General features: G+C 47.8%; 8 protein-coding genes across 16 annotated transcripts; 4 read left to right on the top strand and 4 right to left on the bottom strand.

Moving 5' to 3' along the window:
• Window positions 1-26297: 26297 nt before the first annotated feature.
• On the bottom strand, window positions 26298-31210 carry SLC35C2 (solute carrier family 35 member C2). 4 transcript variants are annotated; one of them, XM_065849551.2, is made up of 9 exons: window positions 31076-31206; window positions 30851-31001; window positions 29664-29727; window positions 29372-29444; window positions 29018-29186; window positions 28643-28726; window positions 28149-28324; window positions 27332-27461; window positions 26298-27187 (listed from the first exon to the last, which is right to left on the bottom strand). In XM_065849551.2, the coding sequence occupies exons 1-9, from the start codon at window positions 31169-31171 to the stop codon at window positions 27069-27071; spliced, it is 1062 nt and encodes a 353-aa protein (XP_065705623.1). In that variant the 5' UTR covers window positions 31172-31206; the 3' UTR covers window positions 26298-27068. The 4 variants fall into 4 exon arrangements, with proteins under 4 accessions (XP_065705623.1, XP_071671601.1, XP_065705625.1 ...); XM_071815500.1 differs by having other exon boundaries at window positions 28260-28324; XM_065849553.2 differs by lacking the exon at window positions 30851-31001 and having other exon boundaries at window positions 29605-29727; window positions 31076-31210.
• A 91-nt stretch (window positions 31211-31301) lies between these two features.
• Window positions 31302-49063, bottom strand: ELMO2 (engulfment and cell motility 2). Of its 5 annotated transcripts, none has more exons than XM_065849546.2 (22): window positions 48935-49063; window positions 43686-43811; window positions 43505-43545; window positions 42948-43020; window positions 42565-42615; window positions 41431-41612; window positions 40738-40837; window positions 40380-40531; window positions 39418-39496; window positions 38774-38812; window positions 36684-36734; window positions 36237-36359; window positions 35462-35596; window positions 34915-35019; window positions 34727-34835; window positions 34006-34142; window positions 33521-33684; window positions 33326-33438; window positions 32935-33042; window positions 32515-32597; window positions 32108-32185; window positions 31302-31561 (listed from the first exon to the last, which is right to left on the bottom strand). In XM_065849546.2, exons 2-22 carry the CDS (start codon window positions 43761-43763, stop codon window positions 31361-31363), a joined length of 2202 nt encoding a protein of 733 aa, XP_065705618.1. In that variant the 5' UTR covers window positions 43764-43811; window positions 48935-49063; the 3' UTR covers window positions 31302-31360. The 5 variants fall into 5 exon arrangements, with proteins under 5 accessions (XP_065705618.1, XP_065705621.1, XP_071671599.1 ...); XM_065849549.2 differs by having other exon boundaries at window positions 38774-38809; XM_071815498.1 differs by lacking the exon at window positions 48935-49063 and adding an exon at window positions 47047-47132.
• Window positions 49064-49511: 448 nt separating this feature from the next.
• On the top strand, window positions 49512-52063 carry SNRPB (small nuclear ribonucleoprotein polypeptides B and B1). Its single transcript, XM_065849818.2, has 7 exons — window positions 49512-49663; window positions 49732-49883; window positions 50311-50422; window positions 50669-50821; window positions 51222-51360; window positions 51539-51664; window positions 51879-52063. The coding sequence occupies exons 1-7, from the start codon at window positions 49661-49663 to the stop codon at window positions 51914-51916; spliced, it is 723 nt and encodes a 240-aa protein (XP_065705890.1). The 5' UTR covers window positions 49512-49660; the 3' UTR covers window positions 51917-52063.
• A 653-nt stretch (window positions 52064-52716) lies between these two features.
• Window positions 52717-60135, bottom strand: DDX27 (DEAD-box helicase 27). Its single transcript, XM_065850155.2, has 21 exons — window positions 59994-60135; window positions 59719-59853; window positions 59569-59628; window positions 58579-58738; window positions 58174-58220; window positions 57923-58009; window positions 56837-56942; window positions 56583-56756; window positions 56119-56269; window positions 55875-55974; window positions 55639-55780; window positions 55411-55564; window positions 55215-55296; window positions 54958-55135; window positions 54711-54817; window positions 54437-54542; window positions 54246-54340; window positions 54018-54144; window positions 53755-53839; window positions 53473-53547; window positions 52717-53139 (listed from the first exon to the last, which is right to left on the bottom strand). Exons 1-21 carry the CDS (start codon window positions 60081-60083, stop codon window positions 53124-53126), a joined length of 2277 nt encoding a protein of 758 aa, XP_065706227.1. The 5' UTR covers window positions 60084-60135; the 3' UTR covers window positions 52717-53123.
• Window positions 60136-60174: 39 nt separating this feature from the next.
• On the top strand, window positions 60175-72229 carry ZNFX1 (zinc finger NFX1-type containing 1). 2 transcript variants are annotated; one of them, XM_065849912.2, is made up of 14 exons: window positions 60175-60315; window positions 60755-60874; window positions 61571-63577; window positions 64371-64502; window positions 64764-64912; window positions 65129-65272; window positions 65595-65712; window positions 65921-66165; window positions 66285-66424; window positions 66736-66890; window positions 67574-67719; window positions 68088-68198; window positions 68877-68972; window positions 69729-72229. In XM_065849912.2, exons 2-14 carry the CDS (start codon window positions 60820-60822, stop codon window positions 72159-72161), a joined length of 5931 nt encoding a protein of 1976 aa, XP_065705984.1. In that variant the 5' UTR covers window positions 60175-60315; window positions 60755-60819; the 3' UTR covers window positions 72162-72229. The 2 variants fall into 2 exon arrangements, with proteins under 2 accessions (XP_065705984.1, XP_065705986.1); XM_065849914.2 differs by having other exon boundaries at window positions 60198-60215.
• Window positions 72230-72276: 47 nt separating this feature from the next.
• CCNDBP1 (cyclin D1 binding protein 1) lies at window positions 72277-80567 on the top strand. Its single transcript, XM_065849677.2, has 11 exons — window positions 72277-72426; window positions 72503-72562; window positions 73077-73156; window positions 73772-73853; window positions 74300-74396; window positions 75557-75630; window positions 75937-76013; window positions 76499-76752; window positions 77163-77223; window positions 78210-78256; window positions 78644-80567. Exons 1-11 carry the CDS (start codon window positions 72360-72362, stop codon window positions 78750-78752), a joined length of 1008 nt encoding a protein of 335 aa, XP_065705749.1. The 5' UTR covers window positions 72277-72359; the 3' UTR covers window positions 78753-80567.
• Window positions 79513-105204, bottom strand: LOC136108373 (uncharacterized). Its single transcript, XM_065850117.2, has 28 exons — window positions 104971-105204; window positions 104123-104167; window positions 103850-103964; window positions 101718-101891; window positions 101277-101516; window positions 99935-100053; window positions 99069-99197; window positions 98726-98906; window positions 98325-98460; window positions 96633-96736; window positions 96301-96543; window positions 94609-94926; window positions 93487-93650; window positions 92621-92745; window positions 91457-91601; window positions 88580-88604; window positions 87431-87616; window positions 86507-86737; window positions 85822-85940; window positions 84966-85088; window positions 84399-84576; window positions 83887-84025; window positions 83395-83498; window positions 82838-83080; window positions 81732-82049; window positions 81269-81426; window positions 80688-80821; window positions 79513-79781 (listed from the first exon to the last, which is right to left on the bottom strand). The coding sequence occupies exons 3-28, from the start codon at window positions 103854-103856 to the stop codon at window positions 79631-79633; spliced, it is 4194 nt and encodes a 1397-aa protein (XP_065706189.2). The 5' UTR covers window positions 103857-103964; window positions 104123-104167; window positions 104971-105204; the 3' UTR covers window positions 79513-79630.
• A 2124-nt stretch (window positions 105205-107328) lies between these two features.
• On the top strand, window positions 107329-113550 carry OCSTAMP (osteoclast stimulatory transmembrane protein). Its single transcript, XM_071815744.1, has 4 exons — window positions 107329-107367; window positions 107741-107811; window positions 111212-112256; window positions 113063-113550. Exons 1-4 carry the CDS (start codon window positions 107329-107331, stop codon window positions 113402-113404), a joined length of 1497 nt encoding a protein of 498 aa, XP_071671845.1. The 3' UTR covers window positions 113405-113550.
• Window positions 113551-116586: the final 3036 nt, after the last annotated feature.

The following is a 116586-nucleotide window of genomic DNA, read 5'->3' as shown; positions in this document are numbered from 1 at the left end:
GCGCTGGGAACACCAGCTGCCCCCTGGGACAGCCAAGGGGTCGCCTCTCACAGCGCAGCTGGAGCTGAGCCCACCTGGAAGAAAACATCCAATAAGTTGGTGTGATACTGGGTGAAGGTGGTTCCAGCACTTACCTGTAGTTGTGGTGCCCTTTGCCAAACTGTTTTTGATAAGAGCCCCTTATCCTGTAGCCAGGGAAGGTTTGTCTCTCCTGCCATCACCTCCTCCCCTGTGTCACACCTGCTCCATGCCTGATCTGGTTGAAGATGTCTCTGCTCATCGCAGAGGGGTTGGACTAGATGACCTTCAAAGGTCCCTTCCAACCCAAACTGTTCTATGATTCCATGATTCTATGATTTGATGTCCTCATCCTTCTGCCCTGCAGGTGCTGCTAAGGCAGCCAGGCCTGCCTGGCCCAGCACCCAGCAAGCCCCACGGAGCACTGTACTGAGGCACATTACAACAGTCCTTCCCCAGGACCTGAAACTGGCAGAGCATGCCAGGTCACACAGCAGCACAGGCCTGGAGCCACTCCATGCACAGTGGGACAGGGATGACAGAGGAATCAAAGCAGGAGAACAAGGACCACCTGTGACATGAGCACTCCCTTGGTGACCATGACTCCCCAGATGCTGAACCAGCCTCCGCAGCTTTGTCCCACAAACTCTCTCAAAAGTCAACGAGTCACTTTCATGTCGTGTCTTCTGTTCTCAGTGACAGAAGGATGGATGGGTTATTCTTTGACTTTGCTGCCATCCCCTTTATCTCCATGGGAATTTAGTCCTCATCTGGCTTCCCCTTTCCTCTTATTCTCATCATTGCTTTAGCCAAGCGTTCGAATAGCTCTTTTGTATTTCCTAGCTCTCCTCTACCTGCAGCACTCTTCCCTTATTCTGATATACTCTCCCCATCTCATTGAGCTCCAGGTCCCCTTGCTTTGTTCTCCCCCCTTTCTCTTTCTTTCTGCTAGTGACTTGTTCCTTTTCTTGTTGCGATTTGTCTTCTCTGCTCTGTCCCTTTCACTCATCTATTCTCCTTATCTCTTTATGCTCCTTCCTCTTCCTTTTCCCAGTCTTTGCACTCCCCCCTCCCCTTCCTCTGTGTGCCTTTGTCTGTAAGGAGTTGAAAGTTAAAAGCTTTTCCAACTTGATCCTGAGGAGCTTTTCCTGGTGCTTTCATCTCCACAACACATTTGTAAAACTGCTCAGACTGAAGAGCCATGACATGAACAACTAAAGAAATATCAGAAAGAAACAGGACTCCCAACATGGAATGGAAATTTGCCTTAAGAAAATCTCCCTGTTTCACTAGCACTGAGGCTCTCTCTCCACAGTTCCTGTAAACACATAAAAACTGTTTACCAAGATTTCCTCTTCCTGGCCTCATCCTGGCGAGTTTGGTGCGGGGAGGCGCAGACACGGGGTGCCCGAGAGCTCCCCATCACCTCCTGCCAAAAAGCAGCCATGACTGACCTGCTCTCCATCCCCTCTCACTCACAGCTGCCACCAGCTTTGTCACTCCTGCTGTTTCACAAACCGCTGGCCAGAGGGAAGAGCTGATCACACCAGGAAAGATGCTCTGGCTCTTGTCCAGTCCCGCTCCCTGCTCCTCCTTCATGCAAAGATGGCCAAGACCTGGCAAACTCTCCCAGCTGATGTGTCACCAACCCCTCTCAGCTGCCAAAAGCAATTCTTTCTTACCACTTTCTCATGTGTTCTGTGCAGGGTCCAGCACTGTTTGGGGTAGAGCAGCTGCAGACAATGACATCAGGAACATTCAGGGAAGAAGTGCTTTCGAGCCACTTTCTCGGTGTCTCCGTGCAGCCTGTGCTTCGCTGGGTTCATGAGTGAGCATGGGAGTACGGTCAATCTTACCTGCGATCAGTGGCAGGGAATTCCGGAGTTACCAGTACAGATCTGTGCTGTGTCACACAGAGCAAGTCATCGTGCTGTCTGCTTACTTGGAAATTTGTTGCCGAGAATCCCATGAATTCTGGCTATTCTCACAGCTCTATGAGAGATTAATCTCGCTAAATCCTCCTACTTCTTCCCTATTGGAGAAACAGATGCAGCACAGGACAAGCTCTGTGACTCACCTCTCTGTTGGCAGAGCCAGCTCCCATTAATCTAACTCCCTGTCTCATGTCCACGTTTGGCTGGCAGGCAATCCATCTCCAGTCCAGCTCCCTGTCCAGGACGCAGCTCCCCTGTCAGTCAGGGCCCACCTAAAGCTGGGTGCCCTGCAGAGCTTCTCCCTGGCAGGACGGGTCAATCTGCAGCTCATTGCCCAGGGTGACAACAGGGGACAGGGTCTGGGATGGATGGGTGCTTGCTGGGCAAAGCAATGTCTGGCTGCAGAGGCAGCTGGGCTCAACATCTGCCCAGCAGACCTGTTCTCGTTCTCTGACCTCACCCCACCTCATCTCAGCAGAGATCCACACAGCTCAGTCCCACCAATCTCGCTCTTCATGGGGTGTGGGATTCAGTCTGCTGCCCTTCAAGTTCACCCTGGAAGGAGCTGAACGCTGGGTGTTAGGACCGGCAGAGAGGGCTCTGCTCCCAGCGCTGCAGCTCAGGATGCCATGAAGGCTGTGTGGAAGCAAGTCCTGCTGCCAGGCTCCCTGCAGAGGGTCTCTGGAGGGCTCACATTTGCTCCTGCTGTGCTTAGGAGTCACCTCTTGCAAGCTGTACGTCCTTGCCTCGCAGTGCCGGTCTCCTGGGCGCTGCAGTGTGGGATGCCACGTTACCTGCCCCAGTTGCCTCCTGCCTTTTCCTGGACACTGCCTGGGGACAGCTCTGGAAGGATGGACCCCGCAGGCTGGTTGCACCACAGGAGTCTCTTCAAACCCCATGGCCAGGGAGATGCCTCTGCGCCCCTGAAAAGGCCGAGTGCTGCGATTCCTGCTGGAGACAGGGGCAACAGCTGCCAGCAGCAGTTCTGTGCTCACCCAGGTCCTGCAGTGCTGGGGACACTCCTTAACACACCACAGATGATGCCCACATGAAGCTGGAGCTGACACAACATGGCTGGGAGGGGCACAGCCCAGGCTGCCCTAAGTCTGCTGGGCACCCGTGGGCCAAAACCCCCAATCTCTTGCCCACAGCCATTTCTCATATGCCACCCCTCACTCTCGCCAGCCCAGTGGCCATGCCTTGCTGAGGCTCCTTGGCGCTGCCTTGAGTCTTTTCCTGGGAGCGTTCCTGCTGTCCCACATATTTAGGCACTGCCTGCCACCAGAGCTGGGCAGCTCCTCCCCATCTTTATTCTCCCTGAGTACCGTGTCATTTGCAGACTCCACGGTGTCAGCCTTGTGATTAGATTCCAATGCCTTTATGAATAATTTGTTGCGCAATTATAAAGCAAATATTTAATTGAACTTTATGTAAAATTGCTTCTGCCTCTGAGCACTGAACCACTGGTTTGGGATAGGGCATCGTGTGGCTTCACAGGAAGCCCCGGGAGCCCCATGAAGAGGCCAGCAGCAAACTGTCAGAGCCCTTCCCAGCAGGCTGCAAAGCGCATGCAGGCAGCTGTCCCCGGCCACCCCAGCTGAGCGACGGAGGGGAGCGCTGGAACGGCTCTGCCCCCTCAGAGGCTGCTGCAGATGCACCGGCTGCAAGATGGCAGCGCAGCTCCCTCCCCTGGGAGTGTGTCCTCAGGCATTAGCAGGAGAACGTGTCTTCCTCAGCTGAGCAGAAGCAGGAACTGGCTGGAGCATTCCTGCAGTGTGATCAGTGCTATGTTGGAAAAGCCCAGCATGAATACGACACTCTAGAAAACATCCTTGTGACGAGTTGTTGGCAGTCAGGTTTCAGCATAACGACCAGATGCAAAAACACTGGTTTCCATTCTTTCGAGTCCTTTTCCTTCCAGGACATGCCCAGAGCATGCAGAGGGGACCCCTGCACCGCAGCTGACTCTCTAGGAGAGGGAATGCCTTTGCTCACTGGCCATGTCTCAGCAACACAGGGCACCAGCCTGAACTGATAACAAGAGCTTTGGCACCAGGGTGCTGATCCCAGGAGCAGCTCCTCAGCACACGCTGGGGCCAGCGGTCTGTGCAGAAACGCTCCGTGGACCAAAACATCATCTGCGGACTCAGCGGGAAGAGTCCGGATGGAGGGGGTCTGGACACACCTCAGCTTGGCCACGGCATCGCTTCTGTAGGGAAAAACATCTATATCAGCAAAACCAACAGAACTGGACAAAATCCTAATTTACCATGGTCTGTAAAAGAGGCTGAAGTGCCTATTTCCAGTGAGGCGAATTTGAAATTGAAAGAGGAAAACGAGTGCATTGAAGAGATCAGAAGCTCCTTTCCAAGTGTGTATCTGGTGCAGGTAATTGCTAACTGACCTGGAGGGGCTCTTGAAATCGACCTAATGCAGCAGATTCTGCTGCTCAGCGTGACTCCAGGCTGGGGACAGGCATGTGCATGTGGCAGCCCCAGCTGAGAACCTGTGCAGCTGGGGGGCTGGCAAGGGAAAATGCAGAGCCTGAGGCCAGGGAGGTGTTGGGGAAGAAGGTAACAGTGGCCTGTGCACTGCTCAGCCCCACAGGTGTCCATGTACGGCTGGAAGAAAGGGACTGGTGAGCTTTTGGAAGCCCCTGTCTGTGCACGGGGCCGGCCTGTCTGCAGTGATGGGGAAGGAGGGCTTGGAGCCAGCCTGCGCGGCTGAGTCTGCTCAGGTGAGCTCAGCCGCTCAGGTACTGGACACGGACCGTGAGGTGGGAGCTGGAGTCCCTGCTGAAGGGTGCAGAAATAACAGCGCCTGCTGACAGGAGCACGGGCTCTTGAGTTTCTCTGTACAGACCATGGTAAAGAACAGCAGTTCCCCACGGCAACCTGGGGCTTTGCTCTTCCCAGCAGCACTTTCCTGCCTCTCAGCTCAGCTTGGGCAGCCCCGTTGCTCAGCTCACGCTTTTGCAGCTACAGATGAAGAAGCACAACTTACCCTTTGGCTCCTGGCCGCGCGCTCCCTGGTGCCAGCTCACCCCAGGACCAGGTCCATTAGCTGCTGCCTCTGGCAGCTCCTCTTGCTTCCCAGCCCTTGTTGCTTTTCACTCACAGGTGTTAAAGGTTCTTTTCAAGATGCACCTTTCTGCTTCCTCTGCAATCCATGTATTTCTTTAATAAATAGCATTTGTACTGGCTCTGTGATGTCTATTTGGCCTTGAGCTTTCATCTCAACTGCTGGTTGTGTCCAGCATGAAATGCTGCTATTCAGCCTATAAAAATTAATGGCTGGGGCAGTTACTTGTAGCAGTCATTCAGCATTTGCCTTGCTGGTCCAGTCCCAGACTCTGCTGGGCTCTGCTGGTAGGCTGGCAGACAGGGGGACCGAGAGGGGAGGGGGAAGGATGATGTCCTGCTGCGGGTCGTGTTCGCACAACGCCCTGCTGTCGGTGGCGCAGGCGGGCGCTCATGCCACATCGTGGGCTCCCAAGGCCTACAGTTAGATGCACAGCTCACCACCCAGGCATTGTGAGAGAGTGGGTAACTGAAGCCAAGCCCTAGATATGCAATATAACAAACCAGAGCAAAGAAAATGAAGGAAAAGCAGAGGTTCAGGCTATCAGGTCTGTGCTACATCCAAGGGTCCCAGATAGATGGAAAGCTTAGGACAGGGCTAATTGGCAGGAGCAGCATGATACAGCCTCCTTCTGTCATTCTTTCCCTAGTAAACACACAAGCATGCACACTCGCTCTCATACACACACAGGCACACTCACACACACACTTCTGTGGCTGTGGACGCACACACACCAGCTGAGAGCAGAGAGAAACAGGGCTCAAAGCAATTACCATCTTCCCATAACAATGGCGGAAGAACTGTGGTACAGTGAAAGCCACGATCTGGCTGCAAAAAGCTGTGGAGAGGATGTAAGCTGAAAAACAGTAGTTTATTTCTGATACTAGCATGGTCTTTGGACTAATACCCCAGAAAGGCAGAATAATATGACCGCTTCTGGAGTACCTGAGTGTTGATCCCAGGATGTGAGCTTGGCATTGGGAAGACCACACAATGTGGTTGGGAGCAACCACCCCAGCCCCCCTGCACTAGAGGGACATGAACCCCCATCCAGTGCTTCTCTGTGAGGTGCAGCTGCAGACCCAGCTCTGCCGATCTTTCACCATGCCCAGTCCCCTCTGACTCAAATCCTGCTCAGCCACCACCCCTATCACACCCACTGCTTTTAACAGACAACATCTGTGCATATCCAGTCAACCCCTGGCCTCCTCCATCCCCCTGGCAGCTCCTGGCATACTGAGTGCCATTTATCGTTCTGCACTTGCCAGTAGCAGGCTGCTCTGCGTATACAATAAGCTTCTCCAGCTTTTCCAAAGTGCAACGGCAGGAATCTGAACCTCCCAAAAGGCATGTTGTAAGTAAATCACATTGAGCTCCTTTGCTTACTCAGTTACCATTATCTAGAGGGTGATCCTAACTTTCTAAAAATGTTAGTATTTCCAAACTGTGCAATTGTGTCTTCCCTACTACTTTTCAAATGGCCCAGTATAGGTATTTTTAGAATAGATTCAAACATAGTCCATCACACCCTTTGTGCACGTAAGTATTCACCTGTTTAGCTGTTGTACACCTGCCTTTCCTTTGCCCAGCGATACCGTCCTATTAACCTACCCTGAAACTGTCTTTGTCCTGAAGTCAGCTGTGGCACAGTCATCGAATGGCATCTCTTGACTGTTTTCACCACTTCACAGGGTAAAGTGTCTGAGTTGCTCGTACTGGCTGAAAGTCCTCCAGAGCCACGGCTGTGGCTGCAGCGTTTATGAGCACACATGCTGAATCACGTTTTGCAGGCTTTTACAAGGATATGGTTTAGGGTCACACATGTTGTAACTTGGAGTCTTCTGGGAAATACTCCCAGTTTCTGTCGGTGCTCCATACCTGCTGCCAGTGATGGTTTCTCCAGTCATGGGTGGGCAGAGGAGTCCTCGTGTCCAGCAGACTTTGCTGTTGCAGCTTCTGGCTCTTGTACATGCACTTGCCTTTCCCTTTATGCTGTACACAGAATTCTGCAGATCAGTCTGTGTTCACGATTCTCACAGATCCTCAGCTCCAAGGTTTTACTGCAGGTCTTTAATTCTGTCACATATTGATCAACTGTTTCTACTTGCATGAAAAGGATTGGAAATGTTAAAATGATTCATTGTTTTGTGGGATACACAGTCACATTTTGTCATGTTTACATTTTCTCTTACACATCCCTCTCCTCCTCCCACCGGCGGCACAGAGACTGGGGCTTTTGCGTTAGTGCTTCTTTCATCTGCACTAATTGCTGTTAAGTGGATCTCAAACTGCTTGACAGTTTCCGTTCTCTGCTGCATCCCAGCAGGGAAGGATTTAGCGCTGGACCTTGTGATATGCTTGTTAGTTCTTGTTAGCTCCTGGAAACCACTAAAGTTATTCTTAAATTTTGTCAGAGCCACCTTGCGAGGAAAGTGCATGTGTGAGGAAAAGACTGGCTCCACTGGGGCTGCTGCCGAACCAGCCCTGACACCAGTGACATTATAGCTTCCTAAACTGTGAATCACAGGGGGTAAAAATAACTTCCCAGAGTATCTTTCTGCATCTTTCTAGCAACACTGGATATCATGCAAGCACAGAGCACAGAGCCCACTGATGGCAGCGCACACCCCCGGGACATGGGAAGCCTCATCTGCTGCTGGACTCTGGGGAGTTTGATGCATCCCAGGAGAGTCAAGCGGCATTGTGCTCTGCTCTGTGCTCAGCAAAGAGGAGCAAGCCAGCCAAGAGCTCTGCAGTGCCATTGCTCACACACCACAAGTCCCTCCTTCCTCTGCCAGTGTCTGGAGACAACCAGCTGGTGCCCCCAGAGACCCCTCCTTTGTCCCAGCAGCAGCGAGCCCCTTGGCCAGCTCTCCAGCGGGTCATGTTTGCCCAGCGCCTTCTTCACTATGCTCCAGAGCTGCCAGGACACACATGCTGGTTTGGTGTTGAACCCCTCCTGGCCCTAGGCTGGCGAGCAAGGCCCTGAGTCCTTCACCCAGGCGTGGTGCTGCGGCTCAGCCCACGGCACACACGGCAGAGCAGCAGCTGGGCGAACACCAGCCCATTGCCCCACGGTGCCCCAGGAGCCCTGGTCTCTGGATCTGCAAGGCCATGCCCAAGCGTGGCTCCTGGGGAACTCCTGCAATTGCCTTTGGAGAAATAGCAGCAGCCTGCGCCATGGCCCTGGGGCAGGGATGAGCAGCAGGCTGCACATGCCACTTCCTTCTCTTAAACTTCAAACGCACCATCAGACCTAAATTATTCACTTGTAATCCCTGGAGCTGGCAGCAGCTCACAGAGGATCCAGCTCAGGTGATAAGAAGGAAGAAAGAAAAAAAAGAACCCATTAAATTTAAAAACCTCTGAGAATCATAAAATGTAAAAATATATTCAGGACAGGAGCCAGGCCAGGATGGGGAGGCTGGGTGCAAGCAGGGTCTGACACTGGAACTCTGATAATGAGGGACGTGCCACCAAAGGTGAGGGAACCTGAGGCTGAGAAGGCTGGTGGGGCTCGGTGGTCCTGGGTGCTCCGCACTGTTACCTCTTCCAGCTCCTTGTGGGCCTTTGTCCCCTCCCTGCGGTGCAGACGCACCAGCCTGGCTCGGAGGGGCTGGCCGGGGCTGCTCCTCTCAGGGCTCCGCAGACGGAGCAGCTGCAGCTCCCGCCTCGGCTGCCGGCACCTGCGGGAGCACGGATCGCTCCTTGGAAGAGCAGCCAGATGGGAAGGTCTGCGTGAGGCTGATAACAGCTGCTGCTTGGCTGCTCTCCCTGGCATGGGGCACACGCGTGCCGGCGCCTGGGGCTCCAGGGAGCAGGGGGGCATGTGCCCTGAGGCCAGGCTGGCACAGCTGGAACCTCCCTGGGGAGGGCAGGGTGGTCGCTCAGCCCACGCCCGGGGCAGGCGGGAAGCGGTGCCCCCGTGTGCTCAGGCTCTGCAGATGCTGAGCCGCCTCCTCGAGCGCACAGCAAGCACAGAGCCACTGCTGCGGTGCAGTGAGAAGCCGGCACCTCTTCCCTAAGAGGGCTCAAGGACTTCCTCCCTGCCCTGGGTCAGACTGCGGGACACAGAGCAGCTGGCTCTGCACCACCGGGGCAGGGCGGGAGGTCAGACACATGCTTTGCTTGCACTGATGCCTGCAGAGAAGCTGTGGATGCGACCGGGACAGCCAGGTGAGAGAAAGGCCTGGCTGTTAGTGCCAGGGGTGCTGAAATTCACTGTTAGGCTACACTCTAAACTGATTTTTAGAGTTCTCTTTATACTGGAGATGGTGGAAACACAGTGCCAAGTAAGCTGCCTTCACTCTTCTGCACAGCAATCAATAATCCATCACCACATCAAACCAGACGGCCGTGGGCACCTTCACCCAGCACACGCCAATTCCAATTCACTCACTCTCCACCAAAGGCATCTCAACAAGCAAAGCAGCTCCACATTTCTTCACACGCAGAAAGTACCAGAGCAAAGCCAGGGTGCTGAGCAGGCTGGGGCAAGTACACAAGGACGGAGGATGTTTCCTGGGTGTGGAAAGGAGAGGAAGGCCTGGGGAAGGTCTCCTGATGCCCGGGAACCATTGAAGCCACAAGCAGCAGGACAAACAGGAGGGTCACTAGTTCAGCAAAAGTTTCTTCATCCTTCCACATCAGAACTTGCTGCCTCAATCCTGGCAGTCTTGGAATTTATCCTCTGTGATAGATGTGATGGCAAATACAAAACCTGGACTTTTAAACCCATTTTCACACTCAGTACCTGTGAGATGGGCTTTGCCTGGTAGATCAGTGAAGAGACCACAATGATTTTATTGGAAAGGGAAGCAGAAAACCAGGTGGAGAGAGTGAAGATTGTGATCAGTCACAAAACAATCAAAACAGAAACTAAAGCCCAAGGCCCAGCACTTTATTTTTCTCCTGCAAACCTCTCTGCACCCTCGTGCTCAGCTCCTGCCTGCAGCACCAGGCAAGGGCAGCACAGCAGCAAGGATGCAGAGATGGCTGCAGGTGCCACTTCTGCACCAGGCAGCGCAGGTTCTGCACTGCAGGCCCGTGACTGGGTTCTGCGGCAGCCCTGTGCCGACATCAGGCCCCAGCAGAGCTGCAAAGAGCATCCTTCCTGCTGGTGCTACACCCCAGTGACCCACCGTGCGGTTCCTGGTGCCCTGAGGGTTCGCGGGTCTCTGCACCCATCACAGCCCAGCTGCTCGCTGTGCAGAGCGGAGCCAGCAAACAGCTCGTCAGGAACAAAGCCCTGTCCCCAGCGGGCTGGGCTGCCTTGCCTGCGACTAAATATTCAGAGAAACTGTGCACTAGCCCTTTGATCAGCAATTTATCTCTCCATGCCACAAGTTTCCTGGAGCCTGGTGTTTCCGCCCCATGCTCAGCCCAGGTCCCAGAAGCCTGGGAGACAGGTGTGAGGAATTAGCTACAGGGAATAATGCTCTGAAAGGAACCAGCGCCAAAAGCAGGGGACAGAGTGTAATGTTTATTACATTTGAAGCAAAGCAAACATGTGGCCTACTTACGTATCTAGAGAGAATTAATTGGGGAGCTCCGCAAAGCAGCAGATTGTAAATTAGAATCATTTTCACCGACTTCAGCCCATTCATCTTATTTCTCAGCAGGTCTGTCAGCTCTGCCTGACATGGTCATGTGCAACCCCAGACCCACAGGCTGCTGTCTGGTGGCACAGGGGGACTGTCACCAGCCAGCCCCACAGGCACCACACGCCTAAACCCGTGGGACACGTGTGGCGTTGAGCTGAGGCACATGCCTTGGAAGGAAAGCAAACCCAGAGCCTTGGGGATGGCTCCAAAGGTGCTGAGTGCCACCAGCTCTCATCTGCAGGGTATTCAGAGTGCTCTGCTCCAGGGACTGGTACAGGATTTGTCCTGTACTCAGAGATCCCCAGGGGACAGCGTGCATATTGATGCTGGGATCATTTCTCTCCTAAGATCACCCACTGCCTTGCTGGAAGATGTGTTACAAGAGCCAGTGGAGATGTCTGGGCAACACCTGAAAAGGAGGATCTATTCCTGAAGATGCAGTTCAGGTTGGGCCACAACCATCCTGATCTCAACTCTCCTGCTCTTCCCAGTGATCAGAGGTGGGATCAGAGCCTCGCAGCACCCACCTGTCCAAACGAGAGCGCGCCCAGGAGGGCACCTGCAGAGCTCCAGACACAGTCAAGAGAGTTTCCACAAGGAGGAGGAAAAGTCTGGCCCAAGAGTCCTTCTAGCCCATGTTGTGCCTCCAGAGTGGCCAAGAGCAACTGCCTGGAGCAGAACAGGGACAGGAAGGCAGGTGAGATGCTCTTCCTCACACTCTCCCAGCCTCCAACAGTTTTCAGCTCGAAGAGACACACATTGATCTGTACTCGGTCTTTTCTGCTAAGCGATCCAGAGGCAGGATGCCCCAGGAGCTACTGTGCTGCAAGGGCTTCAGAGATGCACACAACAGCCTCGCCTCAGCTGGCAGGGCCGGAGGAGCTCTGTCCCACGGCAGGGACTCCTGGCAGCCTGTTTCCAGCAGCCGCAGTGACCTGAGCCGGCGCAAGAGCCGCTCCGCACCGGGCTGGCTGATAATTTGTGTCATAAAGAGAGAGTTTGTTCAAATGGTATCACTAATTAGTACAGAAATCCTATTAGCATTGTTAATGCATTTCAAACAGTTGTGCATCTTGGCACCATGTGAAAGCAGCACCGGGGCAGAGACCAAGGTGGCAAAGCCAGGCCAGGCCTGAGCGCAGCTCAGTTCTGCGATGCTGAGCAGTGAAACAGCATCATCTCTGCCACAGCACCACTCTCCCTGGTATGGCAATCAGTAAAAGGTGGACTTGGACAGATTAGTGACTCTGTGTGTGTACAAGCACACGTGTGTGTGGTAGGGAACCACAGTAATGGGAACTACCCAGCAAAGGAATTTCAGAACAAGAGAGGGAAACTGGTAGAAAGGAGCTGAGGAAGGGGCTTGGGGGTAGCAATAAACCCAAATGTAAAGTGGATGAATTATTTAGTGCAAGAAACAATTGCGAAGTCACTTACTTGGGCTCTATGCATCCTAGAAGGTGTCTGCAGCGTTTCTCACATCTCCCTAGTGTGCTGAGTGATTTTTTTACAATTGGAGGCATGAGGCTGGGGTAATCTTATAAGAGACTCCAAAAATCAGTTTAGTATTGATCATGTGCTGAATCCAAAGGCTTTCCACTTCCATCTGCTGCTGCTACTCAGTGGCAGCTCAGCTGGGACTGGGTGCTCGCTGGTGCCTGCATCCCAGCGCCGCCTCGCTCATCTGCAGCCGGTGCTGGGCGATGGCACCACATGGGGCCATGGGTCCCAAGAGCTCCCCCCGAGCTCTTCATGAAGACCCCACCAGATCAGCCTGCTGGGCTTCTCTCCGCACCAGGGCCAGCTGGCTGCGGATTGAAGTGGATCATATGCTCATCCAACAGGGGCAGCAACTGCCAGAGACCAACAGAAGAAGGAGGACAGGGTAGAGATGGCAGTTTGCACAAACCATCACCTAATGCCAACCACCCTGCACCGAGTGACAGCACTTGGCACCGTCCCCGAGCAGGTGGCAGCTGCCGCGGCAGGGCAGCCACAGCACCCAGACCTGCTCAGCACGGCCCCTCGCCAGCGCTCACACCGGTGCTGCCAGGAGCCATCGCGCCTCGTGGAGCAAAGCGTTGGCTCTGAGCACCTGGTGCTTCTCTGGATGCTGCAGGCAGGTCTATGAACTGAACAATCCCTCTGGAGCAGGCAAAGGCCCTGCAGCCCCTCACCTGGCTCCAACCTGCAGAGACAGGTGATAAGAAAAGGCACACAGAGAGACAGAGCACAGGGAGGAACCCACAGGGAGCGAATTCGGGCGTTATGGGACTGTTAAACATATTGCATCATGATGAGGTTTTGTTTTTTTCTAATATGCATTCTACAAGTTGTTATGAAGTCATGAAAGCCGTGAGCCATGCTGTCCAAAAGACAAACTACTTTACGATGCTAAAATACAAAGTGGTTTTTTTCAGAACAATACAAGTTAAATGTACGAGAAATCTACTGATTTACTGAGACAGGAGATGTGCAGGGTAGAAAAATATGACTCTTCCAGGTCTGTATTTAGTCAACAAAAGACCTGTATTCAAATAACTCTTAGAGTAGGTCACTGGCATTCTCACAGAGGTTGAGTGGCTGAAAGTAAGGCTACAACATACAGAGGCCCTCTTAATCAGCAGGGAGAGCAGAAATTATACGGACATGCTTTAAAACATCAGGCGCTTCTTCAAAATCCCTAGGCAAAATTTTGAGTCCACAAATCCATTTTGCACAGCTGTCAAGTGGGGTGAAGTGGGGCTGAGCTGCCGCGCATCCGCCCACAGGGGAAACGCACGGGGCTCTGTCCAGTGAGGACCTCAGTGCACGGCTCCTGCTGCGTGCATAGATGAGGATCTTAAATCCAGGCATTGATAAAGCATCCAGTTGTTCTTCTGCTGTTGTTGTTGTTGTTGTTGCTGGTGCTGTTGCTTTGTTTTCAATAGCTGCAGCTAAACATTTAACCTTTACATTGATGGAATGACCCAAACACGCTCTTGCAGGCTTGTCGGCAGCAAGGCTGTCTCACAGGGAGTACAGAAATACCTTTCCTTACAGCCTGGCAAATCAATACACTGTGTGTCTGGCAGACTTGCAGATGTCCCCTGCTCAGAACTCACGGGAGGCTCTCCGAGGTGGGATACAAGCATTTCTCCAGATAGCCAGGTCTAACAGAGAGATGGGCATGAACCTCCATCTCCTTGGCAAGGAGAAGAGCAGCTCACAATTTGGAAATGGTGTAGTTGTTCCAGCTGGGAGGCTGGATCTGGCTATTGCTGCCCCAGCAGCTCGGCCAGCAGCTGAGGCACTTCATCAGCATCCTAGGATTTCAAAAGGCACAGAAAGAGTTACAGGAAGGAGCAGCAGAGTAATCACGAGTTAATATGGTCCCATGTTTTTTATTACTCTCGGAGTATTAAATTGATAGCCTGGTACCAAAGGCCAGAAGTGTCACCTCTCAACAAGATGAAATCTATGTAGCCTGTGGACAGGGGAAAGCTGCAAGATTTATAGAGGCATCCATAAAATTAACACTTGGATGAGCATGTGGGAGAACAGAGCCCGTGAACCGCGGCAGCACTGGCAGGTACCGGCCACCCCGTGCTCGGAGCCCCCCGGCGCTGCCCACCGGGTGCTGCTCCGCAGCGACACGGGGCTGAGCTGCCCCCAGGGCCGCTCTGCTGCCAGAACCGGCTGCCGGGGACTTTCAGAAGGTGGTGGCATTTTGGTAATGCCCTGGGGAGTAGGTGGCAAGGGCAAGAACAGGCCACATGCCAGATCTCCTCAGGGATCACTCCCTGGCACCCGTGGTGGAAGCATCTCCCCTCGGTTTGGCTTTGACAAGACGGGAAGGCTCAGACCCTCTCTCCACCCACAGCTTTCTGCACAGCTCAGTCCGTGGTGTCTGAGCAAGCACCGAACCTGGCAAGGCAACAGGACCTGGGGAGCACACTTTTCCACAGACCACAGATCAGGGAGCCCAAGATACCTGCTGTCACACCAGGAGCCACGAAACGGTGACCCCAGGCACAACCCAATGCCCCAGAGAGGTCAAGAGGCCGTAAGAAGATCTTGCCTCTCTCTCGCTGCCCCAGGACACCATCTCACCACCCTGGTGCCCGAGGGCTGGCCCTCAGCCCAGCAGAGATGCTGAACACCCAGCGCCATGGCAGCTCTCGGGGTGCACAGCAAGTGCGGGCACAGGGACCGCTAACACATGGGCCCGTTCCATGTCCCGTTACCACAACTTGTAGAGACAGGTCTTGGCACCCTGGGCCTCTGCCCTTCCTTCTGCACAGTGAGGGCAACACTCCAGCCCTGCTACAGAACTGGGGGCACCACTGACCTGCTGGGATAGCACAGCGCTCAGGACCATGCACGCATCCGGGCTGGCTGATCCTGCACTGCACAGCACGCGTTTCCGCACGCAGACCCCACGTATGTCACAACTGTGTCCGCACTCAGCCACATGCCATGCGTGCTGTGGGTTCACACACCTGGCAACACCCAGTGCAAACAGAGCCACTACCACTGCTGCCTGCAGCATGACTGCTTTGCAATTAAAGGAGTGAAATGTTTATAGAGGAATAAATCTGTGTTAATGAGGTGAATCCTGCTCCCGCCCTGACAAGCACCAAAACAAGGCTAGGAACTGGGGAGAAGGTTCAAATGCACGCTGGGTCTGGGACAGGAAAGGGGGCAACTCAGGAGCGGGCTGGCTGTGCACAGGAGCCATCAGTTCTCTATTTCCCACATGGAGTCAGCAGGCGAGACCGGAACGTTGTCAGGCTTGCTCATGTGGTGGTTGAGCTGTTTCTTTCCCTGCACCTGGCTCAAAAATTTAGGAAAAGTACCAGTGATTCAGAGTGCAAATACATTGCTTTGGGCCCTTCCACCTCCACAGCCTGTCCAAGAAAGTCCTTTGCTGAAGCAAGCAGCAGGGTCTATGCAGGAGGAAATCCCTATACAGGTCATCCTTGCTCTCTTCTATTCCTCAGAAACTCTGCACTAATCCCTGTCTCCTGCCTACACGGGAAACCACGGAGACACAGAATCCAATTAGCTTGAAATCCTGCTCTGGCTCCTGCACAGCAGCTCCCTCTGACAGAGCTGTGGAGCTGCAGAGATAAATGGTGCATTAGGATTCCAGTGGGGTCTGGCAGGCAAGGATGGCGTTGGAGCTGCAGCACCAGCCCAGGGAACGAGCGAGGCACCCGTGCGCTGCTCCCAAGCCTCTCCACCTCTGCATCACACCAGCAACTCCTCCTTGCTTATCCTGCAGCACCAAGCGCCTCAGCTGAGCCCAGCTGTGCACGGTGGAAGCTGAAGACTGAGGCTCAAGCCACCAGGTCTCCAGGCTGCTTTGCATACCACAGCACCTCCACTGTGCAGCAGGAGGAAAACCCCTCAGGGACTGAAAGTCTCTTGGCTGCTGGGGGTGGCCAGGGTGGCATGAAGCCCATCTTCCCGCTACTGCAACCACCCACAGCATCTCTGTGCTCAGCTAGCAGTCCCTTCCACATCCCATGGTGCAGGTTTCCTCGGCTCCCTTGTCCCTCCTCCAGCAGGGTTGGGCCCTGCGCAGCTGGCTCTCTGGAATCATGTGGGGGGCAAATCAAGTCCCAACCCCAGACAGTGGAGAAAGAGACTGAAACAGGTAATCCTGCCCTGAACAAGCTCAGCACAGCCTCTAGCCGCAGCAAGCAGAGCATAAGGGGTAACTTGCTGACCGTGCTACACCCCAGCTGTGCTGTGGCAACAGGTCCCCTGTGCCTGATGCTGCCACAGCCATGCCTGCTGCACTCCCGCTCTTCCTGCACCCACAGTAAATTACCTGCTTTGCATTTTGCAGCAGCAACTTAACAGTATTAATTCATTGTGTTCTGTCTTTAACAAACACCATTATCATATCACCAGCCAGGATTATGCAAATCCTGCGAAAGGAATTATTGCTCTCCCCAAAGTCACCTTGATTTATCAGTTTTAACCCAAAATGAAACAGAAGTTGTTTTGGATAAACTGTTAAACACGTGACAAACCCAGGGGGCTGTGATGGCCCCATAGGGCACAATACACATCCAGTCCAGGCACAGCTGTGCCCAGCTGGGTGACACTTCCCATCCACAGGTGACACAGGGGCAGCTCTGTGTCCCAAGACCACTCCTGTGCCAGGTGAACCTGGACACTAAGGAACGGGGCCCTGGAGCAAAAGCTGGGGAAACAACCCCTTGCAAAATGCTCCTGGAATAATTCCATGGCTCCACTCCCCAGGCAGAGGAACGAGGGTCAGGTCCAAGGCTGTGCAAAGCATGTGTGGCTGGGAACGTGGAAACTTTCCAAAGTTGCATTAAGGATTGCTCTGTGGTGGCCACGGGTCTGCCCCCATCCCTGTCCCTGCTTTCCAGGCCACCGCTTCAGATTGAGCCTGTGTCACACGTAACAAAACGGCTTGTCCTCCCATGCAAATGTGGATGCTACTAGGGATCAGTGAGCAGGTCTGCATCCCACTTCAGGAATTAGCTCTTTAACAAGGTCCTCAAATAACACCATGCCTTTGTCCATCCCTTTGCTGCAGAAATAAAGGCTCCCACGCCTCTGATGCAGCCAGACCTGGCTACGGTTGCCCCTCAGCATGGAAGGAAGCACTTGTATGATTAAAAGTGACCTTTTTCTCATTATTTGTCAGCAATTTGAGTCAGTCCTTCAGCAGAGGGCAAGAACAACACCCTAGTAAGAAGGGAAGACTTATACTCTTTCGCAGGGTAGACAGCAAGCCTCTGCAAGCTGAGCACAGCCTGTTCTTGAACAGGAACCAGACCCTTGGCTAGGGCTTTGCCCTGATGGCCAGCAATTACTTCATGCTTTCCAGCTCATTGCAGAGGGACTATTCTGAAAGAGAGTTCTGCTTCAGATTCCATCAACCATGGATGGTAGCTCTGTAAGAGCAGCAAAAAACTCCCCCATTAGATCTAAATACTTTTTAAACTTGATGTGTTCTGGCAGATGAAGAATCAAGGGCAGCAGCCATGCATTGGAGCAGCACCATGACTGTGCTGGGGCACTGACAGGTGTACACTCAGCACCTCTTGTGCTTACTGCTCACAGGTAATAACAGAGATGGGAAATTCCTCAGAAAAAAACATACTGTGACAGACACAAGGATGAAATCAGGCACTGGCAACCTATGGTAAAATACAGCTCAGTAAAACAGAATTATTCCCAAACCAAACAATGGAAATAAAAATCTTAAAAGCAATCCCTGGCTCTTTGCTTGGACACCCACACTCCGGCCATGTTCAACCTGCGTTCAGCCTTCCTGCTCCAGGCCTGGGGAGCTGTGAACCCCCATGCTCACCAGGGACACCTGGGCTGATGCTTGTGCTGGGGGATGCTTCAAACCACAGAGACTGTGCAGAGGGGCTGTAAGAGCCACCTTGGCCACCCCAGGACAAAGCCTGGGCGCTGACGGGAGCAAGATGCCTCCACCCAGCATAGCAAAGCCCTGGGGTTCAGGCTGCTCCTAGTTTTGCAGAGTCATCCTAATTCCTGCTCTGATGTGTCCAACCTGGTCTCTCCTTGATCTGTTCCAGCTACTCTCACCTTCCCCTCTGCCCCACACCCAGCTCCTCATCACCCGCTTTCACTTCCAGTCGTGCCCGATGGCTTCGATCATCTCACACCTTCCCTCGTGCTGCCCCAAACCAGGCTGTCCCAGGCCACCACTGTCTTTGCAAGGTCAGAGGGAAGCTTGGAAAGAAAGACTACATCCTTTCAGCCTAAGAATCCCAAGGATGAATCTTCCCAGATGTCACCAGTCCTGCCCACCTTCCCGCTGGGACAGTCCCTCTCCACAGACGTGCCCTCTCGGAGGCAGCCCCTGCTCTGCTGAGGATGGGGACAAGCGAGGCCAGAGGCTGGGGAGGCAGGTGCAAAGCTTGGGCACAGGAAGGATGCAATGGCAGGGACAGAAACGGGGAAGGTAATTCAATTTTCAGAGGCTGTCCCACCAATTCAGCTCAGAGTGATAAGAAACCCATTTCCAGTGATAGGCACCCTAATCCTCAGCCATCCTGCATTTCCATTTCCGAGAGGCGCTATTTCCAACAGGGAGGCATTTTCCCATCTAGGTTTGCTAGAAGGGACAGCAATGGATTAAACACCAATTTTTCCAGCGCTGTTTAACTCCTTCTGCGCCTACTCCTGCTACTTATGCAAGCGCTGGAGGCATGGGGCAGTGGAATGGCTGCTGTACTGTGCCTCAGAGCAGCAGAACAGAGCTGGGGGCCTCTCACAGGCTCTTCCCAGCCTGAAGAGACATGGAAGAGGGGAAAAACTGAAATGCATCGCTAGTGCAGGCCGGGCAGCTTAGATCAGGAATGTATTATTGCTCAAGGCAGGACTCTGAGACTCAATTGTGGGACAAGAGTCACGCAGCGAAGCTTACATCCAGTGTTAAAACCATTAGACAGGTCCAAAGTGCTGCAAGCCTGACTTAAAACTACACTTGCAAGAACACAGGCAACGTAGAGAAAGGAGGAAGCAAACCCTACAGTGATGGCCATGCCCCCCACATGTCCACATCTCCATGGTTTAAGCACCGTGGTGCAGCCTTTGCCTCTAGGTTACTGGACAGAAGAAAGGTAAAAGCAGCACTGATGCAGCAGAGAGCACACCGGCTGAAGAGGGACTGACTGGCACAGAAACACATACAGATCAGCAGTAAACAACCTTCCAAGGGCCATTCCCAGCACTGGGCAAGAGCCGCCATCTCGAACACGTCGTGTCTTCCCCATCGCTGGTGCTGGGGGTGCTCAGGGTCCACCTGCCCAAGGACGGTCAGCGCCTGTTCCCAGCAGCCCTGGACCTCGCTCTGAGCAATGGCTGTCTCACAAGAGCCACCTAACTTCAGCATCAAGCTGACCTCCTGCTGCTGGGAAGCCATTAAGCTCCAGCGTTCCTTGGATGCCAGCACAGTCCTTCCCCAGGCGCCTACAGCCAGACCTCAGCACTGCGTCACCCACCCCAGCCCTCTGCCTCGTTCCGCTGCCCTCGCTGCACTGAGAATCTCCGTTCATGCCCACTCCCTGATGTTAGGGCTCCCATCGGCTGTCTGAATCAGTCCTTCAGGCAGCTGAAGGGCAGAGACTCCCAGCCCTGCTCCTGTAACACAACCAATCGCCCCGGCATCCCACACAGCAGCTCCCTTCTCCCTCCCAGATATCAGACATCGAACTCCCCACAGCAGAGAAATAAAGCACAAACATTCCGACTTAGCCCTCCAAACCCGTTATGAACTGAACCAGGAGTGTTGTTGGAAAGCCCCAGGCAGCTGCTGCCTCACAAACCTGTAAGAGCCCTGGTGCAAAGCTTGAGGAGCAAGAGTCCCAGCCCTCCACCTGGCTCCAGCACCAACCACAACTGTGCCTTCATCATCCACTGAACAAATGGAAACTTAAAGGCTCAGGGCTCTAAAACACAGAAAACAATTCCCTGTGCATTTTAACAGTGCTGTATTTTATTGGATCAGTAATGATGAATGGCAGCAGAGGTGAGTGCTGATGCAGTGGAAGCCAGAGAGACACACGGCTGAGGGGAGGGTCTGGGAAAGCTCCAAGGAATGTGGTTGCCGGGGGCTGGGGGAGCACCACCATCTACCAAAAACAATTCCCTTCCATACCTCGCCACCCCACTATTCAGCGTAGGATTTTTAGTAGGGGCTTCTACAAGAAACATCTATGTGAGGAATAACATGGAGCACTGTGCCAGTTCTCTGTGCTCTGGAGAGGCACCCCGTTCTGCTCCCATGCAGCCCTCGCTGGTGGTTTTGCAGATTCAAGGCACAAGCAAGAAATGCAAAAACTGCTTCATCCCTGGGGGAAGAGGAGCACCTGGTGGAAAGACAAAGAGTAAACATGAGCATTACCGCTCCGCCTCCATGTCATCTACCAGCTCTGGAGTTCAAGCTGCATTCAGCAGTAATTGAAACCAGGCTCTTTAACACAGGTGCCAATTACTGCCTGTTAATGAAAGGAGCTGTGATAGATACAGCAATTACACAGCTCTGCTAGGCTGGAAAGCACAAGATAAGATGGCAGGGCTACTTAGACTAACGTGGGTCTTGCAGGACAGCTCTGCCCCAGCAACCCTCCTGCAGCGCCAGACAGGGCGAGCTCTTGCACTCCTGCCCTGTGGTTGTGTACCCCCTGCCTCTTCACGTGAGCTACTGATGTGCTCTTGCCACAAAAAGGGTAATGCCACCCTGGGGCCAGCAGGTAAAGTGCTGGCAGTGGGCAGAGGAAGGTGATTCCCCTTCATCCAGCACTGGTGAGGCCGTATCTGGAGCAGCATCCAGTACTGGGCTCATCAGTACAAGAGACACGGATGTCCTGCAGAGTCCAGCAAAGGGCCACAAAGATGATGAAGGGACTGGAGCATCTCACGTATGAGGAAAGGCTGACACAGCTGGCACTGTGCAGCCTGAAGGATTTGCCAATGTGCATAAACACCTGAAGGAGGGTGAAAAGAAGGCAGAGCTGGGCTCTGTTCAGTGGTGCCCAGCAACAGGACCAGAGGCAACAGGAACAACCTGAAACACAGGAGGTTCCCTCTGAACACCCGGAAACACTTTTTCACCATGAGGGTGACTGAGCACTGGCACAGGTTGCCCTGAGAGGCTGCAGAGCCTCCAGCCTTGCAGATCTTCAAAAGAGTCCTTCACCTCCTGTACAGCCTCGGCAGGGATGTGCTGGCAGCTCAGAGACGTGGATGGGAGCAGCGAGTGGGAGCAGGCTGGCAGCGCTCCCCTGCATGGTGCTGCGAGTCAGATATGGTCCCCACATTTCTAAAAGGATTCTGAAAAAATGGAGGAGGTGCAGAATAATTACAAATGTGATTTGGAGGCTGGAGAAAACATTTGCCAGGGACAGAATTAAAGAATTCAGTCTGTTATCTTGCCAAAAAGGGAGCCTGAGAGGTGATTTGATTATAAGCACTTCACAGAGAAAAAAATACTTGGTGTGAACGAGGTCTTTAATTTTGTTAATACAGGAGGCTGGAGCATGTAGACAAGTAAACTGTAAATAGGAAACAATGGCACTGGGCCGTGCTAACCTGAGAAGTGCCATCTGCTCTGCCTCCTCACATCCTCCACCCTGCCGTGGAAGATACATCAGCTGAGACGCTCTGGGTTCATAACAGGCAAAACAGAATAACGATATTTCTTACTGGGAATTACACAGGGGCCCTATATAAATGAATGGTCACTTCAGGCCTTAAAACATCTATGAAACTGCAGGCACAAGCTACAAGTACTGTGTAAGGGGGTATCCTTGACACCTGCAAGAAACAGAGAGCTTCTGTGCTTGATGCCCCTCGTGACTGGACTGCAGCAGGAACAACCCAGGGCATCCTGAGTCTACAAGCAGCCTCTGCTCTCACCTGGGGACAGGCCCAGGAACATCAGTGCTTCCCAGTCTGGACCTGCTTCTGCCCAAACCCAACGGGCAGCACTGCCACATGGGGTGGCTGCCGGGTTAGCCAGGGTCACCCCTCCCGGCAGCAACGCCTCCCTTCCTGGGAGGCTGGCGCAAGGAGCGGTATCAAGAATATTCCTCCAAGCCCTCTCTTCACCTGTGCTCTTCTCTCATTGGTGTGGGCAGTCGGGACAAGGCAAAGTCCATCAGACTGCCAGTGCATAATTGCACTGCCAGATGGGAGCACAGCTGCAGCCTCCGACCCAAGGATGGCTGAAAGAGTGAGGCTGCTGAATGAATCCAAGAGAACAGATGCAGAGGAGTATCAGAGCTACAAGGGGAATCCAACCCCACCCTGCAGATGTGTGGGGTCAGATGCTGTGATCACTGAGCAAGCCACTGGCAGGTTAAGGACAAGTGCCTGGGGAGAACTTCAGCAGCATCAGAAGGAAGCCAAAGATCCACATCCCAAGGCAGAAGACACAGAACCTCGCAAGTTAGCACAACTCCAGCAAAGCGAGACATTTCCAAGCACAGGGTGCAGACACTTCCTTCAACTTCCTTGGAGTGCAGAGACCCAGGGCTGTGAACATCAAAACCTCCATACCCCAATGATGAAAATAAAAAGAGCCTCAGTGCAGGAACAGGGTTACAGAGTTAAGGGCAATTGTTTGCCCCTGCAAAGACTGGAGAGGAATCTGAGCCCTTTACAGCCCCAGGCTGAGGGGTGACCAGCCTTCCAGCCATCTTCAACACAGGCTCCACTTTCCCTACCTCACTAGGCACCAAACACAAACCACGTCATAAAAACCAGAGAGATATCCAGCTGAAACCAGAAACGAAGCCCAGCTTGAGGCGGGACTACTGCTGAGCACCAGGCGCTGCGCTGGGCTTTGTGCTCCTGTGTGTTTGGAGCCCGGCGGCTGTACCACCGTCAGCGTGCTGATGTCCCTTGTTTGCTAGGCAGAGACCGGAGCAGCGCAGCAGGCTTTGCAGGGACGCTTTCTCCTTGCCCTCGGGTTGTTCACTGCCTTGAAACTTCAGCAGGAAGCCAAGCGTCTGTTCTTCAAATAATGAGGTGTCCCAGGGGAGCTGTTAAAGGGGTCAAAATCAGCACACACGTAAACACCTGGTCTTACAGGCAGGAACAGTTCGCGGAAGGAGCGCGGCACCTCTGAGATTCATTCAGCTTTCCTTCCGCTGGTTAATTTGTTCAAACACCATCAATATTCAGCCACAGCCCTGTTTCCTGCTGCACGTCAGTGTGTGCGTTGGCAGGGGATGGCACGCACAGTATGAACACACGTGTGTGCTCTCTGCAGCAAAGGGGCTCTCCATACAGCCAGAGCTTTCACTTAGTTTCTAAAACATTTCTTGCTGAGAGTGAGTACCAAAGCAGCCTAGAACAGCAGCTCTGCCCCGCACCACAGGGCTCTCTGCTGGAAGCCCCCACAGCCTGGTGAAGATCCAGAGCACAGAGACTTGCCAACCCAACAGCCAGGGAAGAAAAAGTAGAGCGTAACAAGCAGCAGGAAAGGTCAAAAAGTGATAGGAAAGCACTCATCACAGACACCCTGTCCCTAACTTGTTGCTTTTCCAAATGCAGGGAACAGAACTGTTTCTGGAAGGCTCAGAGGTGCAATGGATGGGAGAAGAGAGCTGAGAAAGACAGTTCTGGCCAACAGGACGGCTGCGCCTCACTGCTTTAACGCCAACCTTCATCGAGCTCCCCAAAGCACCAACACTGCTGCCGCATTTTGTCATCTCTGTGCTTCACCTCCGCATGTTCTTAAATCAGAGCCTCGACATTTGTGAGGGAGAACTGGTCTCAGATCACTGAGTGGTGAGTTCCACTCAGCACCGATCGCAGGATTTGCCCATCCTCCATCACGTTCTCCTGCCAGCACTGAAGAAGTGATGCAGACAGACATTATGGATGTGGGTGAACAAAAGCAGAGCAAGCGGATTTTGGACCAGGAACAGCCGGCGGCACAGGGGCTATAGGGAGCGGGGAACATACACACTGTGCTCACCCCTGCAAAGTTTAGGCTCTCACCAGAAGCTGTTACAAAAGCAAGACAAATCCACAAACAATAGGATCCTTTCATTTTCCTTTTACGTTTCCCAGGCAACACCAAGCACTCAACAACAGTTTAGAGTACAAAAGCCCTCTCTGTATGGTCAGTTAATGGCAGGAAGATGAAGAGACTTAAGCAGAGCTGCTCACTGCTTATTGTTTGGTAGCTTCAGCCAGGCACCTGCAGCAATGATTTTTATGCCCAACACTACACTTTTAAATGCAAACTCCTCTGCTGGAGCTCTGAATCTCCAGTGAAAAAGGTGCATTTCCATTCTTAAATTACAGATCTACAGCTACCCCTGCATACATGGCTGGGAGTGCACGACGGCACCGTGAACACCGGTGCACACAGATCTCAGCAGGAAGGCTCCAGGCTAGGGAAAACAATTTAGATCCAGGACTCCTGCTCAGGCAAACATGCTGATGCACAGATGCTAAATCCCAGCTGCAGTAGAGAGGCTTCAGCAGACCCTCAAAACTGGTTAAGCTGCACAGATCTCAGTAGGACTCCAAGATCCTCTCTTCAATCAAAGGGCAGGACCATGTCTTTAATGCATAGCTGGGCACATACATTTAGCATCCCTGCTAGGCACATGGTTTTGTTCGCATTCCTGCTTGGGTCACTTGTGGAATGAGGTGCTGGAGGGTGAACTTTGTTCTCGCCTCCTTGTAGCATGCTGGGGCTGGCTGATGAGATCTGACTCACGGCTGGTGCACAGATGGACCTCTGCACAACTCTCGATCTAGCTGTTCAAGCAGAAGCTGAAGGAACAAGAGATTCAGTGACTAAATCTAGCAAGGTGACTTGAAAACTTAGCACTAGAAGACTCCCAAAGCTATCAGTGTTCAAGAAGAAACTGCATTTTCCAGTTATGCCCACCCAGGGGCTTGTGTCTTCTCCGTCTGATGACTTATCGTGCAACGAGTCTTGAAGATGCTGTGAAACAGCTGCCCCTTCCCACCTTATTCTAGGAAGCCTGACTGAATCTAGACCTTGTGATTCTAACATCATGGAGCTTTGGCCAGAAGGGAACATCCTATCCCAAATGATGTTATTAAATCCCGGCAACTGGAACACCCAGCTAGGGATGCCCAGGCCATTCTCAGCTCCAGGCATCCAAATGGATGCACAAGATCCCTTGTTTGCCAGCCTGGCCAGGAATGCTGGTTACGCGAGGCAGCTGCACCACCTGCTGTCTGCTCTGGAGCAAGTTACCAGCGTCTATTAGAACATCACTAAACATGATTTATGAACAAAAGTTTTCTTCTTCAGAACCACTTAGAATAATCTCTCCAGGCAAGTGGTGGATTCCCCAACATTGGACATTTTTAAGATTCAGCTGGACAGGGTGCTGGGCCAGCTTGTCCAGACTGTGCTTCTGCCACAAAAGGTTGGACCAGATGGTTCTTGAGGTCCCTTCCAACGTGGTATTCTATGATTCAGCGTTTTGTAGTATATGCTCTTGATTAAAATCATCAAGACAGACTTAATTTCTGAAAGCTATGAAGCAAGATCAGAGGGACAATCTAGTCAGAATGGTTCAGGCTCTCAAATAGAACATGGTAATTTCACTTTAATACGCAGCTCCTCTCAGGAGAAAAATCACACTGTTAGCCCTTTGGGAAGCGTTCTTGAGTTACTTCCACACCAAGAACTCCAAAAGCCAGCACCAAATACAACTTTCAGAGAGGCAAAAATTCTGCCATGTAAGAAACCAGCCAGCTGCCCAACAGCACTTGTGGCTCAGCACAAATGAAAAAGACACATCTGAAACCCTGCATCATTCCCCCTTCCCGGACAAGGCTGCAGCACTAACTCATCCATTCCAGTGAGGCAAAGAGGTAAGATTCCTACAAAACCTCACAACACTAAAAGCCTCCTTAGGATACAGTGTCTTGTTCACGCATGAAGGCAGATGAGTCAGTATGCTCTCTCGGCTAGCACAGAACAGCAGGTTACAGGAAGGTCTCCCTGGTCCTAAAGATCAAGGATCCTGCTCTCACAGGTCACAAAAATCATCGGGCATTCAGCAGCAAGGTCAGTGTGGGTATAAACGGAAAGGAGTTCAGAAGACAAATAACCTCTGTTTGATGAAACACAGGTGCATAATGTGCAGACAAAAGGGAATCAGAAAAACAGTTTATTAAAAAACCAAACAAAACACACCAAAAAAATCCCCCCAATACCCACATACTTTTTGATAAGCTTATTGCTCAAGCTAAGCCTCCTGTGACACTGCTCTCTCTCACCTTGGCCTGCACAGCCATGAGTACTCATCCATCCCTGCTCCTCCAACCAACGTCGCTTGGCTATGCTCGATTGGTCCCAAATACAAGCATTTAATTCTCTCCTTACTATGCACACAGAGCACAGAGGTCACCAGGCACAAAGGCTCCTCTCACTGGGACAAGTCTACAGATCTACACAGAGTCACCTGCTCCCACCAAAATGGAAGCTTCTACTTAGCAGAATCATAAAGAAAGCATGGGAAGGTATATCTACCTTCTCTTTTGAAGCCAAAACAATGCTAAAATCATTCTTTAACCACTCAGCCTACAGTCCAGACATGTCTACAAGCATTCTACAGCTCATGGTCTACAGTCTCAATACACAGATTCAGGATTCCTTAATACGCTTTCTACAGCATTTCCCACTCTCACCATGCTGTTCTACTTTTCCTGAACCAGAGCTTGTCTGCCAGGTTCACTCTCTGTGAAAGGAATGTTGCCTGTTTCTTGTGCAGCATCTACAGACCCACAGGGTATGTGAGCAGCAGGACTCTCTCCCCAGGCCCTGGCTCTGCTTTGGGTGGTCACAGAGTCTCTTGGACATTCTCCCAGATAGCTGTCAGGCAGGCTTGGTGAGAACAGAGCAGGGGACTTCGTGCTTGCGTTGTCATTGCTCTTGTGGGGTTTTGACATCCTCTTCCTCCTCACCATGCTCAGCGTGGTGCAGCAGCAGCTCCAGGTCAGGGTCAGAACTGGCCTCTTTGTGTAGCTTCTGTGCTTTTTCACCTGCATGCAGACAGCCCGTTTAGTGACACTCACTAGAGTACCCACCAAACCTGGTGTAGGCAAGGAGCTGGAACTGAACACAGCTCCCAGTGAAGCTACGAGAACGCCTAGAGAGAAACAGAAAGGGATTTAAAACAGAATCACCTTTGGAATTCATGGCTTTGAGAATGACATGAAGGGAGATTCCTGACAGACAGACAGCAAAGCCCAGCCAGTTCAAGAGACTAAGGTGGTCTCCCAGCAAATGTGTGGCGAGGAATAAAATGCAGATTTCCTGTGAAAACAAAAAACATGACATGTGGCAGGGCAGGACCTGACGAGAAATGCATGAGATGTTTTACAGCTCAAGCCTAGATCAAGATGCCAGGCTGCTAATTTCCCTCAGCACATTGTTCCATGTGCAGAAAGTTCTAAATACACTTTCCAGAAACAGAATGACCTGTTAAACTGGGATGTGAAGTCCTCTGACTGCATGGCTTGGCTACGTGGGAATCTTAGAACTTCCAGATCAAATTTCACATGTCACCATTCAACTTTAAAGTATGAGTGCCAGATTCCTCAAAGGAGGAGAGAATGTGCCAAACCAGGTTAAAGAGATGACTCAAACAGCGGTTTGTTCATATTCGGGTCTGATCCGAAAGCATGCCTTTCTCATCCCTCCTCCCTCCTGCACCATCCATTGCTCGTGAGGCTCACGCGTTTTAGTCTATCCCAGATCTCACCAAACTTTGGGCCATAATAGTATTTTTTATACAACAGCCACTAGTCTCTGCCCCTTGCTGTCAGCGACCAAGGGACTTCACTGCAGCGACTGCAAGGCAAAGCATTAAGCTCTGGTGCAAGTAGAACAAAAACAACAGGAGATTATTTCTAAGGCTCCAAGGAAGTTTGCACCACATGAGGCCCATTAGGGATAACTCAGTACTTGCCTTTTAGTATCAGCACAGGAACCATGCCTTACCTTAAAAATGCCAGCAATGGAAAGGGTGAGGCTAGATGTTCTGGAAACCAAGAGGAGCTCAGAAAAGCCTAGACCAAAGGCAAGAATTCCACCCAAGAACAGCTTCCCTACCAGAGAGAACAGCATTCCTGCTTCATGGAAACCGAAGAGCTTCTCTGATATGGACAAAGGTAGGCCTAGGAACAAGACAGTGAGTAGCAGAGTACCATTCCTATCTCCCAGGACTCCTCACAGCCAAATATCAGAAGCATGTGGAGCCAGTTCTTCATAGCCCTTACTTTCACAAGTGCAGCAGGCTACTATTCCCATGCACTCTTTAATGTTCTGCCAGCATAAAGTATATCTGGGTCCTTGTAATTCCAGGTCTCTACCTACTTGATAAATTTCATAGCTGTTCACTTATCTAAATGGATCATCTCAAACAAACAAATGCTAAGCAATCTCCCCAACCACACTATGAAGCTATCCCTGCTTTCTCTAATTAACTCACGCACCCTCAAATACCGCAAAGAGTGGAAAGAGCCCCAGGAACATGAGCGGTTGCAGGTGAAACATGATATCAATGGGGTTCTGGAGCCCTGAAAGAAGAGAATCAATAACAGACCAGGTAGCAACAAGCCACAGAATAACAAAGCTCCTAGACCCTTTATTAGTACCATTCCTAGACATAAACCTTAGTTGTAATGCCCAGGCCTGTGCTGCTGCAGAGGCCAAGCCACCTTCATTACCCACCAACAGACAACCCCTGTCCCAGGTTTCAAACACTTGTCCCTTACACAAGATGCTTTGTTTCTGCAGCAAGGGCTATGACCTCCTTATTCCCCTCCCCATTACCAGCACTGCCACCCACCTCATGACACCCTACGTACCCAGCTCAGCCTTCTGCGTAAGTATCTGTGTGAGAGTCCAGCGAATACCCCCAAGGAAAGAGGCACACAGCACCAGCACAAACCCCTGTGCGTTGAACTGTGTGGACTTGTAGGTGAACATGAAGAGCCCCCCAGCAATAAGCAGAACGACCAGCAGCAATGTCACCCTCTGGATGAGAGCAAACACAAAGTTACTACAGACTCCCAGAAACGAACAGAGACAGGCACCTCTCCTCTTTCAGATTAACCCACATAATCGTCTTCTTCATGTATTTAGATGTTCCTTGTACATGTGCTGCCTGTTTCCCTAGGCCTGACCTTCTCCCTCCCTGGAGCATTGTGCAGGACCCTTACCACTTCCTCCAGCTTGAAGAGCAGTGAAAAAAGCAGGATGAAGAGAATGGCAGAGGATTTGGTCATCGTGTAGCTGTAAGGACCAAAATACACTGTCAGTCTCCTCCAGTGTTGTCTTTCCCAGCAAAGTACTGTTAGGAACCAGAGCATGCACTTCTACATTGCTACCAGCAAGCTGTCACAGACCCTGCACGCCAACCCCACCAAGCCATACACCCATCCAACATACTGACCCCGAAACAGCACTTTCTGAACGCAGCGGACTCCCAGGGAAGATGGTGTTTGTACTCACAGGGAAACAGTGACATATAGGAAGCTCCAGTTACTCAGCCCAATATCCAAGGAAGTTGACAGAGCTAAAGAATCAAAGAAAAACATCTTGAAGTTAACTATCTTCCACTACATAAAAAACCAAACCAAACCAAACCCTGCTACTTCACTACAAACACAGAGAGCAGGGCAGACCATTAAAAACCCAAATGTTTTCCTCAGGTAACTCCTCAGTACCAACATAGCTCAGACATCCTCAACTGTTCATGTTTCTGTCTGTTCTCTGTGATTTAAGCTGGGCTCAGCACTGCACAAACACTACACAAGCACAGAAATAACCCTTTCCCCCCGTGACCAAAAGCCACCACAGATTCACACAGTCTTTTTCGAATGTATCAGAGCACGATTACTGGTAAGTAAAGGCGCTACTGCAAGAAGCCTGAAGAAGCAAGTCTGGCAACATCCTCAGCACATACCCTTGACCCTGGTGCAGCTCATTACAGTCTATTGAACAGTTCTGGGGATCCAGTAGCATGCTACGCTGAAAAGCAGCATTGCTACATATGTGAAGAAAGCATTTTTCAAGAAACCATGGGGCATGTTAGGTAAGGTATTGCAAGTCTCGCCAGAGATCTTAGACCAGACGCTGTTCTGTGGGAGACAGTATGACAACGTCTGAACCAACATAATCTATGGCCAGAGAACTGCCGAAGTAGCTGGAGTTCTGTGCTCTGTGCAGGAGCCTCACTCCTTGGTCCCAGCTACAGCAATTTTGTGTCATGTATGATGAACTTCTGCAGCTTAAAGACCAAGTTCCAAACAGAGAAAGCTCCTGAAATAACATAAATGCATGGACCGATACCAACCTTAGAGAATAACTCACAGAGAAAACTTACGGAGGCACTGTACAAGATCCTCACTGTAAGTTCTCATGTGCCAGGGGTTCCTTCAGAAAAGTACGTTCAGTGGCCTCTACACATTCTAAACAGTTTTGTACATGACCAATAAAGGCACCAGGTCCGAAGCTAAAGCTTTAAGCAGCACCGACTGCTACCCTGCCCCGGGAGGGAAACGCTGGGCACCGGGGGACGGTACAGCCCCCTCGCTGCGGCCGCTCCGGCCCCGGAGGCCCCGCGGGAGCCCGGCCCGAGAGCCGCGGTCAAACGCCCCCGGCCCGCTGCCCTCCGCCACCCCCCGGCCCGCCCGTACCTGCGGGGGCCGCCCGGCGCAGGCAGTCGGCCCAGGAGAGCGCGGCCCGGGGCCGCCCGGAGCGGCATTGCGCCAGGGCGCGGGCGAGCGCCGAGAGGCCGAAGATGAGCAGGAGGTGCAGCAGCGAGACGAGCAGCGGGAAGGGGAAGCTCTGCGGGACCGACAGCCGCCGTCACCGCCGCCCGCCCGCCCGCCGCCGCGCCGCGCAGCCGCGCCGCCCCGCACCTTCATGAGCCACTTGTTGTAGAAGGTGATGCCGATGGAGAAGCCGTAGTAGAGCAGCACCAGCGGCGCCGCCAGCGCCGCGCCGCCCGCCGCCATGCGCCCCGGCTGCCCCGCGCGGGGCCGGGAAGGGAGCGCGGCCCGGGAGCTGCGGCCCGGCGGGGGACACGGCGGTGACGTCGCGAGGGGCAGAGGGCGGGACCGGTGACGAGCGGAAAGAGGCGGCGGCAGCGGAGCAAGGACTGGTTATTATTGGCTGTTACACGCGCGCGCGGCCCCGCCCCGCCCTCAGCCGTAGTGATAGACGAAGTCGTAGCTGCTCGGCTCCTTGGGGATGGGCGGCGGCGCCTCGGGGATCTGGATGTTCTCCAAGTCCAGCAGCCTCAGCTTCATTTCCATGCTCAGCAACGTGTCCAGGTCGCTTTTGGTCAGCTCGCTGGACATGTCCTTCCCCAAGAGGGCGTTAAGCCCATCAATCCAGATACAGTACTGCGGAGAAAAAGGATAATGCACAACTCCAGGTATAAACGACAGGTTATGTTGAATCTTTCCATCCGTTCAACAATTACAGATACTCCTATACCACTCCAAAATAGGAAACATGGGAGGGGAGTTAACCTATGGCAGGGGGGGAAAAAAGCAGCAAACCACCCCAAAACAGTGCCCACAGATTTCCAAGGGAAGTTAGCCTAGAGGCCCTAGGAAAGGATGGAGAGTTTCTATTGTGGCGTAACAACAGAAAAAGCAAAGCTATTCTAGGCATCGGTGTTTTATAGAATGGGCAAAAGGGAACAAGTGACTGCACAGGAGGAAAGAAAGTGGCAGCCCAGATTATGGGAAATTAGTGTAGATTTTTCTAAAGAGAAACATAACTGGGGAAAAAAAAAAGATTCAGACTAAGCATCAGCAACATTTTCTAAGAATGCACCCGGTGGGAGAGAGCCTGTTCAAGCCTTTAATGAGAAGCAACTGATCCTTCTTAACCTCTGAAGTTAATTGCTGTATGTTCCACCGCTTAACCGCTATGTTTCTTACCTCATATTTATTAGGCGCAATGAAGTTCAAAGTCTCATCAGGATCATATAATATTGAGAAGGCCAGTTCTAACACTTCCTGAATGGAAAAGAATCTTTCACTCATTGACTCAACAGAACATCACAGCACCTCTGCTTGCTAATCCCCGCAGAGGAGCTGGGCTGTCTTGCTGCAGCTCAGCACCCTTTCCCGTGTCAGTACCCTGAGCAACTCTGAACAGCCTACAGCACAACCGGGCTGCTCACGGCACCTGGCAGTCACAGTGAGCACCAGGAAAGGAGCAGCTGTGAGATGGGTTTTGTAAACAACACACCTGCAGTGCAGGAGACCATTCGCTCCTGTTGCTTCTCTCAGTCTTCAACTAAAGCACTGGATATTAATTACTGGGAAAAAAAGGGAGCACTTACCTTGTTCTGTTTCAGTGCGCTTTTCTCCTTCATGTGTGGACAATCCTTCCCTGTGACAATGGCTTTAATGTCTGCAACTGGAACTAACAATGAAAAGTAAAGTTCACAAACAAGAAATCCTAATCATGAAGAGACAGAACCTTGCTTTGTCTTTGCAACTGAGCATTGTTCCTGGTCTTGTAGCTCATTACTGCAGTTTTCCAAAACACATTGCCAGTAACACATCCCTACAGTTGGCTGCTATAAGAAATACCAAACAATTCCAAGACTCAAAAGGATTTGGGCAGGGACCAAAAGTTGATCTCAGTCAGCGCTTCAGCCACAGCTCTTCTGTCAGTCTCTAGGATGGTACTCATACCAGCCTCTGGACAGCAGAGCACAGAACATTGCAGCATCCTCAGAGCAGTAATTGGGACTTACTTTTTTCTTGTAGAGATTCAAAGGTCACTTCTCCTTGGGCGTTATCTTCCAGATCTCCATAGTGTAGCACCTTGTGATTCAGAGCCAGGCGACAATACCAAAATCGCTCTGGAATGCACATTGAGTAAGCTGAGCAAGATCATCCACATAAGGTTTGAACAGCCACTAAGTTATAGACACCCCACCCAAACCCTCCAGTCCCCCAACTCCTGTTCATGAGGGGATGGCTGTATTCTTAGAAACGCATCTGTTCCAAACTACTGGTTTGTACAGACAACCCAGGTAACCAGCTTTCCTTTCTGGCAACATGTCTGCTGACAGGTTAATCAATTAGATCTTATTTGCCTACAGTTCTCCACATGAAAAAATGCAGTAGACACTGTTCTCTTACCTTGTCTTCTGCGATTTCCTATTTTTCTAAAGCTACTTCCCTCACAAAGCCTGTTCAGGCGCTGTTGCTTTATCAGCTCCAAGATCTCAGGTTGGATTTTCTCTCTCAGCTCCCTGACAATCAAATATGGAAGATAAAGCAGAAAATGGAGATAACAGTAAGCACAGAAGGCAACTGTTTTTGTTAGGCACTTACACAATAGGTGGTGACTGGAAGTCATCCTGGCTCATTCTCTCAGACTGGCGTAGTCGCAGAATCTCGGAATAGCTCAGGCTGCGCAGTTTGCTCTTGAACTGGTCCAAGGAGTTTGGTTTAGAGGGGAGAGCCCGTGTGATCTGTTCCCTCACAACCTGCATAACCTAAAAAGGTTGGGCAAAGAGAAAAGCAAGTCACATTCTTGCTGCTTACTGGCAGCAGAGAAGCAGGGCACAGCTCAGTGACAGCAGAGAACTGACAGCATAACTGAGGCCAGGAGTGTCAACATACTGGTGACTTTAAAGAACCAGAAGAACAAAGAATGACCTCAGGTCATACCAAATAAAAGTTGGACAGTCCTTCCTTACAGCCCATGTCAATGCCCTGTCATACCTTCTGCACCCTACTCTTTAACTAAGTGTATAGGCTGAGTAAACACGTGCTGTTCTGCAAGATTCTACAAAATACCTCTTCTCCACTCTGACCTTATTAAAATCTTCTGCTGTCGCCCTCATTTCTTTCCAGGTCTTGTTCAACAACTGTATGCAGATGGCAAATAGTTCCTCAAATGCACGGTCATGGGTGAAAAACATGGGGTGATAGTCGTTCCGGCCTTCATTAGCTTCAGGAAGAAACAGAAACCACAACCATGTGTGCATATTGCACAAGAGCTACTAAGCACAACTAAAATCCACTACAGGGGCAGAAACCTGATGGTGTGCAATAGTACCAACTGAAAGAGATTAAGACAGTTCAGTGTTTTGTCTCCCCATAAACAATCTATATTGGGAATGGCAGCTGACCCCATGCATCCCTGTGCAAACCCCTGTGATGCAGGTGCTCTTTTCATACTAGTGGCCCCAAATGACTGCTTGCAGTTGCTTCTCACTCTCCTCTGGTAGAATTTCTTATAGTAGTCAATTGTGTCAGGATGCTGTTATAAGACTGTCAGAGCTATGAAACTTTTCTCAAGTTGAAACATTCCACTTGTGTCAATTTTTCAGGAGAACCGGAGTGCTCACACTTCACTTTGATATTGGTGATATTCACTGCTACACAGATAGTGCAACTCCAGGCTCCTCCTGTCCTTACACAGCACCAATGAGATTGAGGTACAAATGCTTGTGAATGTTGGTCAGCCTGTAAGCTACTTCCAGAAGCATCAGCCCAGCAGCCTGGAAAGCTGTGGCAAAAAATGGTACTTACGGAGTTCCCCAACTTGCAAGATCTCACAAAGCATCCTGGTAAGCTCAATGGCACTGCGCCCAAAGGGACACTCATGCTTATCTTCCCGACTGCTGTTCTCCAGAACAATCTAGAAGAAGAGGATGCAACACACACTAAGAACAGCCGCTGAGGTGTTGGTATCTGCAAAAACCAGCAGCATCACTTACCCTAATATAGGTGTCCTGATGAAATTTGGCCAAGTAGAGCATGTTGTCCAATGCAAGCATCCCTGGAGGAGTCTGAGTAAAGTCCATGGCTGGATTGATGTGATTCTGTAAAAAGAGTGTGTAGAAAAAGCCCAAACAAATCAGCTCACATAGAAGTAGTGTGAGAAACTTTTCTGAATGAATGTTACAACCACCTGTCCATCAAGCACTCCCTCACTTCTATCCAAGAGGTAACCTTGGACACCTGCTCACAATGCTAGCCGAATTTTAGAGAAGAGGGGTCGATTTCAAGCTCTTCATAGCACAGGTGTGTACGGTGAGTAAATATCTCCAGGGAATGTGCCTAATGAGCCCTTGCATTTAACTATCAACAAGTTCATAATAATCTTCCCTGGCAGTCTGAGTGTGGCTGAATTTCTAAAACTTAGATACAAAAGTATGCTAAAGCAAACAGCTATTTCTGTTCCTTATTGCCCCACAACTCTAACGGAGGTTGCTTAGGTTGCCTTTACGTGCTTTACAGTCAGCGCTCTCTCTAGATGCATACAGTGAATCCCAGCATCTTGTAGTCCTTGGTGTACATGGCTTTGCGCTTTTCTGTTCCGCTGCCAGGGGCGGTGTTGCTGTCGGACTCTGCATCAAATGCGATTCTTCTCAACTCAAATATGATGTCTCTCTGTGCCTGAAGGACAGAAAGCAGGGAAATGGTAACGCGATCAATCACTAGGAGAATATTTTCACATAATGCACAGTCCCAACTCTCTCTCCAGAGCCCACACAGTGAATACAGAGAGATGCCAAAGGTCATTAACATTATGTAAGTAGATGCAATCAATTTCAAAATGGTAAGTTTCAGCATACTGGGTAAAGCAAAATATTTGTTTGTATTTTCCTTTAACTGCTCCAAGTTTAGTTAAATGCAGTTTCTAGGCATTCAGATAATGCTAAGGCATTTCTCACTCAAGACTACAATACCTCCAAGAACTGAGTAACAGACACCTTAAAAACACTCAGCTTCCTTGTATACTGCAAGGAAATGGATAAAGACATGTGCCCTCCATAGAGGTGGAGTAATCAGTTTGACAGCTGGCATCCCACTGGTCAGGAAAGGAATACACAGCTTCCAGTGAGCACTTACATTTCTAAAAGTCCCACAGCATACAGCAGGATACTCATGAGCATACCCTAACCTCAAGGACTAAAACATGAGAGGTGGCTTTGAAACTTTATGCACCATCTCCTGCAAATGTTGCAGAGCTAAGGAGTTCAGGAATATGCCCCCTTGTACAGCCTATCAGATCATACTCAGCTTTAATAGTGACCTGATCATTGGGATCCATCTTGGTCATCATTCTCTCTTCCAGAAGATTAAAGGTCAGGACCTGTAGCACATACAGCTGATGTGCCATTTCTGTTTTAATTGGGCGATTTCCTCTGATCACATGCTGCAAGATAAAGAATAGGGTAGAAATTAGGAGAACGCAAATAAAAACTGAGCTATTAGCTGTAGGCATATGCCAGGCTACGTGTACATCTCTGCATATGAAGATTTCAGCTGTTTAACCTCCATATTCCATCAGAAGCATAATTATAATGCTCTGTAACAGCAGATCCTGATAAATGCCTTTTGAACAAGTGGCTCCAATTTCACCTTTGAAAGAGTCACTTTTCTGGAAGTGCCCTGGGGGCTGCAGAATTTACACTCTGCACAAGTGAAACCTCTATTGAGAGAACATTAGGAAGCATTCCGTCGTTCCAGACGTACTTACATTCAGGATTATAGACCTCAGGTGCTTCTGGGCAAACGCATTAGCCATCTCCTGTTGTGGAATTTAGAGATGAAATAACATGAGTGAAATATAAACAAAAAGCCTACATTGTGCAGAAAGGAGAGGAAGATGGAAGCCTATGAATTGGAGGTAGCACTGGCACACAACAAAGTGCTTTTACTGCAGACCGTCTGTTTAGCATGGCATCTCACCACAAAGCAAGCATCAAGTTGAGATGCAAAAATCATCTTTACCATGGCACAACACACGGATGGCTCCCCTACGAAACATCATTAATGTAGAGAAAGGCACTAGGGCTGGCAAAGAACAGAAGAAAAATCAGCTTAACGTTGGACATCTAATGATTCTTCAATATCAAGAGATATGGCAGCAGGGAGCATACTGTGGTTTGCCCAGAAAAATCTGTCATCTACAAGAGGTTCCTTCAGTTAGCATTTCACAACTTTCTATAGCTAGGTCTACACCCAGGATAACAAGGGCTAGAGGATGGAGTTTACAGGTCTCCTCCCTCTCAGAAATCTTCCCCTGAAATTTACATTTCCTTTGTCTCAGTTACTACGAAGATATTTAGAAGCCAGTTTAAAGACAACTTGCAGAAGCCCTTCAGTTTACAAAAATAAAGGATAAATAACGTTTATGCTTAAAGGAAAGCTTCCCATTTCCCTCTTTACTGCATGGCTTCCTTCCCCAGATGAGGAGGGTTTCCCACCCCCCAAGTCATGATGACAAACAGTCACAGCAGACACAAGTATCTGTTGCAAGCCTTCAGTTCTAGGATCAATTACACATTCACCTGCAAAGACCTAACCTGTGGGTTCCTTGTAAAGTGTGAAGATGTACTTTTTAACGCATCAGCGATCTCATTACACCTGCTAGGATAGTGGCACAAGTGCTAATGCCAAGAAAGAACATTATCAGAATTTTGCTGTTATAAGCAAAATCTTTGGGTAAGAAAAATCTGTTGGGAAATACATCATCTGGAAGAAGTCCAAAAGAACTGCCAGTCTGAGATCTCTCCTCATGCCTGTGCAGTGCAGATCGAGAGCTAAAAGCAGATGTGCAGCCTTGGACAATTGCACTCCATCAGCTGTATGTACACTGTGAGCAATCCAAGACTGTTCCAACTGCTCATATCAACCCTGCTCCTGACAAGCTTTATGAGGAGTCTGATAAAATGTGTATGTTAGCCTCATTCCAAGTTCCTATTATCACTTTTGCTCCAGACAGAAACCTCCTAAAACAAGAAAGTGATATGCTGGCTGACAGCCAAGCCATAATGGCTGCAAGTTCAGCAGCGCTCATGTTAAAACCAAAATGCATCAGGGCCTGAGTGGAAGGTATCTAAGAAACACGTACATGAAGTAGGAAGTGGTTTCACAGATAACACATGGCCCTCCAAGTCACTATTTTTTACTATGATTCCTGAGATCTAGTACTCAGAATAGAACAAGGCCTGTTGCTAGGATTTGTTTGAGCATGCAACACAGAATCCTTACTCTGAAGGAATTAGTTTGTACATGGATGAAGTAACAGGTGACTGAAGCAGATAACAGTGGGAAGGACAAAGACAATTAAACAATTCTAAATAGCATAGTAAGAAGCACGAGCACGCACACAGCCTAACCGCTGCTGAAGGATCTACATTCTGCTGAGAATCCAATAATACCCACTTTGCAGCTTCATGGGGTCAGACCATCACAGAATCTTCTGTGTTGGAAGAGACATCTTGAGTGAGATTTGGGGTATAAACTCAGGCTGTAGTAAGTTTAAGGAGAGCCAGACTGCTAAAGACCTGGTTCACCTGGTCAGCCTTGTACCATCGTTTTCCTTTTACAATCATCTTTATTGTCTTGTGTGCACAATAAGTCATTCAAGATCTCTCCTGCTACTGATTCTCCTCCCGTTCACAATCTGAGTGCATCCCCAGGAGTCCTCCCACCCTTCTCCCTAGGCTCACCCACTATGTGAAGCCTGTTTGCATCGTTTCTGAGATACAAGGAGGCATAACTGGCAAAAAGCTAACATGCCTACAGTTCCACATGACCAGCCCCCAGGCTCGAGTTACTTACAGTGATGGGCAGGTCTAGTGGGTTAAGCAGCTTGTCCTGCTGGCAGAAAGCAAAAAAAGGCACAAAGAGAAGCAGACAGGATTTAGCTCGGAGTCCAGAAATAAGGCACAAACAGGGCACTAGAGAAGAAAGGCTTAACACAGCAAAGCTACACAATACAGACATATGCACATCTTGCACGTAGCTGAGACTTTGAGGGTTTCCTCACAGCAGGACAGGCGTTTCATTTCTCACATTTGCGAGTGGGAATATCCCCCTATGACTTCAGAAAGGTCCCTTTTTTGGGGGAGAGGGAGGTGGGGGAGTTTGTTTAGTAAGTACATACAATCCCGAGGACTCTGCCCAGCCTACCTCTCTCTATGGAATTATCTTTCTTCAAAAAAATTTCCATGCTGTATAGAGGATTATTTTCTATCTCTCAAAGCCTTTCAGATTCCTTTCTGAGCATCTCCTAAACACAGATGCACTGCTCCAGAACACTTTATTAATAAGATGGTACTTTTTCTCCTCTGTTGCCACACTGAAACAGCTACATAAGTTCTTGGCAAGGTCTGAGGTCTGCCGTGCCCAGACAATATTTCTGACACATAATCAGCCAACGAGTAACCGTTACTCAGGTTTAAAGTCAAAAAGCAAGAACAAACCTGTCTCCTGTCCTCAGGTGCCTTCAGGAAGAGGGCATTGATCAAGGCAATGGCGTATGTCTGAATCTCTTGGTTTGAGCTGCAGAGACAAAAATGGGAGAATCATCAGAGAACAGGCAGTACAGAATGTCACAGCTTGCTGCTTTGCCTGCACTGTAAGAACATTTACTACAGCTGTTGTGCATTCATCAGACAAGCGGGATTCAGGTAATCTGCTTCCACGCCATCCAACTTTTCATAAGGCCTGCGAAGAGCTGACGGAAACTGCTGACTGAGGGCTCCATTATTCAGAAGACAGTACAGATTGCAGCCCAGCAGAGCTCGGAGTTCAGCACCACCACAGTTTGCTTCCAATGCTGAAATTGTCTCAGTAAAATGCAGTTATACTGCAGCCTATCATACAGAAACAGCAAGAAACTCATATGGAGCAAGTAATTATTCTCCCCTATGGCAGCAGAAGCCACCAAACACAAATGGAACTAAGGGGGAAGCGTGCCTCTCTTCACAGCATTGTCTTCCAGCCTCCATAGTTTGCCCATCTCTTTCAGGCTTGTTTTCATGAACCTGTTCTTCCAAAACCCATCCTCTGTTAAAGATAATACCCTCCTGATAGCCCTGCCAAACAAACACCAGCAAATCCCAACTCACTCTCCAGCCTCCCTTTTTACAATATTCCTTGCATAGATACTTTCTTCAGCAACCTTCAGTGCGGTTGTCAAAGCAAAATATCTTTGTTCAAGATATAAACTCACGTGCTTAAGCGCTTCCAGAACACAGAACATATTTTTCCAAGGTTTCACTTTTAAAAAAATCTGTTAGAAACCCTAAAGTTCAAATAAAATGTCATATCAGTAATACTTTAGAAATAGCATCTTAAAGTGTTTTAAACGTAAAAGGATGTATTTTCAAATTACTATTAATAAAACTGATTTAAATCACACCACTGCTGAGTGGACACTCACACTTGCAGATGAGAAATGAGCTGCCCCACAGTGATCTCTTCTGCTATCTTCTGATACAGGGTCTGACTGTTCAGCACCATGCTTTCTAGAATGGCTAAGGATCGTTGGAGGATGGAGACATCGACCATGGGCTGACTCACATACCCTGCAATCTAAAAACAGATGAAGCAGCAGGTCAGCAGGTGCCCATCCAGGAAACCTTGTGCTGAGACAACCTAAAGGAAACAGGGCTCAGAATGCTGGACACACTGTGCTCTGAATGAGTGCTCAGCTTCCCACAGTCATCTGGCTCATCCTGGAAGCTGCATTAAAGCGCAAAAATAAACAGCATCCACTCACCCCCTTTACGCAAACTCACTTGTTTGATGAAGGTTATTGAGACCATGTCCCACGAGACAATACCATGGTCCATGAGTTCCAAAAAGGCAGTCAAGGTGAAAGCCAACATCTCACTGTAACTGCGAAAATTAAGAATGCAGTTAGAAGAGATCTGGTAGCAAGGAAAAACTGTTCGAATAAGCTGGATTAGAAAAAAATGCCACCATCTTCTCCTAATAAAACAACATTCTCTGCTATACTTTCTTTGGCCCTCTCAATTTCCTAAGATAAACAGACTTTTGACCTTCATAGCAACTCTCATTACAATGCAGGTCAAAAAGTACTGACCACAAATACAAGAGCCAGGAACATGCTTGCTGCTGTCCGGCATGTACATGCTGCCAGTTCTACAGGAATGTTTTTGTGTGCAACTGCATAAGGATTTTTCATAGGACACCTTCTCCCTTAGACCACAGATGAATAACTGCTCGAGTAGAATATGACCGCAAGTAATAAAAGTTGTTTAAATTATCAAAGTGACCTTTCAATGCAAGTTTCATACATCATAAATGTCTCTTCTTTTGCCTCACGAGGTTTAGCAAGTGATTAGAAAGACACTGTCTTAACAGACCGGCATTCGCTATGAGGTTAGCTGCCTAATGACACTTCAGCAAGCAAAATTAGTCCCTTATTTGAGGCCCTGTTATAGAATCCTGGAAAACAGGAAACTTACTGGGACAGAAGCTTGGTCCCACTCTCCACAAGCCGTGTCAGCACTGTGATCCCTTCCATGTTGATGAACTCTGTGGCAAAGGTAACATCTGCTGAAAGTTTAGCCAGTTCCTTCATGGCATCCAGTCGGGCTTCCATACTGTGCGACTGGATCCTCTCCATCAGCTGGCGAGCGGCCCTGGACTGAAAGAAGGACGACGCTGGTTACAGACGAGTCACCCGCAGCTGAGTCCTGCCAGCAGCAGCACGCTGTGAGAAGCCCATGGATGGGCAGACAGCACAGCTGGGGTTGGGAGGCATCAGCAATGACAGGAGAAGTAGCAGTGGTCAGCAAGTCTAGGATAGACTAGAAAAGGCTGCACTCAGCACGAGTTACAGCCAACCAGGAGGCGAGTAAAATGCTATTTTACATGTGAGTGAATGCTTGTTTTTCGTCTTGGTGAGGCGAGTAGAGATGGCTATAGAAATACGGAGCGAGACCACTGAAGAAATATGATGTTAAAAGAAATCTCTCAGATTCAAAGAGAAGCACAAATTCATTTTGTGTATCCACGTGACATTCTGTAAGATTTCTCAGACACATAGCAATGATATCCTCTTGCGCAAATACCTCTTCCCCTTCTACTCACTCTCAGCTACGTGCCACGACACTTCCACGAGAAAGTTTAAGAATTTCAATAAAAAGGAAGCTCCAGCAAGCGTGCAGAAGACAACTGTTGAGGTTACAATAGCAAGAATTCACTAGGAACAACCACCGCTGTGTCAAATTTGTCTCTTGTTTTCATTTCTGCATTAAGTCACCAGCACTGGTGCTTTCCAACTGACCATACTAACTGCACTCGTATTGAGGATGTGTCTGTCAGGTGCTTCACAACACGCTATTCTACAAGACGCAATAAAAATGCAGACTGTACTTGTTTGCATAGTCCTATAAAACAGCAAAGAATGCAAAGGAAAGATACACACCACAACCAGGAAGGAAAACAAGAGTGTGCACCTCATTATGCAGAATGGCCCACAACAAAGGTGAGCCCCCTGCAATTTGGGGAGAAGGAGAAAGAAAAGCTGAGAGGCAAGAAGCAGCCTCTCATACAAGGACAGCTACTGACAAAAAGGGATGTGAGGAAACATTTACCGGGGAGACTGCCAGCTGTAGGATAGTTCCATTCTTGATGTCACAGCGAGTCTGAAAGAAAACAAATTCACATTGCAGAAAAGTAGGGGGAAAAGAATGCAACTGGGTCTACAGTGACCATTCATGTGCACAAGTAAAGGGGTTCCTATACCACGCAATCCTGCTGAGGGTATTGAACTGAGTCACTGGCTCCTCGTGCCCATGGCATGCAAAGGGAGACATGCACGGCTCCTCCGCTGAATGACACCATTCCAGTCTGAGTATTTCTGACAGCAAAGATGCTGCCCCTCAAGGATCAGCAGCAGTTTTGTTCCATGACACTAGTCCAAGGCATTCTGCACTCTTGCCCAGGACATCAGCAAATTGCCACCTCTCACACTGACCTGCTCTGTGATATACAGCTGAGGACCATCAGCATACCGCAAGGTGTAGTATTCAGGGTTTGGCAACGACCACCTGGCAGAGGAAGAAGAAGGATTCATAAGCTTCTTCCTCCTCTTTCTTCTGGCTCTCAGGTCAAAAAAGAAGCTTGATCCCAGAGGAGTGAAAAAGAACTTTCAAACAAAGCTTTAGCATGGGAAATCAGGTCTCTAAAGAGGAGAGAAAACACCTTCCTCTTGAGAGGATGGTACTTCAGCATGCCCTAAGTCAAGCTCTGTGGAATGCCAGAAGAGGCCTACACCTCAGGAACAGCAAGATGGGCCAGTCCTCAGAGACACTGACCCAAGGGGCATACATATGCACACACTCAGAATTGGCCTCTGTCTTCCAGATGATCCTTTTCTTTCTGATTTAAACCCTGGTCCATTCCACAGCCAAAACTGGCAGCAGTCAGCATGGATTGTGCTGCCAGCACATTGACAGGCAGCAGAGACTTTCCACAGCAAGATGTGTCAGGAGAACAGACTTTCTCCCCAAGGGTTCCCAGAGAACTACTCACCCATCACAGACCTCCTTGATGATGGATGCAAGAGGCCTTTTCTAGAAGAGAAAGAAAGAATCCTTAGTAGCTACGTTCCTCTCAACCAGAAAGGAATACTGCCCATTTCTATGCTTCCCACATTTCAGTACCAAGGTTGTGGTGCATTTCCCCCCGCCCGAGCCTGGTTACCAGGTCTCACCTGATCTATTTCCAGCAGCTGGGCATTGGCACCTGGCCACTCAACAGCTACTTTCACAATGTCTGAAGGTGGTGGCATTGCTCCAGACTCCTCCTCGTGCCTTTACAACAGCATACACCCCCACACCTGTTGAGAGAAAGGATAGTGAGCAACTCTGAAAAATATTTCAATTGCTACATTTCACCTAACACCAAGCTTCAAAACACTGCATAAGACCAGCCTTACGGTTTGCTGGGCCAGCTAGGGACAAAACATCCAGTGTGCCAGAGATCAAGGCCTCACACTAAACCAGCACATTGTGACATTGTATGCCCAATCTTATCGCCTAAGGAATACTTCTGAGAGCTTGTTGGGGTACTCACACGAGAAGGAGAGTCACCCTGATCAGCAAAGCCTCGTCTGCCATCCACTGTCCGTCCTGCCAAGGCAGTTCACAGGACTAGTAAAGCAACAGCTCCCTATGCTCAGCTCTGTCTGTACACGAGAGGGGGAATGTACTGTCCAGGTAGCCTCCCCGCCATGGGCTGGTGTGTAGTGATTCACATTTCTCAGATACTGCGATGCCCAAACAGGCTCGTACACAGAGTAGCAGCAGCTACCTTTATCCCATTCCCTTCCTATAACATCATAAATCCAAAACACGAATACCCATTACTGAAGAAAAGTTAGCTCAGCATTTGCTCTGGAGATCTACCTTTCACTCCTTTATCTGCCTTAGAGCATAAGCTTGTGTTCAGGGTTTGGTCCCAGACAGTTGTCAGACATGCTGGTTTGTGCTTCATCTGGCAGTAAGAGGCTGTAAGGAAATGTGCTTGTTCAGTTCCTTTTTAACCCTCTGCTGGGTGGAGGGAGCAGCCCTGTTCTCTCCCACAGAGCCAAAGTGAGAAAGTCAGGTGGGAGCGAGACAACCCTCCCCACCAGCTGTTTTCAGGAACAAAGGCTTCAAGCTGCCAAAAATGAGATCTGACAGGACACAGAAGTAGTCCTGTCCTCAAGGACTCCTCCCGAGACTCAATTTCCAGCATACCCTGAATGAGACGGCAAGCATCCGAAATACAATTTCCCAGCTCCCGTTTCTCCTAGTGGGGCAACCCCGTCCCCCTTTTCCAGAACAGAGATGAGACAGCACTGAGCAGGGACATGGTTTCATGATTAATGTACTTTCCTGACTTCCTTTATCAACTGAGAAAGAGATGCTAAGCCTCATCCTGAGCCAGAGATGCTAAGGCCTGAAAGGAAAAACCAGCAACCTTTGGAATTTTCCTGATGCAAGGCAAGTGAGAAGAGAGAACTTTCCACAGATCAGCAAAGACCAAACATGTGCAGAGATACCTGGCCCAGGAAATTGGTCTCCATGACTGTTCTGGAAAGGGAACTTCTATGAAGTGAGCTGAGTCTATCACAAAAGGCATGTATGCCTGGCCTGGATAAGATGATGACCTAGAAATCCATTTCTGATCTCAGTCAATGAATCTCATGTGCCTCTTTCTTGCCTTGCAAAGACCGTTATCACTGCATGGAGAGAGATGAAAACTCAGGTGTGCTAACGTTTCTCTGCATTTGTACACACACAAACCACTTAATCAGCCCCCTGTGACTATCTTGTAGCTCCAGTTGAGGCAGCTTCCTCACTTAGGAGAACAGAATGCTACGATCTCCAGGTGCACCCTTCCCAGGCAGTCACAGCACTAACAGTGCCCTGCCTGCTGGAACTGAGGATGAGGGGTGCTGGTCTTCCTTTGTCCACAGTCAGCTAGGATTTCAGGCAATAAAGAGTAAGGAACCCAGGACCAGAACAGCACCTTGCCTCCTTGCATAAGCAGAACAAAGCAATTAGGAATCTGCATAAAGACAGGAATGCTTTCAACCCAGATATATTCAGAAGACTGCAGCCCCCTGTACAGCACTTATTATTGGGGTTAGTATCCACAGCAAGCCTACCTATAGCAGTTATCCTTAATCTGTTCACAAGTCAATGCCCAATACCTCATATTTCTGAGGACAGGAAAAGTCTGCCAAGCACGTCATACTGCAAGGCAGAAGAGTCCCCTCTGAGCATAAAAATCTGACTTGCTCTAACATGCAAGTACAGTGTCATAGAGACAAGACAGAACCAACGTACTCTGTAGCATCAGCCATAACAATTCGGAGCTAACACAATCTTTCTGTCTCACAAAGAGACAGATGAACCTAATAAAACTATGTGTCAGTCTTCCTCACTTCTTTTTCCTAAATTACACACACACACACAAATAAATAGATAATCCAGACTTTCAAATGGCTTTTGCAAAAATAGCTCAAAACAGGGATAATTCATAATCTAAATCTTTAAGTACACCATGGCAATTACTAGCATACAAGCGGTAGCACAGCTCTGTACATATTCCCGAGACAAAGTGCCCAGTTTGCACGAGACCCCCAGATCTGCAGGACAGACAGGTTTCCATCCTTTAAGCCCAGAAACAGACAGGCAGTTCCCAAATGTTATGTGATTTCCACTCACTGTTCTCCACTCAGCAACCAAAGCTTATGATGGCCTAAACCTGAAAGCCTGAGAAATCCTGGTCCTATGACATGAGCACACATCAGCTCCAGTAATCAGAGTGGCTTGAAAAAACAGGGCAGATAATTACCTCTCCCACAATTGAACTAATTCACAACTAGAAACCATGTAAATCCCTTCAGCGCTCAAGGCACAGCAAACACACAGTGAAGAGTCGAGGCTCACAGATCACTTCCTTGGGTATTTAGAACTGAATTCGCAACTCTGTCACCGTTTATTGCACGGCAACAATAACCAATATACCCATTAGTAATTAGCATCTAATTACCACTTCTCCCTTCAGCCTCTTGCAGTCTTGCATTTGTACTGCAATTTACACTGCAAGTTGCTACTGAAGAGCACAAGAAAATAAAATACTTTATGTGGCATAATAAAGATGCCCAGATTACTAAAGGTAGAAGCCTTAACAAGTCTGTAACTTGTCTTCTCCTTTGCAAAGAACATGCATCATTCAGGGAGAGGAAGTGCACACTCAAACATTGATATTATGAGGAATTCTGCAGAAATCATAGAACCATTTTGGTTGGAAAAGACCCTTAAGGTCATCAAGTCCAAGCACAAACCTAACATTGCCCAGTCCACCTCTAAACCATGTCCCTACGTGCCCTATAAATTTTCCTGTTTCATTAAAAAAAAGTACTGCAGAGATTGGCGCGCAGATCCTAGAGACAACGGACGCTACCTGCAGCTCTCTCGACATCCTCACCACTGAAAACATTAGCCAACCAAGTTGTATGACACTACCTTCACATCTTAAAAAAAGCTTTCAGCTGCATACAAATTCAGAAAGTAACTCACCATGATAGGTTAGACTATTTCTGCCTCAAACTTCTTCCATAAACGAGCACCCACTCATCACTGGAAAGTGTGTTCTGTATTCCGATCAGTATTCTGTGCACAGCAAATACACAGTGAAAGAAACAGAGTGTAAGGGCCATTTCATTGCACAGCAGTACCACGGAATAGACACCACTGAGCCTACTGAGGAAGAGATTAAAACATCAAAATGAATTTGCTAAATAGAACCCCAAGAAAGAGGAATTAAATATTTAAAAAGATAGGAAACTCTTCAGACAGCCTGGGTCAAACAACCCTTCGAAGTACCCACACAGATCAGAGGCTCAGCAGAAGATTCTTTCCAGAAGAGGGACACAAAGACCCAACTACAAATGAAAAGGGTACTTCAGGTCAGCCTCTAACATGAAGTTGTCTGTCAAAAGCGTTCTTTGAAAAGATTTCATGGTATTGCTGCAGGCAAGAGAGGTGACAGATGTTAAATTTCACAATGGATATTTTGCAGTGCACTGGGGATATATCTGATAAAATGACTGTTCAAAAGCTCTCGGGAAGATGCACAGACTGCAATTTTGCATAATTGTGATTATCAGTCACTTGCGGGTCTCTCACAGCACATTCTTCTCAACAACCACATGTAAGCAATTCTCACAGTTTTATACAGGCAGGCAGCAGCCAAGGTGAAATCCATCAAAGATGAACCACTCTGCTTCTGCAGAGTGTGTTCCTCCATACAAAGCAGTGGTGTAGGGGTAGCTGCAAGGCAAGGAGAAAGCAGCAGAGCCACTAAAAACACACCATTCAAGAGACTTCTGAGAAGCTGCAAGCTAAAACAACTAGAGTATTTTAAACAGAATTTCCCTATTCACAACTCAATCTTCTTTTCATTACAGAGAGAGAACAAAGTGTGCTCCACGCAGAATGAAAATGAGGATGATGAAAGGACATTCCATGAGAAAGAAAAGCTGCCTGGTAGAATCCTCCAGTCAACAAGCAAATAGCTGCAGCTTCTGAAACCTGTAGATGCAACAAAACGTCCCAGTTAGCTCTCAGCAATCCCCAGATGGTGGTACCAACAGGCCAAGCCAAAGGTGGAGGCGATGCTAGAGAGTGACTAGCTGGGTAAGCGTGCAGAGAAGACAGAGTCCCTGAGCAGCAGCGTAAGGGGTCAGTGGACAGCAGAATCCAACCCCAGGGCTATATACAGTTTTCTGTTACCTCATATAACCAGCAAAGAGAAACACTCATCACTAGAGAAACCACAGAAGCAGGCAGCTTGGATGCTCCGTCGCTGGGATCCTACATTCCTTCAAAGGCCTTCCCAGCAGCACTTTGGCTGTAAAACAGGGCACCTGTGACACTGGACTCTCATCCTGCACATTCCAACCCAGCTGGGCAGAGACCACCGCTCAGCAAAGACAGACACTGATAGCAACAGGCAAAAACAGAGAACTGCTTTTTTATTATTTTTAATCAGTCGGGTGGGCTAAACGCAGCCCGTCGGTCAGCAGCTCCCGAAGCTCGGGCTGAAACTCAATTTAAGGCGCTAAGCGTTTTTTTCTGCCGCGGCGCTGTCAGTTCAGCGCCCCCGGCCCGGCCCGGCGAGGCCCCTCCCGCTCTCACGCCCGGGAGCCAGGACGGCGCGGCGGCCCCGCAAGCACCGAGAGCCGCGGCTCCGGCGGCCGCAGCACGGCGGGAGCTCCGCCGGGTGCAGAGCGGGCCCGGCGGCCCCAGGCCGGAGCCCCGCGGCGGGGCGGGCCGCCAGAGGAAGGGCCACGGCGCCGCAGCAGGCCCGGCAAAGAGGCACCGGTGACCGGGCTCGTCAGACCCGCGGCGCGCCGCCCGGCTCCCGCGGACCCCGCGCAGCCCCCGCTCGCCGCCCTGCGCTCACCCGGCCCCGCCGCGGCCGCTCCGCGTCCCGGCCGCCCGGCAGCTCCGGCGGCCCCGCCAAGGCGCTGCCGGCCACTGGCGCCGCCAGCTGTCACTCAGCCGTCTCACCGCCCATTGGCCATGACGCGCGCGTCACGCGCCCGCAGCACGTTGCCATGGAGAACGCGGGCGGCCGGCCCCGCCCCGCCCCGCCCCGCCCCGGCGCGGAGCAAACCCGCGCGGCAGCAGCGGCTGCTCCGTCCGCCGGTCCCGTCACCACTCGAGGGTGACAGCCACGTCCACAAACTACATGAGTTACGTTAACCGAGTCTCCCTTGTCCCTACGCCCCTCCGCTCCCTCGGGCCGCCAGGGGAGGGCTCACGGCAGTGCCCACTGCTAGCAGTGCCCCGCCTCCATGACCGGCTATGACCGCCCGGGGCTCACGTAGAGCAGCTTTCCCTGCAGCCGTGCGGACCGCTGCGCACCGGGCTGGCGGGGAACACCGGAGCGGCGCCGCGACTACGCACGACACCCGCCTGAAGGAGCGCGAAGCCTCGGCCCCGCCTCCGCCGGCCGCACCGCCCGCCCCAGCCCCGCCCCCGGAAGTGCGTCTCCACGCGCCGGAAGGGGCGGTGCGCTGGCGGGACAGCCGCGTGCGGGCGGGCGGGCGGAAGCGGCGGCAGCCGCGCGTAGCAACTTCCGGCGGAGCGGGCGGCGATCGGAGCGGGAGCGCTCACAGCCGCAGCCATGGTGAGCTGGGCGCTCCGGGGGGCCGCGGGGTCGGGCCTGGCCCGCGGGGTAACGACGATCTCTTGCAGACGGTGGGAAAGAGCAGCAAGATGCTGCAGCACATCGACTACCGCATGCGGTGCATCCTGCAAGACGGACGCGTCTTCATCGGCACCTTCAAGGCCTTCGACAAGCACATGAACCTCATCCTCTGCGACTGCGACGAGTTCCGCAAGATAAAGTGAGCGACGCGGCTCCCCCGGCTCCGCTCCCCGGGCACTGCCGGTCCCGCTGCGGCGTTGGCCGTGGAGCCGCTCGGGCCGCTGCCCCAGCGTCTGCTGCCGCTCCTGCAGAAACAGTTTGGTTTGAGCCTCGTTAGCCAAATCTCCAGGCTACCGAGGCTCAAGGTGCACTTAGTTCCAGTCCTCCCCTAATTACCAAAATAGACCTTTATGTGGTGCCAACACAGTCACTAAAAGGGTGAAGCACCATGGAGACAAGAAGTATCTTGTGTTTGAACTTGTCTATGTGCTCAGTTTGAGGCATACAAAAATGCAGGGTTTGCGGTAGCTTCTCTCTGGAGCAGTCCCATTGTGTATTCTGTTACAGATTCAAAAGGCAGCGTTGATGTTTTTTCCTATGTCTTGCAATGTTTTCTTTCTCACTAGACCTAAAAATTCAAAACAGCCAGAGCGGGAAGAGAAACGAGTTCTTGGTCTTGTGTTGCTGCGAGGAGAAAACCTGGTGTCCATGACAGTGGAAGGGCCACCTCCAAAAGATGTAAGGAGAATGACCACAGAACTAAGGAGAGAGGATGCCTGATAAACATTCCTCTTTGCAGGAAAATGCTACAGCAGCGTTGTCCTGGGCTTCCAGATGCTCTTATGTCTGGGTCCAAATCATTTCACTGAAGTTCTGATTCCTTTGTGGGGTTGGACATTAACTGGAGAAAGGGGGGCAGTGGCTGTCCCTAGAACTGGGGGCTTTGTTCTAATAGATCTTTCTTTTGGGGGGATCTGTTTTCAGACTGGAATTGCCCGAGTGCCACTGGCCGGAGCTGCTGGAGGACCTGGCGTTGGGCGAGCAGCCGGGAGGGGTGTGCCAGCCGGGGCACCCATGCCGCAGGCCCCAGCAGGACTAGCTGGCCCGGTCCGAGGAGTGGGGGGACCGTCCCAACAGGTGAGACACTATAACCCATTAGAAAGAGTTGTCTGGTATATTCTGAGGTCGCTTTAAATTCTTTGTACCAACGTGATGCAAGAAAACTGGTGGAGTGAAAGAACTGTTATCTTAGTTTCTGTTACCAGAGAGTTTGAGTCCATGAGGCTTGTTTGGTACCAGATTCCCCTAGGAACTCTGTCTTTTTTTGGTAGAAGAGACTTAAAAAGTGCAGCTTCTTGCACAGAATTTGAGTGGTATCCACTGAATTGTGTTGCGGGTTTGTAGCATCAATTAATACAGTAAGAGGAGACCAGTGTAATTTTCTGAAGGGATAATGGTTTAAATCTTGTTTAATTTTTAGTTATTAATGTGAAGCGGATGTGCTCTTTCTCTGTGAACATATTTCTTCTGTTTACAGGTGATGACACCTCAGGGTCGTGGAACAGTGGCAGCGGCTGCTGCAGCAGCCACTGCAAGCATAGCGGGAGCCCCGACTCAGTACACACCGGGGCGTGGTGGCCCACCCCCCCCCATGAGCAGGGGAGCACCCCCACCAGGTAGGAGTTACTCTACAGAGTAGGGCAGCAACGGGCTCGGGTTATGTGGCAAAATTTGCGATAAAGAGCTGTTTATCCAAGTCTGATGAAGCTTTGGTATTATAGAGCATTATTCGCTATCCAACCAGTGCCTTGAACATCCAGCAGGATTTACATGCTTGTTCTCTCTCTGCTGAAGGGATGATGGGACCCCCCCCAGGCATGAGGCCGCCCATGGGCCCACCGATGGGCATGCCCCCCGGCCGCGGTGCTCCCATGGGGATGCCCCCGCCAGGCATGAGACCACCGCCCCCAGGAATGAGAGGTAAGCAGAGCTTATTTTAAATGCCTAGAAGCTGTAAGGAGCCATAACATAAATGAAATGTTTGAGGGGTGATATGTTTCAATGCCTCCCTAGCTATGCTAGTTGTCAATAAAGGCCTCAGTGCCAAAAAAGGGCCCTGAGACCACTTGAGGATGGCAAAAAGTCTTTCTGGTTTAGTTCTTCTTTCCTCGTCAACTCTTTCCTTTATCCCCAGGACCCCCTCCACCTGGCATGCGTCCACCAAGGCCGTAAGATATTCTATATCGTACCTTTCAACTGTGAGAAGACTGATTAAGGAGATATACCAAGCAGTACCACCTGTCAGAACTTTGCTATGTATATTTTATATTTACTGCTTGTAAAGTTTGCCTCTTTTTAATAAAGTTGGAAAACCCAGTACTTGGAGTCACTGCTGTACCAGTCTGTTTCAGGAGTGCAGCTGTGACCTTTCACTGCTGCACTTTGGTCACCCCAGAACAGGTTTGAAGCAAAAAGCTCAGTAAGTATTGACAGCTCAGATGGTAACAGCTGGCATGGACCACTTAGGTCTGTATTGGTTTGTGTTCCTTACATGAATTAAAGCAGATGAATGAAATCTAGCAAGGCTGATGAAAAAAAAAAAAAGTTGGGATTGTAGAGATGGTAAAAATTCAAAGAACGGATTTACCATTTTGATAAAATTAAGAATGGTTTACTGATCAGAATTCTCCCTGCTTTACTCAGAGTGGAGCAAGTGCAGTGGTGCCTGTATTAGGCTCTGCATTACTGCTGCTTATGAGCCTGCAGTAAACCTGCTCCATCTTTATAGGTGGAGCTGCAAAGCCAGGATGGGCAAACCCATCATTAATTGCATACAGTAATGTAAAACCGCCTGCATTCTGGTTGTAGTCTTCCCTTCTTGCCTCATTTTACAGCTGCTTTCTTTTCAGGTAGGAGAAAGCTGTCTGACCCTCACCTCCCCCTTCCTGTCACTCTTGCCTCTGAAACCACCTTTGTGGCAGGTAGTCTGAAAAACTTTCCGTATTTTAGAATTAGGCTTTCAACCATAGATATCCTTTTCAGCCAAATTAATTACTCAAGATAATGGAAGTACATCAACAAAACAATACGCATTCTCCAGTTTGTGCACTAAAGACAACTTCACCTACATGTACTAAAAATATAATACAAAGATGTAACAAATCCCAGCTCTTAGTTGCTCTGACTATCCTATAAAACAACAAACTTTTTAGAAAAAAAAAAAAATCACTCCTTTATTGCATGGGCTGCTGAAGATGTTTTCATACAGAGTCTTCAACTAGGTAGTAACGAACATCCCAAAGTTATTCCAGAACGTGAAGAAAAGCTGCTTAATTTTACTGAAGTTTTCTCCTCGCAGTACAAAGAAATCCAGGTCCTGAGAGAGTGTCTGAAACGTCTGCTTTGTCCAAATCGCCCGTTTTGTAATTGCCAACAATTCTTACTTTCTCTTGTACCTTAAAGAGAAGATATTTGAAATGACATTGCATCAGCCGAGCTCTCAATGACAGGGAAGGAACAGCACTGAGCATTTTGTGGGCAGTGCTGTCCCAAGCCCAGCAGTGTGCTATTCAAGGCAGCATCCTTGACTGCATCAGACCTGCAGTAGGAGGGTGACCTACTGCAGAACCAACAAATCTTTTAGCAAGGACCTTTACACAATCATGAGACAGGGAAAAGCTGGGGGTGGGAACAAAACAACAACAAAAAACACCCCTAAACCAACAAACAAAAACCAAACCCCACCCAAAACCAACAAACCATGAATAAGAAAGTGAAGGGAGCTATACCTGGACTTGGATTTGAAGTTTCCTCCTTTCCTATGTTGGGCCATCCCCAAGCGTTTTCTATCTTCAAATGATGGTCTTTTTAAGAGAGAGGGGAGGGGAGGAGGTATGACAAAAAACACCAAAGTACATCAATAGCACAGGTACTTCCTGCCAGAATCTCTGCTCTGCCCACCTTCCCCCCAATATCAAAGTATCCCAAAGTCCAGAGATGCAAAAAAAAAAAAACCCAAAACAATACCACCAACTAAAGCCTGGACTGATGTATTACTACTGAGACATTACCCAGCACGATACTGCTTCAGAGCCTTCCTGCTTGTGTTGGTGAGCTCTTCATCAAACACAGACTGCTTCTTCTTCCGCTTGGGGCCTAACACAGAGACAACAGTCAGAGCACTGGCTGCCAAGAGGCCACAGCATCATCTTGTTTACTAGAGCCTGGAAGCCTCCAGCACGGAATTAGCCTGACCATCAGGGAAAGCAATGATTCTCTGCAAACATGCAAAGCAACTGACATAAGGTAGGTCAGCTGTAAAACAAGTCTCCACCTGCTGACACTGCTGCTGGCTCCTCTTCTGGCAAGGCTCTGGCGCGCTTTGCTCGGCGATTCCTTTTTGCCAACCGCTCAGCATACATTTGAGACTTCAAGATTTCAAACTGTGACCTCTCCTCTGGCTGGAAGGTGTTAAAATGCAAGTTTACAGCACTGTGAGGTTGTGCTAAGGGAAAACTAAGACAGTTCACCCAGGGTCCCACTTATCTATAGTTGTACTCACTGTCATTTGGGCTTTTTTCTGTCTGTCCTGCATAAATTTCTTCCTTTTCTTTTTGCCTCGTAATGCTAGGTCAAACTCTTGCAGGGCTTTAGCCACTAGAGACACAAAGAAAAACACAGAATGAAGAGCCTCTTAGTAGAGAGTCCATTTGCAGCTATGGCGTTTAACATGGCAGCAGCATCGCGACTCACGTTTCTCTTTCTTCCTCTCCTCACGGGTCTGGAACCAGCTCCGCTCCAAACTCTCACCCGCAGTCTCTTGTTTTCCTGTCTCCAGCTGCTTCTTTGCCCTATTGATCTGCGATAATTCAGGCAAGAAGTGAGCTCGTATTGGCTTAGAAACAGCTCTTTCTTCCGTTTCTAAAGTAGGCAGCTTAAGTACATTAGGGTAACCTCCTTGCACACTGTATCTACTCCAGATCCTAAAAAAAAAGGTTAAAAAACCCTCTAAAAATAACACCCTTACCTGAGCCTCTGATTGCTGCATCTCGCGTTCCTCACGCTCCAAACACAGAACTGCATACACATCTTTCTCTAGATTCTCAATCTTCTCTCGAAATTTTAGTATGACATCTGAAAACAATAGTGTGTGGACATCAGAAGCAGCTCATGTGAAGTCCATCTTGTTTTTCCGCACTTCTTTCAGTGTCCCTCTGTACCATGATCCTCCCCACTTACTGCTCTCCTGCTTTTTACCTCAGTGAAGTCCATACCTTGGGGGAGAATTCTGGCTTTCACTGGTGTTTTGGCAGTCTTCACAATTTCCTTCAGCATCTTGCGCTCTTCCTCACCCACCAGTGAAACTGAACGACCAGCCCTGCCTGCTCTTGCTGTCCGACCCACTCGATGAACGTAGTGTTTGGTGGTGTTGGGCATGGTAAAATTGATTACCTGTAACAGAAACAGTGTTAGTAGGGAAAACAACATTAAAGGACTCATTAAAAGCTCAGCACTGCAAATAAATACTCACTGTTTTAACACCTTCAATATCAAGTCCACGTGCAGCCACATCTGTAGCTACCAGAATATCAATCTGTTCATCCTTAAAGCGCCTGAGTAGAGACAGCAAATGCATTAGCAATGAATAACAGCAGTCCCCTTTTGCCCTGAAACTTCCAACCCCTAACTTCTTTTTGCCTGTGACTGCCAACTAAGCCTGCTAATACCTGAGCGCTTCCAGCCGCTGTGCCTGGGAGAGGTTCCCGTGAAGCTCCCCGACCCGCAGACCCATCAGCCCGAGCAGGATGTGCATGCGGTGAGCTTGCTTCTTGGTCTGGGTGAAAAGCATCACATGGTCTGGGAAGGTTCGTGTCAGTAGAGCTGAAAGAGAGTCCTCTCAGGAGCCTGCTTCATCCTCACCTACCGATTCCAGCTTTTCTTTGCTCATCACTAACCTGATACAATGGCCTCACGGTCCCCCTCTCGGTTGGGTCTGATTCGGATAAATTCCTGCCGCAGGAAAGGGGCAACATCCGTGTTGCTGTTCACGAAAATTCGGACGGGATTTTTCAGGGAAACAGAAGCCAAATCTTTGACCTACCAAAACAGGTTAAAAAAAGGTCCACGTAATCTCTGGTAAAAGGCTAGATAAGCTTCTGTCCAACTTTCTGCCTTCAGCAGCCCGTCCTACCTCCTCTGTCATTGTGGCAGAGAAAAGCATTGTCTGACGGTGGTTGGAACACAACCTGATTACTTCCTTCATCTGTTCCTCAAAGTATTCATCCAGCATCCTACATAGGACAAAAACAGCAAGGGAAGGTGGCTAAGCTAAGAAATATTACATAAGGCAGGGCAACCAAGACTACCCTATAACCTGGGAAAAGGAAAGCATAAAACCACCATCTCATTCTTCACTGCTGTCCTGCTTAGCCTACCTGTCCGCCTCATCCAAAATCAGCACCTCAATACTGCTCAGGTGGAAAGAAGGGCAGTTGTGGAGATGGTCAATCAGTCGCCCAGGAGTGGCAATAAGAATGTCTGGCCCAGAGCGCAGAGCTGCTTCCTGAGTCTTCACATCCAGGCCGCCTGAAAGAGTGAACACAGGTTGCTGACTCCCTGAGCAGGTTCAGCAGGGTGCACACTGCCTCAGGAACTGAAAACATCTCAGATTAATACCACATTCACAATTAGAAGTGATCTTTTTTTTATTCCTCAGAAGCCAACAAACAAAAAACAATCCAGCACAGTATTAGAAAGTGAGATTTTTAAACCATAGCACATCTACTAGAAGCATGCCTGCAATAACCGTACAGCCTCCAGTTTTACAACACAGAATTCCCAGTTCCGTATAGCAGTTTTCTGTGAGCTGTACAGTTCACATGAGCAACTTAATACTCACCTACAGCAAGGCAAGTTGTGACAGTGCTGAACTGCGCCAGCTGTTTTGTAACAGAGTGCACCTGAATACCCAGTTCTCGTGTTGGCACTAGGACCAATACTCGTGTTATTGGAGCTTGACGAGGTTTGTAAATCAGACGCTCAAGGACAGGCAAGATGAAGGCAGCTGTTTTACCTAAGGAAGAAAATTAAGAATCATCAGTTACTGTGAATAGCTAATTCTCCTTATCTCCTGTGCCGTGCTGAACACCCTACCTGTCCCAGTGGCAGCACAGGCACAAATATCCTTCCCCAGAAGACCCACCGGGATACAAGCCTTCTGAATTGGCGTTGGTTGCTTGAAGCCAAGAGCTGTGATTGCCTGCAAAGGAGATAGAGCTATTAAACTCTGTCTCTGGTATGCCCACACCTGGAGTATTACATCCAGTTCTGGGCTCCCCAGTACAAGAGAGACAGGGGCACAAAGACGATGAAGGGACTGGAGCACCTCACACATCGTGTGTCCAAAGAAGAGCAATGAAGCTGGTGGAGGGTTTAAAGCACAAGTGTTCTGGGGAGCAGCTGAGGAAATTAGGGTTGTTTAGTTTGGAGAAAAGGAGGCTGAGGGGAGACCTTATCACTCTCTACAACTACCTGAAAGGCACTGTAGCAACCCATTGGGGGTTGGTCTCTTATCTGAAGTAATAAGTGGCAGAACAAGAAGAAATGATCACAAGTTGAAGCAGGGGAGGTTTAGATGAGATATAAGGAAAAATTCCTTCATTGAAAGGGTTGTCAAGCATTGGAACAAGTTGCCCCAGAGAGGGGTTGACTCACCATCCCTGGAGGTATTTAAAAGACATCTAGATGTGGCACTTAGGGACAAGGTTTAGGTGTGGACTTAGCAGAGCTGGGTTAATGGTCAGACTTAATGATCTTGAACATATCTTCCAACCTAAATGATTCTATGATATGAGAAAAGACTGACACGAACTGGAAGTGTCCGGCCTAGAGAAGACTTGGGGAGGATCTTATCCATGTACATAAACACCTGAAGGAGGGTGAAAAGAAGGCAAAGCTGGGCTCTGTTCAGTGGTGCCCAGTGACAGGACCAGAGGCAACAGGAACAACCTGAAACACAGGAGGTTCCCTCTGAACACCTGGAAAGACTTTTTCACCACGAAGGTGACTGAGCACTGGCACAGGTTGCCCTGAGAGGCTCCTAAAGTACTGTCACACTAGCATGCACATGATTTCCTCCTCGGAGAGGCTGAATAGGAGTTTGACAGTTCTGACTGGTAGAGGGGAGGCTGTACGACATTCTTCAGAGTAACATATGTAATAACTAAACCAGGCAAATACCTTTAGCAAAGGTCGTGAAAGATTCATGTCCTGGAATGACAAGTTCTCATCATATTGAGAGGCATCTTCAAAAAAGTTCTCTGCTTCCTAGAAACAGCAACAACAACAAAACTGGAACAACACAGGTGGCAGCACAACATGTTATCAAAGAGCTCTGGGATCTTGTTTGAACTACAGTTTTCTAACTAAAGTCAAATCGCTCCAGAAGAAATGCTGGAGAATGACTCGGTATCATTCTGTGCAACACTCACCACTTCTCCCTTTTTCGATCTCCTCCGTTCCTTCACTTTGACTGTATCTGCAGAGACAGAGAAATACGACAGGAATTAACAAGCATAACAAGATACGGTGACTACCTTCTTCTCATACCTTATGCTCTGAGTTATTGAGGGGGAGGCCTCAGAAACAAGTACAGGCATGCAATGGAGTAAAATACCATGGAAATATCCTTCCTCAGGGACAAGTTCAACTAAAGTACTATGGCTACCACTCAAAATAAGCTTGACCAAAATCAGAAGGAATGTTGCAGAAGGAAGACAACAAAAATAAGAGGTTCTTGCCCACTCCCAGCAAAGCTTCACTATAGACTCTGCTCCTGTGAGCCAACAGTCTGTCAGATTCTCGCTCCTGACCAGCTCTCTGTGTACCGCTAATACCTGCTTTTGTGAAGATAGTTTCGTCATCCAATGAATACTGAGACTCCACATCTTCTTGTTCTTCATCCCTACTAAAATCCTCACACTCTCCCTTTTTGGTTTGATTATCCTCAGTCTCCGCATCTTCATCTTTCACTTTTGCTTGTTTAGCTTCTCTTTCCTAGAAAAATATGTTGTGGTTTGGTTTTTTTTTTTTTTTAAGTTTTAAAAAGAAAGGAATAAAAAGAAACAAAGTGAGCTCACAAAATGAGCTTTTGTTTATCGTTATTATGAGCCCATTCACGGATCCGTGATTTTGCATGACTTTAAGCATTAACAATTCTGCATTCTCATCAGTTTGGCAATGAAACGTGTGGCTACAAACCCAGTCAAGGTGATGAAAATTGGACAAGAGCCACCACATGTGCTCACAGCCCAAAGGCCAGTTGTCCCCAGCCCTGTGAGCAGCAGGTTTGGGGGGGGATTGTCCCCTCTGCTGAGACCCCCCTGCAGTGCTGGTCCAGCTCTGGTTCCTCAGCACAGGACACACATGGACCTGCTAGAGAAGGGCCAGAGGAGCCACAGGCATGATCCAAGGCTGCAACAGCTCTGCTGGGAGGACAGGCTGAGAGAGCTGGGGTGTTCAGATGGAGAAGAGAAGCTTCAGGGAGACCTTAGTGTGGCCTTTCAGTCCTCAAAAGGGGCCCATTAAAAAGATGAGGACAGACTTTTCAGCAGGGCCTGTTGTGATAGGACAAGGGGTGATGGTTTTAAACTAAAGGAAAGGAGATTCAGGCTGGACATGAGGCAGGAAGGCGGCGCTGCTGCAGGGGTGTTACCCCTGAGGATGATGAGAGCCTGGCCCAGGTTGGCCAGAGAGGTGGTGGATGAACCATCCCTGGAGACATCCCAGGCCGGGCTGGACAGGGCTCTGAGCAACCTGAGCAGGGCAGAGAGCACGGCAGGAGCCCACACCACACCAGGCTTTTCAGTAGTGAGATAGACCCTGACCTGGAACTTCCTTTTCTGCCTCACTTTCTCAATCTTCTCATCCAGCGTCGTGGCTGCTCTCTGGGCAGGGAATGAGAAGAGCGGAGCTGTAGGAGGGCCCGGGACAGAGCGGAGGCCGCAGCCCCAGCCCGGCCCCAGGCCCGGCCTCACCTTCCCGCGGAGCTGCCGCAGCGCCTCCGCCCAGGTGCCTTCCCCGCCGGCCTCCGTCTCACCGAAGACGAAGGCAGCGCTGAAGTCCCCGCCTGCGGGGCCCCGCCGTCTGGGGCCCGGCGCCCGGCGCAGCTCCTGCGGTAACACGAGTGATGAGAACCGCGGGACGGCCAGACGGGACCGGGCCGCCTCGACCCAGCGCGACCCGACCCGACCCGACCCGGCCCGGCCCGGCCACGGCCACGGCCCAGGCAAGAAATCTTGCCCAGCCCCACCTCCTCATCCTCAGAGCCCCCAGACTCAGGGTCTTCGGGCCCCGCGTCCCCCTCGGCGATCGTGCCCACCAGCCCCAGACGCTGCAGCATGGCCGGGCCGGACGCCCCGGAACCGCGCGCCGCCGCGTGACCGGGGGCGGGGAATGGCGCTTGTGGGCGGGGCGGCGGTTGGACCCGCCCCTGGGCGGAGCGGAGCCGAAAGGGGTAGCGCCGGAAGAGCCGGTACCGGAGTCGGGGCGAGGGGTGGCGTGTGGGGTTCGCTGCCCGGCGGTGACGGCCGGTACCGAGGGGCTGCGGCGGGCGCGTCTCGCCGGAATCAGGGGTAGGCGCGGGGCTGGGGTCGGGGTCGGGGTCGGGTGATGCCCGACGGGCCGGAGGAAGGTGGGGGTGCTGCTCCCTGGGAGCGGGCCGGGGCTCCGGGATGTCGGGGGGCGCTGCCGCTGGGGGCCGGGGGCGATGCTGCCGGGAGTGGAGCTGGAAGAAGGCGGGGGTGCTGCTCCCTGGGAGTGGGCTGGGGCTCTGAGAGTGTGCGGGGCGCTGCCCACCGGGACCGGGGGAGGCTGGGCGGTGCTGCCCTCCGGGGGCGGGGAAGGGCGGGGTCGACGGGGCGGGCTTTACGGGGAACTGGAAAGTGGAACTTGCGGCGGGGCGGGCTTTACGGGGAACTGGAAGGTGAAACTTGCGGCGGGGCGGGCCCGGCGGCTCCCGGGCCGTGCAGGAGCGCAGTAGCGCCGAGCCCGACAACGCTTGGTTTTGTGCAGGAGCGGAGCAGCCGCCGGTGCCCGGGGAGCCGCGAGGCGACAAGGAGGAGTTACCGGGCCGAGCGATGGAGGATGCCGGCGAGGAGCCCTGGTCCCGTCGGCCCCGAGCTGCAGGGAGAGGTGGGGGCTGCCCGGGGAATGCGGGACAGAAGGCTGGGGAAGGCCTGGGGGGTGGTGCTGGTGCCGGTGGGACCCACTCCTTCCCTGCCCGTGTATGCTGACATTTCCTCTCAAGCCTAAATTCCAGCATTTCCTCACTTGCCCCTGGAGTCTGGTTGGGGCTATGCCGTAATCTGTTTGCTGTTTCTGCTAGTACGTTTGCTGTTTCTGCTGGTCTTCAGTGCTTCCCTAAGTGTTCTGTTAATAGCGTGACAGAGGCTATATGGTTTATGCTTCCTGCTACTCTGAGAGGCCAGACTTTGTCCGCTTCTGTGTTCTAACTGTGCTATGTACAGTCAAAGTCAGCTGCTGCTGCTGCCTTTGGCATTATTTTAGGGACAGCTGCCTCCTGAGGAAATCCTGCTCTGGGCAGGAAGCTTCATCTTTGGCCTTTCTTAATTTTGCTTTCTGTTCTGTGGAGGAAGGTCTAGGTTTTTAGTGTTGAGTGAACTCTAGGTACAGCTCTCTTTAGCCATGAGAAAAAGGGGCACAAAGGAAACACCAATTTGAAAGTCTGGGTGCAAATATAATGGTAGTTTTCTAATTTGATGCCAAATGTCCAAAATATGCTGAATATCAGCTCATGTGTTTGTGTTGGGAAGTGTGTTAATGTGGTTGATTTATAATTAAGGAGTGTCTTTTTTTTTTTTTTTTAAGGGCGCACAGATCATTTGGATACTGGCTTCATACGAAGAGGCAGAAACAGAACAAATAATCTGTCAAGCCAGGCAGCTCAGTTAGGGGAAAGCCCCAAAGCCAGTGACTATACTCTTCCAGCTGGGCAAAGAGAGGAGAGATGCGATCATGGGAGGGTTCCTCGATCAAGCAATGATAAACCTAGAAACCAAGGTGGACAGGCCAACAGCGGAGCCACAGGACAATGGAACAAACAGGAGAATGAGGGAAGGAGAGTGAGGCATCGAGGTGGACAAGTACATGAGAGGTCCAAAGGACCCTGGAATGAACAAGAAAATGAAGGAAGGGGAAGGAGGTATCAAGATGGACAAACACGTGAGAGGGCTAGAGGACCCTGGAATGTGCAAGAAAATGAAAGTAGGAGAAGGATCTATCAAGGTGGACAAGCCCAGGAAGGAGCTAGAGAGCTCAGGAATGGTCAGGAAAATGAAGGCAGGGGAAAGAGGATGCAATCTCAGGAGAATCCTCATTTCTACCAGAACCCTACCCCAGGTGGTGCCCAGCTCAGTAAGCAGCCTCAGCAAGTCAAAAGGATTGGCTATAAATTCCTAGAAAGTCTCCTCCAGAAAGACCCTTCAGAAATTGTCATCACGCTTGCTTCCAGTTTGGGTTTGAAGGAACTTCTTTCCCAAACCGCTATGAAACCCAGTTTCCTTCAGCTCATTTGCCAGGTGCTTCGGAAAGCATGCAGCTCCCGAATGGACAGGCAGAGTGTCCAGCAGCTTCTTGGAGTGGTGAAGGAGTCCAACTTTCTCAAGATTTGTCTGCCGCAGTATGTGTCTGACATGATGACAGAAGCAGTCCCTGCTGTACGTGACCAGTACCCTGTGCACATTAGCAACATCATTTCACTTCTTCAGGACCTGATCAGTATTTTCCCAGCCAGCTCTGTGCAGAACGTCTCCATTCTCTTGACAGTCTTGCCAGCATCCATAAATACTCTGAGAACGTCTGGTGTGGACATCACAGAAGAAATGGAGAACAATCTAAATAAAGTCCAGATGCTCGTGCAGCATCTGCAGGAGAAGAGACGTGAAGGCACACTGAGGGCTGATAACTATACTCTTCTGCAGCCTCAGACTGATGGTCAAGAAGAAACCTATCGTACAATGGCAATTTATCCGACATATAGTGAGATACACCACGATGAGAAACCCTTTCTACGTCCCAATATTGTTTCTGGAAGATATGAGAGCACCAGCATTTATCTCGACACCCATTTCCGGCTTTTGAGAGAAGACTTCATAAGGCCTTTAAGAGAAGGTATCCTGGAGCTTTTGCAGAGCTTTGAGGACAAAGGTTTGAGGAAAAAAAAATTTGATGATATCAGGATCTACTTTGACACACGGATTATTAGCCCTCTCTGTTCCCCAAGTGGTATTGTTTACAAGGTCCAGTTTGATGTAAAGCCACTGAAGTTTGTACGATGGCAGAATTCCAAACGGTTACTATATGGGTCCTTGGTCTGCTTGTCCAAAGATCACTTTGAGACATGCCTTTTTGCTGCTGTTTCTAATCGTGATAATGCAGAGATTGCTGACGGGATTGTGCAGCTATGTTTTAATGCACAGAGCCAGGCACTGCTGGCAGAGGTTCAGCCCTCAGACTCCTTCCTCATGGTAGAGACAACTGCCTACTTTGAGGCGTACCGGCATGTGTTAGAAGGGTTACAGGAGATCCAGGAAGAAGATATCCCATTCCAGAAGTACATTGTGGAATGTGATGCACAGGTGAAGAGCCCAGCATACCTGACAATGGATACTGCCTACAACTTTGCACCCTTGATGAAAGATTCCCTGCCAGATGAAGAGAGGTACCCTGATGGTTTGAGAATGCAAAGTGTCCCAGTTCTAGATCCCAAGCGATGGCCTTCAATGGAAGCCTTGGGCTTAGACGAGTCTCAGATGCAGGCATTGAGTCTTGCACTCACCAAGGAGCTGGCTATTATCCAAGGACCTCCTGGTACTGGTGAGAAACATTTGCTTTAATTTTCTGTCATTTAAGGAGTTCTCCTTGACTCCACCATTTAGGGAGATCAACTTCAGAGAAAGCCAGGTGTACTGTCTCCAGAGCTTTAGTCCCATGCCTAACTGATGCTTGAGTAACCCAGTTGGCATGAGGTGTGGAGAAGATTAAAATATCCTCAAATACCTGTATCTGATCTTGTGCATTGTCGGCCTGCTTGCAAGTACAAACCAACTGTGCTGTTGGCTCTGCTTGTGTATTGGGTTGAAAAATTTTCAGCTATCTTTGATAACGTGGTACCTCTTGCTGTACAACAGTCCTATTTGTCTTTATAGCACATTAGAACCTTGGGAGTGTTCAGCCGTGATCCCCTGTCTGAATAAAACATTACAAGATTAACTTTAATAGCTTCAAATGGTACCTGAACTCAACGCGCACTACTGCTTGTGTTCCACTAGTATGTGGATGTTTCACGTGCAGCCAAATTTCTTGTATGAAGCCAATACCAGAGTGGGCTGGGGGATGCAGTGGCAGAGGAAGCCCTGGATCCAGATCCAGGGTGTTAACCAGAAAACAACATTCTTGTTGAGCATAGCCTTGTCCAACTACAGGCCAGAAAGACAGTGTCATACTATTTCATTCACATTTTGCAAACTAGTTGCCTCTGGGCTCAGCTTTCTGGGCACAGACTTGCAACCTAGAAGGAAGTTTTCTATCTGGTTTTGATGATTCCTGTGTTTCAAGGCACCTCATAGAGGGTGGATTACCTTTTTCTGATTCTGAGCTTGTTTTGCAGGGAAGACTTATGTGGGTTTGAAGATTGTTGAGGCTCTCTTGACAAACAAGCATGTGTGGCAAAGCACTGTCCAGAAGTCTCCCATCCTCATAGTCTGCTACACTAACCATGCACTGGATCAGTTCTTGGAAGGTAAGAGTACCTGATAAGTCTGATGGAGGGTCAGGTATAAATCCTAGTGTAACTCTTAGTCTGCTCATCTTCTGGCATGATGACCTGCCCTTTTGGCTTTTTCTAGTGACTCTAGCCCCATTGACATATGCAGTAAGAAAACTTCACTCAGACCAATCCACTGAAGCATCTTCAGACAAAGGGTGTTTTTCCCTACCCTTGTACTACTGCGAAAAACTGAGCTTGCCTCTTTAGTACTAAATATTTCTCTTTCATTCCCAGGAATATACACATTCCAAAAGAATGGAATGGTGCGTGTTGGAGGCAGAAGTAGCAGTGAGGTCCTGAAGCAATTCACCTTGAGGGAGCTGAGGAAGAAGTGTGGATTCCGACAGAACTTGCCAATGCATCTCCGCAGAGCCTATGTGAATGTACGTGCAGGCTTCACTGGAGATGATGGGACTGGGTCTCCTGTGGACTGGAGAAGTTAACTAAACTTGCTCCACACGTGTTCTTTCACCTTGTCTTACACTGAAGTCAGACTCGTAATTCTTCTGACCTCGTTCACTTTATCGATTTCTTGTCCTGTTGTTTCTGAAGTTTATTTCTGAGTATGATGATGCCTCCCTTCTCTTTGTTACACGTAGATAACCAGTGAAATGAAACAGGCTGAGCAGAAGCTCCTCGAAGGAGCAAAGCACTTAGAGTGCACAACATATGGAGTCCTGCATGAGCACCACTTGGAAGCATTCATTGCACCCCAGCACTGGAACAGTCTGATGAATGGTGTGGTAAGAGAGGTCCCTTTCTTCTGGATCAAGTAGTCCCAATGTATGCTTACTGCCCTATCTGCTAATGAGTCTGAGGTTTCCCCAAGCACACTTCTTGGCATTATTTGGCTACTAGGAAAGTGAAGGAGAGAATAGCAAGCTGTGACAGCAGTCTACACCAGGCAGAGGCTTTAAATTTTGCTCCTTTAAACTAGAGATGCTAAGTGATCTTTATCAGCGTAACAATACAAGTGCCCAAATGAAAGCCTCTTAAACTGCTTTGGCATCATCCTAAGACTCTGAAGTGTAATAGGCCTGGCTGATTTGACTTTCCTTATATTAGGATGATGAGGAATTTCACTACAGTGCTTCAAAACACTCAATGATTCTGGAGTGGCTGGGCCTTGGTGTAACTGTCTTCACCCAGACTGCGGCAGAGAACACAGGGGCTGACGATCCAGGTAAAAAAAATTCTCTATGGTTGCGTTTGCTTGAGCAGTGCTGTGTACCAGAAAAGAGACACTGCTGCTTCACAGTCACTGAAAGTTGCATGATACTGTAAGGCTGTAGAAAGAAGATTAACCTCAATTTCCACATAGTGCTGAGTGCTGCACTGTGATTCTGCTGGAGTGGCTGTGGCTTACTGCATGTGACTGGTGACTCTCACAGGTGGCCAGCAGGAGAGAGAGGGGTACTGGGAAGGTGGAGCAGAAGAGGAGCTTTTGGAGATCGCAGAGGAGGCTGACCTGATTCAAGCTGACAGAGTGATTGATGATGAAGAGGCAGCAAAGCCTCAGGGAAGGAAGGAGCAAGAGCACAGAGCTGTTCATGAACTAGCCAGCATGCTGTTGGCTATGAAGCTGGAGGACCAAGAAGGAACAGCTCAACCACAACAGAAGACTATGGAGTGGGAGGTAACTGCGTGCACTAGCATGCTCTGGCCTTGCTTGACTGTGTAAAGAATAACATGGGGATGCTAATACAGAAGAATCTTTGTGCTGTAACTGCTTATTGGGGAGCTTTTTTTCTGCAGATAACTGCTGCCCAGAGGAAGAAACTGAAACAGAAGATGAAGGTTGAGCTCCGTAAACTGAGTGCAATGACAGAGTTAGAGGCCAAGGCTATTCAGGATTTGTGGCAACTTGACCTCAGCTCCCGCTGGAGGCTTTACAGGTGACAGAGCTATTTTGCAGGGTCTGTCAGGCATTTCCTAGGACTGTTCCAGCTTGCAAACTCGTTCTGTCAAGCCACAGTGTTTCTGTCCGTGACTGTTCAGCTCCTTCTTTGAACATGCTTGTTCTTACCTTCCCTGTATTGCACAGGCAGTGCTGTCATCTCCACTGTGTGTGTTCAGGACTAAGCACATAAGCTAATAATCCCTCACCCAAAAGAGAGAGAGGAAGTTTTGAACTGAATCCACTCAGAACTGCTGGATCACTATCCTGTGTCCCTTGCTGTGTGTGATAATGACACTTTCTTCTCAGGCTTTGGCTGCAGACCTATCAGAGGGCTATTCGACAGAGGATTCTGCAGCACGAGCAGCAGTATCAGGCAGCAGCAGAAAGGCTGACGGAACTGAGGCTGCAGGAGGATCTCTGCATTCTCAAGGAGGCCCAAATTGTGGGGATGACAACTACAGGTGCACAGCAGTTGGGAGGCAAACCAGTATTGCACTGCATCCAGTAATGGTTAAAGGGCCTTGTTGCCAGAAGATTAGTATAACATGCTGCTTGACAGCCTTGGTCAGGCTCTGCGTTAATCTGTGCCTGTACCTAATCTGTAATCTGTACCTAATCCCTGACTCCCTTGGCAAATGTGGCTATTGTGTGAGTGGTCAATTAACTGCATGAGCAGTTTCTGTGCACTCTTGCACTCCCACCATCTCGAGCAGCATTCCTCTAATAGAAATGCTCCTCTTCTTGTGCGTGAGTAAAGCACAGCTAATATCTGCACTGCTATCCCCACAACACCTTCTGGTGATGGGAGTGCGTAAGTCATTGTAATATGACTGTTTGGAAAGACAATTTTAGGTTTATTTACATGTGTTGATCAATGTAGTAAGTAGGTATCTCTTGTCTGAAGAGGGGTTCGGGAAAGGCCCGAGGCAGGCATAGGACTCTAATCCCCACCTGCCTTTCCTGGTAACTTTTAATGTAGAAGCCATTCTTGGTGTGGTGCTGGTTTAAAGTTCAAAAAGCTGAGTCTTAAAATGGGGAATCTTGGGAAGAACCCCAGTCTTTTATGGGACACAGCCTACTCCCCTCCCTGAAAATTCTTTATATAAATATATTCTGCTAAGGTTTATCTTCTGTCCTTGCTCAGGTGCTGCAAAATACCGTCAGATCTTGCAAAAAGTAGAGCCGCGAATTGTCATTGTAGAAGAAGCAGCAGAGGTGCTTGAGGCTCACACCATTACTACTCTGAGTAAAGCTTGCCAGCATCTCATCCTCATTGGAGATCACCAGCAGGTAACATCCCTGAGTAATGCCTCTAATTGTTATGCAAATGAACTAGAAGCTTTTAAGCAAACACCATATGTGAAAGTTTGCCAGGACTTACTGCTCCCCAGCTTCCACAGGTTCCACAGGGCCCATCTCCTGTAATTTCAGAGTAGAGCTTCTGTGGGACCTGTCTTTCTGTTAACTGAAACATTTTTACATGTACTTGTATCCACCTCAGTTGTGACTACTTCTGACATTGATACCTGGCACTTCTGCAGGAATCCAGTGCCTGACGTTTCTATGGGGATCCAGTGACGGAAAAAGAGATGAGTGAAAAATCTTGCTAATACATAGGAAAGTGCTAAAACATGGATCTCCTATCCCTTCTCTTTCAGCTGCGGCCTAGTGCAAATGTATATGACCTGGCCAAGAACTTCAATCTGGAAGTCTCTCTCTTTGAACGGCTGGTGAAAGTTGATTTCCCCTTTGTCCGTCTGAAATACCAAGTGAGGACAAGCTATAAAATCTCCATTGCATTTGCATTTAGGTTGTTTGAAGTTTGTAGTACACTTAAGTTTATATATCTATTCAGAGCAGCTTAAAAGAAAAGAATGTGCTATTTAATTCCCAAGAAGAATAGTAAGAGCTCCCAAACTGCTTCAGTCTTCCAGTATATTTCTGTTACAGCACTGTGGTTCCCATGTTTTAGTGCAGTGAACATGGTTTATTGTGGCATCTGAAACTTCCAGAACTCTGGAGACTGACAACACAAGTCTTCTCAGGCTGCTTCCTGCTAAATTGCTATAATCATCTACCTTGGTGCCTGGAGAAGTTAATTCTACCTCCAGCAGTCCTGTATTAAAACTACCCAGAAGAGGTCATGTAGTGGTTAGGATGAGGTGCTGGCTTTTGTTGTCTATAACAGTGCTCTTAGATTTGCTCTGAAACCAGCATTCTTATTACAACGACTTCGCCAAATTGTTTTATCAAAGATACTCCGCTACCCCCCTGTAATTGCTGGTGGCAGCAGCGATGGGGAGGGTGGGGATTGGGCAGTGCTCCCTTCTTAGTGGAAATTTGCCCGTGTCCTCTATTCAGCCAGTCCATACAGTGGAACAATAGAATATGGACGGGGAAATACGGTGCACCTTCCTCAGAACTGACAGAGCTGCTTTGTGTTTCAGCACCGCATGCGTCCTGAAATTGCCCAGCTTCTCAGTCCTCATATATACCAGGACCTGGAGAACCATCCCTCTGTCCTGACGTATGAGAACATAAAGGTGAGTTTTTGGCAACCCAAGCAACTGCTTTTGTCCCCTGTTACTGGCTAAAATGAGTTTCTGCAAAATACAGTTCAAGGATTTCAAATTCTTAGATCAAGTACAATTATTGAAACATATATCTGAATCAAGGAAGTGTGTGTTAGAGAATTAGGCAAGTAATTTGTAGTTCGTTTGGCATTAGAGATGGTGGACACTGGAAATGGATCCAGTACTGATGACTTTAAAAGAATGGTGAAAAATGGAAGAGGCACCAAAAAAACTGTAGGATTTTAAAAGCTGGGAAGAAATCTTAATGAAAGACTTGAAGTATAATATGTGAAACTCCAGCATAAGATAGGTGACTCGATTACCGGAGCCTTCCTTCCTTCTGTTCTCTGTTTGGGCATTTTACCTATACACAACATCTGCAAACAAGATCTATTCAGCCTAAAAGTATAAAGCAATCACTCTTTTCTATAACCTGAAAAGGAACAGTAGAAACAACTCTGAAAAGATAGGGAATAAAATAATCCACAGGAACTGACTTCATATTAGGATACCGAAATGTCACTAATGGGCTGAAATGTGAGTAATAAGTTTAAATTCCTGTCTGATGAACACATTATGGAAATCTAGGAGCCTATCACCTCAGCATGCAGTAACTGCATGTTGCAGTCCTCTCCCGAAGAGTCCTCCCGTCAGTGGATAATCGGGGACATGGAAACAGGCTGCAGTGAAGCTAGAATTGTCTGATATTCCTTTCTCTTGTTTCAGGGGGTTTTATCTAACCTCTTCTTTGTGGAACATGACTTCCCAGAGCAAGAAATCCGGGAAGGGAAAAGCCATCAGAACCCACATGAGGCCCAGTTTGTAGTGGAACTGTGCAAATACTTCTTGTGTCAGGATTATCTACCTTCTCAGATCACCATTCTCACTACTTACACTGGACAGCTTTTCTGCCTACGTAAGCTCATGCCAGCCAAGACCTTTGCAGGTGTGAAGGTTCATGTAGTAGACAAGTACCAGGGGGAGGAGAATGATATTATTCTGCTGTCACTTGTGCGGAGCAACAAAGAGGAGAGAACTGGGTTCTTACAGATCCCTAATCGGATATGCGTAGCATTATCCAGAGCTAAGAAAGGGCTGTATTGCATTGGAAATATGAGAATGCTTGGCAAGGTTCCTCTCTGGAGCAAGATCATTCACACGCTTCGTGAGAAAGGTCACATTGGCTCCTCATTGATGCTTTGCTGTCAAAACCACCCTGAAACCAAGACGCTGGTATCTACAGCAGCAGACTTCAGCAAAGTCCCAGAAGGAGGCTGTAGTCGTCCCTGTGAATGCAGGTTGAGTTGTGGACATGTTTGCACAAGGGCATGTCACCCCTATGACACACAGCACAAAGAATATCAGTGTCTGAAGCCTTGTCAAAAGGTGCTCTGTGCAGATGGGCACCGCTGCCTGCGGTTGTGTTATGAGCCCTGTGGCCCGTGCATGGTGAAAGTAGAGAAGACTATTTCTAAGTGTGGACACCTGCAGATGGTGCCGTGTTCTACTCCAGACAGTGAGTTTCTTTGCCAAGAACCTTGTCAGAAAAAGTTGAACTGCGGGCACACATGCAAAAAATCATGTGGGCAGGAATGCACTACCTGGTGTCCTGAACTGGTCACAGTCACCCTGAAATGTGGCCACAAGCAGCAAGTTAAATGCTGGATCACTGAGGAGATGAAACGTGGGAAGCCTGTGGAATGTAAGACCAAGTGTTCTGCTACACTGGAGTGTGGTCATGTGTGCTCAGGTTCCTGTCATACCTGCTTTGAAGGGAGATTTCATAAGCCATGTAACAGCCCATGCAAGCGCTTCTTGGTCTGTGCTCACAAGTGTCAGCAGCCCTGTACCACAGAATGTCCTCCCTGTCAGCTGCCATGTCAGAACCACTGCGTCCACAGCAGGTGTCAAAAGAAATGTGGAGAGCTCTGTTTTCCATGTGCTGAGCCATGCGAGTGGCAGTGCCAGCACTACCAGTGCACCAATCTTTGCTGTGAGCCATGCAACAGGCCTCGCTGCAACGTGCCATGTGCTAAGCTGCTGCGCTGTGGCCATCCTTGTGTTGGATTGTGTGGAGAGCCATGCCCACAGAAGTGCCTTATTTGTGACCATGAGGAACTCACCCAGATCTTTTTTGGCTTTGAGGAAGACCCGGATGCTCGATTTGTGCAGCTTGAAGACTGTGGCCATGTCTTTGAGTCCCATGGCCTTGACCATTATATGGATGAAGATAATGATGTCATTAAGCTTAAGGTATGCCCTATCTGTCAGACACCTATCAGAAAGAATTTGAGATACGGCACCGTTGTGAAAAGGTGGCTGGATGAGATAGAAAAGGTGAAAGAGAAAATCCAAGGCCCAGCACAGGAAATTGAGTCTAGCAGACAAAGACTGCAGGCTGCACTGACGGGGAATGCTGTTCTGCAGAGGAATCTACCCCTTAAGTACCTCATGTTAGAAGATAAACTAAAAGCTTCCGATCTCTCGACAAAGAGTATCGGGCTAATTGAGAACCAGCTTAACTTCTACAAACGTATAGCGGACCTAACCAATTCTGTGAGCAAAACTGATGCAAGCGAGAGGCAAGGACTGAGAAAGCGGCTGGATGAAGTCCAGGAGTGGCTGGATAAACCGCGCCTCAGTTTCACAGGACAGGAGCTCTCTGACCTGCAGTCTGAGCTCCAGAGACTGACCTATTTGCTGAGCCTCCTGTCGAGGTGCAATGGTGCGAGGGCGAAGATCACACCAGCGCTCGCGGCAGAGATTGCTGGTACACGCAAGATCCTGGAACAGACAAAGAAATTCACGGGGGAGGATGAGGCTGCGGTGAAGAAGGCCTTGGCCAGGCTGAGCTTGGCCCTGCCCAGCTCCGGGCTGGGGATCTCCGAGGCCGAGCGGGTGCAGATTGTCGGAGCTATTGGCTGTCCCCGCGGGCACTGGTTCAAGTGCCGAAACGGGCACATCTACGTGATCGGGGAGTGCGGGGGCGCGATGGAGCAGAGCCGCTGCCCCGAGTGCGAGGCGCCCATCGGGGGCACCAACCACACCCTGGACAGCAGCAACAGCCTCGCCTCCGAGATGGACGGAGCGACCCACGCGGCCTGGTCCGAGACGGCCAACAACCTGCTCAACTTCGAGGAGCTGCAGCGGCTGCTGTAGCGGTGCCCCCCGGCCGCTGTAGCGGTGTCCCCGTCCCCCGCAGCCAATAAAGTGTCGCTAAGCCGGAACGCCTCGTCTGTTGGGCGGGGCACGGGCGGGCCGGAAGGGGCGGGGCAGCGTTGTTGCGCCGGTTCCCGGAAGCGGGTGTGACGCGCCGCGGCGCTGGAGGCCTGCGGGGCGCCGGCCGCTCCCATAGCCATGGCGGCTCGGGAGCCGCTGCGGGAGCTGCGCGGGGCGCTGTGCGCGCTGCTGGCGCGCGTCCGAGGTTGGGCCGGGGCCGCCGGGGCCGGGACGGGCCGTCTGGTCTCTCCGCTGGCTGAGGTCTCTCTCTGCTTTTACAGAGGGCGAACCGGGCGAGGGCCGCGAGCCGTTCGAGCTGCCGCGCTTCTGGGACACGCTAGGTACGGCGGGGGGGGGCGGGCGGCGCCGCGGGTGCCGGACCGGGCTGGGCTGGGCGGCGCTCTGGGAGCCGTGGTGCCGCTGTCTGGCGGGGTGATCTGCAGGCGGGGGCTCCAGCCGCGGTTTGGGCTTTGCCCGTCACTCCGCGGTGCTGGCGGTGCCAAAACAGCGGCCAGTACCTAACAGGTGTCACAACTGGATTTCTGAAGCCTTTGGCCGCCGTTAAAACCTCACAGCACATCCTGGTGAAGGTGTCGTGGAGCAGGACAGTGGTTGTGGGTGTCACTACCAACTAGGTAAAAAAAAATAGAGAAAAAGCAGACCTAGGATATGTGCAACATACACAGCACAAACATAGCATGGAATTTTTCTTCTTCTGTAGTGTTGTTTAGAAGAAATGGTAATCAAGCAGTAAAGAAAAGTAACATCAGAGCTATTGCTCATCCACCTGCTCTGTTGTTTTATCTTTTACCCAAGTTACTTTCTGTTCTTTTGCTCCCATTGAACGCTTTCTAGGTCAGACATTGCAAGTAACGTCACAGGAAGCTACAAAGCTGAGTCTGGCATTCTCAGGGCCTGCACTGACTTCTGCAGAGGTGAGTGAAAGCCCCCACAGACTATGAAATTGCAGAGTATGTGGCAAGTCTCAGGTACCTCTTGGTTCACTTGACTACAACGAAGTAATTTGGTTCAGCTCGAACAAGGGGTGTCAGCATGGGCCATGCATTTAGAGTGTATTAATGCAAATCAAGAGTTGCCCAGAGAACAAATTTCTGTAAGTTAGGGAAACATACCGAACAGAAACATTCTCACATTCTTTTCTTTAAAATTTAGAGCTAGCTGCTGATAGTGGACAATACAAACCTTAGATCTAACAAAGAATATGTAAGATTTTTGCTGTTAGTTGATGTAAGTTTATCACTTTCGTGTTTGGAGGAGAAAAAACCAACCACCCCCAGTTCAGAATAACGATCTAAACTACTTCCTCTCTGTTGCATGACCACCCCACCAGGGTGTGTTTTCTTATCAGCTGATGATGCATACAGCTTGCTCACTGTATCTTCTTGTGCTGCATTTGCTTCTCAAGCAAGATGGCCAGTACTATGTTTCCCTTTTCTCAAAGCAATCTGAATGTGATTGCTTGTGAGGCTTTCCAAGAACGGTGCGGCCATGCACTACTCGTGGTTAATCCTCTTGCCTATCCGTTTCAGGACTGCCGGAAGCTGAGTGAAGATGTCCAAAGTGCTGTTATTGCAGTTGCCACAGTGTACTACTGGCTCCCCAAGGGCCAAGGTGAGATGGTGGCAGGAGGGCAGTCACCACTATGTAAGGTGTTGTTTCTTTCACCACTACATAAAGAAACTCAGAGACTAATGTAAGATCTGGCATCTGCAGGAAAGCAAGTTATCATGAGCAGGTGGTTCCATTATCAGCTGTTCCATAGGCTTGCAACATGTTTATGAGTGAGCCACTTGTCTGTCTACTACAGATTTCTATCTGTGAAAGAGTGAAAATGTAGGAAGCTGCATAGTTGATTGAACATTCATATTTATAAAGTGTTGAGATCCTTGTCCAAAGTCCTTTTCAAACTAGGAAATATATTGCTTCCTTCAGAATACCTGGAACTTAATTTATACAATGCGTCCATGCAAACAGAGCAGTTTGTGTGTTCATCTTCAGCAGTTACTGCACAGAACGGAAAGAAAGCAACTTTCTTGCTCTTTCTCAATCCCAAACAGGTACTACTCTTCGGAAGATGGTACGAGATGCCACCGCTGAAGTAGTGGAAGGGATGATCCAACTCACAGAAACAATTCTCAGTGCTCCATTGGACAGGTAATAATTTTCCAGAAAAAAAGGAGGACAAAGCTACAAGTATACTTATTCGGAAGCAGCAAGTGCAGGCTGCTCTCTAAGGGAGGGAGGCAGAAGCAGAGCATTGTTAAAAGGCAGGAAGGGACAGTGGCCACATCCCTCAGTATCTGAGTGAGCAGAGAAGTGCTGCTGAGGGCAGTGAGATTCAGCTGGGAGTCCAGATCATCAGACAATCCTATAGCAATGAGGTCAAGCTGGAAAGTCAGGCCAGCAAGGCAGGGTCAGGATCAGGTTCAGAGAGAGTAACCAGCATCACACACCATCCAGTGATTGCCCCGCATGTCCATTGCACTGAGCTACATCTGAGGTCATGGTGGGAAGGTCAAATGAGTGGGTCAAGATCAAGGGAGTGTGAGACTGGATGCAGACATAACTGCTACATGGCTGGGATGTAGCACAAACAGGGCCCCATAAATGAACCTCAGGGTGAAAGCATCTCCTGGTAAAGAAGGGCTGGCCCTCACTTCTAGATTTCTTCACAACACCTCCTATCAGCAAAGGAGCTGACCTTGTACTTAGACAACTAAACTGTTCAACTGAGCCAACTAAACTAGGAGAGTGGAATACACTCAAGGTACCCTCTTTGACCTGGTGACTGAGTCAGGTGCATTTATCTACATGGGGAATAGATTTTCAGCCTGTCTGTGGCAAGGAAAGATGCTGGGAGCAGTATTTACGTGAAGGTGCAGGATAGCGTTTGCGCTGGTTTTGCTCTTGAGATGAAATGTCATACGCCATGATTGCACAACTTTATAAAGCTCGTTATTGGACCGCTGTGGGCTGCCTCCTCTCTGTACAGAGTGCACGTCACTGCCATTGAGCAGAGGTTAGCAATCTCTAATACTGGCTGCAGATTTGCATAGATTCTGAAAGATAAATAATATGCCTAAGCACTTAGAGGGGCCTTCGTAAGAGTCTGCTGCTTCTCATTCCAGTGGATAATTAAACTAGGAGCCAGCGCTTCTGGCTTTACGCAGACATGAGATACTAGAGACAGACTGGTTGGTGACATCTTTCCAGCAGAGCTTGTACTAGGGTGCATCATTTTTGGTGCAGAAAAAAACACAGTCCAGCAGAGTGGTGTTATTGAGTCTAACTTTGGGGGCTTTGTGTTGTTTCAGGTTGTCTCAGGAACAACTCATATCAACTGGTGGTGTGTGGGCGGCGTGTGAGCAAGTGCGCAACCTGCCACGGGGTGAGTGTTTTATACGCAGAACAACAGAACTAGGACGTGTTGTCTTAGAACATCAATAGCGCTTGCAAGGGGCATTCTAGCTAGTACGATGAAGGCTCTCTCATTCTGCAAAACCTGACTGGTTTTCAAATGTATAAGACTGGAAGCCAGTCCACATTCTTTACATGGCAACAATGCAGCTCTGAGCTCTGCAAAAAGTTTGATCCTATAATCTCAAGATTTAATGTTCGCAAACCTAAATGAAAATATTATTGCATGCTGATTTGAATCAGTGCAGTGCCAGTTTTCATCCTTTTGCTTTTGCAGATAACCAGGCAGCAGTTGCATCAGTTTTGGCTGCATGTCTGGGTGTGGTCAAGGATGCTCTGGAGGAGATGGAACATGTAAGGAAGCCCCTAAGCCTGTGAGGATCCTGCAGGATGGATTGCAGTGATGGTTCCGTGATGGAACACAGGGATTGTTTAATATACAGGCTTTGATTTAAATTTATTCTGATATGAGCTAGATTATGTTATTATGCTCGAATCTTAATGAGTACTTAAGTCTGATTTACTTTATGTAAGGTTTCCATAAAGCCATGTCCCAAATTGCAGGAAAGGTTGGGGTGGTGGGGTGGTTTACGCTGGTGTAAGAATGGCGCTACTTGCCAGGTTTTTGCTGTTTGCTATGTTGAATTTGAGTGGGAGATTAGTTTTTCTTGCTCTGGTCCTGCTAGGATTAACAGAATCTGTCAACTGAGGTGCTGGTGGGAGAGAGATTACTTCAGAAATTATTTGTAGGATTTTTAGATTTTTTTTTTTCCCTTTCCTCCTGGGTATTGCTGGAGTTGGTGTCAGGCTCTGGGTTTTCAGTGCATCTGTGTTCTCAGGCGCTGGTGGAAGGACAAGACCCCTACAGTGACATCATGGAAGATGAAGAGCTGGGCTTTCGGGGCAACAGAGATATATATTGGTCAGAAGCTGACCGGAAGCTGCTTAGCTCCTGCATGGGATTAATGAAGGCTTCTAAAGCTTGCCTGAAGAAGGTCTTGGGTGTAGTGGAGGCTCATGGCAAAGCCGATTCTCCAGACCATATCGCTCAGCTGGATGATATTGCAGACATTGCTAATGAGATCAGTCCAAGGTAAGCAAGTCTCTCCCCATGCTGCTTTTTGCTCCAGAGCAGTCCCTGTCTTTCTTGAGGTCTAACAAATGGGTTAGGAAAACCTTTATGATATTGAAGCTATGAGCAGGCGGTGTAAGCAGCCTTGGTGGGAAGGCTGTTATGGCACAGGCTGTTGAGAGTTGTGCAAGTTAGGAGAGGAATTTAAGTTGCAGCTTGGGGTGGAGCTGTGGCTTTGTCTCACTCCAAGGTGAGAGTGGCACACAGGTGTCTGAGAAGGCAGTGCAAGCATCCCATGGGTATGACTGACATCTCCTTGTCACGTGCTGCTGTTCCTGACTTACGTTCAGGGTGGATATAGACTTTGATCAGGACTGGTGAGCTGTACTATCAGGACTTTTCTTCCATTGCTCTCCTTTCTTCTGTTCTAGTGTTGATGAGCTGGCACTGAGCATGTATCCACCCGTGAACGAGCTGGCTGTGCGACTCAACGTAAGTGTCTGCAGTTTACTCGCTTGACTGTAGAGAAGGGAAAGAAATTGAATTGGAGGGAATATGTGACTGTCAGGGAGAGGCGGATGCTAGTGACGGTCTCAGTAACAAGTTCTGGGGATGAAGAGTCCTTTGGTTCTTGCACACTTAGCTTCCTTCAGGTGGAAATGCATCCCTCATCTTTACTTCTTTAGGGAAGAGCATGGCCACTTGAGCTTAGACTCAGAACCATAATCCATAAAGACATCCAGTGATGATACCTCAGGGAAGTGAGGCCTAAGGCTGCTGATGTACTGCATGTCCACTTTCTTCCTTGGATAATATAGACTTGCTCAAAAAAAGTTATCTAAATTAAAAGTGCAAATTAAAAATTCCCACCGGGAGAGTGGTTAAGCACTGAAACAAGCTGCTCAGAGAAAGCAGTGGAATCTCCATCTTTGGCAATACTCAAAACTTGGCAGGGCAAGGCTCTGAGCAACCTGACTGAACTTTGAGGTAGACCTTGCTTTTAGCAGGAGATTGTAATAGATGACTTCCAGGGGTCCCTTCTGTCATAAATTAAGTATGAATCTTCTCATATCTGTGACTTTTTATTCTTAATTCTGGTTTTGTGCCCTTGATCAGTGGCTTGATTTTTTGGGGGGGTAAAAAGACCCTTTTGCTTAATATCAAATTGCACTCGAGTCAGTCACCTGTAACTTCATGTCTTAGTTACTGATTTATAATAGGCTTATCTTTTTAAAGAAGAAAGCATTTTAAACTTATGGTTTAAAAAACAGTGTGTCTTTATTTCCCAGCCAGCAGTAGCTTGGGAGACACTCCCAGCATGGCAGTGACAGAGGTAGCTTCTGCCTCAGGATTTGTGGCAGTTTTACTAATTCTTGGCTGTGTTGGGAATTCCTACACCCCCCCTTTCTTTTCCAGTATTGCTGATCCCCTTTATTTCCATATTTGACTCACTTTATTTCCCCTTTGTTTCTTTCTAGGCTGCTAAATTGGCCTCAGTATTAAAGAAAGTCTTGGAGATTACAAAGTGAGTATGAGTTACAGTTTTATAAGTGTGTGTTCCCTGCTTTGAAGGTTGATATCTTTCTGCCTCCTGTCAAAGGTGACTCATTTCTGGACTGTAAATGCACTCATTTTGTAAAGATTAGTATGTTATCCAGTCACAAAGGCTTGGGAGCAAGAAAAAGATGGTAGGGATGAAGGTGGTTCCCACTGAAGACACAGACACATGTATTGAGGTTTGGGACTAGAGACATGGATGTGGATTCTTGCTTGCTCAAAGCACTCTGAGGCTATAGCAGTCCTGTCTTAATGCTGTGATGACTCAAGACTTCATGATACCCGTATGCTTTCTGGATGCGTAGGTATAAGACACCCAGGAAGGTTTCCTAATGAATTTCCTCCACTTTTGCAGGACAAGCCACGTGTGTCCACCATCAGAGGAAGGCTGGGTGCAGTTTCTAACTGGGGCAGTAGATCACAACATGAACAAAATCAAGAACTTCACACAGGGTCAGCTTTAGCTCTTCCAAGTCTACATGTGTTGCTGCCATTGGCTCTGGCATATGCTTTTCCAGCAAACCTTGCTGTTCTCCAGCTACTGGGAGAATGATGAGAACAACGTTTTTAGGAGAGAACTTTACTGCCACTTGGTAAAATTTTCCCAGGAAGTTGCCCTTTGCCATTGCAGGAGGTGTCATTTTGCTTGGATTCCTGGGATGATGCACTGCTGCATCTTAAGGCTGTGAATGTGCCCCATTCTTCAGACGTTACAGCTACTATGGGGTTCAAAGAACAATAAAATATTGCTAGGTTTGCATGAGTGGCTTTATCTGTTTTTAGGTGGCAGAGGATATATACAGACAGAAAGGGCCGTGCTGCTTTTGCAAGCAGCCTGAAGAACCATTAAAAATATGCAGCCCTACTGCTATTTCCTGTCTAACCTTAGAGAAGAGTGAACTACGTATCTCTTTTCTGTTTCCTCAGAAAGCAGTAGAAAATATTTATAACTTTACCAATATCAAGGATCTCTAGGGGGATAAGGGTATATCTCTAGAGAAATGCTACATCTGTCATCACTTTAAAGTTCTAGGACGTTCTTTTTTTTGCCATGGATAGGAAAGGATGACGAGGCAGTGGTTGGTTCAGCATGTATGTGTGGTGAGAAGTGCAGCACCTGCTTGAACACATCTTTGTCACAGTGAGGTTCAGCTTATAAAACTGGAGAGTGGGCACAGTAGCAGATGGGAGCAAGTTGAGTTTGTACAAATAATCAAAGTCAGATGTGGTTTTAAATATAACTTTAATTAAACTGTTAACAACTATGCTTGCTGAAGATCAGAGCACAGATCATGACCACTCTTCTGAAAACAGGACAGCAGAACCTGTTCTAGGCTGGACATCAGGCAGCTGCAACGTCGATAGTTTTGTAGCTCTTCAGGTTCTGGAGTTGAAGGCAGGTAAGATGTGCAGTGAGTCTTCTGGGCCCTGCTTGGATGGGGGTGAGTGGGATTTGCAGCTCTTGAGTGCTTTGAGGTTGCACAGAGCCAAACCTGAAAGGTGAGAAGAGATGATACAGGAAGCACACCTCTTTATATTTCTGGTTCCCAGGAAATGCGTTTGCTAGACAGGAGTGCCGTGCCGAAAAAATGAGAGGGAGAAAAAAAAGGCAGACAAATGCTAGCAGTTACCTGGATCACAATGGAATTGTGATCTGACTGTAGTTTGAGAGGGAAATATGTCAGGAGGGTTGAATTCCCCATAGAATCATTTAAGTTTACTTTGTCCTAATGAAGCTTCTGGAGAGAAATGTGGGTTTTTTCATGTGAAGGAGCACATGTCTTTTTGGATGACTCCTTGCTAAGTCAGGTTTGCCCGGTTCTTTATGTAGAGAAGGGGAAGACATTTAAAATTGTACCCAGGGACTCTCTTTATTGGTGGCAGTGGGTAATGGGTTGAAAGAGATGTCACAAACAGTGAGGTTTTACCCCACTGATGGATGTTCAGGTGGCTAGCTAAAAAGCAATTGATATCTCAACATCAAACAATTTGTAAGTTTCATAGCTCATTTCAGTGACCCATAACTGTTGTCTTAGTTGATGTGTGGTTTTGCATAAGTCTTATGGTACTTCTCTTGTTACCCTTTTTGTTGGCAGGGCCCTTTCCTTCAACCTTTGGGGTTGAAACTTTCACAAATATTATACTGGGTTCAACTTATGTATTACACATCTGTTGAAAGTTCTGTTATCTGGCTGTTTTTCTTTTCAGTGTGAAAATCTTCTCTATCTGTAAATAAAGGATGGGATGGATGCCTGGGGCTTCCGTGCTGTAGCAATCTCTTCCTGCCACATTTTGCCTGCTTATTTTTGGAGAGAGCCTTTCCTGTGCAAGGGTTTCTTGAGCTTGTATTGTGTCTCTTTTTCCACATACCGTTCGTAGATTTATCAGTTTGCGCTCACCTGTACTTCCTTTGTCTGTAAATGAGCCCTCGCCCTGCAACTACTATCACACACTTCTTCAGGGGTTCGATAAGAGGGTTCAGGAGGCTGATCTTTGCTGTGCTTGGCTGATATTGCACCATGTTTTCTGGAAACTGTTGAAAGAGGAAAATGAGCTGAAACTGAGGGACAGAAAAGGTTTCTTTTATGATTAAAGGGAGATAATTTTTATATATATATATATATTTTTTTTTTTTTTTTTTTTGTGCCAGAGGTTGCAGCCTGAGCTGCCAATTGCCAGAAGAAGCAAAGTCCAGCTTACTTTATTCTCAACTACAGTCCTCTGCTGTAGTTTCTTTCTGCAACCTCTGATCTCTAGGCTGGTGAGTTAGGAGTCATTGGGATTTCCCGATGCTTGCACATAGACAGAAGTAGAGGTGAGAATGCTGTATACAACAGTGTGGCACATCTCGCCTTTCCCAAACTGGTGTCTCAGTGCTTTGAAAGAAGACAGCATGAGATCCACTCAACCCAGCTGCTGCTTATGACTATGAAAGCTGTTTTCTCACTACTGCAGTAACAGAATGATAGGCTGATCTAACCTCAATAGTGAGAGGGGGGTCACAAATGCTGATCTCTTCCTGTGCAAAATATATGTAGGAGTCCTCATCTCTCAGCACAGCAGTCAGCCTAAGCAGATGGTGTTCTCCCAGCTCTTCTCTGTACCGTGAGTAAGGCACAAAAACCTGCAGGTTGTTAGCTGGAATACACAGAGGTGAAAGATGACAATGCAGAGGGTAAGTACAGTCTGGTCTTAGTCTGCATGGCACCCAGGAGTGTCTAGTGCCCAACATTGTACTGAAAGCTGCAACATTTGAAAGCTTAAGTGGTCCCAACTGGATTTGCAGATTCAAAATCTCTCTGGTGATGTTGCCAAAGTTTTATTTCAATCACCCACAATCAACTATTCAGCCGGCCTTTTGCCAACTTATGGCTAAGTGCATTTTTCCTGAAGTGAGAGGACTTGATATACTTTTCTAACCATGCACCCCATAGAGTCCTTACCTTCGTTGCTTTTGAGGATAAAATTAAACTCTTCCTTCCAAAGTTGGGTAATGGGCACACCATCATAATGTAGGGACTGGATCCCAACTACCAGGTGAGTAGCCTTTTCTGTACCACTGTGGTTAAACACTTTGATGGAGAGCGGAACATCTTGGCCCAGTAGCAGAGAACTCTCTGACTGGAGGTGGATGTAAAGGTTAACTGGCTCTTCAAGGGCAGTAGGAATGGAGCTAAACTGTGTTTCGCTGCTGCTGGTTCTCTCAAGTTTCTTTATCTTTCTGTAGACTTTGTCAAGTACTCCTTTTTCTTGAAGGGAACCTGTCACAAAAAAACAAAACCAAAAACTTATTTTAGTATTCTTTCCTGTTTATTATTGTGAACCAGTAAATGCAGAAGGATGGAGTTGAATTATCCTGGCAGTGCTGTAGATAACTTTCTAAGAGCACAGAGATCCTGTTGTCCTTCTGGTTAGAGCAGTTTGAGAATTTCGGCTGAAAGGACTTTCATTGGATATACCTGAAACATTCTGCTTGGAAAGATTTGTCATAGTTTGTAAAGCACCTTGGTGCTAACACCTCTCAGAGCTAAAGAGGCGGTTGAACACAGTTCTGTGTTCTCTTGTGCTGGACTGCAGCCAGGGTGGCAACGTGCCATGAGCTGAGATGGGATGGTAGGGTTGGGTCAAGAAAACAGCACTCAGTAATAGGTTCTGGAGGGGACCAACTTTTTAAGGAAGGGGTTTAGACAAGATCTGGGAGCACAACAGTCCTTTTCAGAAAGCCGGAGTCTAAAATTTCTCTTTATATATTACGGGGTAATGGGACATGAATGTTCAGAGTATAAAGTAACAGGAAACAAGGTTTTCCAGGCAGGAAAGTGCCCGGTGAAGAAAGGCCTGGATTTCTAGAGAGCTGGTTAAAATAATTAAGCAGGAGGAAGTTTGGGGTATGGCCTGTGCTTTGAGTCTGTAGACAGCAAGAGCAAAGTGTTCAGGAAGCGGAAGCAGGAGAGGTGGATGCCCCTAATGCTCTGGTATAGCTCTGCTCTCCAGTGCTTTACCCATGGTGCTGGCAGGGAATGTGAGCAGTCACTTGCCTCCCCCATACCTTCCGGATACTTGTAGTTGTGTGTGATGTCCTCGCAGCGTTCACTGCCTACACCCTTGGTGCTGATGTTGTTGCCAGTGTACTTTGTGCCACTGAGAGCTGGCATTAGGGTGTCATCTGCTTTTTGTATCCAGACCTGGCACTTGGCATTGATGGCAGCAAAGAAGTAGCAGACATCATAATCAACTTCTGTGTCCCCTTCCTTGATGGCGTGAACAGGGGCTGGCCCACAGAAGGATGGACCTGAAGAGAAGATATGGCCCAGTTAAGATTCAGATGCCTTACCAACAAGACCCATGCCTAGTTTAGACCTATAGTAGGAGTGGTGAAGTATCTAGTTCAAGAGGACATGAGGGAACAGTCCCGTGATAGAGCTCTTAGAGCTACACAAGCTGCACAAACCAAACTGATGGGTGATGATTAAAGTCAACAGGCTGAGTCCTGTCCTTTTGCATCCTTCCATTGGAAGCTGGGGGAGGGAGGAATATTGAACTGCTTTATTTGCTCTCCACTCTGCTTCCCTCTCTGCCTCCCAAAGCCCATCTTTGATATCTTACCATTGCTTTTTTCCTGGCAGGTGGCATCCAGTGCCTGCCACCCGCTGTACTCTGGTAGCAAGTCAGCTCGAGCCATCCAACATTCGTTCCAAACGTGGAAGGTCCTGCAAGAGACAACATCATGTGTTTATACCAAGGGACTGAGCCCTGAGATACACTAAAGTTTTAGCAAAACCACAGCCAATTAATACTCCTTTGAAAGAGCTCCATACATGTGGAGGAGAGCAGAGACCATGGTTTTTGACCCAAGTGGAGTTTCTCCAGCTGGACTGGGCTATTGTTATTCCTTTGTGGACCACAGTAATAGGGCACTCTTCAGTTTGGGTTGCAGCAATGTCTCAAGAACAGGTCTTGTAGGCAGGATCTCAGCTGAGCTGTCTCCCGTCCACCTCTCTGCAGCTGTTTAACTCTTTTCTTTCCCCTGCCTCTTGTCACTTCCTAGATCCAGGTATGGTCTCAAATTCATACTTGGACCCTGCCATGTTTTCTTACCAGACACGGGCACTCTTGTCTTGTGTAAGCAGTCTGCCATCTTCATCGTAATACTCATCCACATTCAGGCTGCTGTTAGTGTTGTGAGCCCATGTAAAGCCTGTGACCACCCTGGTGGGAATTCCCAGGCACCTCAGAACTGCGCAGAAGAAAGAGCTGTGAATCAGTTGAGCATCCTGCCCTAAGGGTGCCTCTGCTGATAGATCTAGGGCCTTTTTTGGTGCTAGCACTGTTAGGAATGGCACCAGGGCTGCTGTTTGGACTTTGCAAGAGGCATTGCCCCCTCAGGGAATAAGCTATCATAGGTGCATTCAAGAGTACTGACAGTCTTCTATCTCAAAGCTAGTGATGCAAAGTGTTGATGAGGAAACTCAGAGGATCTGCCTCTTATCTAAAAATTTAAGGTTATATTACTGGGATCTGTGTTAATCCACAAATCTAGGCATACGCTAGAGGTTCTACAGACCAAACAAGGCTTTGCTCAGCACAGAAGTCTTTGACCACTACTACACCTGAACACATGACTGCAGCAAGCACCCAGCACTGCCCGTGTCGGACAGGCTTGCATCGCGACGCGAGCCACTGCCGGAGGATGGGGCTGCTTCCCAGCCACTGGGAAGGGGGTGTCCCATTGTAGTATTGCCCGGTCCCACATTCTGTCAGGATTCCTCTAAGCTTGTCACAGTTCAGCTGCGGAGGATGAGAGAAAGATGGATTAAGGAATTGCCTCTCTTTGGTGGCTACACCTCATCCTGCTTGATGAAGCTACTCCCAAGGCAGATGAAACCAAAGGGACTTTTGTGCAAAGCATGAAGGTCATGGCCGAGCAGAACAGGTGCAGCTATCTCCCCTGAGATTTACTCAGTAACTCTGCTAAGAAACTCCTGCAGCACTACTTGTCTGCTGCTGGAATATCAGGAAGGGCTGGAGATGGGCAGGAGGTGTTGTGTGGAACAGCCCTGGACAGGTGTCCTCTTTGGTCAGTGGGTTGTTATGAACTGGGGTTGAGGAGATGTGAGCCTTGGCGGCGCATTCGGGTTGTTTCTGCTAGGGTCAGCGCTGCCGTCTGCTCTCCTTACCATGGCAGCGACTGTGCGGCAGATGTGAACAGGGTTCTTGCGCTGGGTGTGATCCTTGTCCCGCTGATGGCGTTCACCTATATCCAGCAGTGTGAAGCAAATGTCAACAATATCCTCCTCAAACTGAAACAAGAACACAACATTTCAGGAAGTTTGGCCTGAACATTTGTTCTCTGGAATCCCTGCAAGGCTTTGTAACTGCAGAATATTTCTCCCTTTCTGGTAGTGTGACATAAGTGGGTTGAGGGGGAGAGCTCCAGGCAGAGATTTGCGGGGGGGGGGGGGGGGCACAAGATACTAAAGGCAGACCTACAGCTTTGTTGAAGCAAGGTGGGAAATGCATTAAAATGATACTTCATCCCCTGATTGAGGGAAATTAATGCTTTTCTGGAGCGCTCTCTAGCTTGGCTCAGAGCTACTTTTGTGATCTGGTGGCCCTAAAGTGGAATAAAATCCCAATCTAGTCACTGACTGTGTCAGATGGCCTTGGGCAAACTGGAAGATTTACTTGTCTTCACTTTACCTATAAAATAGAGACAGTATTAATAAGCTCTGTTAAGTTCTTTAATATCTGTTGATGAAAAGAAGGCACACAAAGCCCAGGTATAGATCAATGCATTTCTTTGTAGAGGACAGCCTGAGAAGGCAGATGAAAATTACATATAGGGGGTTATGGAACATCATACGCAGGTCTCTGTTCTCCTGCACAGTCTCAGACAAAGACAGTGCAGAGACCAAGTTCTTTCATCAAAGCCACAGCATGGAAATGGATAGTGTGCTGTACACAGAGGAGATACACACCCCTCCTCTGCTGCAGGCTATAAGAGAGCACAGACAGATTGGACCTCTTGCTTACCTGACCGAAGTCCCAGGGTTGCGCTAGGACTGCGTTTTCAGTCCCCCGGTAGATGATACCCTCTTGGTTTAAAATGTACTCCTGACGCTGTGCCTCATTAGCCAAGAACACCTCATCATCTAGACAGAGGAAAAAAGCGCCTGGTGTCAGATGCACTTGCATCTCTTAGATCAGCAGGCTCCACTCCAGGGACTTCAGCAGTCCCTGGCATTCTGCCCTGAAAATATACTGCAGATTCTGAATTAGACAGGAAAGAATTATTTGATCGTCATTTCTGTTTCCTTGTTCAAAATGTTCCCCCAGACCTAGGCTATTGCACTAACTGCCTCTTTTACTTTCCTGGCTGTTAACTTCTCTATTCCTGAGAAAGACATGGTGGTCTTCATCAGACCAATTATAATCTTGACTCATCTTAAAATCTTTATTATAGGAAGCACTTTATCAAACATATTTTCCTTAGCAGGAGGATAGGGCTCCGGCAGGAAGAGGGCAGAAGTGCTGAGGCAGGCAGCTTTGAGCTTTTATTAACCCCTGCCTCCTTCCTAAGGTGTTGTGAGGAGCAGGGCAGGAGTGGCGGGGATCGCCAGGTGAGTCCACCTCCACCTCCGTGGAGGCAGAGTGCCAGAGCTCAAAAGCTGTTTTTGTGAAGCGACTGGTCCCAGCCTGCCTGTTTCTGACCACGTACCTCGGCACCAGGGATTAAAGAGGAGGGTGAAGTTGCCCAGGAGACAGTCAGACTTGGAGGTGTGTAAAAGCAGCGCGTACTGGCCGACGGGAGCGTTGGCAGGTGTGCTCACAGAGATGGTCCAGAAGAGCGGGTCCTGTTCTTCCAGTGCTGCACTCCACTGCTTCTCGTCTCCCAGGCTGGAGATGGGAAATTCAGTCCGGGTTCCGTCTGCTTTGGAAGGATGTGATCCTGCAGCCAAAGAGATCTGGTTGTGTCTCTTCCAGACATGCATCCTCACCCCGTGCGGATTGCAGGGACCTTGTCTATATCTGGAGCTGTAGCTCTCCTCTATTGTGAGAGAGTCTCAACCTTTTGACAGCTTAATGCTAGTAAATTTTGCTGAGGTTAGTGCTGCACTCGGCTGTACATGTTTGAAAGTGGGATGTGGATTTCATAGATTTGTAGAAACCAGGAACAGCTAGAATGGTGCAAACCTGCCACTTCAGGGATTCAGCCTCTGGTAACAAAGTCACAGCCAAACACTCAGATTGCAATAAAACAAGCCTGGGATGAATGCTGCTGCCCTTCTCAGGGGTCTCACTAGAAAACACTAACAGAACACATCTGTAACGGGCTGGCTAAGTTTGAATATTCCTAAATGAAAAGCCATGAGAGAGGAGAGATCCCATGAGTACTTTCAGATCATAGAGCAGTGAACCTGCAGTGGTTATTGGGCTGCAGTCTTTCTTCTGGAAAGAGATCTGGTTTTGACCTTGCAGTCCCAGCAGCAGGAGACTCTACTCTGCCTTAGATCATCAGTTCACTGGCCTCAGTTCTAAATGTGGGCACCTCTGTGCAGCCCTGGAGCTGGCTTTTGCCACCAGCTCTCAACTTCAGGTGGGTGGAGGACCAGAGCTCTGAGAGGTGTTGAAGTGGTATTACCTGTCTGTACTATGAGGAGGGTCCTCTTCAGGTGCTGCAGGTAGTCGTGCACTGGAGCTGAGAAGCTCACAGAGATAGTGAATGGCTGTCCCCGCCTCACCATAAGCCTTTCAGTGCTGATTTCTTCTGTGTGGTGGTTACTGTTGTTCATTGTGATCTTGAAATCACATTTTTGGATGCTCAGACCTGCAGTGTGAAGGGACATAGAATGAATGTGAGGCTCTGAGCTGCCTGCAGTCTGGCCCTGGGCCAGAGCCTGAGACACACAGCCAGCCCATCCTGTGTTTCTCCGCTCAGACGGTGCCCCCTGTCTCTGAGACTTTCTGCCCAGTAACTGTTAAGGGCTTTCACTCTGAGCTTGGTTGTAGCTAATGAGCTGCCTTTGCTTATACCTTACCCTCAGTAAATGAATTAAGTGATTATGCCAGAGCTCCTTCCTGCCCGGGAAAGGGCATGGAACAGACCTGGGTGCTCAGACGATACAGATGTTGTAGTTAGCACTGAGCATGCACTGTGACTACTTGGGAGTCTTGCTCTGTGTACTCAAGGGCACTGATGGCACTCAAACCAGCATCTCTCCATGTGCACATGTGGTTGAAATTGTGCACAGGAGACAAGCCCTGCACCAGTTTAAACTTTACAGAGCCAGCTTTGACCTCGTATATTTTCTTCTCTGTGATGAAGCTGTCCTGGCTGTCTTCTAGACTGGAGAGTCATATGCAGTCTTACCTCTCCTTCATATGACTTTTCATGGATCTTGTCAGTTTCTTCAAGGTTGCTTGGAACCAGGACCCTCTTCTTGCTCATGTGGCTAAAACAATCATCTCTCTGCTTCAGTTTAGCAGTCTGGCTGACCTCCCCCACCCCTTACCCCCACCCCTGTGCTAAGGATAACTTGCTTGCCTTTGGTTCCGGCTTTCACATGTCTACCGTAGCTGCCTCTTACTGCTCCTCTCAAACTCCTCTTAGGCATTGATACCAGCTTTCGTTCACTGTCCTTTTTTGTGCAAACTGAACTCCTTGGCTCCCGCCTGGTGAGAATCTCACTTCTTCTGCAGTCCTCATGAGCTGTCTTAGGGCAGGCACAGTTGTTTTTCCCAACAGACAACTGGCAAACGCTTGGGACTAACCAAAGTGATTTTTGCTTACCTTGGCCCATGTCTAGTTGACTGTACTGTGAAAGTCTTCAGCTCCTGCTTGCTCTGTTTTGCAATGGCTCCTTCCTTCAGCTTTCTTTAAAAAATGATCCACTTGCAAAGTTGTTTGTTCAATTTCTTTATACAGGGTGGGACGTGATGTTGCTGCCTCTCCTTCAGCTTATCTTGCTGGCCTGCTGCGCGGAAGTTGAGGGCTCTTATCTCTCACACCACGCTAAAGAGCAGAAATGGGTGACTTTTCCAACGTACAGGGGAGGTTAAATTCCACAGCGGGATGTAAAGCCTTTAAAGACAGCTGGTGACAATTTCTTCATAGAGCTGTGCATTGGGGACCCTGGAGCAGGAAATGCAAATCTTGACTTGACTCTAAACAATGCACAGCATTTACCTCAAACATAAGTGTTGAGAAGCTGCTCGCCAACATGGACCCTGAGCTACTTAGATACTAAACCCTTCAAGGAGTTAAAAATAAAGGGTCACTACATCCATTGCAGCCAGAAGAACCAAGTGATTTGAAACTACCAACTTTGGTTATTTCCGTTTGTTTTGGTTTAGTTTTAATCTGTAGAAGGGTAGTAATTTAATTGACTGCCTGAATCAAGGCACTAGAAACTTAGATCAGGAGAACAGAATGGTGGGGAGAAACACTCACCATCCTGGAGACCAATTTTAGTGTCTTTCAAGACCAATTCATAGTATGAATGTGTCATACCAGCTAGTGCTCACTTGAATCTTTTGAGCTACCAGAATGCAGCGGGGGCAGGGTCAGCCTCTTGGGCATGCTCCAGTTTAAACTGCATCTTTATAAAGGAAAATACCAATAATCAGCCATATATTACTTCACCAACTGCCATTGACTCCTGACTAAGGGCTGTGTAGAGATTGCAGGTTTGGCAAAAGCTATTTTGATCCTTATTTGGCCACCTAGACATTTTTCTCTCTAATAATCATTAGTTTAATTGAGCATTTCTCTTCCGTCTAACGCAGGAAGAATGTTTGTTCTTGTATGTGGCACTGGCCAGGTCTGCGCTGTAACACTGAAACTGAACTGGATGTGGTTGTTGAGGGCAGTTAATAGTGCTGACACCCTGGAAAGCCAGCAGCCCAAAGTGTTGCAAAGCTTGGAATTTGGCACAAGCTTTAGGGCTGATTTTCATTTGAACAACAGGCTCCCTTTACAAGTAGTTAATTAGGATGAGGTCATTCCAAGCTTGTGTGACAAACACTGAAAAATTTCCTGTTGTGCATTAAGAAGCAATACTGGTGGAATTAGAATAGCTTGGCCTGTACGGTGTGTTACAGGTAATGACAGTCTGCGTTCTCGCAAGATTTAATGAGATTTTGTGAAATACTGTCATTACCTCAAGGCCTTTTCTGAGGCTAGTGGAGGATTTTATACCCTGACTTTCCAAGATCTTGCAAGACTTAACTGCCAGGTACAAAACTACCTATTCCCCTCTCCTTTGCCTGGAGAGATGCAAATTCCACTGTGTGCGTGTCCTTTTCAATCTTCATTGCAGTTTCTTTGGGCTGACTGTTTTTGACAAGCTTCTGCCTTCCTTGCAAGTATATATATGTCTGGGTGGCAAAATACTGTAATTGATGTAAAAAAGTAGGAGTTTACAAGTTTTGAAGATTTTTGTTGGCTTTAAATCAAAGAAATTTAAATGGGACCTCGGATTAATCTGTGACACGGAGCCAGTTTATATCCATGAAACATTCTTTCTGGGGGAAGCTGGGACTGCATTGCTGGACAGTACCAGGTGTTGTCAAGAGGAAAAGGGCAAATTATCTGTTAGGAACATTCAAGTCTTTGCTATTTCATCTTGTTAACTCTGGAAGGAATAAATGGACACGGTGCCAGGACTTAGACATGGGTGGCATAATGTGTTCTTCATGGAGGATGGTGATCCACTTGAAGCAGCTTTGTGTACTGAGAATGTGTGACCGTTAATTGTGAATTTTCATACATCCTTCTGATTATGTTGTCCTGAACCTTTTCTTCCCATCCTGTGCTTTCTGAGCACTTCTGGAAACATTGCGAAGTATCTGCCTTTGCAAACAGAAAAAGCAGTCTATTTTTTTCCTGTCTGCTTTGTGACACCTGCGTGAAAGGAAACAGGTGGAACTTCCTCTGAGCTAAGTCAGAAGGGTGGATGCAGTGGTTTTGTAAGACGCGGATAAAGGGCTGGGTGAAGCAGGTGTGGGCAGGTACCAACCTTGAAGGCAGAGCCAGCACAAAACAACAGTACATGGCATAGGTGGCTTTTTCTCAAGTGGTCTCATTGGCAAGTTTGGCCTCTTCTCCTGGTAGTACAGTGAGAAGTTTCTGACCTGGAGTAAAATACAACCACCAAATCTAATTTATCTGATTTCCTCAGCAAGTGTCGCTCATCTGTATTAGAAGAGTGATGTCTGGAGCAATCAGGCTGGTTTTAACTTACCCGCCGTAAGGTTTCTTTCTTCTTTTCCACACTTGTGTGTAGTTCAGGTTATGGATAAAAAAATGTGCAAGAACATTCTGAGTAGTTATATTAATAGTTTATTGCTGACAATTGGAATATGGTCACAGAGAGACTGTTAATTGATGGCAAATTCAAAGTAGGAGCTTAATACAGTGAGATTTGATAAAACAGTTAAACTATTTCTACATGGAAGGTGTTTTATTTTTCTAGACAAGAGGACCAAAAAAAACCAGTTAAAGACTAAATAATTAAGCACTGTGAAAGCAGAAGACTTGATTCTATCGCAGTGTAAGAGGTCACCAATTTTTGTGGAAAGTTTTTTGCTGTCGTCGCTGTCTCTATGGAGAGGAACATGTCTTGCCATGTTATTGCTGAAACAGGAGATTGATTCCATCACATTATGCAGGTGCTACTGCAATGGTTGCAAATCCCTTAACATGTGAAAATTTGTCACAAGAGAAGTCTACTTGCAGCTGTAAGGGCCCAGGCCTGCGAGGTGTGAATTCAAAATAGATTTTTGATCTCTCCCTCGGTGCCAGTTGTGCCAGACTGGGGGGAAACAAAAAAATCAGTTAATTCAGGCTTGCATTGTCTTTCCTTGAGATTCCCAAGAAGTAGAACTGCACGGTACCGAGAGCACCAACAGCGACTTGAGAGACAGCCTTGGTTTTGAGAATTTCTTAGGGTTTGAGGCCTTATGTAGACTAAGAATTGAGAAAAGATAGTACCGTCTTCATTTACTCTTGAACAGGCTGATGGAAATGAGAGGTACTGCATCCTGCCTCTGTGTCAGGGCTGGGTACAAGTTTGCATAGTCAACACAAACTCAGAATCAGAAAACTCTGGTGCCAAAGGTCATTGCTCTGTCTGATGCCTCGTTGGTTCGTATCCATTTTGGTAAAAATATAATATTTCTAATGGCCAAGGTGCTTAGTTCTGTGTCTCCTTTTTGCCTAAATTTGCTTAGCCTTTCACTGGAACAATGTTTTCCATATTTTTATCGATTATTATGTCAAAATATTTCCAGTTCCACAGTAAGTCAGGCTGGTTTATAACAAAACAAGCTTTAGGAAATACAGACTATTCAATGCTGAGAGTCCAGAGGAAAAGAAAAAAGCAATGGAACATTTTGCTCTTATGTTTTGAAAGGGCATGATTTTCTCCTGCTTTATAGGAGAACAGAACAGCTCGTTTGGGCTGAAATGAAGGGAATTATGGCAGTGTCTTATTTATTGGCTTTAGTTCAGACTTATTTTTGTAGTATTAGGGCCCTGTATATAAAAACAGAAACACAAAGCCAAGCTGTAGAAGAAATATCAGAGAGACTAAATAATTTGATATGCCCATCTGCTTTTGTAGGAAGGAAGGAAGGATGTTTGCAGTTTTTAGTTGTTGAAGTTAAGTTCCTATATGGAAAAAAAAAGCATGATTGAGAAATCGTAATATCTCAATATATATTTGGTGGCATTTTTATTTTCATAAATAGAAAATATGAAAATGACGCTTCAACTATGGTATTTTCTTATTGAGAAACTAGACCTTGGGTAAATGCTGCAGGTTTCACTTACTTTATCTTGACCTGTTGGTTCATCAGGGTCACCAGCAGCACGCAGTGGCTCACAGGCTCGGGGAGAGGGTTGGCGTAGGAGATCTCTAGGGTGACAGCTCTGTTCACCACAACCTGCCGAGGAATCTAAAGGACAGGGACACATTTCTGATCTTTCACTGTTTCACGCTTTTCTGGAGTCAGACTTCAGGTGAAATGTAAGCAGAGGATCTCTCGTGTTTGAGGATGCATTTGTAGGAGCCGTGACTTTTAGCTGACAGTTCACATGCCTTTCCTAATGCTTGAAGCCGGATTTGGATCAGCTAAATAGTGCTTTCAAGCTGTATGCAGTATTTTGAGCACAATTTCAGTGAAAAAGAGCCCTGGCTGTACAGACACATATCATTAAACATGTCTCATCTTTGTTTGCTGAGTGGCTTTTGTTTGGTTGGTTTTTCTTTTTGCACATCATTGATGAGGATTGAAGTGTTAAAACAATATAAACTGGCCCTACCATTATTAGAATTAAGGGTTTAAGTCTGTATTTTGGGAGTTGGCAAAGTGGTTTAAAGGCAACACAAGCTCCCGATAACTAGAATACAGATGAAACGGCAGCAAGTTCTGTGAACATAAAGCAGTGGCATGTGACTGGGAAAGAAAGAAGGTAACAGAGCTGTTCTGAAGAACAGGGAGCAGATTCAGGCAAATAATCAAAACTGGTCTCCCGCATGCTTGCTTTCTCACTTTAAGCAGGCAGAATTTTAGAGCAACATCTGAAATTGCAGCTTAAATGAATGCCTTTATCCCCCAATTCTCATATTAAGATCTGAGCTCCAGAATGACTCTTTAGTTCTGTCTGTTCAGGACATCAGGGAGATAATAGTTTACCTTAATGATAATGTTTGTGTCCTCTAAAATGATTGTCTTCTCCACCAGCAACTTCACCCCATGCATGTGCATGACTTCACACAAAGCAGTGACTTGGATCCTTTTGTCCGTAGTCAGATGTTTTCCATAATAAGAATAAGGGATATTTAACCGGATATGTTTCCCTGGAATAAAGACGTATATTTTTGAACCATTACATTCTCAAAGAATTCTAAAGAAAAAAGAGTTATTGTGAGAGTTTTTGAAATTATTGAAGAGAACAGAAGACAGCTGGAATCTGTTTGTATTTCTTCCTTATAAGACTGGTGGTGCATTTCTCTCTTCTGGTGATCCTTTTCTACTTTAACCTATATAACCCTTGCAGTTTTGAATGGAGGATTTTGTCCTGAAAGAATCTGCTCATCTGCATTTCACTGGATTTATGTCCCTTTGTATTTCTTATAATTAGAGGTATAACCATTTTTATCTATTCTCTCCTTTTGTCCTATTCGTTTTACCTCAGTCAACAAGAAAGTTTGGGTCAAGATTCACAGAGATCGTTTTCAAGTGACCTGGTCAGCTGCTGATTGTTGTAGTCCTACAACTTTCCTGTTGTGTATGGAAAAAATTTGTTGTCTCTGCAGCCCCTGAGGATGAAAAAGAGATCGCTAATAGTTCTAATAGCCTTGACTCTTCAAAAGAGAGACAGAGAGCTTCATTGTAATTTTAACCTTTGTCCTAGTTAATATCTATTAGAGTGTTGCCTGATGAGTGCCAGAAAGCACGTCAGACTTTCTTATTCATTAAAAGAGTAAGATGTGTTCGTATATAGGTAATAATCACCACAGACAGATAGATGCACACACACATATATATATAGTGTTGCTTCTGGAGCTATAATGTAAATGTAACCTCTGTATAACATTTAATGCAACTTCCAGTTCCTGGTTGAACTCGCGAAAGTTTTCAGAGAGAGAAAAAAAGCTGTTGTAAAATTTCATCATGAACAATGCTATTAAGAGGTGGAACAAGCAGGTGCACTACAGGGATGATATAGATATGATACTGATGTTTCTACTTTCCACTTGCCTTCATGTGGCTAAGAACAGGGCCAGCCTGGCTCCTCGGGGACATTGAAATTACCTTGTTTAGAACCCAGATCCACAGAAGTGGTTGCCTTCAGGATCTCTGTCACTGCCCTCCTTGTGTAGAGGACGGTTGACGCACTCATGTCCACCTTCACGGTCTTGTGGTCAGAAGACAAGTTATTGAGAATTAAGATTAGGGAAACATCTTTGCCAAACACTGGAGGTTCAGCCAGCTTGAATTTCCCAGAGATCCCAGGGTTTCTAAGTGTCTCTGAAGGTCTTTCAGCTGGAGATTCTGTGTGCCCTGCTGTGACGTTGGATCCAAGTATCTTGGCCAAGGCCTTTTTATAAACTCGTCTTTCCTCAGAAGAACCTGTTCAAAGGACAGAGCCAAGTAAAATTCGTAGTTTTGTTGCCATTGCACCTTCTCTTTGTAAATGTTTTCAGAACAATACAGGGTGTCAGCTCTGCATCACCCAGAAATACACAATACCTAGAAGTTTCCCATATTTTTATTAGGCTTCTGTTAAGGTTTTTCACAGGAAAGTAATAAAAGTATTGTAATAAGGTGAATCAGTCACTAAAATTAAATATGATGCATATATATTTGTTTAGGATGCAAGATTTCTTTTTCTTTGCTCAGAACATGCATTAGTGCGATAGGCATTACTTTGCTAATCTGACGATAAGCAGCCTGTATATTAAATATGGTTGCACTAAAGCCTTCAGGAGTGAATTGTTGAAATATGGCCACTGATTCTGAATGGAAAACTTTAAAAAAGAAGTGAAATACATCTTCTTCCTTTTTTGTTTTTTGTTTGGTTTTTTAAGACTTTGAGCCACAAACATTAAGCAAACTACTATATGAAATCTGTAACCCTAAACTGAAGGGAAAACAAAACAGATGGAAAGACCTAGATACCAAGTTTTTGAGGAAAGAGAAAGGTATTCCTGCAAATGTCTGGCTGTGCAGTTCTCAACCTTCGCTGCTTTGTTTTCTGAAGTACAGATGAATGGCACTTAGTCCCTTTCCTGTTTCCTGGCAGTTTTGCTTCCAGAATCAAATAATGTGGGGCCTGAGTCCACCAGGAGCACAAGCAGTGAATGGCTGGGTAGCTGATGGGTGTCAGAGCAAAGCACAAGAGAGCGTAACTCGGTGAATTTACACAGTCAGGGAGGGAGACTAATTAGCCACTGGTCTTGGGAATGGGATGTAATGGGGCCTTCAAAAGGAAAGATGAGGAGCTGGAATGGACACAGCAAGAAAGAATTTATTTGCTGAGCGAGACTGAGCATGAGGTCATATGGGAGATTGATTTCTAGTGTTAGAGGACTGGAGTTTAAGGTTTTGGATTAGTGGTTTGATTGTTCCCCCACTCCCTCTGCCAGATATGCCAGAAAACTAGTATTTATTAATCTGTGTAACTTTCCTGTGCACAGTTTGTGATACATGATGGACTCAGTTTGAAGACGTTTTGGTATGACAGCTTGAGGGTTTGTCTGCCTTGGGTAGTAAAATGTATTTTATAGCCTGGTTTTGTGTATATATTACATTTTGTGCTTCGGTGTAAGGAACTAAAGTATATTTGGTATTGTGCCTTTATAAGGAAACTGCTAAATATGTAAAACCAGAGATATAATACCCATTCTGAAGGAAGGGGAGAGATGCTCAAACAAAACGGGTTACCCATCCTAGCTTCCTAGCACCAAAAATTCAGTAGGAGATAATTTGCGAGAATTCCTTTACCTTCTGGATATTTGTAATTATAGGTGACATCCACACGGGAGTTACTGCCCACAGCCTTGGTGCTGATAAACCTCCCAATTACTTCAGTATCACAATAAACTCTTTTCTTAGTTCCATTACTGTATACAATCCATCTGTTGCAATCGGCATTCACCTCTGTATACACAAATAAGGTGTCATAATCCAGGTTTACATCGCCTTCTTTGATGGCTACGACAGATGCAGGGCCACATTGAAATAATCCTAAAACACAGGAAAAAGCACCAAACTTCATCAGTCATACGCAGTTTGAAGAAGGACTGTTACGTCATGCTAAGAACTCGTACTTTTACCTTTGCTTTGTTCTTGTGGAGTTGCATCTAAAACCTGCCATCCATTGTATGAGCTTCCCAGGTCTGGGCGAATGAACCAGCTTTCATTCCAGACATGATAATCCCTGAAGACAAAGAACAATGTCTAGAAAGCCTAGTAATATAGAGTCATACCAACTTCCAATTTGATAGGAGCAGGGAAATTGGTTTTTTACAGATTCTCCTGAGATGTGACGCTGTCTACTTGCAGCAACTCACCACCTCTTTCAAAGGTTAAATTTACTGCCTGCTTCTGAGGTGTTGACCTCATGGCAGGGAGGGAGAGAATACAAATGGCTTGCTTTGGGGGCAGTATGAACTGTTAGTGAAAAGATTTAATCCTCAGGTATAGGTAACACTTGGTGACTGTGTTCAGTAACCCTCAAATATGGGAAATGCTTTGCTTAAACAGAAATTTAAATTGCTATACTGGGTCAGATAAAATGCACACAAAGTCCAATAGTCTATAGCAGTGTGCAGCAGCAGATGTTTAGAAAAGAGAGAAGAACAGCACGTGAATAGAATGACCCTTCCCCAATATGCTCTACGATTTCTTGCAGTCAGGGAATTAGAGACTTTCTGAATTAGACGTCGCAGTGAGACCACTGGGTTTAGTTGTCGTTAGTCACCTTATTCTCTATTAATCTCTTTTGTCGTGTTTAAAAAAACTCTTTATAGATTTGTTTTCAACAGCATCCGGTGGTAATGAGTTCCACAAAACACCGAAAGGATAGCACAAAAAGCTGCTAAAATGTAAATCACATGAGGACCCAGAAAAGATCTGTTGGCTGAACTTTGTTCAGAGGCTGACGTTTTTAAGGAAGGTAAGAAGTGAAAGACTTCCCGTATCCTTCAACCACATACACTCAGCAAGAGGAAGCAGACTAAATAAAGATGACACTTTCAGTGAAGCCCGTTGTGCACAGATTCTCTGAGCTGTGGCAGCCCCGTGGGCCTGGTTAGGTCACTCTCTGAAAAGTGAAGTGGCTGCAGAGCGAAGATTTTAAAACTGGAGGGCAACTGAAGTAGAAAACGCTATTATTTAAAGAATATCATGTTTCTTTGGCTACTCAAATTATGGGGCTTGATTGATGATCATGGATCACTTGCAGTTTACAGCACTCAACTACAACGTCCAATAACCAAGTCTGAAGGCTGTTGGGATGTTTCTCTCTTTTTCAGCTCCAACAAAGGGAAGATCTAGCTAAAGAAGTGCTGGAAAACCTCTTGGGGAGGCTCCCATCTGCCTGGGGAGGGCGACAGGCCAAGCTGAGAAACTCTGATGTGCGGTCAGAGAAAGTTATGGCAGCAGTAAGCAAGTTAAGTGCATGGAAGGTACACGGCTGTGCTATCGGGAACAGACTGGTTAGGGGTCAGTAATTAAAAGAGCCTTGGGAACTGGAACGTTGTCAGTGGAAAAATACTTTTTAAAGAAAGTTGCAACTCGTTTGAGGTCAGGGACTACAAAAAATTTGGCTGGTTGGTTGTTTGAAGTAACTATTATCTCAAAACCGTGAAGAATGTTTTCTTTCCAAATGGATGCCTGGTGTATTAATGTAGATATTTGTATTACATTTTGACCACTCAGCTGCTTTTGTACTACTAGTGTTCATGTTTTTAAGTCTCATAAATCCTGTTTCTAATTATTGGCGAGATGCAAAAGAGTATATTTACCATGTGGAATCCTTGCCGATATTCAGACTCTTTCCAGAGCTGTCATAGTACTTATCAATGCTCAGGTTTCTGTCCACATCATGAGCAGAGTTAAAATTTGAAACCAAACGAGTTGGAATCCCCAAGCACCTCAGAACTGTAATATATATTAAAAAGAAAGAAAAGCCAAACAAACAAAACCCATCAACAACAACCAGACACAAACAAAAACCACACACAGCTTTAGTTCAGTGATTACAAATATCTGAGAAACAAAGCTAAGCGTCTGTTTTGAGATTCTTCAGCATTTGCAGTCGTCAGAGCACTGTTCCTCTCATAGAATTAATTGCTTTGTACATTTGGTAAAACCAGAGATCACAAATGCCTCAGTGTCACCACAGTCCTCTATTCTTAAAGCTTACCTGTACACATCACGCCTGCAAAAACCCAGCACTGGCCGTACTGAACAGGCTTGTAGTTGTCCTGGCGCCATTTCTGGAGGATCACCACGCTGCTGTCCCACCTGGATGGATTCTCATGTGAATGGAAGCTTCCTTCCCACTTTCCCAGGAGAACTCCATTATCGTTATCATTTCCGTTGATCTGAAAATAGGCCAATGGACAGAATGCACAAAATCAATTGTGTGTAATACACTATGTCTAGTTAACTCTGTTGCTTAAGGTGCAGGTGGCTGAGTCTCGGTGGTGTAACCAATGCTTCCTGCTTAAGCACCTGCAATTCAGATGAAGTTGCCCATTTCTTACCATAGAACTGATTACTCGGCCCACATATTTAGGATCTCCTCTTCGGGATACATCAATGACTGGGTCCTGACGATAGTACAGGCTCAGATCAAGCATGGTGAGACAGATGTTTAGAAGGTGATCTTGAAACTGTGATGAGACAAATTTTTAAGAAAATAGAGTTTCACTAACAGAATTAGAGAAGATTCTACTGCAGTTCCTCCTTTCTAAGGTATTCCAGCCTAGAGGTGATAGGGACAGCGAGGCACGAGGCCAGTAGTGTGCACTTCACACTGCAATATTGGCTGAAGACAGGGCTAACTAAATAAAGCAGAATCCTGGCAGGATTCCTTTTGCCATCAGAAGCGATGGCTGCAGTAAAACTAGAACTGCCAAGCTTATTGCAGCTGTAGTTATTGAATTCTCTTGAGTTATATCCCTGGAAACATTCAGGATCAGGTTGGGTGGGGCTCTGAGCACCTGACCTAATTAAAGATGTCCCTGCTCATTGGAGGGAGGTTGGACGAGCTGATCTTTAAAGGTCCCTTCTAACGAAAACCATTCTATGATTTTATGTGAATGACAGTTCTAGCCTGTTGGAACTGCATTTCAAAAATAAGGGGGGTGCTGGAGCCACATAAGTATCTTGTCACTTGTACCGTGGGTGCTTTGGTCACAGATGTCCTGTGAGTTTCAAGCACACGTAGAGGTCAGTCCCAGCTAAGCCACCTCTCACACCAAAGGCCTATTAGGCACACAGTAAGGAAACCACGAGTAAGGCTAGCCAGGTTTGTTCAGTTTTCATATAAACAGACATACCTATCAGAGAGACAAATACTAATAAGAGAAAATGCTATTGGAGCCCAAATTAATTCCTTATGACTCACCTGTCCATAGTACCATCCTCTTGCTTCAATGTACTTTGCATTGCCCACGAAGATTATTCCATTTTCATTTAGAACATATTCTTGTCTCTCATTTTCATTAGCCATGTAGACATCATCACCTGAAAACAAGTTGGACATGCTTGTACACTTAAAGCTGAGAACACTAGTAACCTTCCAAAAACATTCGTATCTTGATTTAGCAAGGGGAACACCACTGTTTGGAAAAGGTGTTGTTGCAGCTCCCTGAACATGTACAGTTTAGGGAAAGTGCCTCATATTTTATATAGCCTGGGGGCAGAGGGGGTGAAAAATCCATGCTATCACAGAATCACAGAATATTAGGGATTGGAAGGGACCTCGAAAGATCACCTAGTCCTATGTTACTTTAACGATTTTTCCCTAATTTTTGTATAGCCTTTGTGTAGTATCTAAATGTCACCCATCGGTAGCCTGTGCTTTTGTGAAGAAGATGGAGAAAAGTCCAGAAAAGTCTCCAGGTTTGAGACAAATACATTAGTGACTTAATAAACTTATTGTTTTGTTACGATTATGGTAAGGTAAGTATTTTCTGTGCCAAAATTCTGTGTTTATTTCAGGCATCCGACCTGTTGTGCTGGGTCAGCCGAGATAGGGTTAACGGCCAAGGGAAGCAGGGGGGGAAGGCACAGCCGGGACAGCTGAGCCAAAACCGGCCAGAGGGGTTTGGTCGCACATCAGGTTGTGCTCGGGCTGCGCTCGGTTCTTTCCGGGCAGGCTCGGTTCTCTCCGAACTCGCTCGGTGCTTTCCGGCACCGATCGGTTATTTCCGTCACCGCTCGGTTATTTCCGAGCCTCTCGGTGCTTTCCGGCACCGCTCGGTTCTTTCCGGGCCGCGCGTTCAGTGCGCTCGGCTGCCGTGCGGTGGTGGCTGCGCATGGATCTCTCACTTTGCATTTTATTGTTGGGTTTTTTTCCTGTTTTTGCTGTTTTGTTGAACTGCTCTTATCCCTACAGACGACTTGTTCCCTTATCCTGGTATCTCTACATTACTGTGTACCTGCTTCAAGTTCTGAGAAGTACTTGCACTTATCTGTCAGCCCTTGTCTACAGGAAAAAAAGTGATCTGCTCAGTCCTGAAGAAAGTCTGTGATATTACCCCATATAGCACGTTTCGTTAGGACAAAAGGGGGGTGGGAGCAGCGATAGCAGCAGCGTTTTAATGTAGTAAAAGCAGATCTCTGAAGAGATAGCCAAGATTGCTGCTGGTGACCCAAGGAATGGTGGCTTGAGGGAACAAGCTCACTGTGCAGGTGTGAAAGCAAATAGGTCAGTTATACTGAAGAGCAAAGGTGTTGGTACCTACCTGGGCACCAAGGGTTGAAGAGTAACACAAACTGCCCCAAGAATCTGGAGAAGATCTTGTTCCCTGAGGTTATCTGGAGGATGAGATTGTATCGTCCGATGACAGCATTGGCTGGGCTGGATATTGTAAAGTTCGTATAGCCGGACTCGGAGGGTTCTTGGGTAGCGCTCCAGCCACTTGCCCCCACCTCAGAGAGGTTAAATACAGCCCTCGTACGATGGGATTCTGAGGGGGATGGTCCTGCCAGAAAGAAGAGGTAATTGCTTTCCATTCCAGAGTGTGGTTTTGATATTAACCTCACACTTAATGACAACGTTAAGGAAGGAAGCGTTAAAAATACATGAAGAAAAATTTCCTCTCTAAATAGAATAAGGGGAGAACTACAAGGGATAAAGAACACAATTCTATGGGAACGTGAATTAAGCTAAGAGGGAGTGTTACCTATTTCAGTGACAAATGCCAGGCGCTCTCCAGTCTGCTGTGGTCTGTTGAAGTACAGGGTAATAGTGAAAGCTTGTCCTCGCCTCACAGTCAGCTCGGTGCTGGTATACCGGTCAGTGCGGTGTGTGCTTGCATTTACCGATGGTTGCCAGCTGATATGTGTTGGTATCAGATCTGTAAAACGGAAGAAAAGACATGAGGAAGCAGCCAGCATGGAAAGAAGTAATTTGCTGTTAAGTGGCATGATGAGGTTCCTAAGAGCAGTTATCTTTTGGCAGAGGAAAGACAACTGAAAACCAGGTGCCCCATTGAGGTGATTAAGTCTAGTGATGAAGAACAGAAATTTTTGCTTGCCTTTTGTTGCAGGGCTGTCGTACACTGAGGACTTACATATTTCCTATACAATACTGGATGCTGTTTTATCACTGGACAGGTGTCATTTAATTGTCAGCACCAAATAAAGTGGCCTGTAGCACCCCTACATTTTCAACATATATATTTTTTAGCATCCCAGAAATGGCTATTAAGACATCTTTTTGTGCTTATATCCTGATGCCATTTGGCCTAGAGTAGGGAAAAATGCTTCGTGAGAGATCATCTGTCTTACATGAATGAACAAGAGGTATTTCAGGACACGAATTGGAGCTTTTGACAAAGAAATCAGTCTGGCTGAATTTTACTTGATCGAAAGTGACAACTGGATCACTGTGATTCCTGTTCTAATAGGCACTGTCCTCATGTCCTAGAAGAATTCTGATGACTTACAGTGTGCTTGGAGTTCTCTGATGTCAAGTGACCTCCTGCACCCATACTGTTATTATGGTCTGAGGTTTAAAACCCATAAAGTGGCTCTGCCACCGTAAATGCTAAACTACCTTTTTAGCAAGCAGATGTGTATGTGGTCTTTGCAAGGCTGTTTTTCCCTTCTATAGTTTGTGTTTATGACCACACTCGAACTTGAGCAATGACAGTGTCTTTGGGAGCTCTGAGGGGCGCCGTCCTGTGTGGTTGTATCTGCCCGGGGAGGCTCCGCAGGGCACACCCCGAGCGTTGTGTTCTGAGCCTTGGCAAATGCTCAAGGCAAGTGTGTTGGTGAAGATTGTTCCAAATCACTTTCATTAATGCTGGTATCATAAATACAATGAGATTGGGGGGGAAGTGAGGGATGGGATTGAGGGACATGACCACCACCATTAACAGTAATTCAAAAGAAAATAATAATAACAATAACAAATAAGAGTGAGATGGAAAGGATGGACTAAGGCCTATGACACCATGCACTGTTATAGTAGGGATCTTCAGACAAGCTTCTGTATAGCATAGCAATAAAATAATAAGTCAGATCTGAAAGAGTACAGCTGCATATTAAACTACTGTTTACATACAACCTTTGAAGAAAAAAATAAAAGTAAAATATAACTTATGCAAAAAGGTGCCATAATTAAATTAAAGGAAGAAGAAATTGTTTGTTTGTAGTTTAAGACCACAAAGAAGTAATGTGAGTAAGCATTGAGAATCTTTAGCATGAATATATGGGGCAACAGTGAACCGCAGTAGGCTGCTGCTTTCCCTGCAAAACAGCATTGTAAGAGCTGGTTTGAAGGTGTTTGTTTCATCACTAAATGACAGAGAACCCAGCTTTGCAATTGCCCGGTTCAAGAATCAATTTTAAACTTCAAAAGGCAGAGATATTGTCATTACTGTTTTCCTTTGGTAGGGCTGTAATGCATCTTTGAATTCCCATCTTTAGGCTCCATGCTCACAGCTCCATTAGGTTGGATTACATTAATTTTGTTAATACAAAGCATAACACATCTCTGAAATAGCATTTTAAAAAAATTAGAAAAGAGTTTAGGTGCAGTTCTGCATGGTGCCTTTTGAAGTAATGGGAATTTTACTTTTCCTCCCTATCCCCCCCACCAAATGTCCTCTGCTGTGCTCAAAAGTTAATCTCAAACAGGCCTTAATAATAACAGCAATAAATCTTCAAAAATGAAGTGCAAGAACAAACTACAATATAAATTTTCCATCAGATAAGAAATCTGAGCAGATACCTACAGGGCACGTATATCAAGGCAACAGTCCTGAATAAAGTGCCTGCTGAAGGGAAGCAAATGACACGCAGAACTCACCTGCCATTCCCTCAGCTTATAAGAACTGCATACACCTTCTACTTTCTTCTTCAGGGATGTCCAGGTCACATTAATCACAAAAAGAAAAAACCCAGCAATCTTTATGTGCTGTCAGCTGAAATTTGAAAGAAGGGAGAGGTACTTAGCAGTTGTTATTAGTACCTGTAGACTTGTCAAACGAATTTACTAGTTCCTATAATGTATGTGTGTCTGATGCCAGTGTTCCTGCTCCACGTGGGTGTAATTATGGGAGGAGATACCAAAATTACTTACTCAGAGGAAATGGATACTCTTGAATCCCAAGAGAAGAAGAACTTCCTACAAAGGAAAATAGGTGTGCCATGAATAATCTGTCTTTAAGTATGAGGAAGTGGGGAGTGTGGTGGGATGTGGAAGCCTTATGAAGGAAAAAGAAGCATTTCCTGATTACTTAACTTCCAGATTGGTCCATGTCACTTCTGGCTTTGTTTAACAACTGTGAGTTGGTTTTACAAGGTTTTTTGAGTCTCAAATTATCTCCAATGCCCTCGACTTACATGAAATTATAAACTCCCACCAGAAACAAGTATCTGTTTACCTGTTATGTTAGCAGCTCCACACTCCTATTTCAGCAAAAGTTTTATTAAAAAAACGAACAAACCCAAACTGTTAACCATGAGTAGCTTTTCTCAGAGCAAACTCTAAGCCAGTCCACCACTGATCATGATTTAACACTCAGTAAAGACTTAAAAAATAAATTAGTCTGAATTTTATGTTACAAAGAAAAATAAAAACCAAAAAAGGAGAAATTACACTACAACAGCTGTTTCTAAGATAGATGCCCCATGCCTGGAGACATCCCAGGCCAGGCTGAGCAACCTGATCTGGGTGACAATGTCCCCGCTCATGGCAGGTGCTGGACTAGGTGGCTTTTAAAGGTCCCTTCCCACCCAAACTATTCTATGATTTTATAAAAAAAATTAAAAAAGACTTCTTGCACCTTTTTGAGAAACTTTGTTTTGATACCACAAAGACTAAAAGAGTACTTACATGACATTCATGCTAGCCCTGTCCTGAAAGAGAAACACTAGAACTTTTCACGCTTGGCAGCAGTATATCTGGTATGGTATATCTCCACTTACATTGTAATTCAAAGGTCCTTCCTCCTCTTGGAAGTTTCCGGGATGTTCAGGCTGTCAAAACTTGTTCCGGGAATCACCTCAAATGGATTTGGCTGCTGTTCAGAGCCACTTTAGTTGGTCTTTTTCTCTTTTCCTTAAATCATATTCCTTGGAAACCATAAGAGCCACAAGCCTGTGATGTTACCTGATCTTCACACACAACCCTAGTGACAAACCGCATCAACCAGTTCTTAAGGTCAGGCATTCACTACTTATAGTGATTGCTTCAGACGTTACACGTTGCTCCCTCTGGAGTATGACTGTTTCTTTTCTTCTTCTTCTTCCCTACTCACGTAAGTAATTACATCTCAGCACACTTTTTTGTGGCGGCTGCAATCACCTCCTTCACCCGTGTGTAACACACCCGCCGTGGTGCTCACCAAGCCTCCAGAACCTCTCTCTCAGACTGCCCTACATCCTAAGCTGGCACCCGCCAGTCCACACCTTCACCACAGCAAAGCATCAGCCGCTGCTTTTGTAATCCCTTTGGAATGAAGCAGTTATGGTTCCTGAGTGACTAATGACTTCACATTGTCGCGGGTGTTTTTCCTAGCTCAGTTCTACCCACTCATTGTCCAAAATGATTCAAAATATTTTGTTCCTCCTTTTCCCTTGCTTCAGAGACTTGCAGTGCAGTGTGCTAACTTTCGGAGGAAAGCATGCTTTTATTTCATTCATCTGCTTAATAATTTTGCCTGTTCAATTACTGCACTATCCTATCCTCAGGATAACCTTGTTACACTTTACACTTGTACTGTTGCTGCTCTTTACTAGAAAGAGATAAGTATAACTTCCACAAAAAATGGTGCAGAATTCCTTTTGTGAGTTTCCAAGCAGCGACACATTTAATTAGACATTCTAACTTCCTGTGAAGTGTTGCAGGGGAAGGGTGTTGCCTTGGTTTTAATTCCCCTAGAGGTGCAATTCACTAGCTTCTCTCACTTATGTTCCTGCAATTCACTTGACTTTAGTGTAATCTTGTTATTTTCATGCGTACATGAGATGTAAAAAGAAGTCATTAAGGGCATATCCACATTCTAAATCCAAGGCTATGCTTGAGCGTCTATTGTTTGGTCTCTGTTATAAGAGCTTTTGGCTCTTGTGACCCTTGAGGAACATCAGGAGAAAAAGAGAGGGTTCCACCGTGGGCTGCTTGTAGGGCCTGTCTGTAGCTCATCTTATTGTATGTCCAGTATGGTCTTGTACTACAACACCATGACTGGCAGTGGAAAAAGAGGTGGCGGCGAGCGCGCTCCCAAAGCGATTTTGCACACTACAAAGACAAGAGGAGTTTATAGCCCCTGAGCTTGGGCTGCTCGTGTAACAGCGAGGAGTCCATGGGGCAAGTCACAGGTACCCTGTGCTGGAAGTGGGGGCACAGATCTGACTCCAGGCACTTGTTAAGATGCTAATGTCTTCCTGGCCCAGCTGTCCAAAGTACAGTACATCAGTAGCTTGACTTTCCATTCGCTTCGTCTACACCGATCATTTTCAGTCAGTGAAGATGGACCTGGGAAAGGTGTGAAGAGCACCTGGATCCTAAACCTCTACTATAGTTGAAGACCTGGCTTCTGCCAGCTCTATCAGCAACGTTTGCATCTCCCTGGGCTCCCCAGAGGATCTGTTTTAATGCGTGTGGACGACAGCATTGCCTAATTCTGCTTTTTCAGGACTAGTCTAGCATGATTGGTTTTTATTTTTTAAACAGAGATTTTAATTTATTGTCTCTGGAGTTAAAGGGTGAACTGACCTACATGAATAATTTCTGTTTGCTGCTGCTAGTACTAAAATTTGCCAAAAGCAGCTTTTAATGATAAATCAGCTCATTATTCTTGAAGAGTCTGTGATGTGGGTAGAGATATAAAAATTCCCAGGAAAAGGCGTATCAAGTGCTGTACTAACCTTCCATAACTTTGACTGTGTTATTTTAAAGAAACTTTGCCTCCCTATGCACCATTTCTCTAGGAATGTAAAAATCCAAGAGCCATCACAAAAGCCATTCACATTAGCAGGCTGCTTGTGAATTTTAATTAGCAGGGAAGGCCACTTACACATTGAAATTTGACATCCAGAATATTTCTGCTTTACTCCTTTGATGTTCCTCATCCAATCCGGGATCAACATCTGCATGTTCTCCTGAGACACTTGAAGGAAAATCATCCTGGTTTATTTACAGTAGGAAAGTATTTTGTTGTATTTTTTTATGCCAGAAGCGTTCACGTTGCTTTACAAAGTGTTCTCACAGAAGAGCTGCTACAGGAGCCTTCACAGCGGGGAGTGATTGTGTGGCTGTGCAGAGCCTGTTTGCTCCCAGCAGCGATGCTGCAAGTTCAGCAGAGACAGATTCCTGAAACAAACGTAAGTGCAGCGTGATAGGGGAAATTCAGCTATTGCAGGTCGGACAGCCTTGGTTCCCTTATCGCATTTATGCTTCATCAGTCACTGAAAGGATATTTCTCCTTAAGAGGAGACATGACCTGGCTCTGTATCACTGTAAGTTGTTGCTTTGCATGGGATTTTAACAAGCAAAGAATCACCACTAATAGGCTAATAGTTCCCACACCCTTAATTTATTGAATTGGCAGAATAATGTGGTTGACAGGTGCTAATGCTACTGCCATGGAGAAATGTCTTCAGCCTTAAATCATCCTATTTTTAGCCTTCCATTCAGTACCCAGTCATTTTCTTAAGCTGTATGGTTCGTGTATCCCCTGCTCTACCTGTGACACAGGAGTTTGTCAAGAAAACAAAGCCCTTTTATACCAGCCAGCAGCTGGGCCACAAGGTCCCCAGTGGCACAGGGTGGGAAAAGGCACCTCAGAGCATCCCGAGGGACCGCAGCGATGCATCACCAGCCTGCCGTTCCTCCTTCGCTTCCTCAGCTTTCCTTGAAAGTCTCCCATCCCCAGACTCTCGAGCTGCTGAGCTGAACACAGACCTTGAGGGACTTTCGTAGGATCGACCACAAGATGCCACAGTTGCCTCGGTCCTGCCCCTGTCCTGCTCTCCAGCCTTCCCCACGTTCTTCTTCATGTATCTGTTTAAACACACACGCTTCTAATTGAGGTGAGGGTGTGGGATTTTGTTGTGATGGTGGAGTTTGTTTTGTTCTGTTTTGGGTTTTTTTTTTGGCAAAGCAAGCTTTTTCATTGTGTCCTGGGCAAAGTCAGGCATTGATGGTTCTAGGTCATTTAGAGATTATCAGTTCAGGGTATAAAATAGAAGATATCCTAGATCTAGGATAGTCCAGCCTGCAGAGGTCAATTTTGAGTTGAACCAGAGGAAAAATCTAGTTTGATTTTGCATACAAACACTTCTTGGTGCTGCCCAGAGTCACTGGTCAAGCACAGCTCCCCCCACAGGCTTCGCAGGTGATGCAGCAGGCTCAGGAAACACTCATCACCATGGTGTAGACTTGAGGTTTTTATGCTCTTTGTAATCTATTCATCACATTTTTTTTCTGCCTGGAAAGACACCTGCTTAGCCTGGATGGGGTCCTGGGGGCTGATGAAATCAGCTCAGAAATACAGTGAGAAAGAAGTTTAATCTCAGAATAGTGACTGAGGAGAACCTGATGAATTTTGCAGAATACAGCTATGGGCCTTTTGGGGTGGTCCTTTACAGCCTGCAAATTGAATTCAAGACCTAATTCATGGCCTGTGCAAGCAATTGCTATGGATGCTCCAAACAAATGGCACTTTCATTCATGCCTGCCTGGCTGGTGCCTGTTCCTGGCTGGAGCCACAGTTTCTCATTCACAGTGTCTGTGCCCTCCGCACCAGCTCCAGGGAACCAGGAGGAAACCTTTGCTCTACCAGCCATGTGGGGAAAAAAACCCCTCTAGCAATAAAGCAGAGTTGTGGAGTGGAGCAGAAAGGACGGCAAGGACCTTGTCTGGTACCTGTGGGAGAGCTGCAGAAGGGGACAGATGTTTGCTCTGCCCAAAGAGCTCGTGATTGCTCGTCCTCTGACAACATTGCTGCCGTGGGGTCTGCTCATGTCCCCTGGGGAAGGTGCTGCTGTCCCACTGCTCGCTGCAGAGCAGAGCACCGTGTGCTCCATCCCTAGGGGTGGCCAGGACAGGACTGACCTCCAGCCCTTCGCCCTCTCCTGCCCAGGGGAGCGTGAGAACATCCTGGGGGCCCCGCTGTTCCCATCAGCCAAAGAGTTCAGCTCGGCTCAGCACGGGACAGCAGGTCCCTGTAAGGAATGGGCTCAGCGGCGGCTGGGTGAGCTCTGTCACCGATACCCACAAGAAGTGGCTTAGCAAAGGAGCAGGTTTGGTGGCATCCAGGGAAATCTTCTGTAATGTATGAGCTCAGTGCAAGCGGGTAGGCAGTGGTGATACACATTTCTTATGTGCCAGCTGCTTGGAGGTTCCTCTTCTTTGGAAACATAACTGAAGAGCAAACACCACAGGCTGGTCCTCTTCTCCCATTGAGTGGGTTTGGTGGCTGGATCCCTGTGCCCTGAGGATCAGCCGAGTCGGTCCCATGGGGACCACATGTGCTGGGAGCTTCTCAGCAGTTTGGGAATCCTGCCCGTGGCATGGCTTTCTTTGCAATGGATTTGCTGGCTGTAGGGAATTTGGAAAGGTTCAAGTTTGAAGCTTTGTCTTCCTCTGCTAGAACTATGAGATGAGCCTTTAAGCAGTTTGTGAACCCTGTACCCAAGCTCATGGTTTCAGCAGCGAGCAGCAGCCTGCTAGAAAAGATGAACAACTATCAGCACATGGTTTACTGGATCCTACTGTGCCCTTTGTGCCGTGACTGATGTCTAAAAGAGGAAAGACTTCTCTCTGAAAGAAATCCCAGCCTTGCTGCTTGTTGGTGGGCAGTGGAAGGAGAAGTCAGCTGGGATGAAACAGCTGATTTCCCCACAAGGGATGGTGACACCCCATGTTCCATGTGATGTTTGTTCCATCTTCGTCAGTCCGTATGTCATTGACTCATTTTTTTCAGCTATATGTCATTAAAATAAGCCTTCCCTGACACAACAGTAAGATGAGAAGTGTAAATCCCGAACGAGTGCTTTCCATCCCAGCTCTGTCCTGTAGCAGGGTTGTTTCTCAGGCTTCACAGACCAGGTTTGCCCACTCGCTTCAGGAATTGCCAGCATTGCTGATGTGAATTGCCTTAAAACATCCTTTTTATTTTGAATCCTGGCTCTCTGGTGCCAGCTGCCTTGGTTTCCTATCCTGCATCTCTCAGCAACTGCATCCAGGATCTTCTCAGAGAGCAACACAGCACTGGAGCATGGAGGGCTTTCAAGCAAGACTGGGGCACCTCTCTGCTGCCGGGTATGTAGTGTCTGCTTTAATCCCCCTCCTCCGTCTGATAGCGGTTGAGTGGCATTTTTCCACTGAAAACCCCACTTCGCTGCTCAAAATTCTCCCTCAAAGGATAACTTGTTCTGCTGTCAGGCAAGGGGAGGTGGGAATTGCCTGGCTGCGTTTCATCCCAAGAGAGGCTCCTTCTCCACACCAGGTTTTCTGGTCTCTGGAGGGTCACTCCAGATGTGAGGCCTGAGAAATGATACTCCTTCCCAAATGTTTGTTTTCATTAGGCATTTAAATAGCTTTATGGGACATTTCATCCTGTTTGCAGTGGCCAAATTCTTATCCTTGGAGATTTCCTCTGGTGCTGGAGCTTCAGCGTGAAACTTTTTACTCTGATCAGTTTTGTATTTGTCACCCTTAAACTTGCAGATTTTTAGTTTAGTCTCCTCTGAAGAGGCAGGAAGAGCAGAAACTCCCACTATACCTCCTCTTATCCATTGAACTCTTCTGTAATTACAGAGCCAGCCTAACAATTTCCACAGTAGCCAGGACCCTCCTCTTTCTCCTTTCAGCATCCTCTAAATAACCACTAAAGCCGCTGCCAACAAGTTGACCCCTCTGAATGCCTTTATTCTGATTTTTATAGAATAATACAATGCTTTCCTGTGCTCACATTAGAGGAGGAGCAGTCGCATTTTATTTGGTATTTGATTTTTCAAGAAATGTCTTTAACTTCCCATCCTGCGCGCTTCCAGGGAAGAACTGAGTCCCAGCTACTCAGCTTAGCAGAGAAGTAGAGTGAGACCAGAGGTGCTCAGAGAAGGACAGTACAGAGACCCATGAGCGATCATCTCGAGAAAACCCCCTAATTAGTGCATTTCAGTGCTTCCTCTGCTAACACGCAGGTACTTATTTTTTGTACAGGTTGAGAGCCCGTGTCTACTGTGAAGACTTTCTGTTCCCAAAGGTGCGCAGGACCATGGCAGACCTCTGGACAATTTACTCCAAGCCTGTCCCAGCAAACAGCAGAGAGCTGTGGACCTTGTTTCTGCAGAGTTGCTGCATCACGGCGGTCATAGGAGGACTCTTTTACAACTGGATGTTTGCTTCCCTGGAGTACTCCTGGCATCTCTCTGTTGCAATGTCCATCTCCTTCAGCCTGCTCCTTCTCCTGACCCTTTTCTTGGTGCATCCTGCCCGTTGTGTCTTCAGCATGATCATGCCTACGTTAGGTACTAAACAAGGCCGGAAGCTTCTTTTGTCAACCTGCACCATGATTGTAGTGGTTAATATAACACCCAACATCATGAGCAACATTAAAACCATACTGCAGGTTATTAAGTGCATCTCTAAGAATTCCTCGGAGAGTCTTTTGAACTCAACTTCTCTGCTAGGGACAGCGTCCTGGGAGTTTGGGGATGCCATCCAAGAAAATGTTAATTCCCTTAACATTGGTAGTCCTATGAATGGACATGTTTGGTTTTCACTGCTTAAGAACAGCTCCTTCACTTACCAACAAATGCAGCTTGCTGGTGAAAAAATTGGGAGGGACTTTTTGGCTGTCGAGGTACTGGTCAAAGACTCTGTACGAGTAGGCAACAAGCTGGTTGCTGGCTTCTCCATGCTTTATCTCTGTTTTGAGTCTACCTGGTATTTGAAAAATTATCTCACCAACCTCAGTTTTGACAATTTTTACATGACCAAGAAGCTGGAGCTTTTAGCTGCGGACAGAAAAGCAGCTCATCTGCTGGTGGGCCCATCCAAGAACCTCATTCGGCCAACAGGCTTGAAGTTGTCCCGGGAAGAAGTGACGCTGTGCCTCGTGCAAGCCATGCTCCTCACCGTGGCCCTCATGCTGATGCTGGTGGTCGTGGCCATCGACCACTTTGCATTCAGCGTGGCAGACACCGCGGTGAGAAAGGCAGCTCAGTTCTCCGTGGTGCCCATCACGCTCAGCATCAAATACAGGGTAAGTGCTGGGGTCCCCTCTCCTTCCCTGCACGGGGACCCCGCTGTGTATCACATCGCAGGAGGCAGCGGTGGGGATTGCAGTGGGGATTGCAGTGGGGATTGCAGTCTTCGTAGCCTTATTTACACAATCCTGACTTCCCTCCCCAGAGAGAAAGCTCTGCTCGCTGGCTGTGTTGTCACCCTGTGCAATCCTTTTCACAACACTCCCCAGTTTCAGGTTCCGTCTGTCTTAATATCCGTTATCTGGACTAGTTTGTGTTTAGTTCTTTAGCTTTCCTTTTCTACCTTGCAGCCTGTCTCCCTCCCCAGCCCCAGGGTTCCTTAGAATGGATACCCGCTTATGATGAATTTACAGTAAAATAATCAGGGCTTAGAAAAAACCTCTAATGTTCAAATATCCAGCCACTAATACTGCTGTCTGAATTATGTCTTTCATTGTAAACTTTACAGAGCAAATACCTGTTACAGAATCATAGAATTACTTAGGTTGGAAAAGGCCTTCAAGATCACTGAGTCCAGCATTAACCGAGCACTGCCAAGTCCACCACTAAACCATGTCCACAAGGACCACATCTACGTATCCTTTAAAATACCTCCAAGGGCCAGTGACTCAACCACAAACACTCAGTGCCTGTTCGTCATGCTGTTATTCTCTACCAGCCTGAAGTGTATATGCACTTCAGTGTCCTTTTAATGCACCCAAACAAGCTGTAACCGTGATTACACATCGCTGAGGTTTTTGTAGTACCCAGTAGATTTTGGTTTATTCATACCTCATTTAACTTGAAACTCTCTTTATTTCAGGCTAAAATAGGGATCCTGCCCTTTCTTTCAAAACTTGTATGGCTTCCTTCTCCAGAACTACCGCTTCAGGACTTTGAAAGAAGCTACCACTATTATCTGATCGTCAGCTCTGCCCAGTGCAGCATCAGCCCCCCGACACCTCCCAGCCCCTCGGTGCTGCTCGCCGTGGGGCTGCTCTTCTGCATCCTCTACACCACCGTGTTCCTGCAGACCTACGCACACCGCCTGTGCAGGAGAATCGCGGGTTCCTTCTTTGAAAGCTGGGAGGAGAAGCGAGCGCTTTACCTCTACAAGAAGCTGTTCAGGAGGCACAAGGAGGAGCAGAACTGTGTGAGAGACTAAGGGCCCTTCTGGAAATGCAGGGGATGGGACCTGTGGCGGTGGCCGGGCACGGGCTGCTGCAATGGGATCGTGCATTTAATTTTCCAGAGTCGGAGGAATGTTTGGAATCTGGGGAAAATATTTGTGCAAAAAAAAAAAGGTGGAATGTCACATTTTCAATTCATTTGAGAAAAATGGGCTAAATTTACTTCCTTTTTTTTTTTTTTTTCCCCCCTGTTTTTAATCTAGAAGGTCTGAAGTCATCTGTTCCAGGAATGGTGGAAGATAGCTCGTATGACTTGCAGGATATCCACAGCATTAGGCAAGGCTGACTGGGAAATGTGTGGGACTCAGGGTGTTGGGGTGGGGGAAGAGCTCATTTACCTCCCCCACCACATCCACACTGGAGGAAGTACCCAAGTACACGCTTCCTTTCTTTCTCGAGTGATCCCTTCAGGCAGCAAGAAAGGAAACTCATTTGAGTTGATTAATTAAGTTTTCATGAAGTTTTTCTTTCAGCTTTCATGCACAGAAACCTGGGTATACTGGATAAATTTTAGCTTTTAGAAGATAGTTTATTCACCTAAGAAAGTGTCATTTCAGACCACTGAAATAAATCCAAGTCCGGTATGACAGTGCGATGCATATCCTGGGCATGGGTGGTGGTGCCTGAACTGAGAGCTGGTTTTACATGTTAAGTTTGTTTCAAAATCAGAAACTATTGTATTGTATCCAAGATGCAAAAAAATCCATCACTGGAGCAGCATCTGCAACATGTTACCTTTGAAAGAGATTGGACATCCCTGAAAGGGCAAGAGCCAAATGAGAGGGAGCTAAATCAGTGCCAGTGTAAAACCAAAGCAACTTCGCAGCTTCATTTCTTCAAAACATCTCTATTATTTTCCTCCTTTCTTTCATTAGAGTCTTCATTAAGGTAATTATTTGACATAATGCACCTCAATGAGATTAAATTACAGAAGTGAAGTGGCAGCTGCAGCCAGATGCACTGAATTGTCTCAGCTCCCGAGGTGCTTTAAAACAAAGCAGGTCTGGATTATTTTTGTTTTAAACATCTATCTAACAAAACCCTGGTGCACACATCTCCCCAGGTTTCTTAATTCCCCACTGTTCTGATGATTAATCCAGGAACCTTCCTGCCTCTGCAGCAACGAGGGGGCTTTGTCATGACGTTTTTGTAGAAAATGCCCTGTGTCGTTTTGTTTGGGGAAAGCGAAAAGATTTCCACATGCTCATTAAGTAGCCAAAATTATCTGGAGCCAGGGGTTAAAATAGCTGGGAGGTGAACAGAGGAGTCACTTCAGCCAGGAAACCATTCCAACAGCATGTTGCCTTCCAACAAACACATCTCTCGAAAATGTTTTTCCTTGGGAAGACTCATCTTTTTGTCAAGAGATGTGCATTAATCTTTAAGATATCTATATATCTATATATCTATATATATAGATATATTTAATGGCCAGTAGCGTTTCAGGAACCCCCTCTAGCAACATCTAATTCCTCTCCTTACCTTCTGAGGGGGTTCTTCAGAGGAGATCGGGGCATGGCGAGAGGAGGCTGAAATGGTGAAGTGCTGGGGACCAGCATGGGACTGGCTTTGCTTTAGAGATGGGCCCTCCAGGTTCATATGGGGGTTCAGAGTTGATGAGACCACAAAGATGGACTAAGAGGACTAAATACCACCCTGAGTCCCTTTGCATCCTTCAGACAGGCACTACGCATCTCCCAGCCAGGGCAGCTGAGCAACGTGTGGTGCAGCTCCTGAAACATCCCTTTTCACCCTCAAAAATCCTATTTATTAGGAAAAACTGACCCCAGTCCAGAGCAGTTCTCCCTGTCTTTTCCAGAGTTTCCTTCAGCTCCCACTAAATTTTAACCACTAAAGACTAATACCAGGAACTTTGCACTTCTAGACTGTGAAATTCAGCATCAAACAAGCCTTGATTAGCCTAATTACATCTGCTCGAAAAGATAATAATCAGTGTGAGGTACTGCTGCTCCGCTGCTGCCCCCAGTGTCAGCCTTCATAAACCCTCCATGAAGCAGAGATGTGCTCTCATTTCCATATTGCAGAAGAAACTAAGGACAAGATTTTATAAAGTTCTTCAGTGGGTATCGCACTCATTTCAGTGGGTTCAGTGACAGGGAACCACGGGCAGCAGAGCCCTTGTTGTCTGCCTGCATCTGGAGGTCAATTCTCCTGCCCTTGTTTGGACACCTGCCACAGGAATCAATGGATTGTGCCGCAGGTGCCAGCCATCTCCTCAACATTGTGACCCTCACACAGGTTTTTAGCTTTAATAGCCATGTAGAAATCAGCAAGGGAAGAATTTGGGTTTGGAAGGTGAACGCCTTGTGAAGGAGTGAGGAGGTCAGAACTGGGTGGTAGCCCAAAAACTGTCTTTTGTCATGGTAATACTGTGGTTTGTTACTTAGAAAGGATGGTAATTAATGTTGTGTGACTGTGTTTCATTGTACTGTGAAATGTCACTTCATTAGTGTCAGAAGGTGGTTTTTTTGTTTTTTAAATGTAGGAAGGAAAAAGTCACTTTGATACCCATTTTGGTTATTTCAGAGGTGAAGTTGTACTGATGTTAAAACACATATTTGCTGAAGGCTGGTATACTTAGCTATCACAGAGAAATCAATGCACATGAAAAGATCTTAACACAAGACTACTGTTGCTTGCATTGATGTCATCAAATATAGATATTATCATACACAGCTAAGTGATGAATCTGTTTTGAGGAGAAAAGGGATGTTGAAAGTTGGCTCTTTGCCATAATGCCATTTAACCCAGAGGGCAGATTTTCTTGTAAGAAACTAAACTCATGGAACTGTGGCAAATGTGACACTTGAGTGGGAAACTCAGGGAAGAGGAACTCTGAGTGGTTTCCAGTGTGAAGGACCAGCGAGGAGAGTCACGGGGAAACAACAGGTATGGAATTAAGCCTGAAAAAGTGTGTGGCAGAGAGGACCTGGGGCAGTCGGGGCAAGTGGAGGGAACCCATTGTCATGGCTGGAAGGAGCTTAGTCCCTGCAGTAACTTGCTTTTTCACATCCCCGGGGATGCCAGCAGGACCCCAGGAACAACAATGGTGAGGCCCTGTGGAGCAGAGGATGCTTCGATGGTCCCTGCTTCAGCAGGAACAGCTTGTGTGGCACATCAGCCCCATCGTCCCTCG

Source organism: Patagioenas fasciata, chromosome 16, assembly GCF_037038585.1.
Source record: "Patagioenas fasciata isolate bPatFas1 chromosome 16, bPatFas1.hap1, whole genome shotgun sequence".
NCBI lineage: Eukaryota > Metazoa > Chordata > Aves > Columbiformes > Columbidae > Patagioenas > Patagioenas fasciata.
This window is presented reverse-complemented; position numbering and strand designations above follow the sequence as displayed.

Bases quoted from the DNA above. Each gene is read 5' to 3' on its own strand.
- ZNFX1 (XM_065849912.2), top strand. From the start codon at position 60,820: ATGGAGGATGCCGGCGAGGAGCCCTGGTCCCGTCGGCCCCGAGCTGCA. The intron at 65,273-65,594 runs GTAAGAGAGGTC...TCCTTATATTAG, and splicing joins ACAGTCTGATGAATGGTGTG to GATGATGAGGAATTTCACTA. The intron at 68,199-68,876 runs GTGAGGACAAGC...TTTGTGTTTCAG, and splicing joins TTGTCCGTCTGAAATACCAA to CACCGCATGCGTCCTGAAAT.
- LOC136108373 (XM_065850117.2), bottom strand. The intron at 99,198-99,934 runs GTGAGTCATAAG...GTCTCATCACAG, and splicing joins GAGGATGGTACTATGGACAG to TTTCAAGATCACCTTCTAAA. The intron at 82,050-82,837 runs GTATGGGGGAGG...TTTTTGTGACAG, and splicing joins CAACTACAAGTATCCGGAAG to GTTCCCTTCAAGAAAAAGGA.
- SNRPB (XM_065849818.2), top strand. The intron at 49,884-50,310 runs GTGAGCGACGCG...CTTTCTCACTAG, and splicing joins GACGAGTTCCGCAAGATAAA to ACCTAAAAATTCAAAACAGC. The intron at 50,822-51,221 runs GTGAGACACTAT...TTCTGTTTACAG, and splicing joins TGGGGGGACCGTCCCAACAG to GTGATGACACCTCAGGGTCG.
- SLC35C2 (XM_065849551.2), bottom strand. From the start codon at position 31,171: ATGGCGGCGGGCGGCGCGGCGCTGGCGGCGCCGCTGGTGCTGCTCTAC. The intron at 29,187-29,371 runs GTAAGGGTCCTG...GCTCTCATCCAG, and splicing joins TCTTCAAGCTGGAGGAAGTG to AGGGTGACATTGCTGCTGGT. The intron at 28,727-29,017 runs GTACGTAGGGTG...CTCTTCTTTCAG, and splicing joins TACGCAGAAGGCTGAGCTGG to GGCTCCAGAACCCCATTGAT.
- OCSTAMP (XM_071815744.1), top strand. From the start codon at position 107,329: ATGCTGCAAGTTCAGCAGAGACAGATTCCTGAAACAAAC. The intron at 107,812-111,211 runs GTGGGAAAAGGC...TTTTTTGTACAG, and splicing joins AAGGTCCCCAGTGGCACAGG to GTTGAGAGCCCGTGTCTACT. The intron at 112,257-113,062 runs GTAAGTGCTGGG...TCTTTATTTCAG, and splicing joins CGCTCAGCATCAAATACAGG to GCTAAAATAGGGATCCTGCC.
- ELMO2 (XM_065849546.2), bottom strand. From the start codon at position 43,763: ATGCCACCACCTTCAGACATTGTGAAAGTAGCTGTTGAGTGGCCAGGT. The intron at 40,532-40,737 runs GTGAGTTTGCGT...ATCTGTTTTTAG, and splicing joins CAATAACCTTCATCAAACAA to ATTGCAGGGTATGTGAGTCA. The intron at 34,143-34,726 runs GTAAGTACCATT...TTCTTCCTGAAG, and splicing joins CTTGCAAGTTGGGGAACTCC to CTAATGAAGGCCGGAACGAC.
- CCNDBP1 (XM_065849677.2), top strand. From the start codon at position 72,360: ATGGCGGCTCGGGAGCCGCTGCGGGAGCTGCGCGGGGCGCTGTGCGCG. The intron at 73,854-74,299 runs GTGAGATGGTGG...AATCCCAAACAG, and splicing joins CTGGCTCCCCAAGGGCCAAG to GTACTACTCTTCGGAAGATG. The intron at 77,224-78,209 runs GTAAGTGTCTGC...GTTTCTTTCTAG, and splicing joins AGCTGGCTGTGCGACTCAAC to GCTGCTAAATTGGCCTCAGT.
- DDX27 (XM_065850155.2), bottom strand. From the start codon at position 60,083: ATGCTGCAGCGTCTGGGGCTGGTGGGCACGATCGCCGAGGGGGACGCG. The intron at 55,975-56,118 runs GTAGGCTAAGCA...TGTCCTATGTAG, and splicing joins ATTTTGGATGAGGCGGACAG to GATGCTGGATGAATACTTTG. The intron at 54,145-54,245 runs GTGAGTACAACT...AACACCTTCCAG, and splicing joins AGAAAAAAGCCCAAATGACA to CCAGAGGAGAGGTCACAGTT.